At 41.9% G+C, this 144179-nt stretch overlaps 7 protein-coding genes, 1 long non-coding RNA gene and 1 pseudogene across 11 annotated transcripts; 4 read left to right on the top strand and 5 right to left on the bottom strand.

The window, feature by feature from the left end:
• The first annotated feature begins 9524 nt into the window (after window positions 1–9524).
• Window positions 9525–37880, top strand: prlhr2b (prolactin releasing hormone receptor 2b). 4 transcript variants are annotated; one of them, XM_089126069.1, is made up of 4 exons: window positions 9525–9738; window positions 27383–27474; window positions 28951–29409; window positions 33372–37880. In XM_089126069.1, exons 3-4 carry the CDS (start codon window positions 28982–28984, stop codon window positions 34006–34008), a joined length of 1065 nt encoding a protein of 354 aa, XP_088982195.1. In that variant the 5' UTR covers window positions 9525–9738; window positions 27383–27474; window positions 28951–28981; the 3' UTR covers window positions 34009–37880. The 4 variants fall into 4 exon arrangements, with proteins under 4 accessions (XP_088982195.1, XP_088982196.1, XP_039520334.1 ...); XM_089126070.1 differs by having other exon boundaries at window positions 28954–29409; XM_039664400.2 differs by lacking the exon at window positions 9525–9738 and having other exon boundaries at window positions 27224–27474.
• Window positions 10453–14910, top strand: LOC148969452 (uncharacterized). Its single transcript, XM_089126581.1, has 3 exons — window positions 10453–11294; window positions 11784–14850; window positions 14894–14910. The coding sequence occupies exons 2-3, from the start codon at window positions 12018–12020 to the stop codon at window positions 14908–14910; spliced, it is 2850 nt and encodes a 949-aa protein (XP_088982707.1). The 5' UTR covers window positions 10453–11294; window positions 11784–12017.
• A 1984-nt stretch (window positions 37881–39864) lies between the features above and the next one.
• Window positions 39865–45072, top strand: LOC120474252 (E3 SUMO-protein ligase ZBED1-like). The gene is made up of 4 exons (XM_039664403.2): window positions 39865–41792; window positions 41909–42029; window positions 42177–42404; window positions 44861–45072. Exons 1-4 carry the CDS (start codon window positions 40128–40130, stop codon window positions 45070–45072), a joined length of 2226 nt encoding a protein of 741 aa, XP_039520337.2. The 5' UTR covers window positions 39865–40127.
• Window positions 45073–62527: 17455 nt separating this feature from the next.
• Window positions 62528–64463, bottom strand: LOC148969453 (E3 SUMO-protein ligase ZBED1-like). Its single transcript, XM_089126582.1, has 3 exons — window positions 63932–64463; window positions 63665–63717; window positions 62528–62977 (listed from the first exon to the last, which is right to left on the bottom strand). The coding sequence occupies exons 1-3, from the start codon at window positions 64461–64463 to the stop codon at window positions 62528–62530; spliced, it is 1035 nt and encodes a 344-aa protein (XP_088982708.1).
• Window positions 64464–65803: 1340 nt separating this feature from the next.
• On the bottom strand, window positions 65804–70383 carry LOC148969454 (uncharacterized). The gene is made up of 3 exons (XR_016149625.1): window positions 67638–70383; window positions 66698–66819; window positions 65804–66303 (listed from the first exon to the last, which is right to left on the bottom strand). It is a non-coding gene; the product is annotated as an uncharacterized LOC148969454 (long non-coding RNA).
• Window positions 70384–72762: 2379 nt separating this feature from the next.
• Window positions 72763–73284, bottom strand: LOC148969455 (paraneoplastic antigen Ma2 homolog). The gene has a single exon (XM_089126583.1). It carries the CDS (start codon window positions 73282–73284, stop codon window positions 72763–72765), a length of 522 nt encoding a protein of 173 aa, XP_088982709.1.
• Window positions 73285–92068: 18784 nt separating this feature from the next.
• LOC148969456 (uncharacterized) lies at window positions 92069–92882 on the top strand (annotated as a pseudogene).
• A 1020-nt stretch (window positions 92883–93902) lies between these two features.
• brf2 (BRF2 general transcription factor IIIB subunit) lies at window positions 93903–106384 on the bottom strand. Its single transcript, XM_039664379.2, has 6 exons — window positions 106185–106384; window positions 105766–105915; window positions 105616–105675; window positions 97685–98006; window positions 97420–97597; window positions 93903–94653 (listed from the first exon to the last, which is right to left on the bottom strand). Exons 2-6 carry the CDS (start codon window positions 105911–105913, stop codon window positions 94057–94059), a joined length of 1305 nt encoding a protein of 434 aa, XP_039520313.1. The 5' UTR covers window positions 105914–105915; window positions 106185–106384; the 3' UTR covers window positions 93903–94056.
• Window positions 106385–107218: 834 nt separating this feature from the next.
• On the bottom strand, window positions 107219–135293 carry rab11fip1b (RAB11 family interacting protein 1 (class I) b). Its single transcript, XM_039664366.2, is given in 7 exon segments — window positions 107219–108107; window positions 108289–108400; window positions 111050–111223; window positions 111225–112394; window positions 116715–118284; window positions 120478–120905; window positions 134771–135293. Coding segments are annotated over 7 exon segments (4011 nt in total). The 5' UTR covers window positions 135121–135293; the 3' UTR covers window positions 107219–107900.
• Between the last annotated feature and the right edge of the window lie 8886 nt (window positions 135294–144179).

Below are 144179 nucleotides of genomic sequence, written 5' to 3' on the forward strand. Positions count from 1 at the left end.
TTTCCCCCAGTGAGCCTTCTTGCACGGGTGTTGTGCAAGATCAAGGAGGACGAGGAGCAGGTCTTGCTGGTAGCCCCCTATTGGCCCACCAAGACGTGGTTCTCCGAACTCATGCACCTCGCGACAGCACCTCCTTGGCCTATTCCTCTGAGACAAGATCTACTCACTCAGAGATGGGGCACCCTGTGGCACCCTTGTTTTGAGTTTTGTGGCACCCAGGCAGGTTTGAGTTCGCTTCCGCTAGAGCGTCGCTAGAGCGTCGTCCACGAAACACCTCTATGCGTTGAAGTGGAACCTCTTCGTCAACTGGTGCTCTTCCCGGAGTGAAGACCCCCGGAGATGCTCGATCGGTGTCGTGCTTTCCTTCCTGCAAGAAGGGTTGGAGCGCAGGCTGTCACCCTCCAACCTTAAAGTTTACGTCGCGGCCATTGCCGCGTCTCATGATGCAGTAGAAGGTAAGTCCATGGGTAAGTACGACCTGGTCATCAGGTTCCTGAGGGGAGCGCGGAGGTTAAACCCTCGTGCCCTCTTGGGACCTCTCAGTAGTTCTAAGTGCTCTGCAGAGGCCTCCCTTTGAGCCTTTGCAATCGGTAGAGTTAAAGCCACACCGTGGAACTCTTCAACCTTTATAATATATTACCAAAACCCATTGAGATGGTAGATCGACTTGCAATAGGTTGAATGACGCGTCTGCCGTCTCCTGAAGGTGTCTGTATCGCTTTTACTTGCACTTTGTAACTTCGGGTTTCGGGTAGGAACCCGAGCATAAAAAGAACTACAAAATTCGACCGCTTTACGGCATACGTCACTTCTCCCACCACCCACAACTTCCTCAGAATCTAACGTTAGTGCTCAACTCGCATTTGATTGCCGTCTGTATGTTTTCGTCATGCCGAACAACAGCTACAAGGAAGAAGGCAACGGTTTTATCAGAGACTAAAACTAAAAAAGAAAAGGGGAGAGTGACAAATTAAAAGCCAGGACTAGGATTAACACATTGGTCCAGCTTTCGCTTCACTCGCTGGCGTGAGCTAACGGAGGAGAAAGAGTGCTCGACCGATGCGGACGCTTGCCTGCACAAAAATGCCGTTTCTAAGGTAACCCAGATAAATTCATATAAGCAGTGTAGTATTTTCTGGTATTCCGGCCACAGCCGATGGTGTTATGAGTGTAATAAAATGCTCACAGCCCAGTGTTCATTTATACAAACACAGCCAGCCTCAGTGCAGGGCTCGCACTAATAAAAAAGATGGCGGCGAGTGTGCCAGGCAGGACAGGTGCAGCAGTAGCGCTTTTATTCTTTGGATTGATTTTAAATGTTTTAAAGCCCCCTGATATTAACATATCAACAGATATTAAACAAACAACCCAAACCACAACAAACTTTGGTTATGGGAAACATGCACTGGCAGTAACGTTCATGTATTCAAAACAACTGTATCATTCAACAAAGAAACACAAGGCTTCAACCAAAATTCCACAAAGCAATGCTTTGCTAATCACAATCTGCTTACTACTATCTGGAGATATTCATCCGTGTCCTGGCCCGCGAGGGGAGGCAAACACTGCCGATATCAAACGCAATACATCTGTTTCACAGGTACGCACTCTTTTTCGTAACAACTCATCGCTTGAACAGATTCAACAAACTAACCATGATCGCCGTCTCTCCTCTGTGGGTGCCGCTGGATGCGGGTTGCCTGTTCGGGTTCCTGCGGCCTGTCTCATGGGAGCGCCGGTTGATTCGCCGGCCGCCTGCATGACGGCAGAGGCCTTCGCAACGGCGGACCGGGACCGGCGATGTGTAACCGCAGACGGGATTCTAGCGAAGACCCTGTTTAGCTGTTGCATCACTGGATCACCAGGTGACACATCGAACTGTTCGACGCCGATTGCAGCGGATAAAGCGGTACTATCTACAAATCCTTCCGCACCTACAGAGGAACTATTAATCCACGATCAGACGATGTGTACTGTAAATAAGAAGGCCGTAGGACATACAACAATTACAACCAATCAAACAACATGTAGTGCACGCTCAAAAATGTTAAATGTTGCAATAGCTAAAAATAAGAAACTGAATATATTCCAGACTGTCAATACCTCAAGAATTATCTGGGACTCCAAATTAAAACCGAGTGGTATTTTAGTAGGGCACTTAAATATCAGAAGTTTTAAATCTAAAAGTGATCAAATCCATCAGCTTTTATTAGACTCGAATCTGGATTTCTTGTGTTTAACAGAGACTTGGCTTAATGAAAATTAACCCTCATCAGCTTTATATGTTCCTGGTTATAAGGTGCATAGAAAAGATAGAGTGGGCTCAAAAGGAGGAGGAGTTTTAATCTATGTAGAAGATCGCTTTCAATGCCAGGAGATACAGTGGTCATGTAATGAACTAGAGTGTATTGGACTTAACATAACTTTATCTTCATCAATGTCTTTCTCACTTATTACACTATATTGCCCTCCATCCTCTAAGAATATATTTTATGAACATCTCGAAAGTATGTTAAAGGAATGCAATTTTAATAAGGAGGTGATTATTATGGGAGACTTTAACATCAATTGGGAAGACAAATCGGTAAGGAAAACATTAAAACAGATCACTGACGACTGTGATCTTACACAGTTGATAAATGGGCCAACCAGAGTAACATCTTCTACAAGAACACAAATAGACCTAATATTTAGCAATCAACCAAAGCGAATTGTTAAATCCTTTAATATGCTGACCGGACTATCAGACCACAATATGATCTTAATAGCCAGGAAGCTAACTAACAAGCGTTTCACTCCATTTGTCCAAGAACAAGAATCTTCAAATATCCCCAAAAATATGCAGGTCCAGTTTATAAGTGCCATCCAGAGCATTAGCTGGGATAACATACTTTTGGGAAGATCATTGGAAGAAGATAGTCAAAGATTTACACAACAACTGCAGAGATCAATTGATGCATTTACATGCAGACAACGGCATAGGAAAAAAAAGAACACCATTCCTTGGATAACCACAAATATTTTAAATTTAATGAAAAAACGCGATATGGCTTTAAAATCTGCAATCAAATCTAAAGCAACCAGTGATCGACATATTTTTACTACACTCTAAAAAATGCTGGGTTGTTTTAACCCAATTTTGGGTCAAATATGGACAAACCCGAAATGTTGGGTTAAAACTGTAATGTAAAAATTTAACCCAACGGCTGGGTTAGTCCATATTTGACCCAAAGTTGGGTTAAAACAACCCAGCATTTTTTAGAGTGTATGCTACGGAATAGAGTAGTCAAAGAGATAAGGATAGCTAAAGCAAATTTCTTCTTGACCATAATTGAAAAAGCAGGAGGTAATACTAAAACTATTTGGAGCCAATTAAGAAAATTAATGGGACATAATGGTAACAATGCCAAAACAGTTGAACATGTTTTAGTTGGTGGAAAATTAAGAGATAAGCCAGCTGAAGTAGCTGATGCTCTCAATAATTATTTCATTGATTCAGTAGAAAATATCAGCAAGTGTTTTTCTTCTATATATAAAAATACTCTTGTGTCAAGTAGAACAAACAGAGCAAGCTTTCAACATAGAATATATCACTGAGGCAGATGTAGTGAGAGTGATTAGATCTCTTAGGCCATCTCGAGTGAAAGATGTCATTGGAATGAACACTGTTATGTTGAAAGAGCTCTCCAAATTATTAGTATACCCAATTACGAAAATTGTTAACAATTGCTCAGGGATCGTTCCCAAATGTGTGGAAGTTGGCTGCAGTTTTCCCTGTGTTCAAAGGAGGTGATCGTTTGTCCGTCTGCAACTATAGACCAATTAGTATCCTGCCGGTGGTTTCCAAGGTGGCTGAAAAACTTGTCTCAGAACAAATGATAAATTATTTAAATACCAGTTCCTACTCTCTACATCCATATCAATTTGGCTTCCGTACTAATCTTAGAGTTAAGAGTTAAGAGTTCTTTTATCTAAGTTAAAAACTTTTAATTTTGATACAGGCACTATTAAATGGGTGGAATCTTATTTAACACAACGGACTCAATTTGTTAGAGTTAGGAATCATCAATCAAGTATAATTTCCTTACCTACTGGTGTCCCACAGGGCTCTATTCTGGTTCCACTTTTATTTTCGTTGTATGTAAATGACTTGCCAAATGTTTGCCCTGAGGTCAATACCCAAATGTATGCAGATGACACAGTAGTCTTTGTACATGCTAACAGTGCTGCTCAAGCTGCTGATCTGCTATCCAAATCAATGCAAAAGATCACAGAATGGTTAAATCAAAATTGTCTTCAACTTGATATATCCAAAACTGTATGTATGTTTTTAAGTAAATCTAAAAGCCGCTGTGTAGAACCTGATATAGTCGTAGCAGGAGAGAGAATACAAGTTGTCTCAGAGTTTAAATACCTTGGAGTTTACATAGATAACAATCTTACATTTAAATCACACATTAAGAAGGTTTGTAATCACATTAAGTATAACCTGGCAAATTTTAGATATGTCCGTAGCTGCATGTCAAAAAGGGCTGCCATGATGTTCATGCACTCCATGATTTTATCTCATATCACCTATTGTTTGACAACCTGGTCACAAGCTAGCAACACTTCTCTCAAACCACTGTTATCCCTATATAAGAAAACTCTCAAAGTACTTGATAAGAAATCGATATATTATCATCATTGTTTTAAAAAAATATAATCTATTGAATTTCGAAAACTTGATTATATACGCAGATCTCTGTCTTGTGTATAAAATTTTGCATGGACTGGCTCCTCCTGTATTGTGCCAGTTTGTGAGCACAGCAGCACCAAATGCTCTCAGATCTACAAGGAGTGCAGCAAGAGGTGACTGCATTGTCCCGTTTAGGAAGAGTGCACTTGGTCAAACAGCTTTTTCAATAAGGGCAGCTCGTGAATGGAATCTCATTCCAATTCACATTAGGAATTTTAAATCTTACGTTTCTTTTAAACATAACTTAAAGAAATAGATAGTCAGGACTGTTTACATTACACTTGACATGAAATTTTGCTGCTGCACTGTTTCTTGTCCTGCCTTTTTATTTATTTTTTTTGTCTTTTTTTTTTGTTGTTAATCTTTATTTTTATTAGTCTGTTGTCTGTGTCTCCTGTGCTATGCCAATATGGTTGGCTGGCTTATTGTTTTCTCTTGTGTTTAGATAGGGGAAACCTTTGACATTAGTTATTGTCCTAGATATATTGTTTTTATGTTTTTTTTTGTTGTTGTTTTTTTGTTTTAGGTGTGACATCAAGATCTGTCCAGGGACAGCAGATGAAAAATAGCCTACTGGCTAATTCTGGCACACTGTACATTTAATCATGTATCATTAGTGTGCATTGTCCCTGTTAAATAAACCTGAAATAAATAAAAAATAAATAATAAAATCGGCTCATGTCAAATATAACGTTAACGTTACATTACATTGTAGTGAACGTGCCCGCGACTCAGTAGTAACCACAAACACTAACATTACACACCACATGTCCCACGGTTTCTGTAAAAATAAACCAACACACATAACGTTACAGTCAGCTCTGGCCGACGGTGTTTTCAGTGCAGTGAATGTGTCCGCTGTCCCGTGCCCACATTCACTCACAGACATGATAATCCCCACGGGGATCACCCCGCTCGCTCTTTCTCTCAGCCGGCTGCTAGGGAATCAAGCGCGGCAAGGCTGCCCGGCCCGCCTCATACACTGCAAGCACCATAGACAGTAAAAGCACAAGCACACACAATCTAAAGACACGGGAGGCTGACCGGTTGACTGTTTGTTGACTTTAATTTGCGACAGTGCCAGAAGGGAAGGGCTCTCTCAAAGCAACGGCTGTCTCACTGGATAGTGGACGCCATCGCTTTGGCTTACCAACAGCAAGGTCAACCGTGCCCCCTTGGTGTGACGGCCCACTCCACTCGGAGTGTGGCTTCTTCTTGGGCTCTAGCGCATGGCGCCTCGCTAACAGACATTTGCAGAGCTGCAGGCTGGGCGACACCAAACACCTTCGCAAGATTCTATAATCTGCGAATAGAGCCGGTGTCCTCTCGCGTACTCGCTTCCGCCAGTACTGGACCCGCTTAGGTGTCTTCACTTGCTCGCCATTCCACTCCTCGGACTGGATAAGTGCGATATTTTCTCAGTAGTCTTCCGTTGAAGCCTTGAGTCCTCAAGCACTTCTGATGCGGGCACCACTGCTTTTGCTGTGGATGCCGGCTAGGTGCCTCCATGTGCATGGTTCCCTATGGTAACTGTCTAATGTGTATTATCCACTGTAAGCCTCTCTGAGCATGTGTCTTCCCTTGGCAAGCCATCTGCCACTCCTGGAGTTAAGTTTCTAGCCACCCTAAGCAGGTTGGTGCTCCAGTGATCTCTATATGTAGACCCTAACACAGCCATATGTGTATTCCTAAGTCCTCCCTACGGTAGGCATTGGTAGCATGTCCCTCCCAGGATATGTTTCCCAGTGTACCTTGGTATTCCTGTGTCAAAGTAGGTATCTCCTGTGTAAGTTAAGTAAGAAGGAGTCCAGACTTTCGCAGGGCACTGGAAGACAGCTATGAAGATGGCGTGATGGCATAGCCCCCCATTCTCCGTCATTCCGACGTAACTCGGATTGACTACGAAAGGGAACGTCTCGGTTACGGATGTAACCCTCGTTCCCTGAGTAGGGAACGGAGACGTTACGTCTCCTTGCCACTTCTGCTGTACCGCTGGGTAGACGCCGAGTTCAGTTTTGGCTCCTTAGCGAAGACTTTGGCTCCTTCACTTCCTCCTTTTATACCCACGGGGTGGGGCGGAGTTACACTATGCAAATTCTGCAGCCCCAAGGCATTTTCATGCCATTGGCTCGTTATTAAATACTCGAAGAGGATTGGCTTTCTATGCGAAACCCCCATTCTCCGTCATTCCGATGTAACGTCTCCGTTCCCTACTCAGGGAACGAGGGTTACATCCGTAACCGAGACGTTTTCTGTGTCACTGTCGCCTGCAAAGATGACGTTGACGATGCTGATCATGATCTTCGCACGAATGAACGCCCCAGAGAGAAATGCACATTTCATACGGATTACATAAGCAAAGAGCAGTCTGTTTTCTTTCGTTTTGAAATGTTCTTTTCAGAAGTCGACATTTTAGATATACTTGTATTTCTCAGGTCTGTGAGGCAAGTAAGCTACCTTATATGCTGAGTTTTGGTTAATTTATGAGACAAGCTCAAGTTCAAGCGCCTACGCCTCTGTGTCGTGATTATATTAGCTTTATTATTAGCTTTATTTAGAATTAAAATAAAACTAAATTCACTTTAAAGAAAGTCTTTGTACTTTCTGTTTGAGGTCTCCGTGAAAGGTTTAAAGCAGTCTTTTAGTGTCGCTTTCAGAGCACAATGTCCGTAACGGATTCCCCAATTTTAAAGAATTTATCCTTTAGTTTTGTGGTGTAGGTCTACGCAGGGGGGTATAATTTAGTAATAAGGTTGGATTATTTATATGTTGAGCTGCCTGTTCATGAAGCTGAAAGTGCACGTAATAAAATAATATTGATGCAAACCAACAGGAATCATTGCCTTTTCTGCTCTATGTTTATGTTTTATGTGGGTAGGGCCCCATATTAGTTATTGAGGTTGGTCTCCAGATGCTTAAGGCCGCCACTGTGAGTACATTGCAGATATTTTTCTGCTTGCAAATTCTCGTTAAAGAATTCTTTCTCTTTTTTGTAATTCTGTCATAGTTGATAGTATTTCTTTGTTACTGAAAGAAAGTCTAAAATATATCTGACTAAGTGATCCAACTCTGCCATCTCCTCTATCAGTAGGCTATGAACACTGATTGAATGCGTTGTTCTCTATATCATTTCGACTTTTTTTTTTCTTGAAACATAACGACTTTATTCTCGAAATGAGTTTATTTCAAGATTGTATTTCGACTTTTTTTCTCGAAATTTAAACAGTTTAATTTCGCATTATAATGATTTTAATCTCGAGGTTTTAATTTTTGTATTTGTTGCTTGGCCCTAATACTCTTCTGTAAAGATGGCCTGCTGCTGTGTGTAAATTTTTTCACAGGCCAGATCCAGAGATGAAGGTTGAGCTTCTGGTGTGCTATCATAGTCATGACACCTCAAAGACAACGCTGGTATCAGCTCCTCATCCTCATTTTGCTGCTGTCCTCTGGCACACGCTTGACCAAGAGACAGGCAGGCTGAAGTTGTTCCAGGTGAACAACACCGGAATCTCCGGGATTCAAATGGCATCTGCCCCTTCAATTAGGTGTTCAGGCATAAAATGCTGACTGCACACAGTGGTGTATCTTCTTATCACTAAATTATTATGCCTAATGTTTCTGACCCATATGGCCCTGATTGACTCATCTTTTGCGAACTGGTGGAAACTTACCCCAGAGTTAATTTTCCCTGACACAGAGAAGATCGGCACACAACAAAAACTGCTGTTCGGATGTTCATGTTTCTGATATTTCAGCATTTGAGACATTTAATTAAAACAATTACACTTAAGTTTGATCAGAAATAAGAATTTTATAACAATAAGTGAAAATTACCAGTTACCAGTTAAAGACAGATGGCGTGTTCAAGTCATCTCGTATAGATTGTATTTACGAGTTGAACGCACTTGAACGCCACCACAACGTCTTGGGACCGAGCTTGGGATTTTCTCTAAGCCCTGATCTTTCTCTAAGCCCCGAGGTGTGGGTGTGTCACTGAGAAGCATGGCGGAATACCACAACTAAAATATTATGCAGTGATATTGTCAAGGTTTTCGTATTTACAGCGCAGTTAAGCGAATTGCCGGCACAGAATATGATGGCATTATAATATAACAGTGCAACATGTAACAATAAAGTTGGCAGTGGCTTCATAAATTAATTAAAAACATAAAAAAAAATAAAGTACATCCGATGCACATTTCTTTCTTCTTCATTTTCTAGAACAAGAGGCTAAGAACCTTACTGTATTTTTGTGTAATTAATTAAGAGAAAGTACTCCGCCATCTTCCTCCAACGAAAGTGACTTGAACGCACTGCCGTCGTAAACACGACTTCCCACCTTGTACGTACGATCTTCCCCAGGACCCGTTTACCCGTTTTCCGGTTTGACCGCTGGGCGCTCCGCATAACCCCTATACACTGATTTCACACAGCCGATATTTTGAAATGGTTCCGGTGGGAAGAAAAGCGGAAGTGTCGCCTTTAATCATAGGAGAGTCGCGAATGCAATGTCATTTGTTGTGTTTAATGTAGAAATTAGTTATTCTAATGATGTACATATATTTCTTTCATACTTTAGACTATATACAGTGAAATTCATTTATATATATAAAATTCTGAACGTAAAAAAGGAAGCAGGAGCAAAATCCTATATTGGATATTAACAATATCCAATAACAACCAATAGTGTAAATTGGTCAGGTTGGTAGTCCAATGCGTTGTATATCTGTACTTCCGGGGTTCTTCCCACCGGAGCCTCGCTTTTGATTTCAAAATGGCAGCTGTGTGAAATCAGCGTATACTTAAAACAAAACAAAACTGTCCACATTTGTGATATGTAATTTTATAATGTAGCTAATAAACAATTTTGTCAAGGAGCGAGCTGCTGTTGCCTCCACAGTGAATAGCCTCTGGAAGAACCGTGTTGTGGCTGAAGTTAATCAGCCACCCTTAATAGAAATGCTTATGAACAATGATCTCTGTTAAAGAGCCACGTCACGGTCAGTATCTATCTGTGGTCAACAGGTCCATATGGCCTCAACTTTTATTCTGTATGAGATGAACGCACGTGGGAGAAATTGGTTGCAATTTCTCATGGAAACCATCACGATATTGCAAGAAAGGATGATGATGTATTGACTCATTAATTAAATTTTGTCTATTTTGCCTATTCTAATTTATAAAATAATTGTAGCCAAAACCGAACTCCTTTGATGAGTTTAGCACCTTATTACGTAAACCCCACAACGTTGTTTAAAAACGTTGATAAATTATTATACCAAAAACCTTTTTTTTCTTCTTTTTTTTTACCTCCTTTGATTTGACGAATGTTGAGCTTTATTGGACCCCTCCCAAGTCCAACCGTTCAATACATGGTTCAATACGCCTTATTCACGGCAGCGCCATCTTTGATTTTTAATGATTGAGAATGAAAGCGAGGCTGTGAGGGATAGACATGCATCTCTTCAATGGGCTGTACTGTTAATGTGTTTTCGGATTGTTCTGCTCATGAAACACTGGAAAAATATCTTTCCAAGAAATTTCAGTTGACAAAAATCTCCAGACAATGTAAGCTGTGGAAAATTGTAAGTAATCTGGAGCTGTATATTCAGCTTTTTACAATGGATGCCATTGGAAACACGGTAAGTCTATCCCTCACAGCCTCACTTAATACCTGTCATGGCGCTGCTCTGAATAAGTGTAACCCAGTAGGTTATAAAAATGCTGGTAATACGTTTTCAATTTATTAGTTTGTAATTTAATTTACTTGAGAAATAAAATGTGAATTAACTTCGCATCTGTGTTAGTGAGTGTAAGGTATTTGTTCCTTTAAGAACGCGCGTGCATGAGATACAAGTTTGATCTATGGGTACAGGGGGGAAAACGTGGTATTAACCATCATGTTAGGTGTTTTTTTATTTTATTGGTTTCAGGGAGTCAAGTCCCGCCCTCGCGATGGTTTTTGGACGATTTGAGTGGTGGTACGGGGGAGATTGAAAAAAAAGAAAGACGGGAGAAGTAGAGGAGAGACGAGTTTATGTGAACAGTGAATTTAATTGACGATTTATAAGTTAAATCATCTTTAACTGCAATGTAGATCCGAGATATGAATCGCTTGTGTGTTTGTTGGTGTTTATAGCCTGTTTTTTTCCCGTGTGGTTAACCTGCCGTGCGGGCGTGTATCCGAATTTCTCCGGTCAGTCATCACTGCATATATTAGCGCATTGGAACGTGTAACCTAACCAAACTGTTACCGTATCAAAGACTGTTTATTGCTGCGGTTTCCGGACAATCTGAGGACCAGATAGCGCCCCAAGTAACCGTGATATTTGGGGTTCCTCTGGCGCCGCGGGAGGTGTAGTGCGTTCGGCCAACGAGCGAGCGAGAGGACGAGGAGCTGCGCGCGGCCGGCTGCTGGAATCGCGGATACCGCATTTGTTCTCACGCGGAATTGGAGGTATTTGTTTTGTTTTAGTTGTGCTCAGGAGAGTGAAGGGGCCATTTGTCGTTTTCCCGGCCACCACGAACACAAGCCACGATTCAGGCCTGCAACGGGGTGGGTTGATTGTGTGTGTGTGTGTGTGTGTGGGCCCACAACTGTTTAATCTGAGTATTTTGTATTAAACATTGCACGGATAACGTGAACTATTCAGAGTATTTCTGTTTATAATTAGGAAGTTATCTTGGGTTTTACTTTATTGGGTATACGGAAAATTTATATTGTTTTTTGTTTGCCGGTATTCTAATTCCTGTGCGTTTGGCATCAGAGTTATTGTCCTTCTGAGACTGAATTGTGATCCAGTTAAAAGTGAGGATAATTGTGTGAATATTTCACACATTTAAATTAATTCCTTGAGCCATTTAATATTCAACATTTCTATTTCAATTAAATTTTATTTTGTTCTGTAATTTTACTTGTGTTATTCCTTGAAAGTGTCGGTTTATGCTATTGTTTAGAGGGGTGATACATTTAATTTGAGTAACATAGTACAAGGATAGAAGAGCTTATAATTTAAGTTCTAAAATTCAAATTTACTTCACTTAGTGACACCAGAGGGGCCTAACGTCAACATCTGTAGGCATATAGTAAGTGAACTTGGGGCGCTGTTCTCTATCTAGTTACGAGAAGATCAGGTAGGGGGCGCTACATAACGTGGGGGCTCGTCCGGGATCTCCCTCTGTGAGTCACACCATAGTTTGCTGCAAGAAAGAAGAAAAAATAAAGAAAGTTAGTTCCAAGCACCCCTGTAATTAACTGGAAAGTGCATAAAGTGTTAACATGGCTCTAACAAAAGACTATAGTCTCCAGGCAGAGTTGGCCAACTGGTGCAAAGATCTTAGCATTGAAGAGACCCATGCCTTAATGCTGTTAAACGTACCTCTTCACACCGAAGTGGCCGAAATTGAAGAGGTGATGGAAGCAGTAAAAGCTCTGGGGAGAGTTCGTGTAAGGGACACGAAGGAAGGACCCACTTCACATTACCTGCTGGTGTTGTGTGAGTGCAGACAAGCCATTGACCCAAAGCGCATACCGCCTGAAGTGTCCAGGGGAGAAAAGAGAGAGCCCTGGACAGTCGTAGTAATGCAGACCACAGAACCCACCCCTGACGATGTTTCTGCAGAGTTTACGGAGAAGTTAGCAAAGTTCCTGATGGAAGAAGGAAAGTCTCTTAGCGATGTACATGCTTTGATTTCTCCACACAGGGCCACTGACAGTTCCCCTGAGTCAATCATACGCGCCATGGGCGAGGTGCTGGAAAAGACCGTAAAGCACTCGAGTGACAACAACACATACCGACGCCTGCGTACCTTTTCAGCTGTAGTTCCAACCCCCATGGGTGAGGAGAATATGGAAAACTGGATGGACCAAGCCAGACTGCTGGTAACGGAGTGTGACTGCTCTGAAAAAGAAAAAAGACGCCGCATTGTGGAGAGCCTCAAGGGACCTGCCTTGGATATTGTAAGAGCGGTCAGATTCTCTGATCCTGAAGCGAGTGCTGCGCAGTACTTGGAAGCATTGGAGAGCACCTTTGGATCATCTGAGTCTGGTGAGGATTTGTATTTCAAATTTCGTCTTATGCGCCAGGGCACGGGGGAGGCTTTGTCTGAATTCCTGAGAAGGATGGAGAAGACCCTCAGCAAAGTAGTGGAACGAGATGGACTGACCCTTAGTATGGTTGATAAAGTACGAGTGGAACAGCTGATTAGAGGGGCTGTGAATTCTGACATGATGTTGCTCCAACTGAGACTGCGAGAAAGAAAAAATCACCCACCTTCTTTCCTGAGTCTGTTGAAGGAAATACGTGAGGCGGAGGAGAGTGAATTGGCTCGCCACAGAGTGTCTGCAAAAGCCAAGGCCATTCACTTCCATGAAGAGGAAAGAGCCAGCACATCAGTTATCCAGGAGCTCAAGGCCGAACTTCAAGAATTAAGAACCCAAATAAGTGGAGTTGAGCACCAAACCGTTTCTACTTCATCATTAGCGATTAAAACTAAAGAAAAACCAATCAAAAAGACTGAAAAAAATGATGATTCAGAGATTCATGAGTTGAGGAAACAGGTCCACCACTTACAACAGCAGTTAGCTGTTCTGAGTGTCAGTTCTACTCAATACTCACCTCAGGTTACAGAGCAGCGACCAAAACAGTCACTGCAGTCCCAGTCTGTTTCCACGCCTTTAAGATACAAGCCAGCCAGAACAAGAGATGACTACTTCTGCTATAGGTGTGGAGAAGATGGTCATATCGCAACGAAGTGTCAAGCTCCACCAAATTCTGATCAGGTGATCCAGAAGCTGATTCGTTCTCTAAGGCAGGCAAAGAGTGGGAAACACGAGGTGGATGACAATATCACTGCCACAAACCAAGCTTGTTTCTCCAAAAAGAGCCAGGCCGCCATCCAGGAATCTAGCCGTATTCCTAAAGGACTAGTAGGACCAGCATCCACGGTAGACGTGAAGCTTAATGGCCGGGTATGTCAAGCACTGTTAGACAGCGGATCCCAAGTGACGATTGTGTTTGAAAGCTGGTATTCGGAGAACTTGGCTGATGTGCCCATTCACCCCTTGACAGGATTATCCATATGGGGGCTCAGTTCTTCCAGTTACCCTTATAAGGGATATATCATAGTGGATGTCACCTTTCCCGCCTCTGTCACCACAGTGGAGGAGCCATTGTCCATCCTGGCTCTTGTATGTCCTGAACCCCAAGGTCCTTCCCAATTACCGGTTATTATCGGTACCAACGCCAGTTTTTTCAAACGCCTTGCTGCTCTCAGCCAGGATACCGACGGATCCAGTGTTGCACATGCTTTGAGAATCCAGACCCGACACCCGGAAATCCATCTGCCACCGAAGCAAGAGACTGAAACTCTTCCTGATAAACCTGAAGGAAAAGTCCGTTGGATAGGACCGGGGAATTGTATAGTTCCACCAAGGGGAGAAGTATGTGCTATCTGTAAAATGGAGACCGACAAGCCTTTAAGAAAAGAGATCTTTGTGGTAGACACTCCTGAGGACTCTAGTCTTCCAGCTGGAACATTCATTACCCCCGTGGTACTCCCATCTTCAGCAGTAGAAGGGCAAAATATTCAAGTGTTGGTCCAGAATGTAACATCAAAAAATATCTCCATTCCAGCTGGAACCGTAATCGCCAATGTGTATCCGACTGACACACTCACCGTACGGTCAGGAGAGCAGAGCTCCCAAGCCATAGACCCAAGCTTGTTTAATTTTGGGGAGTCATCCATTCCGGAGGTCTGGGAACGGAGACTGCGTGAAAAGTTGTCAACCAGAGGTGATGTGTTTTCTACTGAGGAATGGGATGTTGGATTAGCTTGCGGGGTTGAACATCACATCAGATTGAAAGATACCAAACCATTCAGAGAACGCTCCAGACGCATTGCTCCTGCGGACATCGAGGATGTACGACGTCACATCAAAGACCTGTTAGAAGCAGGAATAATAAAGGAGTCAAGGAGTCCGTACGCATCGCCCATTGTGGTTGCGCGGAAGAAGAGTGGGGCAATCAGAATGTGCATCGATTATCGAACACTAAATGCTCGTACCATCCCTGATCAGTACACCACTCCCAGGATTGATGATGCCCTGGACAGTTTGGCTGGTAGTACATGGTTTTCTGTACTGGACCTCCGCAGTGGATACTATCAAATAGCCATGGCGGAAGAAGATAAAGAGAAGACAGCGTTTATCTGTCCCCTGGGATTCTTCCAGTTTGAACGGATGCCTCAAGGGATCACTGGAGCTCCCGCCACCTTCCAGCGGCTCATGGAGAAAGCGGTTGGTGACATGCATCTCCTTCAAGTAATAGTATATCTGGATGATATCATTGTGTTCGGACGCACCCTTGAAGAACACGAAGAGAGGCTGTTAAAAGTCCTGGACCGTCTGAGAGAATGTGGCCTGAAAGTGTCAATAGATAAGTGCCAGTTCTGCCAGTCTCAAGTTCGGTATGTGGGTCACATTGTGTCAGCTGCTGGAGTATCACCAGACCCAGCCAAGGTGGAAGCCGTAACATGCTGGAAAAGGCCCACTGACCTAAAGACATTGAGGTCATTCCTGGGGTTTTGTGGATTTTACCGTCGATTCATAAAGGATTACTCCGCCATTGTAAGGCCTTTAACAGAGCTCACTAAAGGTTACCCGCCAACATCTGGGCAAAACAGCAAGTCAATTGATGGCAAGATATACTTCAGAGTATCGGAACCCTTTGGAGAGCGTTGGGACGACACTTGCACAGCAGCGTTCCATAAAATCATCGACTGTCTCACACATGCCCCAGTACTTGCCTTTGCGGATCCTGCTAAGTCTTATGTACTGCATGTAGACGCTAGTCTGAGTGGACTGGGGGCCGTTTTGAATCAGGAGCATTCTGGAGGACTGAGGCCCGTGGCCTACGCGAGCCGGAAACTGAGTGCCTCGGAACAACGATACCCCATACATCAGCTGGAGTTCTTGGCGCTCAAGTGGGCGGTAGTGGATAAGTTCCACGACTACCTATATGGAGCCCAGTTCGTGGTAAAGACCGACAACAATCCCCTGACCTATGTGTTGTCAAGTGCCAAGTTGAGTGCGACGGGTCATCGCTGGTTAGCTGCCTTAGCTACTTATAACTTCAGCTTGCAATACAAACCAGGAAATTCCAACATCGATGCGGATGTGTTGTCTCGCTACCCATGTGAATCAACTGCTTGCCCTGAATGGAAGGAGATACCCAAGTCAGGGGTAAGAGCCATCTGTCAGTTAGCAGTGGTTGCTGAAAATGGAGGGGCGTCATCCCGACTGGTGGAACCCTTGGGTGTCTTACCTCAGAGTATTCCTGATGCTTTTTGTTGTCCCACAGCTTTGGGTCTTGGTCCGTTGGAACAGCTGAGTAATGCAGAGTTGCAGAAAGCACAAGAAGAGGACCCCGTAGTTGGGGTAGTAAAGCGAGACGTAGAGTCGGGAAAAATACTCACCGGTGCTAGGAGTTCTGATGCTACCATCGCTCTGGTACAGCGACAGGGAGACAAGCTACAGATAAAGAGTCAACTTCTGTACCGAATTACCAAAAGTGCAAGTGGTAGCGAAAAGATACAACTTGTCTTACCTGAGAAGTACTGGTCGACTGTGTTGCACTCATTACACGATGACTCGGGTCATTTGGGAGTGGAGAAAACCACGGAACTCATTAAGGACCGTTTCTATTGGCCCAGAATGTCTGCATACATAGAGCAGTATGTTAAGGATTGTGGCCGTTGTGTCACAAGAAAGACATTACCCAAGAGGGTTGCTCCACTGAATCACATAACCAGCAGTGGGCCATTGGATTTAGTGTGCATCGACTTCCTGTCGATTGAGCCAGACTCAAAGGGTATGGGTAATGTTCTCATAGTAACCGACCATTTCACCCGTTACGCTCAAGCGTTCACAACCAAAGACCAGAAGGCTATGACGGTGGCTAAGGTGCTGTGTGACAAATTCTTTATTCACTACGGCTTACCCTCTCGGATTCATTCAGATCAAGGTCGGGATTTTGAGAGTGGTCTCATAAAAGAGTTACTAAGTATGCTGGGGATTCGAAAATCCAGAACGTCTCCCTATCATCCACAAGGAGATCCACAGCCGGAAAGGTTCAACCGGACACTTCTTTCCATGCTGGGTACCCTGAATCCGGCAGAAAAGAACCGATGGAGTCAGCACATTAACAGTTTAGTACACGCTTACAACTGTACTAAGAACGAGGCCACTGGGTTTTCCCCTTATTATCTTCTGTTCGGAAGAGAGGCTCGTTTGCCAGTGGATGTGTGTTTCGGGACTTCGCCTGATGGAAAGGGAGCAGGAAGCCATCGACAGTATGTGGAAAGAATGAAATCAGACTTACAGAGAGCCTATCAGTTAGCCACCGAAGCTGCCCAGAAAAGTCAGCAAAGGAACAAACGGTTGTATGACAAGCGAGTGAAACACCAGAGCTTGACTGTGGGAGATCGTGTACTGACACGAAACCTGGCTGTGACTGGAAAGAACAAACTTGGAGACAAGTGGAATTCTGTGCCTTACCTGGTGGTGGAAAAGTTGGAGAACTTACCTGTGTACCGTCTGAAACCTGCATCCGGCGTGGGAGGTGTGAGAACATTACACCGAGACCATCTCTTGCCAGTTGGGGACCATGTGAGGTTGGCAGATACTGGAGAACTTACCAGAGTTTCTGCTCCAGTGGAGACCAGGCACATATCTGGGGAGAGAAAACGGAGAAGAGAATTGGGGGAAGGAAATACGGTCATGACAGGGTGTGAATTGAGTAACCTCTCTGACAGTGAAGAGGATGAAGTGTGGCATTACTGCGCGGGTAGAGTGGAGAACCAGCACCCGCCAGAGTGCGTTACCCTGTTGGACTCTACAGTGGATGGTAAAATTGACAACTGTGGAGGGGACTTGGATTTACCTCATGCAGCAATGGCCGAGCCGATACCCAATGAAGAGGGGTCTGAAGAGTTGCCAGATTGGAGTTCAGAGACACTGGGAGATCCTGGTTTAGAAGGGGGAGAACTTGAAAGAATTACTTCCACCGAAGAGGTAGTAGAGACCGTTAATTCCAGGCCTAAAAGAGAGATACGACCTGTAGTCAAGCTAAGCTATGATTGTCTGGGACAGCCCACTAACCGACCTTTAACTCTAATTCATAGAGGGATGGTAATAAATGTAGAAAGTGGGGAAGAGTCAGAAGGGAAAGCCTGTAACACTATGTGGTGTCACCCTATGGCACAGTGTATTCGTTGTACTCGGGTAAACCCTTCTGCTGAGCCTAAAGTCACCATTAAGGTGTTGAGATGTAATCTCATGGGGTCATGAGACGTTTAGACGGGGGAGCATGTAACCCAGTAGGTTATAAAAATGCTGGTAATACGTTTTCAATTTATTAGTTTGTAATTTAATTTACTTGAGAAATAAAATGTGAATTAACTTCGCATCTGTGTTAGTGAGTGTAAGGTATTTGTTCCTTTAAGAACGCGCGTGCATGAGATACAAGTTTGATCTATGGGTACAGGGGGGAAAACGTGGTATTAACCATCATGTTAGGTGTTTTTTTATTTTATTGGTTTCAGGGAGTCAAGTCCCGCCCTCGCGATGGTTTTTGGACGATTTGAGTGGTGGTACGGGGGAGATTGAAAAAAAAGAAAGACGGGAGAAGTAGAGGAGAGACGAGTTTATGTGAACAGTGAATTTAATTGACGATTTATAAGTTAAATCATCTTTAACTGCAATGTAGATCCGAGATATGAATCGCTTGTGTGTTTGTTGGTGTTTATAGCCTGTTTTTTTCCCGTGTGGTTAACCTGCCGTGCGGGCGTGTATCCGAATTTCTCCGGTCAGTCATCACTGCATATATTAGCGCATTGGAACGTGTAACCTAACCAAACTGTTACCGTATCAAAGACTGTTTATTGCTGCGGTTTCCGGACAATCTGAGGACCAGATAGCGCCCCAAGTAACCGTGATATTTGGGGTTCCTCTGGCGCCGCGGGAGGTGTAGTGCGTTCGGCCAACGAGCGAGCGAGAGGACGAGGAGCTGCGCGCGGCCGGCTGCTGGAATCGCGGATACCGCATTTGTTCTCACGCGGAATTGGAGGTATTTGTTTTGTTTTAGTTGTGCTCAGGAGAGTGAAGGGGCCATTTGTCGTTTTCCCGGCCACCACGAACACAAGCCACGATTCAGGCCTGCAACGGGGTGGGTTGATTGTGTGTGTGTGTGTGTGTGTGGGCCCACAACTGTTTAATCTGAGTATTTTGTATTAAACATTGCACGGATAACGTGAACTATTCAGAGTATTTCTGTTTATAATTAGGAAGTTATCTTGGGTTTTACTTTATTGGGTATACGGAAAATTTATATTGTTTTTTGTTTGCCGGTATTCTAATTCCTGTGCGTTTGGCATCAGAGTTATTGTCCTTCTGAGACTGAATTGTGATCCAGTTAAAAGTGAGGATAATTGTGTGAATATTTCACACATTTAAATTAATTCCTTGAGCCATTTAATATTCAACATTTCTATTTCAATTAAATTTTATTTTGTTCTGTAATTTTACTTGTGTTATTCCTTGAAAGTGTCGGTTTATGCTATTGTTTAGAGGGGTGATACATTTAATTTGAGTAACATAGTACAAGGATAGAAGAGCTTATAATTTAAGTTCTAAAATTCAAATTTACTTCACTTAGTGACACCAGAGGGGCCTAACGTCAACATCTGTAGGCATATAGTAAGTGAACTTGGGGCGCTGTTCTCTATCTAGTTACGAGAAGATCAGGTAGGGGGCGCTACATAACGTGGGGGCTCGTCCGGGATCTCCCTCTGTGAGTCACACCATAGTTTGCTGCAAGAAAGAAGAAAAAATAAAGAAAGTTAGTTCCAAGCACCCCTGTAATTAACTGGAAAGTGCATAAAGTGTTAACATGGCTCTAACAAAAGACTATAGTCTCCAGGCAGAGTTGGCCAACTGGTGCAAAGATCTTAGCATTGAAGAGACCCATGCCTTAATGCTGTTAAACGTACCTCTTCACACCGAAGTGGCCGAAATTGAAGAGGTGATGGAAGCAGTAAAAGCTCTGGGGAGAGTTCGTGTAAGGGACACGAAGGAAGGACCCACTTCACATTACCTGCTGGTGTTGTGTGAGTGCAGACAAGCCATTGACCCAAAGCGCATACCGCCTGAAGTGTCCAGGGGAGAAAAGAGAGAGCCCTGGACAGTCGTAGTAATGCAGACCACAGAACCCACCCCTGACGATGTTTCTGCAGAGTTTACGGAGAAGTTAGCAAAGTTCCTGATGGAAGAAGGAAAGTCTCTTAGCGATGTACATGCTTTGATTTCTCCACACAGGGCCACTGACAGTTCCCCTGAGTCAATCATACGCGCCATGGGCGAGGTGCTGGAAAAGACCGTAAAGCACTCGAGTGACAACAACACATACCGACGCCTGCGTACCTTTTCAGCTGTAGTTCCAACCCCCATGGGTGAGGAGAATATGGAAAACTGGATGGACCAAGCCAGACTGCTGGTAACGGAGTGTGACTGCTCTGAAAAAGAAAAAAGACGCCGCATTGTGGAGAGCCTCAAGGGACCTGCCTTGGATATTGTAAGAGCGGTCAGATTCTCTGATCCTGAAGCGAGTGCTGCGCAGTACTTGGAAGCATTGGAGAGCACCTTTGGATCATCTGAGTCTGGTGAGGATTTGTATTTCAAATTTCGTCTTATGCGCCAGGGCACGGGGGAGGCTTTGTCTGAATTCCTGAGAAGGATGGAGAAGACCCTCAGCAAAGTAGTGGAACGAGATGGACTGACCCTTAGTATGGTTGATAAAGTACGAGTGGAACAGCTGATTAGAGGGGCTGTGAATTCTGACATGATGTTGCTCCAACTGAGACTGCGAGAAAGAAAAAATCACCCACCTTCTTTCCTGAGTCTGTTGAAGGAAATACGTGAGGCGGAGGAGAGTGAATTGGCTCGCCACAGAGTGTCTGCAAAAGCCAAGGCCATTCACTTCCATGAAGAGGAAAGAGCCAGCACATCAGTTATCCAGGAGCTCAAGGCCGAACTTCAAGAATTAAGAACCCAAATAAGTGGAGTTGAGCACCAAACCGTTTCTACTTCATCATTAGCGATTAAAACTAAAGAAAAACCAATCAAAAAGACTGAAAAAAATGATGATTCAGAGATTCATGAGTTGAGGAAACAGGTCCACCACTTACAACAGCAGTTAGCTGTTCTGAGTGTCAGTTCTACTCAATACTCACCTCAGGTTACAGAGCAGCGACCAAAACAGTCACTGCAGTCCCAGTCTGTTTCCACGCCTTTAAGATACAAGCCAGCCAGAACAAGAGATGACTACTTCTGCTATAGGTGTGGAGAAGATGGTCATATCGCAACGAAGTGTCAAGCTCCACCAAATTCTGATCAGGTGATCCAGAAGCTGATTCGTTCTCTAAGGCAGGCAAAGAGTGGGAAACACGAGGTGGATGACAATATCACTGCCACAAACCAAGCTTGTTTCTCCAAAAAGAGCCAGGCCGCCATCCAGGAATCTAGCCGTATTCCTAAAGGACTAGTAGGACCAGCATCCACGGTAGACGTGAAGCTTAATGGCCGGGTATGTCAAGCACTGTTAGACAGCGGATCCCAAGTGACGATTGTGTTTGAAAGCTGGTATTCGGAGAACTTGGCTGATGTGCCCATTCACCCCTTGACAGGATTATCCATATGGGGGCTCAGTTCTTCCAGTTACCCTTATAAGGGATATATCATAGTGGATGTCACCTTTCCCGCCTCTGTCACCACAGTGGAGGAGCCATTGTCCATCCTGGCTCTTGTATGTCCTGAACCCCAAGGTCCTTCCCAATTACCGGTTATTATCGGTACCAACGCCAGTTTTTTCAAACGCCTTGCTGCTCTCAGCCAGGATACCGACGGATCCAGTGTTGCACATGCTTTGAGAATCCAGACCCGACACCCGGAAATCCATCTGCCACCGAAGCAAGAGACTGAAACTCTTCCTGATAAACCTGAAGGAAAAGTCCGTTGGATAGGACCGGGGAATTGTATAGTTCCACCAAGGGGAGAAGTATGTGCTATCTGTAAAATGGAGACCGACAAGCCTTTAAGAAAAGAGATCTTTGTGGTAGACACTCCTGAGGACTCTAGTCTTCCAGCTGGAACATTCATTACCCCCGTGGTACTCCCATCTTCAGCAGTAGAAGGGCAAAATATTCAAGTGTTGGTCCAGAATGTAACATCAAAAAATATCTCCATTCCAGCTGGAACCGTAATCGCCAATGTGTATCCGACTGACACACTCACCGTACGGTCAGGAGAGCAGAGCTCCCAAGCCATAGACCCAAGCTTGTTTAATTTTGGGGAGTCATCCATTCCGGAGGTCTGGGAACGGAGACTGCGTGAAAAGTTGTCAACCAGAGGTGATGTGTTTTCTACTGAGGAATGGGATGTTGGATTAGCTTGCGGGGTTGAACATCACATCAGATTGAAAGATACCAAACCATTCAGAGAACGCTCCAGACGCATTGCTCCTGCGGACATCGAGGATGTACGACGTCACATCAAAGACCTGTTAGAAGCAGGAATAATAAAGGAGTCAAGGAGTCCGTACGCATCGCCCATTGTGGTTGCGCGGAAGAAGAGTGGGGCAATCAGAATGTGCATCGATTATCGAACACTAAATGCTCGTACCATCCCTGATCAGTACACCACTCCCAGGATTGATGATGCCCTGGACAGTTTGGCTGGTAGTACATGGTTTTCTGTACTGGACCTCCGCAGTGGATACTATCAAATAGCCATGGCGGAAGAAGATAAAGAGAAGACAGCGTTTATCTGTCCCCTGGGATTCTTCCAGTTTGAACGGATGCCTCAAGGGATCACTGGAGCTCCCGCCACCTTCCAGCGGCTCATGGAGAAAGCGGTTGGTGACATGCATCTCCTTCAAGTAATAGTATATCTGGATGATATCATTGTGTTCGGACGCACCCTTGAAGAACACGAAGAGAGGCTGTTAAAAGTCCTGGACCGTCTGAGAGAATGTGGCCTGAAAGTGTCAATAGATAAGTGCCAGTTCTGCCAGTCTCAAGTTCGGTATGTGGGTCACATTGTGTCAGCTGCTGGAGTATCACCAGACCCAGCCAAGGTGGAAGCCGTAACATGCTGGAAAAGGCCCACTGACCTAAAGACATTGAGGTCATTCCTGGGGTTTTGTGGATTTTACCGTCGATTCATAAAGGATTACTCCGCCATTGTAAGGCCTTTAACAGAGCTCACTAAAGGTTACCCGCCAACATCTGGGCAAAACAGCAAGTCAATTGATGGCAAGATATACTTCAGAGTATCGGAACCCTTTGGAGAGCGTTGGGACGACACTTGCACAGCAGCGTTCCATAAAATCATCGACTGTCTCACACATGCCCCAGTACTTGCCTTTGCGGATCCTGCTAAGTCTTATGTACTGCATGTAGACGCTAGTCTGAGTGGACTGGGGGCCGTTTTGAATCAGGAGCATTCTGGAGGACTGAGGCCCGTGGCCTACGCGAGCCGGAAACTGAGTGCCTCGGAACAACGATACCCCATACATCAGCTGGAGTTCTTGGCGCTCAAGTGGGCGGTAGTGGATAAGTTCCACGACTACCTATATGGAGCCCAGTTCGTGGTAAAGACCGACAACAATCCCCTGACCTATGTGTTGTCAAGTGCCAAGTTGAGTGCGACGGGTCATCGCTGGTTAGCTGCCTTAGCTACTTATAACTTCAGCTTGCAATACAAACCAGGAAATTCCAACATCGATGCGGATGTGTTGTCTCGCTACCCATGTGAATCAACTGCTTGCCCTGAATGGAAGGAGATACCCAAGTCAGGGGTAAGAGCCATCTGTCAGTTAGCAGTGGTTGCTGAAAATGGAGGGGCGTCATCCCGACTGGTGGAACCCTTGGGTGTCTTACCTCAGAGTATTCCTGATGCTTTTTGTTGTCCCACAGCTTTGGGTCTTGGTCCGTTGGAACAGCTGAGTAATGCAGAGTTGCAGAAAGCACAAGAAGAGGACCCCGTAGTTGGGGTAGTAAAGCGAGACGTAGAGTCGGGAAAAATACTCACCGGTGCTAGGAGTTCTGATGCTACCATCGCTCTGGTACAGCGACAGGGAGACAAGCTACAGATAAAGAGTCAACTTCTGTACCGAATTACCAAAAGTGCAAGTGGTAGCGAAAAGATACAACTTGTCTTACCTGAGAAGTACTGGTCGACTGTGTTGCACTCATTACACGATGACTCGGGTCATTTGGGAGTGGAGAAAACCACGGAACTCATTAAGGACCGTTTCTATTGGCCCAGAATGTCTGCATACATAGAGCAGTATGTTAAGGATTGTGGCCGTTGTGTCACAAGAAAGACATTACCCAAGAGGGTTGCTCCACTGAATCACATAACCAGCAGTGGGCCATTGGATTTAGTGTGCATCGACTTCCTGTCGATTGAGCCAGACTCAAAGGGTATGGGTAATGTTCTCATAGTAACCGACCATTTCACCCGTTACGCTCAAGCGTTCACAACCAAAGACCAGAAGGCTATGACGGTGGCTAAGGTGCTGTGTGACAAATTCTTTATTCACTACGGCTTACCCTCTCGGATTCATTCAGATCAAGGTCGGGATTTTGAGAGTGGTCTCATAAAAGAGTTACTAAGTATGCTGGGGATTCGAAAATCCAGAACGTCTCCCTATCATCCACAAGGAGATCCACAGCCGGAAAGGTTCAACCGGACACTTCTTTCCATGCTGGGTACCCTGAATCCGGCAGAAAAGAACCGATGGAGTCAGCACATTAACAGTTTAGTACACGCTTACAACTGTACTAAGAACGAGGCCACTGGGTTTTCCCCTTATTATCTTCTGTTCGGAAGAGAGGCTCGTTTGCCAGTGGATGTGTGTTTCGGGACTTCGCCTGATGGAAAGGGAGCAGGAAGCCATCGACAGTATGTGGAAAGAATGAAATCAGACTTACAGAGAGCCTATCAGTTAGCCACCGAAGCTGCCCAGAAAAGTCAGCAAAGGAACAAACGGTTGTATGACAAGCGAGTGAAACACCAGAGCTTGACTGTGGGAGATCGTGTACTGACACGAAACCTGGCTGTGACTGGAAAGAACAAACTTGGAGACAAGTGGAATTCTGTGCCTTACCTGGTGGTGGAAAAGTTGGAGAACTTACCTGTGTACCGTCTGAAACCTGCATCCGGCGTGGGAGGTGTGAGAACATTACACCGAGACCATCTCTTGCCAGTTGGGGACCATGTGAGGTTGGCAGATACTGGAGAACTTACCAGAGTTTCTGCTCCAGTGGAGACCAGGCACATATCTGGGGAGAGAAAACGGAGAAGAGAATTGGGGGAAGGAAATACGGTCATGACAGGGTGTGAATTGAGTAACCTCTCTGACAGTGAAGAGGATGAAGTGTGGCATTACTGCGCGGGTAGAGTGGAGAACCAGCACCCGCCAGAGTGCGTTACCCTGTTGGACTCTACAGTGGATGGTAAAATTGACAACTGTGGAGGGGACTTGGATTTACCTCATGCAGCAATGGCCGAGCCGATACCCAATGAAGAGGGGTCTGAAGAGTTGCCAGATTGGAGTTCAGAGACACTGGGAGATCCTGGTTTAGAAGGGGGAGAACTTGAAAGAATTACTTCCACCGAAGAGGTAGTAGAGACCGTTAATTCCAGGCCTAAAAGAGAGATACGACCTGTAGTCAAGCTAAGCTATGATTGTCTGGGACAGCCCACTAACCGACCTTTAACTCTAATTCATAGAGGGATGGTAATAAATGTAGAAAGTGGGGAAGAGTCAGAAGGGAAAGCCTGTAACACTATGTGGTGTCACCCTATGGCACAGTGTATTCGTTGTACTCGGGTAAACCCTTCTGCTGAGCCTAAAGTCACCATTAAGGTGTTGAGATGTAATCTCATGGGGTCATGAGACGTTTAGACGGGGGAGCATGTAACCCAGTAGGTTATAAAAATGCTGGTAATACGTTTTCAATTTATTAGTTTGTAATTTAATTTACTTGAGAAATAAAATGTGAATTAACTTCGCATCTGTGTTAGTGAGTGTAAGGTATTTGTTCCTTTAAGAACGCGCGTGCATGAGATACAAGTTTGATCTATGGGTACAGGGGGGAAAACGTGGTATTAACCATCATGTTAGGTGTTTTTTTATTTTATTGGTTTCAGGGAGTCAAGTCCCGCCCTCGCGATGGTTTTTGGACGATTTGAGTGGTGGTACGGGGGAGATTGAAAAAAAAGAAAGACGGGAGAAGTAGAGGAGAGACGAGTTTATGTGAACAGTGAATTTAATTGACGATTTATAAGTTAAATCATCTTTAACTGCAATGTAGATCCGAGATATGAATCGCTTGTGTGTTTGTTGGTGTTTATAGCCTGTTTTTTTCCCGTGTGGTTAACCTGCCGTGCGGGCGTGTATCCGAATTTCTCCGGTCAGTCATCACTGCATATATTAGCGCATTGGAACGTGTAACCTAACCAAACTGTTACCGTATCAAAGACTGTTTATTGCTGCGGTTTCCGGACAATCTGAGGACCAGATAGCGCCCCAAGTAACCGTGATATTTGGGGTTCCTCTGGCGCCGCGGGAGGTGTAGTGCGTTCGGCCAACGAGCGAGCGAGAGGACGAGGAGCTGCGCGCGGCCGGCTGCTGGAATCGCGGATACCGCATTTGTTCTCACGCGGAATTGGAGGTATTTGTTTTGTTTTAGTTGTGCTCAGGAGAGTGAAGGGGCCATTTGTCGTTTTCCCGGCCACCACGAACACAAGCCACGATTCAGGCCTGCAACGGGGTGGGTTGATTGTGTGTGTGTGTGTGTGTGTGGGCCCACAACTGTTTAATCTGAGTATTTTGTATTAAACATTGCACGGATAACGTGAACTATTCAGAGTATTTCTGTTTATAATTAGGAAGTTATCTTGGGTTTTACTTTATTGGGTATACGGAAAATTTATATTGTTTTTTGTTTGCCGGTATTCTAATTCCTGTGCGTTTGGCATCAGAGTTATTGTCCTTCTGAGACTGAATTGTGATCCAGTTAAAAGTGAGGATAATTGTGTGAATATTTCACACATTTAAATTAATTCCTTGAGCCATTTAATATTCAACATTTCTATTTCAATTAAATTTTATTTTGTTCTGTAATTTTACTTGTGTTATTCCTTGAAAGTGTCGGTTTATGCTATTGTTTAGAGGGGTGATACATTTAATTTGAGTAACATAGTACAAGGATAGAAGAGCTTATAATTTAAGTTCTAAAATTCAAATTTACTTCACTTAGTGACACCAGAGGGGCCTAACGTCAACATCTGTAGGCATATAGTAAGTGAACTTGGGGCGCTGTTCTCTATCTAGTTACGAGAAGATCAGGTAGGGGGCGCTACATAAGGTCTATTCGCACCCGCAACGGTCTTCACTGACAGGGTGACTGAAGTTGCTGGGCTTCAGGTTGCTTGAGTAAACGAGTGTCAGTTGTGGTGGAACACTTGTTCCTGCAGCACATTCGGTCTCTCTGATTTGTGTGGTTTGTTTCTCGAAGCAGAAGCTGCGCATATTGAGAGACACTCGGAAAACCACACCGGAGAAGCGCTGCTTTCACACACTTCTGAGAAACAGGAATATTCTGTGTCTTAGGTAATGTATTGTTTTTTATTCTAACACAAATATCCTGAAGTTTCGTTGATCTAGGCTACTGCTAATTTGACTCTTTACATCGAATTTTCTTATTCATTTTAGTGAAATGATATTTAAAAATGTATATTATATTTAGAAGATCCCGGGGGTAGTTGTCACACGGGGGAAGTTGTCACAAGAGCTAAATCTCAGTTTTGATTTAAAAAGCAGCATTAGCTCTGCATGTTCGTTTCAAGCATGTGGACACGAGAATATCTTTTAGTTCAGTCCTGAAATTAAAAACAACCCTGCAAAACAATGTAGGCTAGTTGTGATAGCTGTATTATTGATTGATTGATTGATTGATGGATTGATAGATTGATTTTTTTAAAAGGATTTCACCATCAAATCTACATTTTGGCTACAGATAGGGTGGAGAAAGCTATGCATCTGTTTAATTTAGCAGTCTGTGTGTGCTAGAATGATTAAATGTAAAAAATAAAATACAGTAATTAAATAACACTCTATGGCTGTAACCGAGAACAGAAGACTTTATTTCTGACTGGTGAAAAAAGTTCCATTATCCGCATTATTACACTGACTGTAATGGTATTGCAGATTCACACCCCATACAAAACATAATTAACCTGTCTTGCACTAATTCTATCTCAAACCATATAGATCCATACGACATGACCTTTATTCTCATGTAGTCTATATTTATTCAAGTATCTGCTGTCCTCATTACATGATCGGATGTGATATGCTGTCCTGGTGAATATGATGAAATTTCAAAATGTCTTCAGAGATGTTAATGAACTCCAAGTGTATGAATTTTGAAAAGTACAAATATTCCATGCAACCTCTCGATTAATATGATCATACAGCCTGCATGCAAATGAATGATAGAAGATTAATAAAATTCATTTTAAAACAGTTAAGCCTGTTGCACTGCAAGATATCTCAACTTTCTAAAATAATTTAATGTCAACTTAATTTAAATATCTCATAATTCTTCCCATATCCACCATGGATGTTTGAAAGGGGGTATTTTATGAAACTGCAAAAGTTTCATTTTTGCAAAACCGAACTCGGGAAGAACAGAGAACACAATGCCAATTCATCAAAATGACTGGCATCTGCAGTTGAAACAAATGTTGCATTTACACAGATGACGTGAGCGCAACATTTGAATTTAAGCAGCGTTTGCCTGCTAAGTTTTGACATTCATCATTCTTGTTTGTCTGACTGTGAAAGTAGATTAATGTAGGAAGATTACAAAAACTCTTTTGAATGCATCACAGCAGGCACACTGTTGTGTTTTAAAATGCTGGAATGCTGGAACAAAGTGAACTAGAATCATTTTTAGGATCTCCATTTTCTATAGTCGCTTTCATACAGGTACATTAAAGCACTTTGATTCATAAATGAGCAGTTATGTAACAAAATATCCAAGACTGAGTGTGGCCTTTGAAAACCCCTTGTGTTTTCGTCCAGCAGGTGGAGACAGAAGTGTTTTGACTGAAGGATGGAGGGCTCTGGTTGGCAAGGTGGAGAAGAGCTGCCTGGAAGCCACGTGTACGAGGTGATGGTGGTCCCAAACTCCACTTCCCCTCACAGCTTTCCATTCGCAGACGTAGCCCTGCTGCAGACCTTCAAGCCGCTTATCATCCCCTGTTACGTTCTTGTGTTGCTGGTGGGTGTCTTTGGCAACTACCTTCTGATCTACGTCATCTGCCGCACGAGGAAGATGCACAACGTCACCAACTTCTTCATCGGTAACCTGGCCTTCTCAGACATGTTGATGTGTGTGACCTGCGTCCCCTTCACACTGGCCTACGCCTTCAGCGCTCATGGGTGGACATTTGGACGCTTCATGTGTTACCTGGTTTTCTTGATCCAGCCTGTCACTGTATACGTGTCTGTTTTCACCCTCACGGCCATTGCTGTCGACAGGTGAGTGCGGCCACCTGACCTTCTAATTATTTCACTAATGGCTCAGACTCTCGATATCAAAGATGAATAGGGTTAAAGTGGATCACATCACTTGAGATGAAAGGATGTCCAAAGGATGTGCACTTAATGATGGTTCTTTTGAAAAGGGTTTTGAGTCTTTGGAGATCATTAGAGGTCTCTAAAGTGAAGTCTGCAGTTTGAGAGAAGGTCACTATCCATGCTGTTTCCCCACTACTGCTTTGATGTTTGTTGACAAAATTGAATTGTTTCTTAACGCACAAAATATGTAATATTTCACCCTGTAAATCCCATACAGAAAGAAATAATTATATTTTATTGTAGAAAAATGAAGCCTATTTTAAGATCTTTGCATTGTAACATTATTTCACATTTTATTTTTATTATTTTACATTTTTATTATTTCACATTTTCTCATTACATAATTCAAAAAGTATTTTTACTCTAATCTCAAAAATAATAATAAAAAAGTAAAAAGTTGTAATATTATTATTAAGTTATAATAGTATTTCAATGTTGTAGTAGTGAATTAATTTAAGTTGATTTAAATACATAAAACTCATTCTATTACTGTGTTTTCACTGTAGTAAAAATAACTATATTGATTGTAAATGTAATACTATATATATATATATATATATATATATATCATGATTGTTCATTATCTTCATTATTTTTATACAAAACATGTTTTTTTATTATTTAATTTAATATTGGGGTAATACCTCAATGAAAAATAATAAAAAAAAACATAACTGCATATTACTGTTGTAAAAATAGCTATATTGATTTTTTTGATAATTAAAATATTTTAATATAATTTAGTATAAATAATGACAATAATGTATGCATTATTTTATTAATGAGATTAACAGGAATATAAAAAAAACTTGTAAAATGTAAAAAGTCCGGATGAATTACTGTAATAAGAATTCGAGTTTAAAAGTGCTTAATGGTACAAAGAAAAAAAGAAATTAACATGTTCTATAAAAAGTAGGGATGCACCGATCCACATTTTTTCACTTCCGATCCGATCCCGATACCTGACTTTGGATATCGGCCGATATCGATACTTTTGTGATACCAGAGCTGTGTTTGCTTTAATATTATTTATCATTATTGTTGATTTTATATGATGCTGAAATAAACTCCTCTCTACAGGCAAGGATGATATGTACGTATGTATGTCTATATATATATATATATATATTAAACAATAGGTAGACAATTAATAGTAGTAGTAGTAGTAGTAAAATCTTTATTTGTCCCTTTACAGGGCAATTTAAGTAGCTTCAACCTCACAAAACAGCAAAACATCACAGACATTACACACACACACACACACACACACACACACACACACAAAAAAAAAACCCAAAACCCCGGGCATTTATAAATCTTCGTCTAGCTACTATTAAAATTAAAATTCATTCACGGTGCCTTTGCTTTGTTTCAAATAAGTATTTACACTCATCACTGCGTTTGAAACAAAAGACCTAGAGGCTTTAGTGGTCCTCCACTTGGGCACTCTATATCGCTTTCCTGAGGGAAGCTGAAGCATCTCAAATTCTAGAAACAAAATGTGGGATGTATCCTCTAGGATAGTTAAAGACTTCCTAAGAACACTTCTCTCACACAAAGCAGACAAACTCAACTGCACAGATCCTGTAATCTTTGACCCTAAATTATTAATGTGCTGCAGCTGGGATCTACTTTTAACATTTAATCCATAAAACCAACAGATCATAGCAAATGTTAAAACACTTTCAATAAAAGATCTATAAAACATTATCAATATGGATTTAGCTTCTTCAAAGGACTTAAGCTTTCTCAGTAAAATATAATTAAACAAAGATACACATTATACAGGCCTACACAGTGCTTTAATTTCAGGAAGGTCTACTAACATTATTCAGGTATGGTCTAAAAAGAATTATAATAAAGTAATCAAAAGTAAAATAGCACTGCAAAGTTTATCATAGATAGATTATTAAAGCTGAAGTAATTCATTCAAGAGCTGTGAGTGATTTTCTCTTTGCCTTTTGTTGTTTGATTCTCAGTAATGTCGCAATCGTCACATACTGCTGCCCCTTTAAGAACGAGTTCAGATTTCATAGTCTACTGATGCACCATATTTTCTCCCAACTACTTCCATACGTTCATTTTAGACATAAACGGTTTAAGTGTTAATCTCCAAGCCGGTCGATTTGACATTTTTGTGCAGGTTACATTTGATCATTTAGACCCCGTTTACACCTGGTATTAAAATGCGATCTGTATCCAGATAAGTTATCCGGATAATAAAAAACGCATGTTAATGCAAGGTGTAAACGCGTTGTGATCGGATCGTGATCGGATCTGCCTGACCACATCTGGAGGTAGTCTGGCTCGCATTGTGTCCGGATCTTTACTAGGTGTAAACGCAATCTGGTTGTTAAAACCACATATGTATATTTTACTCCTCCCAAAAATGCTAAAAAATAAACGAGTGAGAGCGTGTTATAGGCTATATGTCATGTTATAGCCTAGTCAGATGCGACACGCGACGCATCACCTCAGATGAGCAGAGCGTCTATTCAACGTGCAAACATCGCAAATAAAAGTGAAAGTAAGTCACAGACGCAGTTAACACATCTTCAAGTAAAGAAACGAAATTATCTTACCAGGCCTGTTGCCACTCTCTCTTATTGATGTCTCTGATTTGGAAATTAGCTGATGATCAATAAAATGCCGCTCAGATCTGTTGCTTATGGTGGCATGCAATCCAATAAATCTGCATATAACGCAGGAGGTGAAGATCGGATTTATATCCGTTTTGCAAAAACACATTTATGTGGCCAGGTGTAAATGGAATCAGTACTTATTATCCGGATAACTTATCTGGATACAGATCGCATTTTAATACCAGGTGTAAACGGGGTCTTAGACACGCATATGAAGCTCCAGAGTATAATTTGCTTGTCTTGTTGCGGTCTGTTTCGGAGCGCGTGCCGCATAGGGAACAGCATCTCTTGCGCAAATTTTGTGCTTTTAATAGCTCTTTTTATTATTAAAATCGTCCCGCAATTTAGCAACAGCAGAGACTGCATTTTACAACAATCACAGATCGTGCTGATTCTGTCTTAAGGTTTTAGTTTTAAGGAGAAATGACAGAGCACCGCCGCGATGGGAAGGAAGTTGGCTAGACAGAATGCGGCTATTGTTTTTTTACCTCAATATATTCTTTAATCTTTGGAAATCAAGTGTAACCAGGCTACGTTTCCTAAGCAGGGCTGTCGTGTTGTGCTTCCTGTGGCACCGCGTGAGAGATCTCTCTCTTTCTCTTCTGGACTGCGAATTGCAAACATGCATCACAGACAAATAGTTTCATTAATACGGCTTTGCAAACATTGCATTTTGCTGTCTTGCTCTGCTGCGGTGTTTCCAGTGTGAAATATTTTTCCACCATAGGATTTCCACACAGCGAACATGTTAGTAGCTCAATGCTATCCTGCTAGCTGGCTGCAAACTGCGGAATGGATTTCCTGAGCGGGGGTCTGTGTACTGAGCCCTATTTTTTACAATCTATGATTGAGCTGCACCCCCGTTTAGGATATCCATTCCACAGTTTGCAGCCTGCTAGAAGACTAGCAGGCCCGGCGGGAATCACTTTTGGAGTCATTTCAGCAGACAACGTTAAACCGCAGACATGACTCATAAATATCGGATTCCTCCGCAGGTTGGATCGGAAAAATCCGATACGTGAATTACGCTGGTATCGGTCCCAATACCGATACTGGATCGGATCGGCCCCATCCCTAATAAAAAGGCTTAATTTTAAACATAATGGTTTTTTTTTGTTTAGTTTTTTTTTATTTGGGGGTAATTTTAAAAAGTAAAAGTAAATATAAAATAATTAAATGTATTTTTTAATATAATATAAAATCTCTTTTGTGTTGTAACAGGTACTATGCTACAGTTCACCCTTTGAAGAAGCGGATCTCAATGGCGGCTTGCGGTTACGTGCTGTCTGGGATCTGGCTGCTGTCGTGCGTGCTAGTCGCTCCCGCTGTGGCCCACACGTATCACGTGGAGTTCAGAGAAGAGGGTCTGACCATCTGTGAGGAGTTCTGGTTGGGCCAGGAGACCCAGCGGTTGGTGTACGCCTACAGCACACTGCTACTGACCTACATCCTTCCTTTATCCGCAGTCTGTGTGTCTTATTTCTGCATCTCCGTGAAACTCCGGAACTGCGTGGCCCCCGGACACCGCACGCGGGACCAGGCCGAGGCCCAGCGGGCACGCAAGCGGAAGATCTTCAGGCTGGTGTCTCTAGTGGTGGTGGCGTTCGCCGTCTGCTGGCTGCCCATCTATGTGTTCAACGTGCTGCGCGACATCGACATCCGCCTCATCAACAAGCGTCATTTCCTGTTGATTCAGTTGTTGTGTCATCTGTGCGCCATGAGCTCGTCCTGCTGCAACCCGTTCCTGTACGCGTGGCTGCACGACCGTTTCCGCGCAGAACTGCGCAAGATGTTTACCTGCCACCGTCGCATTGGCATTCCTGCAAACCACTGCGCGACGGCAAGCGTTGTACTATGACGTCAATGTGGACTTCAGAAAAGATAAAAACTCATGAAGTGCAATTTAATAAAGGCCAACAAAATGTAAATACAGGAAAATATATGATGGATGGAAACACTAAGGCTTCTCACAGCGAAATCCTTTTTAATTTTTCACAGAAAGAAAAGTGCAGCGTTATTCAGTTAACTGTATGGGGTTTTACAGACAAAGACCCAGAACTAGATATGATGAATGAAGATAGTTTGCAGTTTCTTTAGCAGAAGTCAGCTTCAAGACTCACACTGGAGTTTGTAGGCCGCCCCGCTTACAGTTACAAAGATCACACTAGTAATACCATACTCCAAGATCTAAGCTACGTACTTGCTTCAGGTTGCAGTTTTTTTTCAGTAAACAGTAATTTGAAATGTTCCTATTTTTGTTTTAGGAGTTCCCAAAAACAGTTTAACATGCATGCAAGGATAAAAAAACACTTTATTTGTCTTATAATATGCATTTATTTTTAACTGATTTGCTCACCGACTCCCAAATGATTCGTACAACGACTCATTTTTCCAAACCACTCCTTTGCATGATGCTAATCGGCGGTGATTGGTCAGATGACAGACCCAGTCAGTTATTGTTTGTTAGCATAATGCATAAACATATTGATAAAGCACTACAGTACTACAAGACGCTCTATTCTTTATGACAACTCCAATAACAGTGAAAAAACGTTTTACATATTTAAAAAAAATTAACATTGGAGACCTAGAAGCTGCGCTGAGCGTAAATTACACACACGCGCGCGCACACTCATACTTATTGCGCCTTCCGTCCTCGCGCCCCGACGCTACAAAACCGCTCAAAACCCATAAAAGCAACAATTATTAATGTAACCCTCTTCGTCTGTGTGCTCCCCTAGATGTCTCTGCGTTGTGTTTAAATGGTGTTGAATGAGGAGGACACAAATATCGTGGTCATCACGGTAGCAGATTTATTTTGGGCTCTCTTATTCTCCATCAGCTATTACGCAGCACACTGCAAAATCTTTCCACAAGGAAAACAGAACTGTAAACAATATTATTATATAACAATATATTACAATATATTTAGTAAACAATATTAAAAAATAAAAATGCATACAAAACTATAAAATAAAATACAGAAAATACAGAAAAACAGAAATACAAAACCATCCATCACAAATAACTGCACATATATGTTAGTTACCATCTTTAACAGTTATATATTTCTTTAAATAACATGGATGGCCAATATAATTCAAGAAATTAAATAGATGTGGCAGAGAACACCAAAAAACCCTCCTTACCTTTCCACAAGGAAAATAGAACTGAATTAAAAACAGCTCCACCCATGTGAAGAAGGCCTAACTCACACAGTGAAACACTCATAGAACACAGCTCCCCCTTAAGGCTGGGAGAAACATTTTACATCATTCCTACATCAATACTTACAGGTTGTGATTCATAGGAGGAAGCTGATCCATATACACTGAGTAAGTAAGTTACTGAGCCCTCCTTCAGGAACAACCGCTTGCGAATCCACATTTGAATTCATTTATGTTTTTGAACGATTCGTAATTAAAATGATGAGAACACAATTGGGCTATACTGTTGCGGTATCGTTGCAAATATGAACTCTAACCAGCGATTCTTCACATGCTCGTCCCTGGTAAATGAAAACAAAGTGGCTGAACTATCTTTGCATTGTAGAACACAGCGTCTTCTCGACATGATGCTATGATGAAGTATTTGAATGTGTAGACTTCAAGTTTACACTTCCGTGTGTCTGCGCAGTAACTGGGCGCGGCCAATGACCTCTCTACGTCACGATGTAACAGCTAATGACTCGTTTCAAAAACAATTCATTTCATAGACTCAGAGTCGACTCTCACTTTGGAAAGACAATGGCCCTCATTTATCAATCTTGCGTAGAAACGGGTGTATATTTTGGTGTAAGATTATACTTACACTCCTCTCACCGCCTGATTTATGAAGATGTGCGTACCTTTGAAATCCAGGTGTACGCAATGCCTGCCCTTGATAAATCCCGCGGCCGAAAACGATCGTCATTAGAATAACACGCCCCTAAATATTCAAGTCTCCGCTCCCCCCACACCCTTATTTTACGCCATGGACACACGGAAGACGGCAAAGAAGAGAAACTTCTCCGACGTGGAGACGAAATGACTTATCACAATGCATTATTTTACAGCACATCTTTTGAAATTAGCATTCAATTTCGAATCACGTCACATGTATAATAGTGATGATGATGATGTGATGTGAAGTATCATTCATTCACATTAATAATTGCATGACAATTTGTAATAGTATTCTTCTTATTATTATGATTTGCATTAATGATGCTTATTGTTTTTTAGAAGAAGGATGTCGTTATTATTATTTCTATTATTATCATCATTTAAAAGAAGAAGAATGTATTTTTTATTATTTTGTCAGTCTGAATTATTTTTTGGTCATTGAAAGCCTTTCATTAGGCTACCGAACCCAGTCCGTGCGCACCTGCCGGGGATAATCCTGAAACGTCAGGGTAAAGTGGGCTCGCAACTGAAGGAATATATGCTTACAAATCAAATGCTTTGATAAAGTCACACAAATTAAACATTGAAGTCCACGTTACACAAAAATAAATACTGACGTTTATAATTTCGATGTTGTTTTTTTGTTTGTTTGTTTGTTTTACAGTGGGTCATAATATATCATATCTTTTAGTTTGTCAGTGCGTTTTGTGGTGTTAGGAATTTTTCTGCGCATTTCCTCACTAACTCAAAACGTGCTTACACCACCTCCTGAGCTGGTGTAGGATTCGAGCGTGCCGTACGCCAACGTCCATATTGATAAATCTCAAACTCACCGTGGTTTTGAGTGTACGCAAGGTGTACGCTGGAAATGTGTTGTACGCACTTTTGATAAATGAGGGCCAATAACTTTATATGCGGTGCACTTTCAGATATAAATCTTAGCAGGATGTTTTCATTCCCTTAGAGCTAGATTTCACACCATATGAACAGTCATTTTCAAAAATCCATGATTTAACACGTTAAAGACCTTTCTCAAACACAAAACAAGTCCATATTTAATTTCTGGAAGCCGGTCTAAATAAGCAAGCACTGTTCCTGCATTCAGATGTCAAATACAGACATCAAATACAATACATGAAAAGAACATTTCAGTCACACTGGTAACTTCTATTACAAAGTAAAATCTCCAGAGAGGTCATTCAACTTATTTGACATTTAGAAAGAAAAATATTGATTAATACCTTGATTATAATCACTCACTACAAATACATTGAAGCAGCAGTGCATTCCAGAATCCACCCCTTCATAGTGAACATCCCAAATGAACTGGAGAGTATTTCCACATCAAAGACGGTGTTTACTAGCCGGAACAAACTTTTCTGCAATGTTTGCTGTTCCGAACTTCTAAAACAAACTTTGTTTTAGCGTTTGTTCAAAATAATGTCACACCAGTTTGTTCTTCAATTTTGCTTGTGGTATATCAGGGTCTAGTTCAGGCAAAGAAAAAAAATTCAAATTAGCCATTGATTTACTCGCCTTCAAGTCCTAGGTGTATTGCGTATATCCATGATAAAAGTGCTCCATGTGGCTCTGTGGAGTTAATAAAGACCTGCTGAAGCGAAGTGATGCATTTGTGTAAGAAAATATCCATATTTAAAACTTAAAATAAAGTACTCTAGTTTGTGCTTATGTGTCGAACCTTTATTGAAGCTGTATGGAATTAATGAGGAGAAAATAACGAATCAAAGTACTTTCATGCTGCTTCTTCGTGTCTCACTGGAAAAATGTATGCACTGTTAACTTAATTAAAATAAGTTTATAATACTTAGGGCAATTGTTTGTGCTCTGTTGTGGTTCATTCACACATGCGCAGTAGAGGATAGCAGGCAGACGCACAAGGACTTGTGCCTAGCCTGGATGCCAGCCCGAACTCCGCCCACAACATTTTTTGGTCAGGAAGTTCGGTCTGGACTCAATCCATTGAGGAGTAATTATGATCAGACAAGAAACGTTCGTGCCAATCAAATTGCCAGGGCGGGCTTTATACGATGATGGACAGATTATCAGCAAGGACGTAATCATCACGTTATCAAAGAGCGCTTAACTGGTTTCCCTGCAGAGATGACTGCAGCTGGAGAATTGAGATGTATAGATTCTGTTTCTGTCGCGTCTGTTGTAAAATAAATCGACAGCGCATTAATTTTAATAGACAACCAGAGAACTGCAATCAAGGCATTTGTTGATCGGAAAGATATTTCTGCCGTCCTTCACACATGATTCGGCAAAAGTGTAACTTAAGGTCGCTAACAAGATGGGACATAATGAAAAGCCTGTGGTCGTTGTGGTTTCTCCTTTGGTCGCACTCATGGAGGAGTAAGTAAAAGAAGCAACACTCGTTATTTAACTTCTAAAATAAGTAAAGTTAGGCTACGTTCTCTAGTTGACAACTGTATGCAAAGTAGCTGACTTACTGCGTTGCTCTGATTGGTTGTAGGTTTACCGACTATCCAATTGAGTGCAGAGTTGTTTTTTTTCCTGGTTCGGTTAAGACACGCCTCATAATCAAAGTCCTACAGAGGAGTTTCAGACTCATATTCCGACAAGAATATGAGTATGACGAAGTCAGGCTAACTTGTGCCACCACCGCGCGAGCAATTTCAACTGACTTTTTTTTGTCACTCAGTGATGGGGACCGCCATGTCATTTGCGTTTCCTGCCTAGGAGAGGATCATGCAGCACTTGCGCTCGCTGACGGGGGCTGCCCTCACTGCGAGCAATTGCCTATGGTGACTCTGAGGACTCATCTGGCTTTCTTCTCTGAGTCTGCAACACTGCCCGCTGCAGTGCTGCGCCGTAAAAAGCCCTGTAATCAGCGGGTCCCTGAGCCTCTTCAAGCTCGCGACAGCCTGCCAGCTTCGCCAGATTCTCTCGGCTCGCTGACTGATGGCCATCGGCCGCCGCCCACCACCGATTCCATCATCAATGACTACGAGACCGCTGGATCTGCAGAGGAGGCCAGCTGTTCTCTTCTGGCGTCAGATAGTGAGGACTGGGCAAGCTCCGTGGACCTCCCCCCTACGGTTCCTGAGTCAGTTGGTAAGAGAGCCAGCATCGAGTCGGAACTAATGCGTCTACTCTCACAGGCCATGGCGAGCCTCAGGCTCGAGTGGGAGGCACCCACGCAGCCTGCGCACAACCAACTGGATGGGTTTCACCCAAGCTTCACAAAGAAGTCGCAAATTCCTGGAACGCCCCCTTCTCAGCCCGAGTACGTTCCTCTGTCTCTGCTGCATTCTTGTAGTGGACGGCGCAAAAGACAGAGGCTACCTCTCACTTCCCCCCATGGGAAGCCAGAGCGACCCATCTTTGCCCGCCCTCTGCTGGATGGCGTGCTAAGTTGGCACCACCTTCAAAGGCTTGATGAACCTCCTCAGCTATGCACATGCTTACAACACTGCTGGCCAAGCTGTGTTGGCTCTGCACTCCATGGCCATACTGCAGATACTCCAGGCTGACCTTCTCCGAAAGATGGACGAGGAAGGCCTGGAAGCTATCAGCGTGCCGGATTTACGCAGCGCCATGGACCTGGCTCTTCGCGCCGCAAAATCTGCTGCACAGGCCATCGGGCGGACTATGGCTTCTCTCGTTGTCGCCAAGAGACACCTTTTGTCTGACGTTATCGGAGATGCCGGAAGCAGAGTGTTCCTTGACGTGCCCATCTCTTCGACCGGCCTCTTTGGATTGTGTTCTGAGTGTAATAAAAATTCCCACAAACAGTGCTCATTTCTACACCTAAACACCGTCACAATACAGGGCTTGTGTCCTAGTCCAAGTGATTACAGTGGCTCAATCATAAGTTTATCAAATGACAAGAAAACATTTTGTGCGCAAAAAAACAACTAAAAATAACGACTTTATTTCAACTATTCATTTACTTCTCTCTCTGCCTCGAGTCAGGTTACTAATTTAATAACGTAAGCTTCTGTTATTGTACGTCACACGCATCACACACATGACCAGCGTCGGCCAATAGTGAGCCTACGTGTGACGTTAACTGACTAGAGGCTCATTAGGGGTGTAACGATACATCGATATGGATCGATGTATCGATCAAAAGTCTAACGATACGATGCATCGATGTCACACACAAAATATCGATATGAGATACTTTTATTTTGACAGTCTCTACTCTCCACGTCCTCACGTAACATCCGTTTCCGCATTTCCGCCTTTCCGCCAAAGCACGCGTTTGGTTTTTCTCACCTGCCTGTCAATTGTGTGTCGGATTGCGAATGAGATGGAGCAACAAAGTGGCGGTAGCAGCGAAAAGACAGGCGCTGAACATTTTGAGGCTGTTGTCGGGCGCAAATCGTGGGTTTGGAAACATTTAGTATTTTCCAAAAAAGATGGTCAGGTAAATAAAACCCATGTTATGTGTACACATTGCCAGTACAAGCTAAAATATTCGGGAAACACCACAAACTTGTCAGTGCATCTGAAAAGAAAACACGGAATCGAGGAGAGTAACGTTAATTTGGCTGAAGAAAAACAGCCTCTCTCACTCCCCATGAAGAACTTCTTTGCCCCGACATTAGCCCACAACTCCAAAAGAGCAACTAGCATTACGTCCGTGATCGCTTTTTTTATATGCAAGGATATGAGGCTCTACAGTGTAGTTGAAAATGAAGGCTTTCGTCACCTACTACATACTCTGGAGCCGAAATATAGCATTCCATCAAGACAGCACTTCAGTGAAAGTTGCATTCCGAAGCTGTACAGACAAGTGAAAGAGAAAATACAGCATACACTAACTGATGCAGAACGAGTCGCAATCACTACAGATGGATGGACATCCTGTACAACCGAAGGTTATGTAACTTTGACCTGTCATTATATTGACACTGACTGGCAAATGAAGAATTATGTTCTGCAGACACGTGTTTTGAATGACTCGCACACCGGGGTAAATCTTGGTAAAGTCTTGAGAGAAGCTTGTGAAGAGTGGAACATACTTGACAAAAATCCTGCACTGGTCACCGATAATGCCAGTAATATGGCAATAGCTGGAGCAGAGGCAAATCTGTCACCTCACATTAAATGCTTTGCGCATACCATTAACTTGGCAACACAGAAAGGCCTGAAATGTGCTGGTGCAACATGTCTTTTGGGAAGAGTGAGACGAATCGTGTCATTTTTTCACCGCAGCACGATTGGTACCACAGTTTTAAAAGAGAAGCAGAGGTTGCTCGGAATTCCAGAACACAAGCTTAAACAAGATGTGATCACTCGCTGGAACAGCTCCTTTGATATGCTGGAATGTTTTTTGGAGCAACAAGCTGCAGTTTGTGCTTCACTGCTGGACAAAAAACTAAGGAAACTCTCAAATGACCTGCAGCATACCCTCAAAGAAATTAACATCACTGTTGCTGAAGATATGGTTAAGCTACTCTCACCAGTGAAAACTGCCACCACCATAATGTGTGAGGAAGAGCAGCCAACTGTATCTGTTATTGCCCCTCTTCAAGCTAAATTGTTGAAACATTTCACTGTCACAGCTGAAGACTCCAGTGTGATTACAGAGATGAAGCAGATAATGGCAAAGGATCTAGAACATCGATATATGGATGTGAGACAAGTTCTTTATAGAGCATCTGCGTTAGATCCCAGATTCAAAAATCTGCCTTTTTTAAGTGAAGAGGAAAGAGATGCAACCTTCCAGTTTCTCATCCATGAGGCTTCAGAATTGATGATCCAGAAAGTAAGAATTAATTTTTTAGTTTCAGCAATATTTTATAAATTTTATATATTTTATAAATTCATTAATATGCACAACCTCTTCATTTGGTATGTGTGTGTCTGTGTTATAATCTACAGAATGACACAGTGTCACAGGTTGAAAATGCAACGGCTCACTCATCTGCTGACAAAACTTCTGATGATGATGATGGCGACCCTGAAATGATGCCAGTGTTCCAGGCTGAAACCACTGAAGAAGGTGTGTACAGTATGTACACACACTGTACTTAAACATTTGTCTATTCTTTGCTGTTAACAGTCTGAAAATGTGTTTTTATTTATCAATTAACAGCTGTAAGAGGCATCTGACATAACTAAGCCATGCATTATTTTGTTGTAATTTTAGAACATGTTCCTCCTTTCAAGAAGTCAAAACCCTTTGAAGATCTGTTTGGTGACACATTCTGCACTGCTGACCCTAGCCAGACTGTCAAGACCCCTAAAGAGCTGGCCCATGCTGAAGTTGTTAAGTACAGAGACACTGCATCTTTGAACTTGGGGGGTAAGGTGTTGGAATGGTGGAAAAGTCATCAAACTGAGTTTCCCCTCCTGGCAAACCTTGCCAAAACATACAGTGCCCTCCACAATTATTGGCACCCCTGTTTAAGATGTGGTCGAGGACTTTTAAAAATTATCCCTTTTTTTAAACAACATAGAATCCAAATGCAAAAAAAAGAGAAAAATCCAACCTTTTATTTAAGTACATTACTTTGGTGGTAAAAAAAAAAAAAAAAAATTAAAAAAATAAAAACTTCAAATCATGTGTCCCACAATTATTGGCACCCCTGATGTTAATACTTTGTACAACCCCCTTTTGCCAACAAGACAGCACTTAATCTCCTCCTATAACATTTCACAAGATTGAAGAACACAGAGAGAGGGATCTTTGACCATTCTTCTTTGCAAAATCTTTCTAGATCATCCAGTATCCTGGGCCCTCTCTTGTGCACTCTCCTCTTTAGCTCACCCCACAGGTTTTCGATTGGATTGAGGTCTGGGGACTGAGATGGCCATGGGATGACCTTGAGTTTGTGACTGAACCATTTTTGTGTAGATTTTGCCACACGTTTTGGATCATTATCCTGCTGAAAGACCCAATGACGACCCATCTTCAGCTTTCTGGCAGAGGCCATCAGGTTTTTATTTAAAATGTCCTGGTAGTTCAAAGCGTTCATAATGCCATGCATCCTAACAAGGTTCCCAGGGCCTTTGGAAGAGAAACAGGCCCACAGCATCACAGATCCTCCACCATACTTCACGGTGGGCATGAGGTACTTTTCGGCATACACATCTTTTGTTTTACACCAGATCCACTTAGAGTGTTTGTTGCCAAAAAGCTCAATCTTAGTCTCATCCGACCAAAGCACACGATCCCAGATGAAGTCCCAGTGCCGCTTGGCAAACTCCAGACGTTTACGTTTGTCAGTGTTAGTGAGAAAAGGCTTTTTCCTAGCATGCCTCCCAAACATCTTGTTGGCATGTAGAGAGCGTCTGATGGTTGTTTTGGAGATTTTGTGACCCCAAGATGCCACTATTTGATGCAATTCTGTGACAGTGAGCTTAGGACTTTTTTTTTACTTTTCTTAGCATCCTCCTCACAGTGCGTTGTGGCAAGATAAACTTGGGACCTCTTTCAGCCTTGTTTGTCACTGTTCCTGTTGTTTTAAACTTCTTAATGATTCCTCTAACTTTAGATATGGGCAATATAAGGTGAGTGGCTATTTTCTTGTAGCCATTGCCTGACTTATAAAGGTCATCACACATCTGCCTTACTTGAATGGTGTGTTCTCTTGTCTTTAGGCCTCTGTGTCATGTCATATTTATACCCCAGGGAAATAGGAAGTCATGAATTACTAATTAAAAGTTCCTAGATATCCTGACCAACATTAGCAACTACAGAAAATATATATTTTTTTAAAAATCAATTACATTTTTCAGCGGAATTGTTAGGGGTGCCAATAATTGTGGGACACAGGATTTGAAGTTTTTATTTTTCTAATTTTTTACATTTTTTTTTACCACCAAAGTAATGTACTTGAATAAAAGGTTGGATTTTTCTCTTTTTTTGAATATGGGTTCTATGTTGTTTAAAAAAAAGGGAGAATTTTTAAAAGTCCTCAACCACATCTTAAACAGGGGTGCCAATAATTGTGGAGGGCACTGTACATGTGCATTCCTGGTACCAGTGTACCGTCTGAGCGCGTGTTTAGCACGGCAGGTGACATTGTCAATTCAGAACGCAGTGTCCTCTCTCCTGAACGTTGATCAGTTGATTTTTTTAAAGAAAAACCTCTCAAAAGAGACCACTGCACTGTAGCACTTGTTTGATTCATAGATCTTATGTTGTGTGAAAGATCAAATGTCAGATAAGTTTAAGTTTTATTTTTGTATTTTTTTATATCAGTTTGTTTTATTTCATTTATTTATTCAACTAGAGAACCTCAGTTATTTTCACTATTTGCACCTCAGTTACTATTGCACATGTTGGCACAAAGGACTGGAAGGCTTTATTGACTTTATTGACCATTATAAGCTTGATTGATTTTATCAATCTCCCCTCCATTATTTATTTTTATTTCTGTTGTGTTGTAAATGTCCCAATTGGGAAAGAGGGTGCAATTTTCAAAGTGTTTAATTAAACATTCATGTTATATATCTTTTGGTTGCATTTGTGAGTTAATAGAAATGGAACTGGTTGTGTAAAGTGGCGCATAATATCTAAATATCGATTAATTGATCGATATAGCAATGAATCGAATCGAATCGTATCGAAACATTTTTTGAAGGATCGGCAAATATCGTATCGCTGGCTGAAAGAATCGATATCGAATGGTATCGTGATGATCTGTCCGATTTACACCCCTAAGGCTCATAGAGAAGGAAGCTGCCCGGAAGTGCTTTCCTTTCTTCAAGAGCTACTGGATAAGGGGAGGTCCCCATCCACGCTCAAAGTCTATGTGCCGGCCATGGCAGCATTTACAGAACCTGCGTCTGGCCTGTAACTAGCGAAAAATTATCTGCTCCTAAAAGGAGCTAAGAGGATGAATCCTCCCAGACCCCCCTCTATCCCCATGTGGGACCATTCTATGGTGCTAGAAGCCCTGAAAGGAGCCCCATTTGAGCCGATCCAGATGTCATCGGATATGAAACACAGTGTTTCTCATGGCTCTTGCGTCAGTAAAAAGTATAGGGGATCTACAAGCGCTCTCAATGAGCACAACCTGTCTGGAATTTGGGCCTAATGACTCAAATCTTACTCAAACCAAGACACGACTATGTGCCTAAATCCTTCAACACACAGTTCAGGGCCTAGGTTATCTCCCTGTCTGCCCACCGGTTCATAATGAGGAGGAAAGCATAGGCCTCCTTTGCCCAGTCAGGGCGTTAAAGACCTACGTATCTTGCTCGTCTGCTTTCAGAAAGACTAAGTAGCTTTTCGTTTCATTCAGCGGTCACGTTAAGGGCCTAGCCTCTTCGAAACTGACCCTATCCAGATGGATAGTTGATATCATAGCACTGGCATACACTACAAAGGGACTTGAGTGCCCTTTAGGTGTTGGCCTCATCGTGGGCATGGTCTAGCGGGATTTCTTTACAAGATATCTGTATGGTGGCAGGCTGGGCCTCCCCATCTACATTTATAAGGTTTTATAAAATAGAAGTTCCCGCCTTACAAGACAAATTGCTGTCAGTTAAAGAGTCAAGTACCACCTGCCCCGTCGCCTCGGCGTAAAGCCCATAAAATAAAAATAAAGCCCATACTGTCACTCAGTACAGGAAGACTGTGTGTGACACTGTTATAATGAATAGCCTTTCTTGTGGCTAAATCATTTGAGAATGATGCTGCTAGTCTCTATTCTCGGACTCTCTGTGAGTTCATGGTGATTATGCACTATATGCGCCCCGGGCATTTGCACCTTGGGATTTTGCTGTTGGATTTCTACATGCATGGCATTTTGCATGGCATTGTCCCCCTAGCGTAAGATATTACGCAGTACGAGTAGGGATGGGTACCGAAACCCGGTATTAAACGGGCCCCGGTACTGAATTTTGAAAGACCGCTGTATCGATAAGCTCGGACGTTACCGGTTCTGCTGTCGGTACTGGAGAAATTACACGCAAGTTGGGCTACTATTTATTATTCCTATAAAGACGTTATCTCGAACATGTTTATATCACCAGCCATTTCTATATATAAACTATATTTTAATTAAACCATATGTCTGTGATGCAAATTTGCAATTCGCAGTTCAGAAGAGAGAGAGAAGAGAGAAGAGAGCGATCTCTCACGCAAAGCCACAGCACGCGCAACACGACAGCCCTTGCTTAAAGGTGCCATCTGGAACTAAAAATCAAAAAATATTCCATATTCCATAACAGATGGGGGCAGTATACCTCCAGAAAATGTGTTGTGCCGCTGCCGCACGCACTCACGTCTTCAAACAACACAAACGAGCGCTGTTTTGCTCTCTTTCTCTGCATATTATTCAAATCATTTGACACGATAGTAAAAGGTCGGAAGACCGCAGTTTCACATGGAGCATTTGGAGATTTCTAGAGATCAGAGACTAAATGAACAACATCTCAACACTAAATGATGAAGACCGACTCATAGACGCCTGTCTCAAAAACAAGCTGTTGCATTTCGACGATATGGGAAAATAAAAGCCTGCAGGCTATTATTTTAAGTTTATGGTATTCGTTTTGTTCATATTACACTTTTATTGTTAGTTTGAATTAATTTGACTGACAGCATTCGCTGCTGCCAGCTCTCATGAATTCACCGTGAGACACATGCAATTAACACTTAGCAAGCAGGTTAGTTAAGCTCTCAGATTCTGTCAATTTTATTATGCAATTCAAACAATAAATACCGTTTTGGCGCTTGTACATGTTACACCACAGATCCCTAGCGCACGTGAACCGATCATCTCTACTAGCTAGCTGCTAATGGAAAAAGAACACGAACACTGTTGAAAGATACAGTATGCTACAACTTACCAAAATGTATTCCTCATGCATAATGTCAACCAATCATTTTTTGAACTCTTCCCTGAACTGAAATGTAGTAGTGGGCTGTATTTCCACACGACTGACATCAGGTTTAAGTACACACAAGCCGGCGCGAGCGCGACTCACTCGTGTAGTGCAGTTTGGCTGGTGGTAACGTTGCCCGGCCGCATACCGCCTCCCATGGCCGGAACTGGTATTACGACACCTGCCGGGCCGGGCTAGTAATTTAGCATGCTAATTTAGGTTTATATCTCGGCAGCAAAAACTTGCCAGTTTTTTAATTACATCATTGCACTTATTTCTTCTCATTCTTTTGATGCGTGTAGCTCATTTTTTGGATATTTTTACCTCAATTATTACATATGCCACCTTTAATGAGTGACAATGAGGACAGAACTAAACATCCAACGTGGTTACACTTTAGATCTGGGGTATTATTCTAATATATTTTGTATTTCGGCTTCCAAAGATTATAAAAAGAAGATATTTGAGATAAAACCGTTAAAAAACGAAACGATCTGTCCAGCTTAACTTCCTTTACTTCACAGCACTGCGGAGCGCTGTCAGTTCTTCCTAAAACCCAAACGTAACCGTCAGAATCAGCACGATCGGCGATTGTTGCAAAGTGCTGTCTTCTACTGTTGCAAGATCAAGAAAATAGCTATTAAAAACACAAAAACCTGCGCAAGAGACGCTGTTCACAAGGCGGTGCACGCTCCGAAACGGACTGCAACGAGACAAGAAAAGTAACCTATATACTTGGGCTTTGTGCGTCCTTAACTATCAAATATACATACAAATGTCAAAATGACCAGCTCTGAGATTCACTTAAACACAGTTTATTCACTTAAACACAATTATGTCTTAAACGGACGTAAATAATAGGGAGAAAATGATGGTGCATCAGTCTTAAAGGGGCAGCAGTCTAATAGCCTAAACCTGCTGACGATTCAGCCATTAATGCAAATCAAACAACAAAAGGCAGAGAAAATCACTCACAGCCTTTGAATGAGTAACTTTAGATTTAATAAGCATTATTCTATCTATGATAAACTACAGTGCTATTTTATATTTGATTAATAGGTTTCTTTTCAGACAGAAACAATTACCTGACAAGATATGTTAGTAGACCTTCCTGAAATTAAAGCACTTTGTATATAATTTGTACCTTTGATTAATTGTATTCTTGTGTTTGTACTTGTTTTTTTTTCTTATGTGTCCTTTTTGTATAAACAAAAAAAGCCTGCACATTGCTGCATAACAAAAATATATTTTTCTTCGTTTTGCTTTTATATTTTAAATTTCAAAATATAAAGTTTAATTATTTTCTTTATTCTTAAAAAAAAAAAAAAAAAAAAAAAAAAAACACCAAAAAGAACCGATAAGAATACCGTTAAAGTACCGGATCGATAAGCGGTATCGGTAAGAGTAGTAATACCGATAAAACCTTAACGATACCCATCCCTAAGTACGAGAGAACCTTGAATCTCGTTTACTAACGTAACCTCGCTTCTCTCTAGAAGAGGGAACGAGTACTGCGTATCTTGCCGTGTCTGCTACACGCTCTGGTTTGCTTTGCGATGAAAAACCAGTGATATGAGCCCATCGAGCTATATTTATAGGGCTAGGCCATGCCCGCTTTGGCAGGAGCGTGACGCAATGGGCGCAAAGCTCCCCATTGGACCATCACCAAAGGGCCGCTCTCATGCTAAGCCACCTTGCCTATGTCTGAATGCTGCAACAACATGTTTTGCAATGATTCAAAATTAAGGATAATTTTTTGGCTTCAATATCTCGAGGAAAAAAGGTTTTCCCCTAGCGTACGATATTACGCAGTACTCGTTTCCTCTTCTAGAGAAAACATCTCGGTTACGTATGTAACCCTCGTTCCCTGAGTAGGGAACGGAGACGTTACGTCGGATGACTGAAAATGGGGTTTTCGCCTAGAAAGCCAATCCTCTTTGAGTATTAAAAAACGAGCCAATGGCAAAGAAATGCCATGGGTCTGCGGAATTTGCATAGCGTATCTCCGCCTAACCCCGTGAGTATAAAAGGAGGAAGCCCCGTGGGGCTCCATATGGAGGATACTGGAGTGACCAACCCATAGGGTGGCTAGAATCTTAACTCCAGGGGTGGCAAGGTGGCTTGCCGAGGGAAGACACATGCTCAGAGACGCTTACAGTGGAGAATATACATGTGGAGGTTACTAGCAGGAACCATGCACACGGAGGCACCTAGCCGACGCCCAGGCAACAGACACTGGCGCCAGCATCAACAGTGCTGGAGGACTCAGGGCTTCAACAGAAGGCTCAGCTGAGAAGAATTCGCACCTATCCAGTCCGTGGAGTGGAGTGGCGAGCAAGCGAAGACACCTGAGCGGGTCCAGTACTGGCCGGTTGAGCGAGTACAAGAGAGGACACAGGCTCCACTCGGAGGTTATAGAATCTCGCGAATGTGTAGGTGTCGCCCAGCCTGCAGCTCTGCCGATGTCTGCTAGCGAGGCGTCTTGCGCTAGAGCCCAAGAGGAACCCACACTCCGGGTGGAGTGGGCTGTCACACCAAGGGGGCACGGTCGATCTTGCTGCTGGTAAGCCAAAGCGATGGTGTCCACTATCCAGTGAGACAGCCACTGCTTTGAAAGAGCCCTTCCCTTTTGGCTCCCACAATAACAGACAAAGAGCTGGTGTGAGGTCCTGAAACAACGCGTTCTGCCTACGTAAGCACGGAGGGCAAGTACTGGACAGAGCAGTGCCAGAGATGGGATGCAGCTCTTTGAAGAAAAGATTTTCCCCCAGCCCTCCACCGGGGGAAGGAGTGGGCCTGCAACCACTCCCTGAAGAACTGCAAGCCACATCTGAGCTGCCCGTAACGGGAGCTACGCAGCAGGGCTGCGGCGCTGGTACGGGCAGGGGCGCCTCCCTGCGACCACCTCCACGGCACGGCCCGGTGCTGCTGGGGCTGGACGAGAGGGGGCGGAAGTCGCAGGAGGGCGCATTCGGCGGCTAGCGAACTGAGGCATCTGAGCCGGTGGCTAGTTGCAGCAGAAACCACAGGGTCAGACAAAGCCACAGTCCGCTTGGGCGGCCGAGAGCTGTTGGGCAGAGCTCTCGACCGCGCCACCGAAGAGGCCAGCCTGAGATATGGGAAAGTTGAGGAAACTGGTACACTCAGCCTTGCGCAGATCAACCAGGTTAAGCCAGAAATGTCTGACCACACATGTGGACATCACCTGACTCAGGGAGCATGCGGTCACCTTCGACGCTCGTAGAGCAAAGTCGGTGACGGCAGGCAACTCAAGGATGAGCCCTGATTCAGCCCTACCCTCGTGCATGTCACTGCACACCCCAAAGGATGGCAATAACACACAGTAAGGTGGCAGCCTGCCCTGCAGCTCTATAGGTCCCCGCCACCGGAGTAGACAAGCACCTACGGATTTGGGGGGGGGGGGGCAGTTTGGTGCTTAGGGTTACCACGGCCAGTGGAGGCGCTGTGGGGACACATAAGTGTTGCCACAGAACACTCCACTGGGGGGAACCCCAGTGTACCATAGACTGCGGCCTCTACGAGGACAGAGAAAGCAGAAGAGGCCGCTGAGTGATCGTGAAAAATCAAAGGGGACTTCCACGATCTCACGGCCTCTTCATGTACATCCGGGAAGAAAGGATTTGGGTTCGTCACCCTCAAAAACCAATCATCAGCCTTAAGTGCTCGGGACATGGCAGAATTTTCCACACAAACCCGATACTCGTGGCAGCCAGGGAAAGCATAGCTGTGAACCCTGAATCAAACTTCCTTTGCTAGCACATCCGGGGACAGCAGCACAGACGAGCCATCTCCAGAGGACTCCAGCTCACCTTGTGATGCAGCGATAAACATGATTTCATCAGCTGGGGGACCAAATGAGAACGCGGGCCCGCGTGGGTTGCAACGTGAAAGACGGGGTGTGGACCGAGGAATTTTCATCGGTTTAGTTCCAGACCTGAAGTCTTTTGGTCACCCTGGCCACCAGCCGAAGTATTATCGCACGTGGAGAAAAATAGTTCGGGTTGTGGATAAGGGGACTCTCACTCTATTGAGCTCTTTGAGTCTCAACCGTTATACATTGCGATGATCACGTTCCCACTGAGAGAACGTGACACACCCACGTGTCTGACGTGTCTGAGCGTGATCAAAGCCCAAACACGTCAAACAGCACTCGTGCCCATCAGCTTACTCTATTAAAATACCGCACTCAGGAATACACGGGCAGATTGTCTTTAAAAAGACGTGCCGCGTGCACACTCTTTCAGTGAGAGGAGAAAACTCCGCGGATGTTGAAGCGACCAGGGAGAGACACACACACTGGCAGACCACTGCTCAGATCGCAGGCAATGTGAAACTCGCTGGGTACCGCCGTCACACCAACACCAGAGAGTTCGCTCGTCTCAAAGAGGTGAGTCACAGTAGTAAACTCAGATTGTGTGGCTTGTGGAGTGAAGAAGTTCTCTTGGCTCCGAAGCGAAAACATACTGCGGTTGCGTCCGCTTCCTCCTTTTATACTCACGGAGTGAGGCGGAGATACGCTATGCAAATTCCGCAGACCCATGGCATTTCTTTGCCATTGGCTCGTTTTTTAATACTCGAAGAGGATTGGCTTTCTAGGCGAAACCCTCATTCTCCGTCATCCGACGTAACTCAGAGTGACTACAAAAGGGAACCGAGGTTACGTTAGTAACCGAGGACGTTATTAGTTTTAAAATATACAGGCATCAATATACCATCCTGTAATACCTGAAACAATGTCGCTATATCTTTTACAGTATGTGTGAATTTTTGGCAACCACAGCTGTTAGATGAGTTCAAAAAACATGTAATTTTTACAGTCACCATGAAATCAAAATTTATAAATCTTATTTTTATGGAATAATGCCTTATTTATTATAAATTGTTTATCCATGCACATCTTTTATTTATTTATGTTAAATAAACTTTTTGTCTCTCAAGACTGTTCAAAAGACTGCATCTGTGGACACAATTTATTTGAATCAACTCGATCTGGTCTCAAATATCCTAATTTGGTGAGTGAAACTTTTCAGCTCTATAAAAGATCATCTGAAAAGAATAATAGTAGACCAGTAACGATTTGTGGTGTAGTCACACATACTGTGTATTGTTGAGAATTTTAGGCTTGGGCCTTTTTCATGAGTCTGTAGGAACCTTTTAAATTATTTAGTTAATACTCCTGAAACGGTAGGAGCTATAGAAATAAGTTTTATAGCTTGGCCCTGTTCTCTTGAGTCTCTGCGAATCATTTAATAAAGAGGTTTGGTCCATTGTCATGGGATTGTAGGAGTTATTAAAATAAAGTATAAGGTTTGGTCTTTTTTTTGGAGTCTGAAGGAATTGTAAAAGAAACGATTTAGTCCGTTCGTCCAGAGATTGCAGAAACTGTATAGGATTTGGTCTTTTCTTTCGGCCTTTCTCATGAGTCTGTTGGAGCCTTTTAAATGAAATAGTTAATTCGTGTGAAACTGTAGGAGCTATATAAATAATTTTTATAGCTTGGCCATTTTTTTTTAAGTCTGTAATAATCATTTAAGAAGAAGGTTTAGTCCGTTCTCATGAGAATGTAGGAGCCATTGAAATATAGTATAAGGTTTGGTCTTTTTTTTTTTGGAGTCTCTAGGAATTGTTAAAGAAACAATTTAGTCCGTTCATCTAGAAATTGCAGAAACTGTATAGGATTTGGTCTTTTCTTTGGGCCTTTCTCATGAGTCTGTAGGAGCCATTGAAATATAGTATAAGGTTTGGTCTTTTTTTGGAGTCTGTAGGAATTGTTAAAGGAGTCATAACCAATTTTCACTTTTCCACGAGAATCAATGTGTTATGATTGCCTAACGATTATACATTGGCCGGGAAGCCGACATTCAAAAGTGAAGCGTTTGTTTACCCCAGGGTTCGTAAACCAGCCCACGTGCACGCGCACTCAAATACGAGATTTTAATTTCTCCCCCGACGTCAAGACGGGGCAGGATATACCATATATGGACACCGCAGACATATGCTGGAGGAAGCCCGTGCTGTCCCTCTCCCCCTCATATTCAGTCAAGAAAGATGCAGAAATGTAGTGCACACGTGAGTTGCTCTGTGGTTGACTGCCAGAATCAACATTCAAATGTGTTTTCTCTACCAAAAACGGACCAAACTACCAGGGACCAGTGGATGAAATTCATTTTTAATGACGCTGTTCCAACAACCCTATCAACTGGCTCAACGTTAGGTGTCTGCGCTAAACATTTTACACAGGAATCCTTTACAACGTTCATTTCGAGTCGGACAATAATGCCTACAGAGTCAGAGTGCTGTATAGAGATGGAACAGGTATAGTTTAGTAGTTTAATTACGGTTATTATAACGTATTTGTCATCTGCTTGTATGTATCCATTATTTATTAATAGCCTACAAGTCTGCTGTTTCGGACCAGATCCGAATGATGATCAAACATATACTGATGAGTTTAATAAAGTTTATTGTACATCACACAAGATGAAGCGTCAGTTTTACTTCAGAAAATCACCGTAAGAGCTGAGTAAACACAGTAACGTTAAGTTATAAGAAGTGCGTGAACGTGAAACAAGGCAAAAACAACACATGATAGCAAACGTGATCTCTATAACCACTGTAAGCTGATAAAAAAGTAGACTACATCTCCGTTAATGTAATCTACATTAAATAAAAGGTAAACTTATGTGGGAGAAAATAGCAACAAACGTTTTAGCTCGTTACTGATGTCAGTCAAAATTATTGTCTTTACCATTCAGAGACATTGATGTAGACGTCCTTCCATTGACTCTATATCTTCCGTTTTCAGCTCTGGCTCAAACATAATTGAGCCGTTGAATTCCGTAGGTCGCGGCCAGGTCGGGTTCATTCACAATTTGCACCATGATGTTATTTTGGAATGATATGCTGAAGTTACCTGCGGTGTCAAGCCCCCTCCTTCCTGCCACCAATCAACGCGCCCCTGATTTGCATTATTAAAATGACCATCCACGACAACCAAAATATCGCATCAGATCTCACGAGACAATAATGCATTCAGAAATAAGGGTCAGAGGAGCTCTGTGTTTATTTTTTTCCACTTTTCTTTTTTAGAAGGGCCTGATAAGACTATAAGAGAGCGTGGGTATCCTAGGTAATACTAGGTTATGACTCTTTAAAGAAACAATTTAGTCTGTTCGTCCAGAAATTGTAGAAACTCTCACGCAACTCTCACGCATTGGCCGTGAGACACCCGCATTTGATTGGTTTCACACGCTCACACGCCACACCCCCGATTTCTCACGCTGAAGTGTCAATCCTCCCGTTTTTCCGGGTTTCTCACGTATTTTAGCTCTTTTACTGTCTTCCCATGTTAGTATTTCCCGTAAAATATCTCGTATTTGTACACTCTGATTGTGTGAGACGTACAAGCTCGGACAGATTCGGCTCGAAGTCGATCGTCCTCGGATGCGGTTCCGCGCGCGCTGTAACACAAGCTTTGCACACAGCTCGAAGTGAGGTCTTGCCGGTCTTGCGCACCCAACGCGTCATTTTTACCGCGCTCGTGCAGACGCGTCGAGTATAAACAAGGCTTTACTCCATGTCAGCGCGCGCAGAGATCTCAAGGTGCAGAGACCTCTCCCAATCATCTCCAGCAGAAACAGCCTCCCCGTTTCCCTCGTAAGCTGATCTTAGTATTTAAACATTCTCTATGGTATTTTTTTTAATGACACAATGCTCTTTCTCACACATATGTGGGCTAGTTCTAAATTCTTTAGACTTTTTTATTAGTGCTTTATTTTTAAAGTTTGTGAGTAAGAATCGTGAGGAAAAAAACACCTTATTTTGGTGATGGTTCCCGGGAAATCTCCCTTTGATGTTGACAGCTATGGGTCGGTCAACTGCCTGAAAGATGAGTTTATCTATTGATCTATCTGCCACTCCACTAGTTATACCGCAAATTAGTTCCAAATCTCACGTGATCTATAGCGAATGAATATAGATCATCTATAGCGAATGACAGCTATGGGTCGGTCAACTGCCTGAAAGATGAGTTTATCTATTGATCTATCTGCCACTCGTGATCCACTAGTTATACCGCAAATTAGTTACAAATCTCACGTGATCTATAGCGAATGAATATAGATCATCTATAGCGAATGAACATATAAACATATAAGCACATATAAGCTGAGTAAGTAAACTAATTATTTGTCTGTGTAACTGAAATGGTCAGTCTAAAGCCTGCTGAGAATCTAAATAAGCACCTTTAATGGCTCAAACACTTTTTGTTTTGTTTCCACACCTTTGATGGCACTTCTCCTGTCCTGTACTTGCCATGCTAAGTCTGCACTAAAAATGGAAATGGCACTGAGGCAAACAACAGAAAGACATGGAACAGAACCTCCAAATGTTACCATTGATCAGATGATGGACAATCTGAATGCATATTTGGGCAAAAGGCTGGGACTGATGAAATGCCTTGATGGCAGAAGTATGGCATCAAGAACTCAGAGAGTGTTATATGGGCCTTGCCGGACATTAAAAGGGCTTATGGAAAGATGCAGCGCTTAAGGACAAACAGCAACAGAGATGGATTGTCTGTGATTTTGGTAAAAGAAATTCTACAGCAGTGTTTCCCAACCCTGTTCCTGGCGGCACACCAACACTGCGTGTATTCTTTGTCTCCCTTATCAAACACACCTGATTCAACCTATCAGCTCATAAACAGGTGGGTTAATGAGCTGATGGGTTGAATCGGGTGTGTTTGATTAGGGAGACAAAGAAAACACGCAGTGTTGGTGTGCCGCCAGGAACAGGGTTGGGAAACACTGTTCTACAGCATCAACAGAAGTGTGAGACTGACAAATCACAACGTGAGTACAAAGCAGAGAAAAAAAAGGTTTAAGCACTGTCTGAAAAATTGCAAAATGAAAAGAAAGATTCTTTATTCTTTAGATATTCTTTAGACTCTAAAATTATATACTCTATCAGGGGGGGGGAGGAGGAGGAGGGCGAGCTGTGCCCGCAGGCTTTGGTGGTTGTGGGGACTGCTTGGGGCTTGCAGCAAAAGAGTGGGATAGTTTAGTTCCAGCATACACCAGTTTTTCCATTTTCTCTGAGAAGCACAGAAGTGGAGATTCTGGAGAGAGTGATAACGTGTCAGGTGAGAGGGGCTGTTGCTCTGGTGTTATTGGAGGGTGTAAAATGCTGTCCTGGTTTCCCTCGCTGTTTTCCAGAAAGTCGTCATTGGGTGCTGAATCTGGGAGCAGTTCTGATATGTTCCGGTCTGTCTGTGGTGAACTCTGTGGGCAGGGCTCTGCTGAGATTGTGTCCCTGAGCAGAGGTTGTTGTGGCTGAGTGGTGTTATCGTTTGTCCTTGTGTGATATATCAACATGTCCATTCAGTAGGGGTGCACGATTCAGAAAATGTCACGATTCGATTCGATATCGATTTTTAGGCTCAAGATTCAATTCAAAATCGATTTTCGATTAAAAAACGATTCTCGATTCAAAAAACGATTCCCAGTATGTAAATGTAGTTTACTTTTTCCTATGTGATTGATTGTAGTAGACATACAATTTAAAAGAAAAGAAACACAACAAATTAAATGTAGTTTGATATTACTTTATGTATTCACTTCCTGCGTTATTATGTATAACACTTCCTGCTCAGCTACTGTTCGGACGCTCCTGCTTACTGCTCCGCGCTTTGCTCTATCGCTTTAATTAGGGCCCGAGCACTAACAGTGCGAGGACCCTCTTGAAACTGTTAGGGTTATTTATTTATTTATTTATTTCTTTTTTCTTTTTTTCTGCAAAGTAAGCGGCATTTTCGGGGCCTCAACATGCTCAAAAACTCACCAAATTTGGCACGCATGTCAGGACTGGTGAAAAATTTCGTATTTTGTGGGTTTCGCGGATGGGCGTGGCAAAATGGCTCCCTAGCGCCACCTAGAAAATTGGAAAAAATTAGCCCCTCGTCCACGTTCAACCTACAAACACGAAATTTGGTGGGGACGTGCATCATATCAAGACGCACAAAAAAGCCTCAAGAACCCATACCCTAAACTCAACAGGAAGTCGGCCATTTTGAATTTGGCGCCCATTTTTGGACGATTTACACACTCAGTACTTTAACGAACTCCTCCTAGGGATTTAGTCGGATCGACTTCAAATTTCTGCTGTGCCTTCTAAAGGCATTGACGATGTAAAGTTGTGCTATCTGCACATTTTCGTCGATGGGCGTGTCCGTGGCGTCCCGCCCTGAACAAATCTACATGCTGACATTCACCCACAGTAATAGCGCCACCTGCTGGCAACAGGAAGTGACCTTTAACGAAGCAGCCCCCATCGCATGTTTGACCGACATGTACGAAATTTCTGTGGCACATCTACCATGTCCAGACGCACTGAAAAGTCTCTTGGAGCGATGCCCTAAACTCAACAGGAAGTCGGCCATTTCGAATTTTACCGCCATTTTTGGATGATTTACTCATTACGTACTTTAACGAACTCCTCCTAGGGCTTTAGTCGGATCGACTTCACATTTCTGCTGTGCCTTCTAAAGGCATTGACGATGTAAAGTTGTGCTATCTGCGCGTTTTCGTCAATGGGCGTGTCCGTGGCGCCGATAATTCGCCATGAAACAGGAAGTTGTAGTAACTTGGCTGTAAATGTCCAGATCTGCACAAAATTTTACACATTTGACAAGAGTCCCGCCCTGAACAAATCTACATGCCGACATTCACCCACAGTCATAGCGCCACCTGCTGGCAACAGGAAGTGACCTTTAATGAAGCAGCGTAGCAAATTCACAGCCGCACCGGCTGAGCTGCAAAATATGCAACGCGGCCGCCTCACACCCCGACGCGATACAGGTGCGAGGGCCCGCCCATCGCTGCTTGCAGCTTTAATATTTTTTATATATTTTATCTCCTTTTCACCTAATTTTAACTTCAGCAAATCAGCACAGTGCTCAGACGCTGGGATTACTTAAAAAATACTTCACACTTTTATTCAACCAGCCTCTCACTGCTTACATTCCGGGGAAGAGAAAACACAACTCCCTACATTCATAAGGATAAGAAAATGCCTCTTCGGGAATCTACTTGCTGCTCTAACTGCCACAGACTTTTACAAAGGATTGCAGTTCTTGAAACAAAGTTAAATTCGGGACCGACAAACCAGACGGAAGGCACAACAGAGCTCCGTCATGGACGCCCTCAGCGCACAGCCGGTGAGTCCCATGAATCTAGTGCTCCTCTGCAGGCTATACTGACTGAGAAACAAGCCGATCAACTTACAAATCGATGGCACAAACAGGGAGCGAGACCCAAAGGCATTCGAGACATCAGATTGTCACGAGCACCACATATTTCAGCAGTAGCATCATCTATCTTCAATCTTTTCTGGAGTCAGAGGCAACTGTTTCAACGGGATGGCCATCACCCAAACAAACTTGGTTCAAGAGTACTACAGGACAACATCTACTTCTCCCTCCATCATCCTTCTGCTGTGTGTGCCAATCCATTCAACCTGAATGGCACTCACACACCTGGACATAGTATGAACGACCACAGGACTTCACTTCAACACCTGAATGGACATATTGCTGACACATCACACAAGGACAATGATAACACCACTCAGCCACAACAACAACCTCTGCTCACGGATACAATCTCAGCAGAGCCCTGCCCACAGAGCTCACCACAGTCAGACTATGACATATCAGAACTGCTCCCAGTTTCAGCACCCAAGGACGACTTTCTGGAAAACAGCGAGGGAAACCAGGACAGCATTTTACACCCTCCAATAACACCAGAGCAACAGCCCATCTCACCTGACATGTTTTCCGTCTCTCCAGCATCTCCACTTCTGTGCTTCTCAGAGAAAATGGAACAACTGGTGTCTGCTGGAACCAAGCTATCACACTCTTTTGCTGCAAGCCCCCAGATACCAACCAAAAAACGGCAGGCCCCAAAACCACCAAAGCTTTCGGGCCCAGCTCGCCCTCCCCCTCCTCCTCCTCCGAGAGTTCTTCGGCCTCTGCCACAGCGCCAGGGCCCACACCCTCCACCATCGGCTCGAGGTGAACCAAAAACAACTGATACCAGCTCTATGTGAAATATTTTGGGTCCTCGCTATGAAAACAATAACTTTATCAAATGTTTACAGAACCAGCGGGAACCCAGTGTGCCTGAATCTTTCTCTATTGCTGTTCATTTACATGATATAAAATCTAAGGCCTTCAACAGCCGTACAGCAAACCCATCTTATCTGGTGCCTATTACACGCCAAACTAAGACTGCTGTGGGGACAAAAAGTAAGACTATAAAGTTAGCACTTTTAAACATCCGCTCCATTAAAAATAAATCACTTCTAGTCAATGACTTAATAACCACACACAACCTGGACTTCATGTTTCTAACTGAAACTTGGTTAGAAGACAGTTGTAGTTCAACGGTCCTAAACGAAACATCCCCTCCAAATTTTACGTACATGAGTGTCTGCAGAGCGGGTAAGAGAGGCGGGGGCTTAGCTGCTCTTTTTAAAGATGTTTATCAATGTAAGCAAATATCATTTGGGAATTACCCCTCTTTCGAATATCTGGGTATTGTGTTAAAAGGTGCTCCACGTATTTTACTTATCATTGTTTACAGGCCTCCAAAATACTCTCCAGCCTTTGCTGAGGACTTTACAGAACTGTTATCAACAATTGCCTCTGAGTTTGACTGTTTTGCCATTGCTGGAGATTTTAACATTCACATAGATAATGCAGAAAACAATATGGCAAAAGAAATCAAAACTGTTTTAAAAACTTTTGATCTGACACAGCATGTACATGGTCCCACACACAATCGTGGACACACTCTAGATTTACTTATCAGTATGGGTTTAAACATCTCATCGATTGTTATTAAGGATGTAGCACTGTCTGACCATTTCTGTATTTTCTTTGATATATTAATCTCTCCTGCCATTGAAGCTAGAGCTGTGTCTGTCAAGAAGAGATGCTTAAATTAAAACACTGGTGTGCTATTTATGAAGGCTATATCTTTAAAACCAAGCATATCTGCTGACTCTGTTGATTTTCTCCTTGATTCTTTTTAACTCAGAAATTAAGAGTGTAATTGATGATATTGCTCCTGTGAAAGTCAGGAAGAATAGTGGCAGACAAAAAGCACCTTGGAGAAACTCAACAGCAGTGCAAAATATGAAAAGACAATGCAGAAGAGCAGAACGCATGTGGCGGAAGACAAAACTTGTAGTCCATTATAACATCTACAAAGACAGCATCCATGCTTTCAATAGGGAACTAGGCAAAGCTAGACGGACTTTCTTCTCAAATATTATAAACAGCAATATAAACACACGCACTCTTTTTGCTACTGTAGAGAGACTGACAAACCCCCCAAGCCAGACTCCCATAGAAATGCTCTCAGAAAGGAAATGCAGTGAGTTTGCTTCTTTCTTCTCTGAGAAAATCAATAACATCAGAAAGGTGATCAGCACATGCTTGAGTTGCTCTGGGGTCAGGCAGACCAGACCAAAACCTGAGAAAGTAGTTACTATGTCTGATTTAGAAGAAATTGATGGCACAATTTTGGTAGAAACCGTACAGCACCTTAAAACATTAAACTGCGCCCTTGACACACTTCCCACATCTTTTTTCAAAAGTGTGTTAAACTGTTTAGAAGCAGTTCTCCTAGAAGTGGTAAATGCCTCACTTCGCTCTGGGAGCTTTCCGAACTCCCTGAAAACTGCAGTTGTCAAGCCCCTCCTGAAAAAGAGCAATCTGGATAAGACCATCTTGAGCAATTATAGACCGATCTCAAATCTTCCTTTCATAGGCAAGATCATTGAAAAGGCTGTCTTCAATCAGTTGAACAAATTTTTAAGCTCAAATGGATATTTTGACAATTTTCAATCTGGTTTCCGATCGCATCACAGCACGGAGACAGCGCTCATAAAGATAATAAACGATTTTCGCTTAAATACTGATACAGGGAAATTATCCGTGTTGGTACTACTCGACCTCAGTGCTGCATTTGACACTGTTGATCACGACATACTTCTTGACAGGCTGGAAAACTGGGTGGGGCTTTCTGGGATAGTCCTAAAATGGTTTAGGTCATACTTAGAAGGGAGAGGTTATTTTGTGAGTATGGGAGATCATATGTCTGAGTGGACATCCATGACTTGTGGAGTCCCTCAGGGCTCGATTCTTGCGCCACTCCTATTCAACCAGTATATGCTCCCAATGAGCCAAATAATGAAAAAGAACCAAATCGCTTACCACAGCTACGCAGATGACACACAGCTCTACTTAGCCCTATCGCCTAACGACTACAGCCCCATTGACTCCCTGTGCCAATGCATTGATGAAGTAAACGGTTGGATGTGTCAAAACTTTCTGCAGTTAAACAAAGAAAAAACTGAAGTTATTGCGTTTGGAAACAAAGATGAAGTTCTCAAGGTGAATGCATACCTTGACGCTAGGGGTCTAACAACTAAAAATCAAGTCAGGAATCTTGGTGTGTCTCTAGAGTCAGACCTTAGTTTCAATAGTCATGTCAAAGCAATAACTAAATCAGCATACTATCATCTGAAAAATATTTCAAGAATTAGATGCTTTGTTTGCAGTCAAGACTTAGAGAAACTTGTGCATGCTTTCATCACCAGCAGGGTGGATTACTGTAATGGCCTCCTCACTGGCCTTCCTAAAAAGACCACAAGACAGTTGCAGCTCATACAGAACGCTGCTGCCAGGATTCTGAGCAGGACCAGAAAATATGAACACATCACACCAGTCCTCAGGTCTTTACACTGGCTGCCAGTTACATTTAGGATTGATTTTAAAGTATTATTACTGGTATATAAATCATTTAATGGGTTAGGACCTCAATATATTGCAGATATGCTAACTGAATATAAACCCAACAGATCGCTCAGATCATTAGGATCACATCAGCTAGAAATACCAAGGGTTCACTCTAAGCATGGAGAGTCTGCTTTTAGCTATTATGCCAGCCGCAGCTGGAACCAGCTTCCAGAAGAGATCAGGTGTGCTCCTACAGTAGTCACATTCAAATCCAGACTCAAAACACATCTGTTTAGCTGTGCATTTACTGAATGAGCACTGTGCCACTGTTCGTCCAACTGTTACTGCACTTCATTTTATTCTAAATGATTTTAATTGACTGTATTTTATTTTTATCATAATTTTTATTTTTTATTATTTCTTATTTTTTATTCTAAACTGTTTTAATTATTCTGATTTCTTTTGATTATTTTAATTTCTTCTATGTAAAGCACTTTGAATTGCCATTGTGTATGAAATGTGCTATATAAATAAACTTGCCTTGCCTATTCTTCATATACAAAAATAAAAACTTTTGCAACTAAAAAGTGCAAATTGCCAAGCTTTGGCTAGCTTTCAAAAACATTTTCTTCAAGTTTCATTTAGCTTTAAAGTGCTGTAGGCTACCAGGTTAACTGTTGAAATGTGAACTTGACTGGGCACATTGAACTTAATAAAATTAGGCCCTTTCTTTTTAGAACTGTGGCAACTACAGTCCATTTAACGGAACTTTTGTGATGTGTCAGGATCACATAATGGATCAACATATACTGTATGTGTATGTGTGTGTAACCAGTTCATAGTCCTCCACTGGCTGGAATGTGTAAATTCTTTTGCAGAAACAGAAGCTGGTCTACGTGTTCTGGAGTGAGCATGCTCCGCTGTGCAGTTATTATGTCTCCGGCAGTTGAGAACACTCTTTCTGACGCAACGCTAGTACCTGGGATGCATAAATAGCGCTTAGCTAACTTAGCCAGGAGGGGAAAGACAGTCTCATTGCTCCTCCACCAGATAAGGGGGTCTTCTGAGAGTGATAATGGGGGGGTTTCCAGATACTTTTTCATCTCCTCCTCAGCTCTGGTGTTGGAGGATTTAGTAATAGGGACCACCTCGGCATCACTGAATGTCTTGCCTAACAGGCTCTCCAGTGAAGTACATCTTCTTTTAGGTCCAGGAGGGCCTTCATCATTTAGCCCCTCATCTGGGCCACTGGGCACCTCAGCATGATCCTTAGGCCCCACCTCTTGCTGCAGTAAAAGATCATAAAAGAAATTATAATCAACAAATAAGCCTCATATTTAAATTCCAAGTTTAGTTCAGTGTTATTATCCCTTGTATATAATAACAAGGTCCCATTACAAGATAAAATGGAATACATCTCAAACATGTGACCCTGGACCACAAAACAAGTCATAAGTTGCACGGGTGTGGCAATAGCCAACAAAACAATGTATGGGTCAAAATTATTGGTTTTTTCGTTTATGCCAAAAAATCATTTGGATATTAAGTAAAGATAATGATCCTTGAAGATATTTTGTAAATTTCCTAATGTAAATGTAGCAAACATTTATTTTTGCGAGTGAATGCAGCACAATTGCTAACAGAAATGGAAAACTTCAAAGGCAATTTTCTTAATATTTTTAGATTTTCAAATAGTTGTAGTTCAGCTGAAGTATGAATCTCAATTTTAAACAAAATGTATCCATAAGTCTGGTTTTATGGTCCAGGGTCACATATTGGTGCATCTCTCCACAAGTAACATTCATCACACACACACATGCATGCGCACGCACACACACTGTGTGTATGGTTGTGCTAATAAAATCTGTATTATAAGCTAATTATGTTAAACACATAATTGTGATATAATACAGTTGTACAACATTGTTTTACATGTTTTATTGTTAAAGATATACAGTAAATAGTTAGCCTACCTCAAGTGCTGCAGCTTCAGCTATCACTTTGGACTGTATGTCATGCTGCTCATCTTGGGAGATAAATGGAATCTTGGGTCCAAAGTTGAAGCTGTGTAGAGCATATTTTTCTCAGCCACAGTCGAGTATCTCTTTGACAGATCTTCGTGAATGGCCTGCTTGATTTCTCGGACCATTTGAGTGTCACCGCTGAAGCCTGTTTCTGTGTCGTGGAGTAACTGTGCGTGCAACGGAGCAATCACGGACAAGGTCGGTGTGCTATCCTACACATGATGTTGGTTGCCTCCTTTATTGGTTTCAGGGTCACAGCGATTTCTTCGGCATTGGTGACATCCGCTTCGCTCAGGGTACAGATATCTGTTACACTTTTTCTCACCTCGGGAGAGAGAAGTGCAGCGCAAATGGCTGGTTGTTGCTCGAGGAATCTTTCAATCATATCGAAGGCACTATTCCATCTAGTAGCCACGTCCGTCTTTAACTTGTGAGGTTGTAGTTCGAGTAGCTTCTGTTTCTGCTCGAGGATATGACTTGCGCTAGTGCTGCGGTGAAAAAATCCAGTGATTCTCCTAATCCTCCCCAGCAAACGTGACACAGTCGGCAGTTTCAAAGCTCTCTGAGCGGCGAGGTTAATGGTGTGTGCGAAACACCTAACGTGCTCGAAGTTGCCCAACTGCGTAGCAGCTAGCATGTTGGCAGCGTTATCTGTGACGATTACTAGGTCGGAGGTTGTGAGATGCCATTCCTGAGCAACAGTCTGAAACATCTCATTCATATGTGCTCCTGTGTGGCTCTCATTCATTGCACGAGTTTGCAAAACACGACTTTCAAGTTGCCAACAATCGGTGATGAAGTGAGCAGTAAAGGTGACATAAGATTGAACTGCTCTCGATGTCCAGGCATCGCAGGTTAATGCAACTCGTATTGCTTTCTGCAAAACGCCGTGACCTGTTCCTTTGTCTCTTGATATAGCTGAGGTATCGCTTTTTCGGTAAAAAGGCGACGGGATGGTATAGTATACCTAGGCTCAATTATGTGCATCATATACCGAAAGCCTTCATTGTCTACCTTGCTGTAGGGGCGCAAATCTTTTGAAATGCAATAGGCTATGGATTGAGTTATCTTCTTTGCCCGTTCAGAGTTCGGCGGGAGTTTAGAGCATTGAAAGAGAGTGCGTTGGTTGGCGGGTAAATTAGTTACTTTAGGTTGTTGTTCGTCCGCGTCTTTAATGTTAATCTCTGGGTGATGGCGTAAGATGTGATATCTCACATTTGTGGTGTTTCCAAAATACTTAACCTTTGCTTTGCAAAGCCTGCATACAGCATGATTCCTATCAAGTTCTGTCTTTCCCTCGAGGTTATAAAAGCCGAAATGTGACCAAACTGTCGCCTTCAGTGAGGATGGAGCAGGTTAAATAACTCTTTCTGTGAGGTTTGCCATTGTTTGCGCCGAGCTGCCGACTGACTTTTGCTGCAATTCTTCTTTTGGTTATGACAAGAGTGTGCAGGCGTCAGTATGAATTCGACGCAGCGCCATCTATGGGAATGCCGAGCTAAACTTATTTCAGGACAATTATAGTATACACGGCAAAAAAAAAAAAAAAAAAAAAATCTGAATCGATTTTTGGAATTCTATGAATCGATTTTGAATCGGCAAAGCTTGAATCGCGATTCAAATGTGAATCGATTTTTTTGCACACCCCTACCATTCAGGTGCTGAAATGAAGTCCTATGGTCATTCATACACTCTAAAAAATGCAGGGTTAAAAAATAACCCAACCTTAACCACGCCGCTGGGTCACTATAGGACAGAACACGCACTGGGTTGGTTTGACCCAAGTGCTGGGTTTCTCCATTTAACCCATCTTGTTGGGTCATTCATTTGACCCAACCAGTGGATGAAATTGACCATCTTGCTGGGTTAAGTCTTACTCATGTCATGTGCTGGGTTATTTCCTGTATCATTGCCTAATTAAAATTAGTAATAAATATTTTTTATATTACTAATGTAAAATAATGATTTTCTCTGTAATACAATAAACCAGAGAGGCCACTGTGATTTCAATCATTTATTATTATTTATTTATATATATATATATATATATATATATTTTTTTTTTTTACATTTTTAATACATCTCTTTAATATTTTTTTTTGTAAACAATTATTACAATTATACAATGTATACTCATTCTAAGGTAAAAAAAACAACAACGGTTCATTAAGTAAGGTCTTTATACACCACTGAAAACATATGTATGATATTGCATTTCTGTTTACAGATCCTCCTAAATGTTACACAATGCATCTTTAAAAGTCATTAAGCAACTAATATGAACTCTTATATGATTATGATTTCATTTTTTAAGATGTGTTGATTTATTAAGAATAGATACAAACAAACGTAAAATGTGACTAAATATCACAGGGTTTTCCTCAAATTTGACAGAGGACGACTCTTTTCCATTAATTTGATACACGGCTTTGTGTATTTAACATGGAAAAACAAAATAAGACTTTGAAACAAAGATCACCATCCTCCGGCAAAGACTCAGACTTGATGGCGTGGCCTGGAACAATGGCAACAGTCTGACGTGTTCCCCTCGTTACATCCCTGATGCCCCTGGTCATGTTGGTCCCCACCTGTTGATTACACACAATCACTAAGAGTGTTGCAATATAACTGACATGCAAGTTAAACTTTTTTTGTGAAAGTATTTATATTTTTTATTGCAAACATTACCAAATATGTAATACATCTAAACAGACAAGCAGTCTAAAATAGTCTGAGATTCAGGATAAGACAAAAACACGATTTGGGAAATGGATTCATGATGTACTCACTCATAAACATTTTGTAAAATTTTGAACACAAAAAAGTTATGGACTGCAGCTTTAAAAATGAACAAAAATCTATTTTTAACATTTTTTATGTTGCAAACAGAGATTGCACCTTTAAATATTCTAAACCTAAATTACTTTCATAGTTATCAAACGTCAACCCTTATTGAAGTAGAAACACTAAAGCAAAACTTACAGGTCGCATGTCAAGGACCTCTGTGCCTCTGTGGTGGTGGGTCTGAAGCCCTCTCCTCCTCTCCGTAACGTTAGGAGGAAGCAGAGTTTGCAGGACATTTAAAGCTGTCTCCCCTTTAGCAGCTAAACAATATGAGCATAATACACAAAGTTGCATTAACATTTAAATAGTATGTTTAACAATTCATATTTTTAAAGTAGCATTTCTGACTTTTCTGCCCTGGTGTTTAAAATGGCACATTGTGAATATAGCAAAAACTATTATTTGGCCTCAAACATCGCGCATACTTGGTCCATGACCACTGCCTTCAAGGCTAGCATATGGTAACTTATGTATACCTCGGGTCTTAACAACTTGTAACGTTAATGGGTTTTCGGGGCGAGATGAATATGAAATCGATTTATTTATCCTTGCCTCAGTCGCCGTTTGTAAAGATTGCACGTCATACAATTCCCCTACAACGTTTTTTTTTTTTTCAATAACGATCCGTTCCGACATCGACATTACAGAAGAAACACACATACTGTGCTGGAACTTACCCCCGTTGCCTTCTGACGAGAATTTCTTAAATGTGCCAGCAGACTTTTCACACACAACTCAATATACTTTTTCCCCGCAGTACGTGCGAGTCTGGGACTAAACAGCCTACTGCGCGTGTACGGTTTCATTCAAAATGCTTTCCTCACTTTTAATTACTAAACGTACACAATAAATATGATATTTACGTGATGGAATTACAATTTAAACTGCGTATTTCTTTCAATAAGGCTGCTGGTTTACAACTAACGCGCCATTTTGTCAAAAAAAAAAATCTAACCGTAGCGGTTACTATTAAATGTTTTACAGAATAAATACGTTACCCCTCACACTTCCATATCAAAAACTGTATGCTGAACAGCGAAATTATTAGAAATATTGGTAAACATTCATATTAACTTACCATAAAACACTGCCCGTTCGACGTCCTCCTCGAGTCAGAAGTGAAGAATCCAGAAAGTTCCGCAAAGAATAAACCAGTTGCTGGGTCAAAATAACCCAACCAGCTGTTTATTTGTGAATTACCCTCTTACAAATCATTTGACCCAGCATGAGCAACCCAATAATGTGTTTACAGTGCCCCAAACAACCCAGCATTTTGACCCAGCACAATCAACCCAGCAATTTGTTTACAGAAACAACCCAGCATTTTTTTTAGTGTACTGTGTCCAGGTGTGTGTGCGCCATTCAGGTTGAGTGGATTGGCACACACTGCAGAAGGATGATGGAGGGAGAAGTAGATATTGTCCTTGAGCACTCTTGAACCAAGTTTGTTTGGGTGGTGGCCATCCCTTTGAAACAGTTGCCTCTGACTCCAGAAAAGATTGAAGTTGTCAATGAAGTTCACTCCTTTTATATTGCAGGTTTTTTGCAGCCATGTGTTGAGCCCAAGCAACCGAGAAAACCTGTTTGTTCCTCTTGCTGGGAGTGGTCCACTTATGAATGTCTGAGCTTTCAGTCTTTTAAGTGTTTCAAAAAGTTAATTGAAATCCTTCTTAAGGAGTTCTGACTGCTCTTTATGAATATCATTCTTCCCCACATGAATGATGAGTCGATTTGCAGTCTTATATTTCACCAGAATGTTCTTAAGTTCCAAGTTTACGTCAAAAGTTGTTGCTTGTGGAAGGCAGCATGTAGTTGTATTCCTGCTAATAATGTTTCTGATTATGGAGTCGCCCAATATCAGAGTCCTGGGCCCCGCTGTGCTCTGAGCTGAGTGTCGCTGTCTGCTCGACCTTGAGTGCCAGTTAGCATCAGTATTAGCTAGCAGCTGACTCAGTCTTTGATCGATCACATTCATCAAATTCAGGGATTCCTCATTCATTAATACTTCAAATCTGTTCTCAAGATAGGCGGTGGTAGGAGACCAGTGTTTGCAATCCTTGTCAGAGCAGTATCTGGGGTAGAGGATGCTATTGCAGCAATATGTGATGCTTGTGACTATCTGATGTCTCGAGTGCCTTTGGGTCTCACGCCCTGTTTGTGCCATCGATTTGTAAGTCAATTGGCATGTTTTTCTACACTCAGTACTGCCAAGTAGATTCCAGAGGCATTTTCTCTTATCCTTTGGAATGTAGGCAGTTGTGTTTTTTCCTTGCCCGGAATGTAAGCTTTCAGTGGGAGGCTGGTCGGAGAAAAGAATTCTGCTTTTTTGTAGTAATCAAGCGTTTGAGCACTGTACTGGTTTGCTGAAGTTAAAATTAGGTGATAAAAGGAGATAAAATCTAATAATATAAAAACGATAGAGCGATTTAAAATTATAAAAGCGATAGAGCAAAGCGCGGAGCGGTAAGCAAGAGCGTCTGAACAGCTGAACAGGAAGTAGCTGAAACAGGAAGTTAAGCTTCACTTTCTACCATGGATGCCGGTCCTACTAGTCCTTTATGAATATGGCTAGATTCCTGGATGGCGGCCTGGCTCTTTTTGGAGAAACAAGCTTGGTTTGAAGCAGTGATATTGTCATCCACCTCGTGTTTCCCACTCTTTGCCTGCCTTAGAGAACGAATCAGCTTCTGGATCACCTGATCAGAATTTGGTGGAGCTTGACACTTCGTTGCAATATGAACATCTTCTCCACACCTATAGCAGAAGTAGACAGCTCTTGTTCTGGCTGGCTTGTATCTTAAAGGCGTGAAAACAGACTGGGACTGCAGTGACGGTTTTGGTCGCTGCTCTGTGACATGAGGTGAGTATTGAGTAGAACTGACACTCAGAACAGCCAACTGCTGTTGTAAGTGGTGGACCTGTTTCCTTAACTCATGAACCTCTGAATCATCATTTTTTCAGTCTTTTTGATTGGTTTTTCTTTAGTATTAATCGCTAATGGTGAAGTAGAAACTGTTTGGTGCTCAACTCCACTTATTTGGGTTCTTAATTCTTGAAGCTCGGCCTTGAGTTCCTGGTAACTGATGTGCTGGCTCTTTCCTCTTCATGAAATTGAATGGCCTTGGCTTTTGCAGACATTCTGTGGTAAGCCAATTCACTCTCCTCCGCCTCACGTATTTCTTTCAACAGACTCAGGAAAGAAGGTGGGTGATTTTTTCTTTCTCTCAGCCTCAGTTGGATCAACATCATGTCAGAATTCACAGCCCCTCTAATCAGCTGCTCCACCCGTACTTTATCAACCATACTAAGGGCATACCCGGCGCTATGGGCGGGCCTTAGGGGGTCGGGCCCACCTACCGAGTGCCTGTGCCCCCCCTGTGCCCCCCTCTCCATGCAATTTGCATTTAATAAATTATTTTAAAAATAAAAATAATGTATTGAATAACTCATGCGGAGATTCCACTCCCAAAAACGTCGACTTCAGCTGTATTAAGAACATGAGTGGGACAGTTATTTTTATTACTCTTCTTAAGTTGCACCAGCCCTGACACAATGCTAAATCATAAAACAGATATGTACAATAACATGACGATGTCCTTTAATCGATTTAAATAGTTATTGATTTAGGTTTATGTGGTTGTTCAATTACGCCTTTATATTTGTATTGAATGTGAATGTAAATGGTCCAGGGGTAGAACTTTTGCCAAGCGTGCCAGAGGTTCTGGGTTCTAATAAATTTTTTTTTTTCATCAAAACTGATTATGTTTATCAGTGGTTGTATATCAGGCAGAGACAAAACATCTTCAGAACATTTTGTGTTTTAATTTCACCGGAATGAATAGAGTCTCTCCACAACGGATTGCACGCGCAAGTGCAAGTAGAGTGTAGAAAAAAAACACATTAGCCTATCCGCGCCAGCGGCAACGAGCATTTGAACAGTTGATTTAAAAAACACATTTCTGCGCTAGATCGTCTCTTATTTAAAAAACCAATGAAACAAATGCTCTGCTAGTTAACTGAAGATGTTTTGTTTATTTGTATTGGTACATTCGTGCCGGGATATGTTTCAAAAGTGGTGGGTACAACATCGATGATGGGGACATATCCCACCCGCAAATTATGCCTGGTACTTGAAATCGGCGTGAAACTGTTGTAGCAATAGTTGGTTTTTGTCCTATAGAAAAATTTATTGGATGTCATAATTAGGCCACCCCTACAATATTAAATGCCCGTCCATTGGTTTGTTTCTGCAGCCGGCTCTGCTAAGGGTCAGTCCATCTCATTTCCACTACTTTGTTGAGGGTCTTCTCCATCCTTTTCAGGAATTCAGACAAAGCCTCCCCCGTGCCCTGGCGCATAAGACGAAATTTGAAATACAAATCCTCACCAGACTCAGATGATCCAAAGGTGTTCTCCAATGCTTCCAAGTACTGCGCAGTAGAGGTCTTTTCGGGTGCTTCGACCCGAATTGACCCGAATCACTTCTTACCCGAACCCGACGTGCATAAATTATTTAAAAAAAAAGAAAAACCCGACCCGAGACAGACCCGATAAAATTAGACCCGAGTCCGACCCGACCTGACGCCATTTCCTTTAGAACCCAACTGGACCCAAACGTAAACGGCATTTACAGTGTGCACAGCCTGCAGCCCTGCGTTTCTCAAAAATGCGCTTAACATAGACGCACAAGTGCACGCTGAGTGCTAAAATGTCAATCACACATCACTGTAACCCTTTAAGTCCTATAACATTTGGCATAATGTTATTTACCGGACCACAATGATTAGAACCACCTCAAGGTAAAATTTACTGATGGCTGTTTTTAAAATAGATTTTCATTCAAATTCTACCAGTCATTGACTTTTACTAAAACTGTGTTATTTAGCCTACAAACCCATTGTTGCAAAGTTGTTTAGATAAAATGCGCTTAAAACAGGGCATTAGAACCACAATAGCAGTCAAATTGGACGTTCTGAATCAAATCTTAATATGGTAACGTTATTGCATCAACGCATTTAACTGCACGTCTTTTTTCCTTCTTTATCAACAATGATCACAAATCATTGTTGATAAGGATGACCCTGGATGTTTCTGTTCTACATATTCGTTTTCCCTCACCTTTTTCGCAATATCTGTTTTATCGTCTCCATGCTTGTCTGACAGTTTCACGTATTTTTAAAATTGATTGACAGGCCTGGCTAAACGACAATTCAAAAACTTGCATGTAGTCAAACATCCCTCCACATGATGGCGCACTAGTTCTTCTTTGCAAACGGAGGGGTTGGTTTTTGTGGAGCGAGCAACTGAGTAAATAAATGCTTATGCTTATATACCATTGCACGTAAAAGCGCAGATTCGCTCTCTCACTTAAAAAAGTCAGAACGGTCATAGAGTTGTTTTAAATGCTGCAATTTTGTTAAATGCCCAACATTGTTTAAAATAATTTGGGTCTTCTCGGGTCCATTTGGAAAAGGCATATTTATTTTAAAGTCCCCGTGAAATCAAAATTGAACCTATTTACTTTGTTAGCGCATATTACTAGTCTTGTGGTGAACAATTAATCCGTGCAAGTGAATATATATTAAAAAAATGTTTTACCTTAGTAATCTTTAATCAAAATCTGAAAAGTTACTTCCGGTCTGGAACGGTTTCTTTTTCTGATGACGTAGGTTTCACAGTTTGGGTGGGGAAACGCTTAACCACTCCCCTCAAACCGTTAGTTTGCTATGAGCGAGAGATGGAGAGGAGGAGCGCTAGAGTAAAACCCTGCCCTCTGTTCAATATTCCGTTTCACTTGGAAATACGTCACAGCACTGGAGAAAAATCGTTTGCAACTTCCGGTTCACGGGGGCTTTAAGTTACCCGAGATCCGAGGCCACTAATACCGAACCCGACCGGTGTCCGAGACACTCGTCGGAGTTTTGGACCCGAACCCGCTCGGGTCTCGGGTCGGACCTCGGGTTTTCGGATCCAAGTGGACCCAGTGAAGACGTCTACTGCGCAGCACTCGCTTCAGGATCAGAGAATCTGACCGCTCTTACAATGTCCATCGCCGGTCCCTTGAGGCTCTCCACAATTCGGCGTCTTTTTTATTTTTCGGGGCATTCACACTCTGTTATCAGCAGTCTGGCTTGGTCCATCCAATTTTCCATATTCTCCTCACCCATGGGGGTTGGAACTACAGCTGAAAAGGTGCACAGGCGTCAGTATGTGTTGTTGTCACTCGAGTGCTTTACGGTCTTTTCAAGCACCTCACCCATGGCGCATATGATTGACTCAGGGGAACTGTCAGTGGCACTGTGTGGAGATATCAAAGCATGTACATCGCTAAGAGACTTTCCTTCTTCCCTCAGGAACTTTGCAAACTTTTCCGTAAACCCTGCAGAAACATTGTCAGATGTAGATTCCGTGGTCTGCATTACTATGACTCTCCAGGGCTCTCTCATTTCTCCCCTGGTCACTTCAGGCAGTATGCGCTTTGGGTCAATGGCTTGTCTGCACTCACACAACACCAGGAGGTACTGTGAAGTGGGTCCTTCCTTCGTGTCCCTTACACGAACTCTCCCTAGCACTTTTACTGCTTCCATCATCACCTCTTCAATTTCAGCCACTTCGGTGTGAACAGGTACGGTTAACAGCTTTAAGGCATGGGTCTCTTCAATGCTAGCATCTTTGCACCAGTTGGCCAACTCTGCCTGGAGACTGGAGTCTTTTGTTTGAGCCATGTTAACACTTTATGCACTTTCCAGTTAATTACAGGGTGCTTTGAACTAACTTTCTTTATTTTTCTTCTTTCTTGCAGCAAACTATTGTGTGACTCACAGAGGGAGATCCCGGACGAGCCCCCACATTATGTAGCGCCCCCTACCTGTCCTTCTTGTAACTAGATAGAGAACAGCGCCCCAAATTCACTTACTATATGCCTACAGATGTTGAAGTTAGGCCCCTCTGGTGTCACTAAATGTAGTAAATTTGTATTTTAGAATTTAAATGATAAGCTCTACTCTCCTTGTACTATTTTACTCAAATTAAACCTCTCACCCCCTGATAAATGTCGTAAACCAACACTTTTAAAGAAATAACACAAGTAAAAGTACAGAACAAATAAAAGACTTAATTAGAATAGAATTGTTGACTATTAAATGTCTCAAGGAATTAATTTAAATATGTGAACCGTTCACACAATTAAATTCACATTAAATGGGTCACAATTCAGTCCCAGAAGGATAATAACTCTAATGCAAAAAGCACGGAAATTAGAATACCGGCCAAATAAACAAATTAGCCGAATACCTAATAAAGTAAAACCCAAGATAACTTACTAATTATAAACAGAAATACTCTGAATAATTCACCTTATCCATGCAATGTTCAACACAAAATACTCTGAATAAACAGTTGTGGGCCCACACACTCAACCAGTCATACACTCAACCCACCCCGTAGCTTATAACAAGTTGACTGAACACAAATAGCAAAGATCGAATGAAATACTAAAAATCAAGAGATACATTTAGTAAAATTCATTAATTGTAAGTTATACCCTAACAGTTTTTTGAGTCCAGAAACATAGGTAAAAAACGGTCAAACGGACAAAATATCAGAGCGCACTGTCAAAGCATTAAAGGAGCTGTATGTAAGAAATTTATTTCAAAATAATCATAAAATGGTCCTGATATGTCACTAGACATATCAAATCATGTTCATTTCAAATACTTATATCACTGACAGTAGTCCGGCCAGGATATTGTCATTTAAAAAGTGAAGTTGCAGCCCTCAACTGTCATTTTGTGTTTTGGTCTGATGCTCCACCCTCGACCGATCTACCAATCACAAAGTCAGTAGTGTTGCATCATTCGGGTTGCCAGCTCTGCTCTAGTTACCACAGCTGCAGATACACACGTGTGGGATTAAAAATGTTGGATCCTGTAGCCTATCTGGCAACCTTGAGTCAGGGGGGAGGCGTAGGGGATACACCGCTCTACAGTATTTTGAAACTGACTGCAGTACCAGTTTTGGCCACAATCTTACATACAGGTCCTTTAACTAAAAATGTGCATTTGTGAAAAAAAATGCATTTGTGACTTGCTCTTTTTTAGTTATTCTTGCGGATCCGTGGGAATGGTTATCGTTTTGAGAGCATTGTCATCCTTAACGCAAAAAAATTCAAAGGGAAAACATTTCAGTTTTTTGTACATCGTTGTTGTGTGAATGTAGCCTGCCTTCGTCATACTCATATTCTAGTGAGAAAATGAGTCTGAAACTCCTCTGTAGGGCTTTGATTATGAGGCGTGTCTTAACCGAACCAGGAAAAAAAAACTGCACTCAATTGCATAGTTGCACAGACCTACAACCAATCAGAGCAACGCAGTAAGTCAAATACTTTGCATAGCATAGTTGTCAACAACAGAACGTCTCGGTTACGGATGTGACGGAGATTGGGGGGGTTTCGCATAGAAAGCCAATCCTCTTCGAGTATTTAAAAACGAGCCAATGGCATGCAATGCCTTGGGGCTGCGGAAATTTGCATAGCGTACTCCGCCCTACTCCGTGAGTATAAAAGGAGGAAGTGAACGCAACCGCAGTATGTCTTCGCTGAGGAGCCAAGACTGAACTCGGCGTCTACCCAGCGATACAGCAGAAGTGGCAGGGAGACGTAACGTCTCCGTTCCCTACTCAGGGAACGAGGGTTACATCCGTAACCGAGACGTTCCCTTTCGTAGTCACTTCGAGTTACGTCAGAAGTGACGGAGATTGGGGGTCTGTGCCATCACGCCATCTTCAAGCGGTCTACCAGTGCCCTGCGAAAGTCTGGACCCCTGAGCCTTACCTCTTTTTTTTTTTACAGGGATCCCACTTTGACACAGGATTACCAAGGTACACTGGGAAACATATCCCGGGAGGGACATGCTACCAGATGCCTACCGAAGGGAGGACTTACAAATACGCATATGGCCGCATAGGAACGCATATGGAATCACTGGAGTACCAACCGCAGGTGGCTACTAAAATTTAACTCCAGGGGTGGCAGATGGCTTGCCAAGGGAAGACACATGCTCAGAGAGGCTTACAGTGGATAATACACATGAGACGGTTACCGTGGGGAACCGTGCACATGGAGGCCACTAGCCAGCATCCAGAGCAACAGCAGTGGTGCCCGCATCGTCGGTGCTGGAGGACTCAAGACTTCAATGGAAGAACTGAGGAGATATCGCACTTATCCAGTCCGGGGAGTGGAATGGCGAGCAAGCGAAGACACCTAAGCGGGTCCAGTACTGGCGGAAGCGAGTACGTGAGAGGACACCGGCTCAATTCGCAGATTATAGAATCTGGCGAAGGTGTTGGGTGTCGCCCAGCCTGCAGCTCTGCAGATGTCTGTTAGCGAGGCGCCGTGCGCTAGAGCCCAAGAGGAGGCCACACTCCGAGTGGAATGGGCCGTCACACCAAGGGGGCACGGACGGCCTCGCTGCTGGTAAGACAAAGCAATGGTGTCCACTATCCAGTGGGACAACCGTTGCTTTGAGAGAGCCCTTCCCTTCTGGCTCCCCCCATGACAGACAAAGAGCTGGTCTGAGGTCCTGAAACACCGCGTTCTGTCGACGTAGGTACGGAGGGCGCGTACCGGACAGAGCAGTGCCAAGGCTGGGTCTGCCTCCTCCAGGGGCAGCGCTTGCAGGTTCACCACCTGGTCCCGGAAGGGAGTGGTGGGAACCTTGGGCACATATCCAGGCCGGGGTCTCAGGATCACGTGAGAGTAAGCCGGCCCGAACTCCAGGCACGCTTCGTCAACGGAGAATGCGTGCAGGTCCCCCACCCTCTTCGTGGACAGGAACTTTAACTCTACTGATTGCAAAGGCTCAAAGGGATGCTTCTGCAGAGCACTTAGAACTACCGAGAGGTCCCAAGAGGGTACGAGGGGAGGACGAGGCGGATGTAGCCGCTCCCCTCAGGAACCTGATGACCAGGTCGTGCTTCCCTAAGGACTTACCTTCCACTGCTTCATGAGAAGCGGCAATGGCCGCGACGTAAACCTTAAGGGTGGAGGGCGACAGCCTGCGCTCCAACCCTTCTTGCAGGAAAGAGAGCACGACTCCGATCGAACATCTCCGGGTGTCTTCTCCGCGAGAAGAGCACCAGTTGACGAAGAGGTTCCACTTCAACGCATAAAGGTGTCTCGTGGACGACGCTCTAGCGGAAGTGATGGTCGCCGCCACCGCAGGTGGCAGCAAACTCAAACCTGCCTCCCGAGTTCCCCGTCTCTGAGTGAGTAGATCTTGTCTCAGAGGAATAGGCCAAGGAGGTGCTGTCGCGAGGAGCATGAGTTCGGAGAACCACGTCTTGGTGGGCCAATAGGGGGCTACCAGCAAGACCTGCTCCTCGTCCTCCTTGATCTTGCACAACACCCGTGCAAGAAGGCTCACTGGGGGAAACGCATACTTGCGTGGGCCCTGCGGCCAGCTGTGCGCCAGTGCATCTGAGCCGAGCGTACCCTCGGTCAGGGAATAAAACTGGGCGCAGTGGGATGAGTCCCGGGAGGCGAACAGATCTATCTGTGCCTCCCCGAACTGGTCCCAAATCAGCTGGACCGTCTGGGGATGGAGTCGCCATTCGCCGGAGATAGGGCGGAGCCGTGACAGCTCGTCGGCTGCCAGGTTCCGGTCTCCTGGAATGTATAGTGCACGAAGGGACCTCAGGTGCTTCTGACTCCATAACAAGAGGTGGCGGGCGAGCTGCGACAACCGGCGTGAGCGTAGACCCCCCTGGTGGTTGATATATGCTACTGCCGTGGTGTTGTCTGAGCGGACAAGCACATGTTGACCCCTGAGCAACGCTCGAAAGCGGTGCAGGGCCAGGCGTACTGCCAGCAGCTCGAGGCAGTTGATGTGCATGAGGCGCTGGGGTCCTGTCCAGGAACCCGCGGCTGCATGCCCATTGCACATGGCACCCCAACCCGTGGTAGATGCATCCGTGGAGACAACGAGATGCCTGGAAACCTGCTGAATAGGGACGCCGGTCCGTAAAAAACTGAGGTTCGACCACGGGAAGAAAGTTCGGCGGCACGCTGGAGTCACTGGAACTTGGAGCGAGCCGCGATGCCACGTCCACCTCGGGACTCGATCGCGAAGCCACAGCTGAAGCGGTCTCATATGAAGCAAACTGAGCGGCGTTGCCGCGGCCGCGGATGCCATATGCCCCAGGAGCCTCTGAAATAGTTTCAGTGGAACCGCACTCTTGCCCTTGAACTGTCGAAGACAAGTCAGCAGTGAGTGCGCGCGCTCGCTCGTGAGCTGCGCGGACATGGCGACCGAGTCTATCTCCATGCCGAGAAAAGAGATCCTCTGCACGGGGCAAAGTTTGCTCTTTTCCCGGTTTGCCCGGTTGAGACGGGCTAGGTGCCGGAGCACCAGGTCTCTGTGTTCGCAAACCTGTTCTCGAGAGTGAGCCAGTATCAGCCAGTCGTCGAGATAGTTCAGGATGCAAACCCCGTGTTCGCGAAGGGGAACAAGGGCTGCCTCGACGATCTTCGTGAAGACGCGAGGGGACAGAGCTAACCCGAATGGGAGAACCGTGTACTGATATGCCTGGCCCTCGAAAGCAAACCGAAGAAACGGTCTGTGTCGAGGCAAAATGGAGACATGAAAGTACGCGTCCTTCAGGTCGATCGCTGCAAACCAATCCTGAAGCCGAACGCATTCGAAAATGCGTTTGGCTGTGAGCATCTTGAACGGTAGTCGATGGAGAGAACGGTTCAAAATGCGCAGGTCCAGGATCGGTCGTAACCCACCGGTCTTCTTGGGGACAATGAAGTAGGGGCTGTAAAACCCGGACCTCATCTCGGCTGGAGGGACCGTCTCGATTGCACCCTTCGCCAGCAGGGTCGCAATCTCCGCTCTCATGACCGGGGCATTGCCACCGACCATCGTGGAGCGAATTCCCCTGAAACGGGGAGGAGACCGTGCGAACTGAATCGCGTAGCCGAATCTGATCGTTCTGATGACCCAGCGGGACAGCCCGGGAAGCTCTAGCCAAGCTTCCAGGAAGTGTACCAGCGGGGTCATCCGAACCACAGACGTCCCCCCGGAGGGGCAGCGAGGCGGGTCGACCGGCATGCACGCAGGAGTTACCCCGCCCGGATGCACCGTCGAAGCCCGCTCCCCCACAGAAGAAACCAGGGAAGGCAGAGCGTTCCTCGGGGGTCTGTTCTGCCGGGGGTCTGGCGACAGAGGGGGAAGGGAGTAGCGTAGTCGAGGGACGACACACGCTCCCTTCCGCACCCTCAGAGACAGAGAGGAATGAGTGGGCTGACGCACTGGGACGTCGAGCCCACCCATGCCGGTCTGTGTGCTCAGTGATGATGTCAAGTCTTTCTTTAACCAACTCAGGGTGCTGCCCACCCGTGGGTGAGCAGCGGGGAGCTGAGAACAAAAGATTCTCCCCCGGCCCTCCACCGGGGGAAGGAGGGGGCCTGCTACCGCCTCCTGGGAAAAACTCGATTTCATCACTGAGCAGCCCGTCTCAGGGACGTCGCTTTGCCTGGCGTTTAGCGGGGCATGCGGCCTGAGGGGGCTGTGACGCCTGCCTGCGGCCTCCTCCACGCCGCGGCCCGGATGAAGGCTGCTGCTGGGGCTGCGTGGGAGGGAGGGGAGCCGCAGGGGGACGTCCTCGGCGGCGAGCAGAGGGGGGCGTCTGTACCGACGGCTGGGTGGAGGCAGCAGCTGGCCGTCGGGGCAGAATATATTTAATCGCCTCTGTCTGCTTCTGGGCAGTCGAGAACTGCTGGGCAAAGTCCTCGACCGCACCGCCGAAAAGGCCAACCTGGGAGAGTGGGGCGTTGAGCAGACGAGTCCGCTCGGCGTCCCGAGTGTCTGCCAGGTTGAGCCAGAGATGACGCTCCTGGACCACACTGGTGGCCATCACCTGACCAACGGAGCGAGCGGCCACCTTCGTCACCCGGAGAGCAAGGTCAGTGGCGGCTCGCAGATCCTTAAATGCCGTTTGGTCAGTCCCGCCCTCGTGCATATCTCTGAGCAGCTTCGCTTGAAAAACCTGCAAAGTGCTCATCGCATGCAAAGCGGAGGCCGCCTGTCCCGCCGCTTTATAGGAACGCACCGCCATAGCAGACGAGAACCTACAGGCTTTGGATGGGTGCTTAGGAGGACCACGGGAGGAGGCGCTCTGTGGACACAGTTGCATCGCAACAGAGCGCTCCACCGGGGGCAACCCAGTGTACCCGCGGGTGGCCCCACCATCGAGGGGAGGAAAGGCGGGGGAGACTAGACTCCGCATGCAGCTCGGGGAAGAAAGGCACTGGAGTCGGCCGTGGCCTTGCGGCGGCAGCTTTGTCCAGAAACCAATCATCCATCCGCGAGAGATCGGGGCAGGGCGGAGGGTTCCACTCTAACCCGATACTCCCAGCGGCTCGAGACAGCATGGCCGTCAGCTCGGGATCAGACACGGGCAACGCTGGCACTCCCGAGGGAGGCAACGCAGCCGCATCCTCATCTCCCGAGGAATCAAGCCCGCCTTGTGATGCTGTGATTGACATCGCATCATCATCTGGAGCGCCGCACGAAACTGCCGGCGCCCCCGAAGAGACAGCCAACTGAATCGAACTGGCGCTCGCTGGCTCTGCCACTGAGGCGGGAGGTGTGGCCCGAGGAATCGTCGGGGCTTTATTCCACACCGTCACCGTCAGATCACCGGGCCCCCGAGTCGACGAGCTTCTCGTGGAAGAAGCTGATCGAGTGGCGGGGACCGGGACTCTCACTTTTGTCAGATCATTGAGTCTCGACCTCAGTGTAGATATGGTCATGTTCCCACAGAAGGAACATGAGTCATCCACGAACGCTGCTGCTGCATGCTGAATACCCAGGCATACAGAGCAGCGATCGTGACCATCAGATGACGATATGAATCGACCACACCCAGAAGAGCACGGGCGAGCCATCTTTAAAAAGACGTGCCGCGTGCAGCTCTTTCAATGAGAGGAGGAAATTCACTCTTTAATGCTGAGGCGACCAGGGAGAAGCGCAAAGTCTGGCAGACCACTGCTCAGATCGCAGGCAATGCAGAAACTCGCTGGGTACCACCGTCACACCAACACTGAAGAGGACGCTCGTCTCGAAGAGTCTTGAAACAGTGAGAATGGCTCTCAGGAGTGAAGAGTTCTCTTGGCTCCGAAGCGAAAACATACTGCGGTTGCGTTCACTTCCTCCTTTTATACTCACGGAGTAGGGCGGAGTACGCTATGCAAATTTCCGCAGCCCCAAGGCATTGCATGCCATTGGCTCGTTTTTAAATACTCGAAGAGGATTGGCTTTCTATGCGAAACCCCCCCAATCTCCGTCACTTCTGACGTAACTCGAAGTGACTACGAAAGGGAACTTACTTATTTTAGAAGTAAAATAACGAGTGTTGCTTCTTTCACTTGGTCCTGCGACCAAAGGAGAAACAACACTTGGAGTGCGACCAAAGGAGAAACAACAACGACCACAGGCTTTTCATTACGTCCCATCTTCTTAGCGACCGTCAGAGCCAGCTGATAAGTCACACTTTTGCTGAATATCTTTCCGATCGACGAATCCATTGATTGCAGTTTTCTGTTTGTATATTAAAATTAATGCGCTGTTGATTTATTTTACAACAGACGCGACAGTGGAATCTATACATCTCAATTCTCCATCTGCAGTCATCTCTGAGGGAAACCAGTTAACTTAAGCGCTCTTTGATAACGTGATGATTATGTCCCTGCAGATCATCTGTCCATCATCGTATAAAGCCCGCCCTGGTAATTTGATTGGCACGAACATTTTTTGGCTGTTCATAATTACTCCTCAATGGATCGAGTCCAGACCGAACTTCCCGACCAAAAAATGTTGTGGGCGGAGTTCGGGCTGGCATCCAGGCTATGTAAACTCCTGACAGATACCACATGTAGATATCTACTGTATGGGAATTTGAGATCTATTGCGAAATTAAAAGCATTTTTAACAGTAAAAGATTTAGAGATAGTGATCCATGCCTTCATTACATCTAGGCTGGATTATTGTAACTCGCTGTACCTTGGGGTGGCTAAGTCTTCCTTATCCCGCCTACAAATGGTACAAAACGCTGCCGCCAGGCTTCTTACTGGTACTCGAAAGAGGGAACATATTTCGCCTGTTCTTGCTTCGCTTCACTGGTTGCCAGTCGAATACCGTGTCAAGTTCAAGGTATTATTATATGTGTTTAAGGGGTTAAATGGTCAGGCGCCCCAATACATTGTTGACCTTCTCCACAGGAAGTGTTCTAGACCTTTAAGGTCATCGAACAAGTTGATGCTTACTATGCCACGATCTAGACTGAAATTAAAAGGGGATCATGCTTTTTCGGTCGCTGCTCCACGTTTGTGGAATGATTTGCCGGATCATGTAAGGCTGTCTCCCAGTTTTAAATCATCACTAAAGACTTTTTTTTCTCTTTGGCGTTTGGTCAAATGTAATTTTATAATGTGCTTTATGATGTGCTTATGTTATGTTTATGTTGGTTGGAGTATTTATGTATTTCATATTTTTTGAACTGACTGTACGGCACTTTGGTCAGCAGTGGCTGTTTTAAACGTGCTTTATAAATAAAAGTGCCTTGCCTTGCCTTGCCTTGGGAACCACATGCGTCACATTCATATATCTCAGTTTTCACATCTCACACTACAATGAAAACAGCATTTTTAAATGGATCCGCTTGATTAGTGTGGACATAGCCTAATGTAATTAAAGTATGCTCCATTAGGACGGCTGTGTTAACTCGACTGATTCATTACTGCTATTTATTGACATAGTAACAAATGATTCTAAACTTGTCGGGCTGTTTTCAAAGGATCCACAAGGGTGAAATACCCATGAAATTGCATTCAAAACCAATTTTTCTTTTGCAATGTTACATTTCTTTGAGTGGAACAGGATATTCAACGGATATTCATCAGGGGAAGTGTCTCTGGTGACTATTACATTTCACTGCGAGAAGACATTGCAAAAAAAGCTTTCTTTGAAATCATGCACAATAAAACCAGAAACCTTTCATGTTGACGAGAGTCCCAGAAGCCTGTGCGCTCCAGTAATGACTACTTTTTTTGCCATTCACTTTTCCAATAGCAATTTCCTGCTTAAGAAATTGTAATCATTAAATGCACTGTGAATGTGCAGTGCAACGTCAACAATGTTAAAGTCGGATCTATCATGAGGGAAACCAACCAAAAAGGTAAACTGATTCATCTGTGTTTTGAAGAAAAAGCTTCTGCAACAAGCTGTTTAAATTATTGCATGCTATTCCTTAAAGAATAAATAAAGATTTACTTTTAATCAATTGTATGTTCAGTGTGCACTACCATTCAAAGTTTACGGGTTGGTTAGATTTTTTTTTTTTTTAAGTCTCTTATATGCTCACAATTCATTTTATCAAAAATACAGTAAAAACTCAAAATAACTGTTTGTTATTTGAAATTGTGATGATTCCTGTCTGTTTCCCTTGTCTTGTGTGAACTTTTGCTATTTCCTGTTCCGTGCCATGTTTTGTTAGCCTGGCTGCGCCCTCCTACGCACTTCCGCTCAATTTCATGAAATGAAATGAACTAGAGTCTGGTTGAACCAGGCTAATGTTTTGTAGTCCTTTGTAGTTTTTCTTGTTGATGAGTTCCCCCAGGTGTTTCTGATTAACCACGCCCCCTTGTTACCTTGTTTAGCTTGTTTGTCTGTGTATTTAAACCTCTGTGCTTCAGTTGTTGGGTGTCGGTCGTTGTTATGCTGTTTCTAGTTTCCTGGGGTCTGTTTCAGAAAGGAGGTTAAGTGAAAACTCTGAGTATGTTAACCCTGAAATGAGGGAAACTCTGGGTTTTCCGTTTCAGAAAGGGGGGTATATCAAACCCGAGAAAGCAGAGTAAGTCAAGCCCGTTTCTGAAAGAGAGGTAACTTATACTCAGAGTCAGTTACCATGGTAACTTACTCTGTGAACCTAACCTGGTCGGGAGCAGGTTTTCTTCAGTAAACCCAGAGTTTCTTGCGGTCTCCTCTCCTTTTTTAAAGAGGAAGTGCTGTTTAAACACCAACACTAAAATGTATACACATTCTTTAAGGAATATATATATATATATTGTTTGTCCATGGTTTAATTGACTAAATCTGTTTTGCGGCACTTTGCCAAAAAATAAAAGGATTAAAACATTTGCTAAACTTTTATTTGATTACCACTGTTTTGGATAATATATTTCTATTAAATCATTGAAAAAATTGTAATAAAATTTAATTATTCATGTTATTCAAATTATTCATGATAAAAAATAAGATGTCAATCATAATCATAATCAATTATTGAAGTTAGTTGATATTATGTTTTATTGAACAAATGTTTAATTTATTTAACTGTCATTTTAACTGATGAAAATAATAACCGTAATTTAATAATGCAGTTTACATATTTAACAATTGTTTAATACCATAAACCGTGATATTTTCTGAGACGGTTCTCATACTGTGAAACTCTCATACGTTACAACCCCACATGGGGGAGTCCCCCACCCCACCCCCGCTGTTAAACAAGTTACTCAGCAACTTTTACTCATGTTTTAAATTAACTACTTTTTACTTGAGTAGATTTTTTAGACTGGTATTTTTACTTTTACTTAAGTAAAAATGTATCAAAGTAATAGTAGACTACTTTAGGTTGAATAACATTCTTCCAGTTTCACCTCTGATATTATAACAGTTACTCTAAAATAGTTATGAATTATTAACAACAAATGACATCTTCAACGGTGTAGTTAGATTAATGTAATAATTACTATCTCTAGAAAGTACATATTACTAAATCCTATATCAACCTCAACCACTTGATTAATACAAGGAGGAGAGACAAGAAACTGCACTTTTAATGCTTTCAAATTAACAATATACAATTGCATGAATTATTCTTGAATATAATTATATAAAAATATACTTTTTAAAAATGTATGCTAAATCCACTATTGTTTTATACTGAATTGGTCTATAGTTTATGCAGTAGCCTATTTAATGTAATTGCATCATATTTTATTTTAAATTAAAGAAGAATTAAGAGTAATCCCTTTAATTAAATTACAATATTTAGATTACTTGGTAATTAATTATACCCAACACCTCTTTTTGTCTGGCGCTGTTGCCATGGTGACTCGTAATATCTGCGCTCCATTGATAATGGCTTTTTATAGCTGTGGTGCACGCGCTTAACTCAGAGTTGATTGAACTAACTCATTTCAGCTGTTCTGTAACCGAAAACTCGGAGTTTCTCATCTCAGGGTAAGTTCAAGCTTTAAAGTTGGTTGAACCTCCTTATTGAAACGGGCCCCTGTTCTGAGTACCCTGTTCTGAGTTTACCCTGGTTTATTTATTTATTTGTTTGTTTGTTGGATTATTAAAGTGCTTGCGATTGGATTCCACCTCTGTTTCCTTCTTGCCGTATCATAACAAAATCATTTTAAAATGTAATTTATTCCTATGATGGTAAAGCTGATTTTCAGCATCATTACAATCTTTAATCACATGATCCTTCAGAAATCATTCTAATATGCTGATTTAGTGCTCAAGAAACATTTATTATTATCAATGTTAAAAACAGTTGTGCTGCTCAATATATTTGTTTAAACCATAATAACCAGACCCTAACTTCACGCAAAGCACTTTTCCACATCGAAGACCGTTTTAATAAATATGAATGTTGGCATGGATTTCAGTGTATGCACAATCTAAGATCAAATCTGTGCATACGCACACTGTAGAAATGAGGCTCAAGAGTCCTAACAACTACAGGTGTTGTAGATAATCACATTAACTATGGAAAGTAGCCTAAGTTCATGCTTTCTTTTAAATAAATGCCAGATGGGTTGATATTTTGTTATCTAATGCAATGACATTTAAAACTTTTAAAGTGTATAAATACCTTGTGTAAATGCATCAGAAATCAGAATACAAGTCCTTGAATGAGCTCCAATTGCCAGAAAGCCTTTTATTCAAAGCAGTTATTGATCTTAAAACGAAAATATCTCCTGAAGGACCAGAGAAATACGACAACATAATAAGAACAAGCACTTTTAATCATTGCCATAGCCAAGATCATACCTGCAGGACAATTTAGATGGTCTGTATCACCGCCTCAAGCAAATGAAAGAATGAAAACGGCTGATATTAATGATTCCATCACACACACACACACACACACACACACACACACACACACACACACACACACACACACACACACACACACACACACACACACACACACACACACGACGTGAGCAGGAACAGCTGTGACTTGGGACACTAATAATATCAAGGTCACGGAAATTAACTTTCCTGGAATAATACATTCGATGGACGATGGCAAAGGAAAATCCAGGGTTTTTAGAATGCTTGGAACACATCTGTGTTTTATGGCAATGAATTCAACCAGCTAAAAAGAAGAGGAAGGAGCTCCATGTGAGATTTGGCTAATGTATATGGTTCAGTGCTACATGAGCTTCTTTGGGCAGCATTGGATTTTTTTTCTCTGTACCAATGTCAATAACAAATTTAGCAAAAGCCTACTTAGGAGATTTGCAATTTAGGTTCATGACTCCAGAATTCAGCACTACATGGCAATGCTTAGAGGTTGGAATAATGGAAGGATGCACCATTTCTCCACTGGCTTTTACCATGGCAATGGAAGTAATCATAAGGGCATTAAGGTGGGTAGTAGGAGGAGAGCGCTTGGCTTCTGGGATGCGACTACCACCAATTAGAGCATACATGGATGCAGGGGTGGAGTGGGACCAAAAAATATACCGGGAAATTCCGTAGACCACCGGCCCTTGTCGCCGGCACGATTTTAATAGCCGATAGCATTTACAGTTTTACTGATTTAAAAGGAACTTTGTTGTACTAGTATGCTGGAGTAAAGTTCGTAAATGGTCGTTCTTTCCCATAGTAATTTCTAGAACTATGTTGGGTGGACTCTGTGCCTCTAGGGGGGTTCGGGGGCATGCTCCCCCGCAAGAAAATTTTGGACATTTTAAGGTTAAATGCATCAATCTCGTGCTCTCTGAGAGATCGAAATTAAGAGCTTCAACCCATGAACTGCTCGTTGAACAAAGAAAAAACATTATTTTGTACCGGGACAATAAAGAGGGCTCAAACATCTTTTTAGTTATGAGAGTCTCAGTCTGCATTACAATATCAATGGTATTTTAGGATGCCAAACAATTATTATAATAATGTAATAATGATTTATAATTATTCCTATGACGTACTGTAAAATCCATTTATAGCCTATAAATGTACTATGTTGTGGTGAATGCAAGATACATAATTCACCTTTGTTAAGCGTAGTTCTATACACTGTTGGTTGTAAACACAGCACTCTGTTCTTCACGACTGTTAAGGGATCGCGTTCCCTTTAAATGCTCTGAACGTGTGTTCACGTGGGACGCATGTCAGCGCCATTTGCTATTATTATGTTTTCTTTCTAATAATAAACAACACACGCATTCGTGTGCTCAAAGTGAGAAGTTGTCTGTCGCAATTTACTGCAATTTCCACACTGGTGACCCCGACATTAGTCTGCTGGACGTATCCAGAGACACGACACGACCATGACCGCGAACGCTGTCACGCTTAAACTCCCCGAATTCTGGGAATCGTCAGCATCTGCATGGTTCGCCCAGACTGAAGCGCAGTTCGCGTTACGTGAGATCACCGCGGATACAACGAAATACTACTATGTTGTGTCGGCTCTCGGAAATTCAACAGCATCCAGAGTGGTGAGCCTTCTTACAAATCCTCCCGAAAATGAGAAGTATGCAGCACTCAAAGCCCACCTATTGAAAACGTTTGAATTGACGGACACTGAGAGAGCCAACAGGCTTTTCTCACTTCAAGGACTGGGTGACAGCAAACCGTCTGAGCTCATGGACCGCATGCTGGATCTTTTAGGTGAGCACAGACCAGATTTTCTATTCACACAGTTATTTCTGCGTCAGCTACCTACCCAAGTGAGAGCTGCATTAGCTAACACCACAATCACTGACTGTCGGAGACTGGCTGAAGAGGCCGATAAATTTTTTCTGGCGAGTCAAGGACATTGTGCGGCCGCGTTTTTTCCCGTGCACGTTGCTACGGTGACGGGGGACGATTCCACACTCATCGGTGCAACCACTTCTCGTCGGCAGCAGTCTTCTGGCCCCCAACAGCTTTCAGGCTTGTGTTTTTATCATGCAAAGTTTGGAAGTAAGGCTACCAAATGCCGTTCACCATGCAGTTTTGGTGGTTTGGGAAACGCCAGGGCCGGCGCTCAGTAGTGGCCATGAGTGTCGGCCGCGTAGACAGGCTGCTTTTCATCCGTGACAGCATCTCCGGACGCCGCTTTCTGTGTGACACGGGAGCACAGAGGAGCATCCTGCCTGCATCCCGTTTGGACATGGTGGCCGACAGCCACGGCCCCCCTATGGAAGCTGCCAATGGTAGCCCCATCCGCACATATGGAACGAGGTACGTCGAATTGTGTTTCGAAGGACAGCAGTTCGGCTGGGATTTTGTTACAGCAAAGGTAGCCATCCCCCTCCTCGGTGCTGATTTTTTGTGTGCACATGGATTGTTGGTGGATGTTAAGAACCACCGTCTGATTGACGCCGTTACGTTCTGTTCATATACGTGCACGCTCAGCGAGGCCGACTCCATACGACTGTCTAGCATGCTTTCAGCTTCCGATGATTTCCACCGACTACTGGCCAGTTTCCCGGCCCTCACTCAGCCCACTTTCTCTGCATCTGCCGTCAAGCATGGTGTGGAGCACCATCTCGCCACTTCTGGCCCACCCGTCTACGCCCGTGCTCGGCGCCTTGACCCGACCAAGCTGGCCGTTGCAAAGGCTGAGTTTGCGAATATGGAACGTCTGGGTATAGTCCGCCAATCCGACAGCCCGTGGGCGTCACCCCTCCACATCGTCCCCAAACCGGGCGGTGGCTGGCGGCCGTGTGGTGACTACAGGCGGCTTAATGAAGTAACGACACCTGACCGATACCCTGTCCCGAACATACAGGATTTTTCTGCACACCTGGCTGGAAAGATGATTTTTTCCAAAGTGGACCTCATCCGGGGATACCATCAGGTGCCAGTACACCCACGGGACATTCCCAAAACGGCAGTGATCACGCCATTTGGGCTTTTTGAGTTCCTGCGCATGCCGTTCGGCCTTAAAAATGCTGCCCAATCTTTTCAGCGCCTCATGGACTTTTCATGTTTTGCGGGACCTGCCTTTCCTTTTTGTGTACTTGGATGACATCCTGGTAGCGAGCACGTCCAAGTCTCAGCACCTGGCACACCTCCGAACCCTTTTCGAGCGGCTTAGCCAACATGGATTAATTGTCAATCCCGCCAAGTGCCAGTTCGGTCTCTCCACCATCGACTTCCTGGGACACAGAGTCACTAAGGACGGGGCAGTCCCCCTCCCATCAAAGGTGGAGGCAGTCACACAGTTCCCACGTCCGCTCACTGTCAAATCCCTGCAGGAGTTCCTTGGGATGGTGAATTTTTACCACCGCTTCATTCCTCGGGCTGCTCAGCTCATGCGGCCCTTGCACGAGGCCTTGAAAGGTAAACCCAAGCAAGATGTGGACTGGACTGATAGCAGGGACGAGGCATTTGCTGCCACTAAGGCTGCCCTAGCGAACGCCACCATGCTGGCACATCCTTCTCCTACAGCCCCCATCGCCATCACCTCGGACGCCTCAGACTACGCTGTGGGTGCTGTTTATGAACAGTGGGTAGGTGGGGCCTGGCAGCCGCTGGCTTTCTTTAGCCGTCAGCTGCGCCCCTGTGAGCGGAAGTACAGCACTTTCGATCGGGAGCTGCTGGGTCTCTACTTAGCCATCAGACACTTTCGTTCAATGCTGGAAGGCCGACATTTCACTGCTTTTGTGGACCACAAGCCACTAACTTTTGCCATGGCCAAGGTAGCTGAGCCGTGGTCCGCCCGCCAGCAACGTCAACTGTCCTACATTTCAGAGTTCACCACGGACTTGCAGCACGTTGCTGGTAAGAACAACTGTGTGGCGGATTGCCTATCACGAGCTGTGGCAGGAGCAGTCCATCTTGGTTTGGATTACGAACGCATGGCGGCGACTCAGTCCACAGACCCGGATGTGCAACTCCTGAAGACCTCAAATACAGGGCTGCAGATCGAAGACGTGGTTTTTGGTGATGCTGGCACATCTCTTTAGGTAGTCCCCGGCCGGTCGTTCCCTCAGGATGGAGACGACAAGTTTTTGATGCCATCCATGGTCTCTCCCACCCAGGTTCAAAAGCGTCACAGAGACTGGTTGCAGCAAAGTTCGTTTGGCACGGTCTCAAGAAGGATGTTAGGGACTGGGCTAACACCTGTGTTGAGTGCCAACGTGCCAAAGTACACCGCCACACTAAAGCCCCGTTAGAGACTTTCCCGGTTCCTGAGAGGCGTTTTGACCATGTAAACGTGGACCTGGTTGGTCCTCTGCCCTTCTCTCATGGTTTCACGTATCTGTTAACCATGGTTGACAGGACCACCCGTTGGCCTGAGGTTGTGCCACTGACGTCAGTGGCGTCCGTCGAGATGACACGGGCATTTATTGCCACCTGGGTTGCCCGTTTCGGCACCCCTTCGGACATATCCTCTGACCGAGGTGCGCAGTTCACGTCTGAGCTGTGGGGCGCTGTCGCACGGAGCCTCGGAGTAAAACTCCACCACACGACCGCATATCATCCGCAGGCTAACGGACTCTGTGAACGTTTTCATAGGGCAATGAAGGCTGCCCTGCGTGCCAGCCTCAAAGACAGCAACTGGGTCGACAATCTCCCGTGGTTGATGTTGGGCATCAGGACTGCACCTAAGGAGGACCTTCAGTCCTCATCCGCTGAGCTTGTTTATGGACAGCCGTTGCGGGTGCCAGGGGATTTCGTCCCTAACACCACAGTTCCCTGGTCTGCTACTCTTCAGCGATCTACTCTATTGGACAATGCGAGGCTTTTCGCACCTGTCCCAACTTCCTGTCACGGCCTCCCTCAGTCGCACATTCCTACTGGTCTTCAGACGGCTGACTATGTTTTCATTCGCCACGATGCCCACAGGGGACCGCTACGCCCACCCTACGAGGGCCCGTTCCGGGTTCTGGAGACAGGGGACAAACATTTTGTGGTGGACAGGGGTGGCAAACCGGAGCGACTCTCCATTGATCGCCTTAAGCCCGCTCACTTGGACATAGCTAGGCCTATTGACCTGGCTCAGCCCCCACGACGTGGACGGCCTCCTGCTCTGCCCCCACCCCTTGCTCCCCTACCTCCCACACTCAGTGCCCCACACCCGTGTCATAACGGGACGCAGGTTGCAGTGGGGTCTCCTCGACCTCCGGCACAGCGCAGCCGTTGTGGCCGGCTAATACGCCCACCTCCCCGTTGACTGTTTAGTTCTTTTCCTGATACGGTGAATTCTGGGGGGACGTGTGTGGTGAATGCAAGATACATAATTCACCTTTGTTAAGCGTAGTTCTATACACTGTTGGTTGTAAACACAGCACTCTGTTCTTCACGACTGTTAAGGGATCGCGTTCCCTTTAAATGCTCTGAACGCGTGTTCACGTGGGACGCATGTCAGCGCCATTTGCTATTATGTTTTCTTTCTAATAATAAACGACACACGCATTCGTGTGCTCAAAGTGAGAAGTTGTCTGTCGCAATTTACTGCAATTTCCACAATGTAAATGAGTATTTCAAAAGTATATTTTAACCTACATTACACTAATATAGGAAAATTAAAATACTTTTGTCCTAATTTCTTCACTTGCAAGAAATAAACCCTTGAGCTTTTATTTAGGAGAAAACACCAGCAGCCTGATGATGATCGCGTGAGCAAAGTAATCACGCAGCACAAACTGGATGCTATTCTAATGTCAGTTATTATAATGGCGCAACGCCATATCATGGTTTCAATTTTAGTTTGTTGGCAAAATATAATGCTAGAGACCTTAATGTTAGGTTTTACATTTAACATCTTTACATATCTGTGTTGGGAAAAGGGAGAAGAGAGAGTTCGGCAAGGCGGACTCGAACTTGCGTTAAGCGCATCAAAAAGCTGTTTTCAAGTATTTTACGCCCTACGACCTACGCCACTGAGGCTGTTTCAAGACGGGTTTCGTTTTGCTGTAAAGACAGGCACTTAGTGCAAATATATACTCCGTTATATAAAATGTAAAAAAAAAAAAAAAAAAAGAAGTTTTCTTCCCTTAGCTTGGGCCATGGCGAACTTCCAATAAATACATTTTATCCAGACCGGGCCGGCCCTCGCGGCCTCGAAACATCACCGGCCCACCGGGAAAACTCCCGACTCTCCCGATTGCCACTCCGCTACTGCATGGATGACATGACAACCCTAACTACAACAGTAGCCTGCACTAATCGGTTGTTGGGTAAGTTAACCAATTATATTGAATGGGCATGAATGCAATTTAAGCCCTCTAAATCAAGGAGCATCTCGATAGTTAAAGGAAAGGTAGAAGATAAAATATTCTTCATTAATGGTGAAGCAATACCAACAGTTTCTGAGAAGCCAGTGAAGAGTCTTGGGAGATGGTATGATGGGGATCTAAAGGACACAGTTCAAGTGGGAGAAGTTAGACGACAAGCAGTGGAAGGGTTGAAGAGCATAAACAGCTGTGCTCTACCAGACAAACTAAAACTGGTGCTTTCAGTTTGGTCTACTGCCATGGTTGCTGTGGCCACTGACCGTGTACAAGGTTTCTTTGTCAACAGTGGATAAGCTGGGAGCATTAATATGTTCATACATCAGAAAATGGTTGGGAGTTCCACGCTGCCTCAGCAGAGTGGGACTTTATAGTAAAGGAATATTGCAGCTGCCAGTCTCTGCTTTAACGGAGGAGTTTACGTGTGCCAGGGTCAGACTGGAAAGGACCTTAGTTGAGTCACGTGACAAATGTGTGAGGGAGGCACCACCTGTGTTAAAAACTGGAAGAAAGTGGTCAGCAAAGAAATCTGTGGCAGAGGCAAAGGCTGCCCTTCACATGGGTGATATCATGGGACAGGTACAGCATGGAAGAGGGGGTTTTGGGCTCAGTTTAGCTCCTCATAAATGGTACAAGGCAGGCCCAGCTCAAAGGAGGAAGCTGGTAGTCAACGAGGTGCGAAAGCAGGAGGAGGGGATGAGGGTTATAAAGGCCATTTCTCAGGCCAAGAAGGGAGAGTGGATGAGATGGGAGATGTGGGTGGCAAGACCTTTGGTCAATGGAAGAGAGTAGGATCAGTTTCCTTATTAGGTCAACATATGATGTTCTCCCATCACCGCAGAACCTAAACCTTTGGGTAGGAGAGGATCCCTCTTGTCCTTTGTGTTCATCGCCTGCCACATTAAGGCACATTTTGACAGGATGTAAGGTAGTGCTTAGCCAAGGTCGGTTTACTTGGCGCCATGACCAAGTATTGCGATGTTTGGCTTTATAATTGAAAAGCAAGCACAACATGACCAATAAGTTGCCACCTGTTCTAGCAAAACATTACACACAAAAGACAATATTCCTCCGTCCAGGTGAGCAACCACCAAGTATGCTCATCTGGCCACTGAGGTAGAACAGCAATGATGGAGAGTCCAGGTTTATCCAGTGGTAGTGGGTTTGTCAAAAATTTGTGGCGCACTCTACAACCCGGTACCTCAGAGACGTCGGATTCAGTGGCCAAGAGTTGCATCGCACAGTAAAAACACCAGAGTCACTGTTGAGCCCTCCTGAGGTGTCGTGGGCTAGTCGATGAAATACTGAGAACAGAAGGTACCCACTTGAAGACCCTAGAGATGTCCCCTATTCGGCTCATTCCAGATGGTTGTCGTGCTGGTTTACTGGGCAGTCGTGTGTGCTGACGTGCCAAGTACACTGCAGTCGTTAATGCCGGAGAGAAGGAGATTCATATCACCATATGGAAAGAAGCGTAAATGAACGGAGTAGTATAATTTACAGTAAAGCTACGTCTTAGTTTGTGTTTATCTTTGTGAAAGCCTAGTACAAATCAGCATGAGGTTTTAACATCTACTCTTGTGTAATGGGAATCATGTTCTGGACACCAGGGCGTTATAGGCTTTTATTTACGCATTTACGTCAAAGGCATCCAGCATCAATCAAATCATATGAAATCTCCGGCAAGATTATAAACTACTTCCTGCACTAGCAGCTATTCATAACAGCACTAACTGATTCAAACCAGGATAAAATGGCATTGCTCTGTAATATAAAACAGTACAAAAAAATAATAATGGAGAAACATACCAATTCAGACAAAAAATATTTTTATCAATAAAAATTCAGAACATTTACAAAACAACTAAATTAATGCAACAAAAAATAAATATCAACGTAACGAAAAACTAATCTTAAATAAAAACTAATCAGAACTTTACAAATTATGTGTAAATGATATGACAAATCACACTTGCTTTAGCTCCTTCTGAGCTTTTACAAGCAATTTAATCTCACCCGGAGAGCGAATGTATGATTCAATTTCACTGTCCGATATGTCTTCGTCTCCGGTCACTTCCAGCTGTGGAATGTCCACCCTCTGTCGCTTGCGACTCTTCACGCAAGGGGGTAAAAACAAGTGCTTTTTACCCCAGTGGCCTGCTGGTAGATGACACTCCGTATCTTCTTCATCAGCAGGATTCTCACATTCGGCCTGGTCAGAGTTCTCTGAGGAAGGCGGTTCGGAGCGGTTCGATTCGGATGGGCCATTGTCACATTCTGTCGTTTGGGTCTCTGAGAGTTGATTTTGCAGCTGTTGTTGGTATTTTTTAACGGCCCTCGAGAGCAAAGCCCTGCGGTGCTTCAGAATGTCATCCACCAGCGTGGTCACGGTTTTGGGCTCCACTGGGACGCCCCTCAGCCACGGCAGCTCTCGGCCGAGTTTACACAGTACCTCCAGCAGCTCGCTCACCCGCTTCAGGGCCGTATCTCGGCTTCTGCGCCACGACTGCTCTGGTGCTTTTCCAATCTTGCAGAACGTTGTGAAGGAGTATTTCATGCGGGCCTGCAAAAGATGAACAATCATGAATAAATTCAATCAATATTTCCCTGCAGGAAAAAACAGTGTAAAGCTTATGCTTTTTTTGCAAAAAAAAAAATAAAAAAAATAATTATATATATATATATATATATATATATATATATATATATTTCATCACAACACTCAAAGGTCACTCAAATAGAATAAATGCATGTTTACACTACTATTCAAAGTGTGGGGCTGGTATGGTTTTGTAAATGTTTTTGAAAGAAGTCTCTTATGCTAACCTATGCTGCATTTATTTGATCAAAAACTGAATTTAAAACAGCTGTTCTGTATTTTAAAATATGAATTATTCTGTAATTTTCAGCATCATTAGTCCAGTCTTCAGTGTAAGGAAGCCCATTTCCACCACATAAGAAAAAGAGACGCAATTTTGAGATTAAAAATAGAAATTATGATTTAAAAAAAAAATAAAAAACATAATTATGACTAATTGAAAATAGACTAAAAGAAATTAAAGTCAAAATTACATTTAGAAAATTATAAATTGAAATAGTAAATTGAAATTATGAAATAAAAAATTCAATTGTAAGACAATGTCGAAATTGACAGATCAATTTTAAATTTAGTATGTCAATTTTGACAAATCAAAACTGAGATCAAAAGGTCAAAAACTAGCATTTAAAAAGTCGAAATTTAAACACTAAACTAAATTTATGACATACTAAATTTAAATCACAGTCAAATTAATGAAAAATAAAAATGATCACATTGAAATTGTGAAACGATTAAAAATGATGACAAAAGGGTGAAATTGACATGTCAAAATTATGACATACAAAATCGAAACAGATTAAAAAGTAAATTATAATATGACTAAAAGTTAAAATTATTACATTGAAATTATGAGATTAATGTCAAAATTGTGACAAATCAAAATTGATTTAAAAAAATAATTATGACATTACAATAAATGAGATCAATGTCAAAATTGTGACTTAAAAGGTCTATTACGATAAATACAAATTCAAAATTGTAAAACTAAATAGAACTGACAAATGTATGACATTGAAATAATGAGACTAAAACGTTGATTACAAAATAGGGATGGGACGGTATGAAAATTTGATATCACGGTTATAGTGCCCAAAATTATCGTGATTATCAATATTATCACGGTTTTGTTAAAATTAGATGAAAGTGTTCAAAAAGAACTGATACTCACACGGAAAACATTAACAAGTTTTATAATTGAAAATCAACAAACAACAAATAAAACAAGCAGCTCTATGCAGTTTTTTAAACAAGATTCTATTCTATGGCATTTTCTTCTTTATAATGCCCGTCGTCAATACCAACGCATTATTACACAGCGCACATCCATATCAAAACGGACACGCACTCTCGTTTCATTCAAACACAACTTGCTGTCTTGCGTCTCCAGTTTTTGATTGTATTGAAAATGAAATCAGAGTTGATTTATTGTTTACAGAGTTTGATAATATTGGTGTGATATATCTCGTCTGGACGATTGTTTTACAAAATGTTTTTATAAACAGATGAGATTTAAAACATTAGCTAATCTCATTATCAATTCAATATGTCCCCGCAATTATGTGGTAAAAATTAAATCGGTGTAATACGTGATGTATCTATACATTACTATACCTTAAAAAATGTCACTCTTAATAAGTCTTATTTGAAGTTGTTCGTTCGTCTTTGGCTCAAAGCCACTTGCTGCAAACTTTTCTTGGCGGAAGCTTCACGTCTATTTCAAGTGAGTGACATAAAATGTTTAAACTCGAAACAACATTTTGTGCCCAATTGTTTACCAGAAGTAGTTTTGGTTTGAGGTTGAAGTTAACTTGCCTTGCGTTCGATATACACCAGTGGGTGATGGTCAGACGACTCGGCAGATTTGAAGTGTTTCTATAGCAGTGACTTTTTGTTCGGCAGACAGGGTGACTATCCTCGATCAAGTTTCCCTCAGTACTTTTGTAAAAAGCCAAAATATGACCACACCTCAGATTTGGTCCTCTTAAAAGGCTGAAAAGTCTTCCGAGCACGGTCACTGCCTTCCGCCATTCCTTCTCGAATAGTAATTAAAAAAATGTAAAAAACATTGCATGCAGCGCGCGCCTGCGTCAGACTGGCCGACGGGATTTACAGTGAGTTATTAAAATCGCGATAATCAAACACGGTTTTAATGATAATTCAATTTTAAACGATAATACTAACCTTCGGTATATTTTATCGTGGTTTATCGCGAAACCGGTTATCGTCCCATCCCTATTACAAAATTGACAATTTCAACTTTTTATCTCATAATTATGATTAAGTCATAATTATAATTTACCAAAGCATTATTTTTTCCCCTTATGAGACAGAAACAGGCTTCCATACCAGTGTCACATGATCTTTCAGATTTCATTCTAATATGCTGATTTTGCTGCTCAAGAAACATTTCTGATCGTAATCAATGTTGAAAACTGTGCTGCGTGAGTTCATGTTATATCATGTTACATACTTTCAACAAAGAACTTCCACATTTATTTGATCTTTTGTAAAATTATAAATGTATTTACTGTCACTTTTAATCAATATAAAGTGTCCTGACTGAAAAAAAAGGATTAATTTCTTTTTTTTTTTTTAAAGAGAGAAAAGTTCTGAATGGTAATTCACACTTGTTTTATGTTGTCCTAGTTCACTGTCTTACAAACTGCATCATTTGAACACAAATGTCTCGCTTTCAGAAACACACACTCATCAGAATATGACGTCACTCACCGAGGGATTCAGCGACTGCCAGGCCACATACATTGATCCCATGAGGAGAGGCAAAGGCTGGCGTCCCGTCACAATCCAGGTATCAGCAGCAAGTTCAATCAAAGCAGACATCCGGTCCAGCAGGCGCTGGGGGGTTTCAGAGAGCACCTCGTCCACCTGTGTAGGACCCAGCTTGAAACTACAAAAACAATAAAAAAAAACAATAAACAAACAGACTTTTACATCGACTAAAATATCGTGGAAGTCGTGACAGCGTCAGACTAACTCGTAGCAGAAGCTTTGCATCAGGTCTGTGATTCCTGTAGTGGTGGCCTTAATGTTCAGACTCTTTATGAGCTCTTGATATACCACGCCGATCTCAGAATTGTCTGCCCCCATCAGGTAAGCAACAGTTCCAATGGTAATATGCCAGTTTCTCTGGCGACAAACGCAGAGTATGCAACAGCCTCCCAAGACTTCTTTCTTGGTTAAGGTCACATGGAGGAAGTTCGGGAGATTGTAAGCGCGCTCAAAAAGACTCACTACTTCCGACTCCATGTCGTTGGTTAACCTGAGGATACGGCACATCGCACGCACCCGGATGAAGCCTGGAGAGACAGAAAAAAAGAGAAAAATTACAATCCAATAATACGGTCCATACAAAAATGAAAACCATGAAAAGCCAGTAGTACATAAATAATACAAAAGTGGCATAGACCAAGACACTAGAAAGGGACTGTTTACATAACAACAATAGGTAACACTTTACAATAAGGTTCCATTTGTCAACATTAGTTCACTGCATTGGTTAACATGAACCAAAAATGAAAAGTACAGGGGCTGGAAAATGAAACAGAAACGCCTGGTTTTAGGTCACAATCATTTATTAGTACGGTGTAGTACGGCCTCCTTTTGCGGCCAAACAACATTTGTTCATCTTGGGAATGACAGATACAAGTCCAGCACAGTGGCCAGAGGGATTCTGAGCCATTCCTCTTCAGAACAGCAGCCAGGTCAACCAGATGCTGGTGGCGGAAACATCTTTCTTCAAAACAGTCCAAAGTGACTCGGAAATATACAGATCTGGTGACTGCGCAGCCCATGAGAGATGTTCAACTTCACTTTCATGTTCATCAAACCACTCTGTCACAAGTCTTGGTGTATTCATGGTTTTACTCTGGAGAAGTCTTAACACTTGGACTGTTGCTGCCCACACCGTAACTCTCTCGTATGTGGGACAGACAGAGAAGATGGACTCATCAGAGAACAATACATGTTTCACATTGTCCACCGCCCAAGATTTGCACCGTTGATGACACCGACATCTGGCAGTGGTACGAGTGACCACATTTTTGGCTATAGCAGCTCGACTGAATATTGACTTTGTGGAGCTGCTGATGAACAGTTTTGGTGGAAAAATAAGAGTGGAGGTGCATGTTTAATTCTGCAGAGAGTTGGACAGCTGTGGTTTTTTTTATTTTTTTTATTCAAATCAGATTATTAGCTCTCTATAGATATACATTTCTCTCAGACAACTTCCTCTTGTGTCGACAGTTACTCCTGTTGGACATGGTTCATCCTATGTGGTGAAATGCAGACATTAACTTGAATATCATAGCTTTGGACACACCACAAAGACTTACTGTCCTGGTCACAGATGAACCAGAGAGACGCAGACCAACAAGTTATCCTTTGGCGCTTTTCCACTGCATAGTACGGTACGGTTCGGCTCAGTACGCGTCGACTCGACGCGGAACAGTTCGGCTCGCTTTGCGTTTCCACTGCAGTAGTACCTTCAAAGTGTGTGGGACTGATCGTTATTTGCGCGCGCCTCTACTGCCATGACATCATCTTAAAAGCGCCACATTTTCAAACCCACAACACAGGAACAATGGAGACTATCGAGGGGATGGTGTTCCTGATTCTCGATATGTGGTTGTTTTTAACTGCTAGACGGAAAAATGTGTTTAAAATGAGGCTGATGGCAGCAAAACAAAAATACTGCTAAAAAAGTGTTTCGTGTCGCAAATCCAATGACGCTAGTAGTGACGCTGGTAGTGACGATTCTGTCTGACCAATCAGTGATCTGCAGTGTTTCACGTCACATTTTAGTACCGGTACGGTACGCTTGGAACCTCAACAGACCAGGTACCATTTAAAGCGACCTGAAGCGAACCGTACTGTACCGTACCATGCAGTGGAAAAGCACCACAAGTGAGCCGTACCGAACCGAACCGTACTATTAGGGCTGGGCGATATGGCGATATATATCGTTACCGCGATAGAAAACGTCAGTCGTAACAGATTTTTTTATTCCGTGTATACCGCGAAATGTAAATAAGTGGGCGTGATTAACTCCCGTGCAGCGCGCGTGAGACTGATGCTGAGATTTGTCAAAGAAACATGGAGAAAGCAGATCAAGAGGATCCACAAAGGAATTACATTTTCTAAGGGATTGTTGTTAACGTGATATGTTCGGGGGGAAAGACAGCCGTCAACTTGAGCAGAGCAGCAGCACCCAGGCTACAGTTTAGAGGAGTGCACGTTCGCAACGGGGAAAGCATGAAGTTACTTGATAACAACATTTCATAGGCTATATCAATATTATTACGAGAAATAACCTTAAATAATATATAGTTATTATCCGCATCTTTCCTTCTCTTATGTATAGTTACTTTTTAAACATGAAAATCGCATTCAGCATAATGAACATCCTGCTTGTTAAAACAAACGTATAATCCTGTTTCTGAGGCAAAATTACTAAATATGCAGCGCGAGTTATATATATTTTTTTAACTCCAAACAATTGCCTACTGAACCAGTTGATAAAATCTTCCTTTGATTCGATCCGTGATTAACTTCACTCTCAAATTAATCGATCGCATTTTGTTGACGTAAGACGTGCGCGTGCACATGCACTGAGAGGGAGCGCGCGGTGTTCGACGCACTGGTGTGTATAATTTAAACTACACTGACAGTAAACACAAACAACACTAACAGTAGCTGCGGTGTGGTTTTCATATTGCTGCTCTCCTTCTTGTCACTTCTGAACTGACGGGTTGCCATATATAACAAAAAGAGCAAAACAAGCCTGTTAAAACAACAGTGCAGTCTCCGGTTGTGCAGGAATACCCTTCTCCGTTAAAAACGCAGTATAATAAGCACATGTGGTAAAAAAATATTATAATTATATTATATATATTATAATTATATTAAAAACTGATTGATGAAGTAAAGCAATGCATGAGAATTTTCATTTCTAAAGTATTTGGGTTTATTTATTATACAAAGCCCTTTTTGTCGATTTTTTTTTTTTTAGGATAACTATATAAATAACTATATCGTGAAATATATCGTTACCGTGAAATAAAATTAGTCATATCGTGAAACACAATTTTGGTCATATCGCCCACCCCTACGTACTATACAGTGGAAAAGCGCCTCTTTTGAACTCTGTCTCCCATTATGTTGTGTGGATTTCAATATTTTATGTACAAACCCAATTCCATAAAAGTTGGGACACTGTACAAATTGTGAATAAAAACAGAATGCAATGATGTGGAAGTTTCAAATTTCAATATTATATTTAGAATACAACATAGATGACATATCAAATGTTTAAACTGAGAAAATGCATAATTTTAAGGGAAAAATAAGTTGATTTTAAATTTCATGGCATCAACACATCTCAAAAAAGTTGGGACAAGGCCATTTTTACCACTGTGTGGCATCCCCTCTTCTTTTAATAAAAGTCTGCAAACGTCTGGGGACTGAGGAGACAAGTTGCTCAAGTTTAGGAATAGGAATGTTGTCCCATTCTTGTCTAATAAAGGCTTCTAGCTGCTCAACTGTCTTAGGTCTTCTTTGTTGCATCTTCCTCTTTATGATGCGCCAAATGTTTTCTATGGGTGAAAGATCTGGACTGCAGGCTGGCCATTTCAGTACCCGGATCCTTCTTCTACGCAGCCATGATGTTGTAATTGATGCAGTATGTGGTTTGGCATTGTCTTGTTGGAAAATACAAGGTCTTCCCTGAAAGAGACGATGTCTGGATGGGAGCATGTGTTGTTCTAGAACTTGGATATACCTTTCAGCATTGATGGTGCCTTTCCAGATGTGTAAGCTGCCCATGCCACACGCACTCATGCAGCCCCATACCATCAGAGATGCAGGCTTCTGAAATGAGCGCTGATAACAACTTGGGTTGTCCTTGTCCTCTTTAGTCCGGATGACATGGCGTCCCAGTTTTCCAAAAAGAACTTCAAATTTTGATTCGTCTGACCACAGAACAGTTTTCCACTTTGCTAGAGTCCACTTTAAATGAGCCTTGGCCCAGAGAAAACGCCTGCGCTTCTGGTTCCCGTTTAGATATGGCTTCTTTTTTGACCTATAGAGCTTTAGCCGGCAACGGTGAATGGCACGGTGGATTGTGTTCACTGACAATGTTTTCTGGAAGTATTCTTGAGCCCATGTTGCGATTTCCATTACAGTAGCATTCCTGTGTGTGATGCAGTGCCGTCTAAGGGCCCGAAGATCACGGGCATTCAGTATGGTTTTCCGGCCTTGACCCTTACGCACAGAGATTGTTCCAGATTCTCTGAATCTTTGGATGTTGTCTGACCTTTCTGATATATGTCTCTGACCTTTCTGATATTGCTCCACTATTTTTTTGCCTCAGCATTGGGGGAATTGGTGATCCTCTGCCCATCTTGACTTCTGAGAGACACTGCCACTCTGAGAGGCTCTTTTTATACCCAATCATGTTGCCAATTGACCTAATAAGTTGCAAATTGGTCCTCCAGCTGTTCCTTATATGTACATTTAACTTTTCTGGCCTCTTATTGCTACCTGTCCCAACTTTTTTGGAATTTGTAGCTCTCATGAAATCCAAAAGGAGCCAATATTTGGCATGGCAATTCAAAATGTCTCACTTTCAACATTTGATATGTCATTTATATTATATTGTGAATAAAATATAAGTTTGAGATTTCTAAATTATTCCATTCTTTTTTTACTCACAATTTGTACAGTGTCCCAACTTTTTTGGAATCGGGTTTGTATATCGTTACCGCGATAGAAAACGTCAGTCGTAACAGATTTTTTTATTCCGTGTATACCGCGAAATCTAAATAAGTGGGCGTGGTTAACTCCCGTGCAGCGCGCGTGAGACTGATGCTGAGATTTGTCAAAGAAACATGGAGAAAGCAGATCAAGAGGATCCACAAAGGAATTACATTTTCTAAGGGATTGTTGTTAACGTGATATGTTCGGGGGGAAAGACAGCCGTCAACTAAAACAGAGCAGCAGCACCCAGGCTACAGTTTAGAGGAGTGCACGTTCGCAACGGGGAAAGCATGAAGTTACTTGATAACAACATTTCATAGGCTATATCAATATTATTACGAGAAATAACCTTAAATAATATATAGTTATTATCCGCATTTTTCCTTCTCTTATGTATAGTTACTTTTTAAACATGAAAATCGCATTCAGCATAATGAACATCCTGCTTGTTAAAACGAATGTATAATCCTGTTTCTGAGGCAAAATTACTAAATATGCAGCGCGATGTATATATTTTTTTAACTCCAAACAATTGCCTACTGAACCAGTTGATAAAATCTTCCTTTGATTCGATCCGTGATTAACTTCACTCTCAAATTAATCGATCGCATTTTGTTGATGTAAGACGTGCGCGAGCACATGCACTGAGAGGGAGCGCGCGGTGTTCGACGCACTGGTGTGTATAATTTAAACTACACTGACAGTAAACACTAACAACACTAACAGTAGCTGCGGTGTGGTTTTCATATTGCTGCTCTCCTTCTTGTCACTTCTGAACTGACGGGTTGCCATATATAACAAAAAGAGCAAAACAAGCCCGTTAAAACAACAGTGCAGTCTCCGGTTGTGCAGGAATACCCTTTTCCGTTAAAAACGCAGTATAATAAGCACATGTGGTAAAAAAATATTATAATTATATTATATATACAAACCCGATTCCAAAAAAGTTGGGACACTGTACAAATTGTGAGTAAAAAAAGAATGGAATAATTTAGAAATCTCATAAACTTATATTTTATTCACAATAGAATATAAATGACATATCAAATGTTGAAAGTGAGACATTTTGAATTGCCATGCCAAATATTGGCTCCTTTTGGATTTCATGAGAGCTACAAATTCCAAAAAAGTTGGGACAGGTAGCAATAAGAGGCCAGAAAAGTTAAATGTACATATAAGGAACAGCTGGAGGACCAATTTGCAACTTATTAGGTCAATTGGCAACATGATTGGGTATAAAAAGAGCCTCTCAGAGTGGCAGTGTCTCTCAGAAGTCAAGATGGGCAGAGGATCACCAATTCCCCCAATGCTGAGGCAAAAAATAGTGGAGCAATATCAGAAAGGAGTTTCTCAGAGAAAAATTGCAAAGAGTTTGAAGTTATCATCATCAACAGTGCATAATATCATCCAAAGATTCAGAGAATCTGGAACAATCTCTGTGCATAAGGGTCAAGGCCGGAAAACCATACTGAATGCCCGTGATCTTCGGGCCCTTAGACGGCACTGCATCACACACAGGAATGCTACTGTAATGGAAATCACAACATGGGCTCAAGAATACTTCCAGAAAACATTATCAGTGAACACAATCCACCGTGCCATTCACCGTTGCCGGCTAAAGCTCTATAGGTCAAAAAAGAAGCCATATCTAAACGGGAACCAGAAGCGCAGGCGTTTTCTCTGGGCCAAGGCTCATTTAAAGTGGACTCTAGCAAAGTGGAAAACTGTTCTGTGGTCAGACGAATCAAAATTTGAAGTTCTTTTTGGAAAACTGGGACGCCATGTCATCCGGACTAAAGAGGACAAGGACAACCCAAGTTGTTATCAGCGCTCAGTTCAGAAGCCTGCATCTCTGATGGTATGGGGTTGCATGAGTGCGTGTGGCATGGGCAGCTTACACATCTGGAAAGGCACCATCAATGCTGAAAGGTATATCCAAGTTCTAGAACAACATATGCTCCCATCTAGACATAGTCTCTTTCAGGGAAGACCTTGTATTTTCCAACAAGACAATGCCAAACCACATACTGCATCAATTACAACATCATGGCTGCGTAGAAGAAGGATCCAGGTACTGAAATGGCCAGCCTGCAGTCCAGATCTTTCACCCATAGAAAACATTTGGCGCATCATAAAGAGGAAGATGCAACAAAGAAGACCTAAGACAGTTGAGCAGCTAGAAGCCTTTATTAGACAAGAATGGGACAACATTCCTATTCCTAAACTTGAGCAACTTGTCTCCTCAGTCCCCAGACGTTTGCAGACTGTTATTAAAAGAAGAGGGGATGCCACACAGTGGTAAAAATGGCCTTGTCCCAACTTTTTTGAGATGTGTTGATGCCATGAAATTTAAAATCAACTTATTTTTACCTTAAAATTATGCATTTTCTCAGTTTAAACATTTGATATGTCATCTATGTTGTATTATAAATATAATATTGAAATTTGAAACTTCCACATCATTGCATTCTGTTTTTATTCACAATTTGTACAGTGTCCCAACTTTTATGGAATTGGGTTTGTGTTATAATTATATTAAAAACTGATTGATGAAGTAAAGCAATGCATGAGAATTTTCATTTCTAAAGTATTTGGGTTTATTTATTATACAAAGCCCTTTTAGGGTAACTATATAAATAACTATATCGTGAAATATATCGTTACCGTGAAATAAAATTAGTCATATCGCCCACCCCTACGTACTACACAGTGGAAAAGCGCCTCTTTTGAACTCTGTCTCCCATTATTTTGTGTGGATTTCAATATTTTATGTACAACTGTGCTATTGCTCTGCTAATACAACCCGCACACTCTGCTCTTACTGATGGATGATCAGCCATCAGGCTGCGTATACATGTGAAACCTTCAACACTATATTGGCTAGTGTATCAGTTTCATTGTCCAACCCCTGTCCCACTGTTAATTTTTAAGCATTTACAAATACATTATAGTTCTATCTGTTAATATTAGTTGATGGACCTGAGCTAACATTAACAAACAATGAACAGTTGTTGTATTTTTATTAGCTAATATTAACAAATATGAATAAATACTGTAAACATGTATTGCTCATTGTTAGTTAATGTATTAACTAGCAGGATCTTATTGTTAAGTGTTACCTAATAATGATTAAACGTGAGCCATTCATCTTACCAGCAATTAGATTTCTGCACGGTTTCTTGATCTCCTCCGTGGAAGCATGATAGGGCACAGCTGGATAAAGTTAAACAGGTGTCAAAGCAGAAGCTTTCAAGCAGAGTGAATTATGATCAGTTCAAAGCGAAATGTCCTGTGCTGGGTTACCTCTGCCCTGGGTCTCATCGCTCAGTGTGGTAGTCAGAAGTCCCTCCTCGACCACTGAGCCACAGTCCTCACACACCCACTGCCTCTGAGAGTACAGATCATCCTCTACCACATTGGACGAGCCACACTCAGGGCAACTGGTTGGCATTCCTGTGTGAGAAGTACAACAACTAACGTTAGTCCATCATCATCATCACACTCTTATTGCAAGCGTTGCATATGAGAAAACAGAAAATCTCTATATTCGTATTAAAAGCATTTAACAGCGCTTTGTTTCTAATCAGCAAATTACAAATCTGCAATGTTATGCAATATAAAACAAACGAAAGAGAATCACATTGTTCCGCAAGTATCCGTGCAAACACACAATATTTATTAACGTTATAACGTAACAAATTTGGGGATTTTGAAGATCTTACTGGTGGCAGTTGCTCTTCAAATGGTCGGCGAGTAATGCAATGGCAGACAATCAAAATGCGTTGCTCCTGTTATGCACATTAAAAACTTCTGAAAGCTGATTCTATTACCCTTCCTTGCGACATGAGTACGTTTGTTTTGGTTTTGAACGAGACGCTGCCTGTATGCCTGTATATGGACGCTGCCGCGCTTCTCGATGACGTTATTGGTCCGGGCGGAAACAAGACTGTTGTCAATAAAAGTTCCTTTATTTTGTAACTACATATATTCGAATAATAATAATAATTATTATTATTATTATTATAAAATGAAAATAAAATATATATAAAAAAGAAATGTACAAAAACTGTTATCACAGTTTATCAATACAGGTCTTGCATATGACAAAACTCAACACACCAGCAAATAATATTCTTTTCTATGCATTTCTGACGTAATAAATGTTATTTTTGATACCTTTGTAATTGGAAATATTTGATTCTTAGTTAACAAATTACCATCCTAGGAAATTAGTGTCCGACAAGATATCGGTTATAAAATAAATCAGATTACAATAAAACTACTGTAAAATGCAATGAGTATATCAAGGATGAGCTAGGGTAATATTATATTAACCAGTTATCATTTCAAATGCAAGACTAAAATAAATGTGGTTAGTCTTTCTCTCAGAGAAACAGCAGCATGTGAACATTACCAGGAATGATGCATGTCAACAGTCATCTGACATTCAATGCTTTTCATTAGGCTATAGACCATTTCACAAGATGTAAACAACACTGGTCCAGAAGCACTTCCTGTTTCAGTTTGTAACTGTTTTCTTTATTTCACATGTAAAGAAAACATCCTAAAGATGCTTGTTTAACTTTTTGATTCAGTTTTAAATGTTCTGTTGGTTGTATTTCATCCCAGCTTTTATGTAGTGTTAAAAAAATGAAACAGGAAGTGCTTCTGGGCCAGTGTTGTTTACATCTTGTGAAATGGTCTATAATAATTAAAAGCCTAACCTGCCTTGTTAAAAATGCTCATAGACACAATGTTGTGAGCCTGGCCACACCTATGACATTCTTTATTTCAAAAGCAGAATAATACATTCTGAGAATAAGAGAATAATAAAGCTGTAAAGTTACATGACGAAAGGCATAACATACAAATGATCATATATTTATTATTGATGACCTGATTCATTTAAAGTGCTTCAATATGTATCAATACAGTGCTCTGTCTACAAAACATTATCCAACTTGTAAGCTTCATAAACAATATAAAATATTTTACATAAAGAATATGATATATAGAGCAATTTTGAAAATGTAGCGATCACTTCCATTGAATGCTTTGACCAAAACATTTAATAGATGATAACATGAAAAAAGAAAACCAACCAAAGAATATTAGCAAATCAAATGGAAAAGGTGGACAGTAAAAAAACTTTGGGGAAAATACTTAAATTCTTGAAATAAATCATATGAATCAAAAATCATATCAGTCACATGTTTAGGTGGATCAGCAGGAAGCCAAATAATAAACATTCATGTTGTCACTGTTTAGTGCGAGATGTCATAAATCAGGTATACATAAACCTGATCTTCAGCTCAGTAGTGTGGTCTAGCGAAATGCCTCTGTGATTTGCCCACAACCTTGTATATTGTTGTTCATCCCATATTTGTGATTACATTGCACAGTAGATACAAAACCCTCTACTACTAAAGTACAGTCCCTCAAACAGATTTCTTCATCGAAGTCAAGGACATTAAGATTTCAGGATTCTTCTCCATGACACGGACTAGAAGATTGTCTATATACAGCTCCAATTCCCCTATCTTAGAGTCCTTTTGTGAAAGCTGCACCTTCTGCTTTTCCAACAAGTTTATGAGTTCTTCATTGGTTAACTGGGAGTAGGGCCCTCTCCCTTTAGCCTCTGGGGCCTAAAAGATAGTTGGAACACAGAAATATAATCTTTAAAAAAAAAAAAAGTCAGAAAAACAACATCTTAAACACCATCTCAGATTTCTGTTCAATGCATGGTAAACGGTTGCACAATATTAGATATTATAAAAATATTTATTTTTATAATATTATTATAATATTAAAAAAACATTACACTACCTTCATCTTGACTTGTATTTCATCTGTAATTGTAGCAGATCTGGAACTGTCTTGGGTCTCTCTGAGGTCTGGATGATTGTCAGTGGTGCTCAAGGGTTTCACTGCATGTGGCCTGAGAAGAGAAAGAGAGCTGCAAGTTATAAAAGCCGATCTAAAAATACAGGTGTGGAATAAAAATCAGTTAATCAGAGGACTCTGCAAGATGATAATTATAAAAAAAAAAAGAACAAAAATACATTGAGCTCTGAATTCGTTGGCTTTTTCCCAACCCGGTTCCTGGAAGCACACAAATACTACACATTTTCCAACTCTTCCTAAATCAACCACACCTGAATCAACTCATTAGAGACTCCAAGACCAAAAATATATGGGTCAGATAAGGGAGACATCCAAAATATGCACTGTTTGGTGTGCCTCAATGAACAGGTTTGGGAAACATTGCTTTAAATGTACTTTGTAAAAAAAAATGGAAACCTTTATAGCCTTTCATCCAAAGATGAAAGTGTCCATATCTGTGGTTTTTAATGATCGGATAGCCATTTTAGAATTTATGTAAAAGGAGAAGGTTCACACTGGGAAATTAAACACCCCATTAATTTCACCAGAGACTCTGAAAAGATAAAGTTTATACCATTGTGTTTTTAAGAAAGAGCACATGGAAGTTCCAACAATGAGTAATCTAGGGTCCAGAGTGTAATCTGATGTAGATCAATATGCACAACTTGCAGTCAGGTAATAAGTTACATGAACTTTTGTTGTAGTCTATAACAGACACCATAATATATAACTTATAATAACCTTGCTACTTTTTGGAAAATTACCCAGACATAAGAGTCAGTTATAAGAGTAGTTGATGTTACTTGTCAAAACGAAGAAAAAAAAAGAAAAAAAAACGCAGTTGGCCACATCAATTGACAACTTCAACACCAAGCAAAGGGTTCTGTTGGTTATCAAACACACAAGCAGTAAGCAACAATTCAGGGAAGACGGGGGAACTAGATCCTGCTTCAGGAGGGCCAACTTCTAGCAGATTTGAGCTCCAAGCCCAAATAAACACACCTGAACAAGATAATCAATGTCTCCAATATTGTTAGAAACTTGTAGGGCTGCATTACCTAAAAACAAGTAGATCATACGGACCACTAGCAGGGCCGGATTAAGAGTTCAGAGGCCCCTGGGCACAATGTCTTGTAGGCCCCCTCTTAAGCAGGCCAAATGTATATTTTGTCCGAGGACATTTTAATATGGCATTTACAGTTTTACTGACTTAATGACTTAAAATTAACTTTGTTGAACTATGCTGGAGTAAAGTTCATAAATGGTTGTTCTTTCCTATAGGAATTTGTAAAACTATGTTGGGTGGACCCTTGATATAGCATTTATAGTTTTACTGATTTACTGTTCCTCTAGGGGGGCAAGAAAATTTTGTACATTTTAAGGTTAAATGCATCAATCTCGTGCTCTTTGAGAGATCAAAATTAAGAGCTTCAACCCATGAACTGCTCATTGAACAAAGAAAACGCATTGATTTGTGCCAGGACAATAAAGAGGGCTCAAACATCTTTTTAGTTGAGTCTCAGTCTACATTACATTATCAATGGAGTTTTAGGATCCCAAACAATTATTATAATAATGCAATAATGATTAATATAATTATTACTATGACGTAAAATCCATATAGCCTATAAATGTACTAGTATATAAATGAAAATATTTCAAAAGTATATTTTAGTCTACATTACACTATAATATAGGAAAATTTAAATACTTTTGTCCTTTTTTCTTCACTTGCAAGAAATAAACCCTTGAGCTTGTATTTAGGAGAAAAGACCATCCTGATCGCGTGAGCAAAGTGCACACTTTTCTTTAAATCACCCAGCACTGATGCCTATTCTTAAAGTCTTTTGCTGTTTTATAAATGCAAAAAGCCATGTCATGGTTTCGATTTTAGTTTGTTGGCAAAATAACACGCCAGAGACCTATGTTAGGTTAAACATTTTACATCTCATATGTGTTGGAAAAAGGGAGACCTCGGCAAAAGGCGGATTCGAACTCGGGTCCGAGCGCTGCGGATCAAAAGCTCATTCACGCACTCAGCGCGTTACGACCTACGCCACTTTAGCTGTGACGTGATCGGCGTCTTTTTTCATAAAAAGACAGGCACTTAGTGCAAACATACGCTCCGTTTTATCAAGCCGTCCCTCGCGGCCTCGAAACACTACCGGCCCACCGGGGAAACTCCCGACTCTCCTGATTACCACTCCGCCGCTGGTGCCCAAGGCCCCTTAGATGTCGTGGGCCCTTGGGCAAGTGCCCAGTTGGCCCAATGGTTAATCCGGCCCTGACCACTAGTGCCAATGGTTTCTACAATCTACTCATGCTTTTGGGAAACACAGTCCATGCCAGTGTGATGGGGCAGGTTAGAACTACATTTTGCAGTACAGTAGCCCTCTAGAAGCAAGACTGGACACCACTGAGTTTGGAGAACTAGGTGTGCCTCATCTCACATCATTAATATTCATGAGCGAAGATCATTCTAATACTACTGATACATTCTAATTCTACTCTCCACTGAAATTGAGTAATTGATAATAACAACAAAAAAACTTCTCTTGAGAGTAACTCTGTGTCAAACATTAGTTCAAACTTTAAAACCTTCTCAATTCTCAAGAACTTTGCATTTTAACTAATGGCTAACAGGAACCAACCATCGACATCTGTTACTACTTCTAAGGGTCTCTAGTTATACGAGAGGCCTCACCTGCAGGGTTTGAAGGCAGCAGTATCACCTGTTCTCTCATGTTCACTTCCATTATTCTGCACAATGATGGACTTAACATCAATCGGTGAAACTCTGGCCTGTGGCAGAGACCGGTGCCCTGACCCTTGGCCTGCTTCCACTCTCAGAGGAGAATGTTCATTTTTAGTCTGCACTTTTCTTGAGATCTTGATTCAAGATTAGAGAAGACTTTCCATGGGACAGGGTTAAACATGAGGTTGACATGCTACTATTAATAGTTAACGACTTGTCTTGATCCGGTCTGGTGGGTTGACTGGTTGACTTCAGTACAGCTTCTGGTTGCTGGCTTGAGTTCTGGTTGCCAGTTGCTGCTGAATTGGCAGGAGGCAACGGGGCCCGACTCTTTTTGGAAACACCAATATCAGGCAGGACATTTTCAATATGGCAAAGAACTGTTCCAAGGGTTGGCTCAGACCTTAAAGTAATGTCTCCTTCAAGAAAGTCTAGTTTACACTTTGCTGGCAAATTCTCTTGTCTACTTTCTCTTGAAGAAAGGTCAGACTCAGGTTTGGTAGAAGGCTCTTCAGATACAAGCTTTCCAGTAAACTGGGTTGAAGACTCATCTAGTTGATCAATGCAAGAGTTTGAAGTAGCTCTGTCTTCAAGGGATACAGAATGTTCAGTCAAATAGACGTTACCAATGGCAAGGTTGTTGGGTTCAGGTTCAGATGCAGAATTCTTGCATGACGTTGACTGTAATAAAGGCTTTGGAGCTAGACCCTTGTTGTGTTTATTTACTTTGACCTCGGTAGATATAAAAGGGTTGGTTTCTTGTCTGTTACTGAAAGGACTCGGGCTTAAATGTGATAAACTGGGGTTCCTAAAATTGTCTGCGTCAAATGTCCTCGACTCATCCTGCGAGACTGGGCGCCCTTGGTTAATCTGGTCTTCTTCCTGGAACCTAGGAGTTCTCCATTCTCCAATATTAAGAGTCGTCGTAGATTGGTCAGCATGTTCGTTTTGCATTTCTTGTCTGTTCTTTGAAACATCTGGTCGTAAAGGTGCGGGACGTTTATCTTGTCGTAAACTGCAGGAATCAGAGTCTCCACCTTCCTCAGATGCTCTAGATTGACAACTTTGTGTGGCTTGAGGAATTGCTGGTGCTTTTGAGGGGATGTCTGGTTTTTCGTTCTGCGCAGTGTTCTGAGGAGGCATCGGGGCACGTCGTTTCTTCTCTGATCTTTCTGTGACGTTTGGGGGACTGATAATGCTCTCTCGGTTTCGGCTAATGGCATCAGAATCATCTAAGAATGGGTTGGTGTTTGGCACAGATGCTTGTGAAAAGAAGTTTCCAGAAACAGAAGAACTGAAGGAGCATGATAATGAGAGGGAAGATTAAACTCAATAAAACACATCTGTTAAATGTCTAAATATGTTGCAAGATAAAGCCACTTTTCTTTGCTCAATAGCAACACCACTGAAAGCATTCAACACATTAAAACTGACCCCAATTACTCTCATTAAAAACCAGAATTAATCTTATGCCATCATTTACTCTCGCATGTCATTCTAAACTTGTTTGGAATAAGTCTATGGACATTTATTACATTTGAGCAACAAAGTTTTCTAAGACAAATTCAGAAGGAAAATGTCAGGACAGAATGTTCTTTAACTGCTAGAGATAACTGGTTTAGATTTAAAGAACCACCCACAAATCATGTTGTCTACTTCCAGTCTCCTACACATTCCAGAACTATTATGAAGCCCTCAAGTCTAAACATGAGTCAGAGAAAAGGAACTGCTTGATCAGCCGTTTTCCAGGGAAACAGATTTCTCCAGTTTCCTCTGGGTCAGACCTCATAAGTACCACATAGGAGAACACAATGAGGGTTAGAGACCTTATAAATAACTATCAGCATTAATGCATCTCAGCAGAAAATAAATAGATACCACAGTAAGAAAGATTTTGTTTATTCAGGTCTTTGTACTTCATTTGGTTAAGGGTTATTCAACTTAGTCAGTACGGCAATCATCTTCAGAAAACATAATAGAGAAAGACTAATAGAAGTTGTACTTGTTTATATTATACTTGGAGTTCTGCTTCTCATGCAAGATGATAACACACACACACACACACACACACACACACACACACACACACACACACACACACGACTGCATATTTCATAATGGTGCCAAAAGCTCTTACAGGACAGTGTTAATCATGGCAGCGGGGTGTTATGGACCCAACCACACTGAAATCGAGTCCAAGCATACCACAGAAACACTGAGAGATGCATTTAATATTAAAGCTGTGATCACAGGTCATGGATTTGCCTTCCAGCAGAATTAGTAAAAAGGAAGCGTTTGGAGAATGATTTGAAACAGTTCTGTGAAATGATACAGGAATGAGTTATGAAGAACATGGACTGTCAGTAAGTTGATGTTGAGTTGTTAGAGTCTGCCAGATGTCTGTCAGGCCACAAACTTCATGAAAAACGAGTGCTTCCTTTTGGTTCTGATTGGTAAACAATCTTGGAGGGATGGGGACATTAAATTTAACATTTAATTTAATAATCAACAATCTTGATCTGCCTGCACTGACACTATTATAAAAGACCTCATTTATAAAACTTTCCGTAGGATTTGCTTCAGAAGTGGCGTACAGATGAAACATGGGATGTGCGTACGCACAGAAATATTCGGATTTATAAAACTCTGCGTACGCACATCCTACAGTACGCAGCTTTCCTTTAATAAATCACAATAAATTCTAAATGTAGCGCAGCTTTTGCGGCTTCATGTCACGCCCATAGTTGCCCATAAATAGTCTGTAAAACGCCCACAAGTTAATATTCATCGATTGTGAAATTATGGCAAACACAGAAAGGAAAACCAAGAAAAGCAACTTAACTCAATGTGAAGTAGAAATTATCATTGGCGAGGTGGAAAAGAGGAGTAAAATGTTGTTTGGAGGCCGCCACAGTGTGGTAGCCTGACTACGTCAGACTTCCTACTTCCGCTAATTTCATTTCGCTCCTGTAGTCAGTCTGAGATAGCGGCCTATCTTTCAGTTTTCCACCGGCCTGAAAACAGCCGGCCAATCAACGAACAGAGGGCGGGCTGAGAGCCGTAACGTAGACGCTAAGCGCCGAGATTACATTGTAGGTTAGAGAAATCGAAAACCGAAACAACCGCGCAGACATGGGAAACAAGACACGGGATGCAATTCGCTCTGTTATGGAGAACATTCCGGGGTTTTTCAAACTAAAGCAAAAGTCGTTTACAGCCATGTTCACTCCGTTATTTCTCTCGCATCATCGTTTTTATTTTTGCAAATCATTATAACAAGGAAAAATATTAACACTTCAAGCTTAGGCATTTAGGCTACCCAATTTTTTCAGGCTAATTGTAGTAATGACGGATCAGACCTGTTTGGCCATAACTATATGCATAACTATAAGAACATAACCTACCCCCATTCAACGTCAGTTCTCCGTCTTTTACGGCCATGGCAAGAAAGTCGGTCTCCTCATCTGTGAACGCTCCTGGTGCGCTCTTATTATCATATTGTTAACATCATAATAATAATCCACCATATTTCGTTTCGACATCCTGCTGCATTAGTCCCAGATATGTGATTCATGAACGATCTGTTCATTGTGTATGTCACGTGACAAATGAACGTAAGACTCGGAAGGTAAAGTGATTATGTTCCCTGTAAATCATTTTTTACTGCATTATGATTTCTTAATTCAGAATATGATCAATATTGCGTTGGTGGATGTGATCGGGGAATTTGGCTGTTAAAATTATAACATTAAGCCACTTAAATAAACGAAATGACTCGAATGAATGACTCAGAAAATCAGTAAAATGAACTTCCTATTCATGACTCGGGAGAGCAGCGGCTCGTCCTCGCGGCGCTGCGGGGCGGCGGAAGCTAAATCAGACTCGTGAGAGTGGGGCACGCCGACGTTGCGGGGCGGCCGCAACTCAGTAATTCATATAAATAACCTAGTTTGTGAATTGTTCATTCCCGGTTGGCACACATTTTGCAGCCCTTACAAAAGCGCCGCTCCCGGTTTACAGTGAAGTTCGATCATAGATTTGAGTTCGATGCATAATGTCTCGATGCGGCCGTGTCGGCGCATAACATACGTCATAAATAAACTTATCTTATTGGCTTACGGGTAACCAATGATTTTAAACTTCAGAGAAGCGCCCCCTTGCGAGAGAGAAAACACTTCTCTATTATGCTATTCCAGACTTTGTCTACGAAGCAAAGTGAAGTAGCAGAGTCTGGTATTACCAGGCTAACAGTGTGGGCTTTAATGCCAAAAAAGGCACTTGACGGGCAAAAGGTTGCATTACTCATTACGTCTTTACGCATTATGAAGGCATCATGGCATTTTATTACCATCCATTTGATTGCATCTGACAAGCTACAGATGTGTTATGAGGATGAATTGCATAACATGCAATAATTATTATTGCAGAACATATTTCACTTTTATTTTTGCAAATATGTGTCAATTTGTAGTTCTGTTGTAATCTTCGTTTGATTTTGTTTGTTTTACACTGCAGATTTATCAAACGGATGTTCATAAGCTGTTAATTGTAAGACTTGCTTTGTGAAGTCTTCATTTAATGTATAAGAGCCAGTATTGCCATTTCTTTTACACAACAGTCAACAGTTTCACGTTTCTTCCATCTGCCGACGGTGTTGCCGTCATTTTTCATTTCTCATTTCACCCGTTTTTGTGCGTACGCACGGGTCAGAACTTGCATGAAGGACCGCACATTTTCCCGCCAAGTTTGCTTTTTATAAATACCAATTATTGCGTAGAGAGCAGCGTCCGTACGCAACGTTTATAAATGAGGCCCCTGAACTGAGCTGGACGATGACATCACGGTTTACTCCAGAGTGGCTAGCTATAGACCATTTCACAAGATGTAAACAAGACTGGTCCAGAAGCACTTCCTGTTTCAGTTTGCAACTGTTTTCTTTATTTCACATGTAAAGAAAACATCTTAAAGATGTTTGTTTAACTTTTTGATTCAGTTTTAAAATGTTCTGTTGGTTGTATTTTATCCCAGCTTTTTTGTAGTGTTAAAAAACTGAAACAGGAAGTTCTTCTGGACCAGTGTTGTTTACATCTTGTGAAATGGTCTATATAGCTATATATACATACACATACATACACACACACACACACACACACACACACACACACACACACACACACACACACACACACACACACACACACACACATATAAACATACATATATGTATATATAAATTAGATTTTTTTAAATTTTGTAGTTATTTATATTTTAGAATGGTTTATGCAAAATCCAAGTTGTCCAAAATCTACCCCACATCCAGTAGCTATATATTAAACAAAGTGTTCTGATTAACTGATTTTAACACTTCCCACAGCATTTTGCCTTCACTGAAGACAGATAAATTACTAAATTGTCATGTGTTTTAGGGCCTGATTCATGTAACAAGCAGATATTCTGTGTAAATCGATAAAAAAACATTCTTAGGCAACAATTAATATAAGAATGAATTCACATGACATGGTTTTACATGAAAAATCTGTTCATGTTTCATGAATCATGCCAAATGGTGTAGTTTAAATACACAAGCTCTTGTGATTTCTGGTAACAAACTGACCTTGGCTTGACAGCAGACACTTTGGTTGAGCGACTGAGGGCTTCAGGTTGAGGAACGGTGGCTTGCTCGAAGGGATTGAAGCTCTCGTCTACTGAGAGAAGGTCTTCAAAGGGATTGGTGGATGGGGTGTAGTCTGAGTTAATCTCGTCAGGTGCTTTTTTACTTGTATTCAGTCGAGCACTTCTGGGTTTCACCTCGGGCCGCTGTTCTTTTGTTTTCCCCTGTCTCTCCATTTCTTCTTTCTCTTGCTCGATTTTCTCCTGGTCCGCTTTCTCTTTCAGCTTCCTCTTCTCCTCTTCTTCAGCCATTTTTCTCACCTGTTCTCCTCTCATCCTTTCTTCAATTTTCTTTTTCTCAAACTCCACCTTCTCTTTTTCCAGCCGTAACCTTTCTTGAGCTTTCGTTTCCTCGGTCATTCTTCTCTCCTCTTCCCTTTTCCTCTTTTCCTCTGCTTCCACCTTTTCTTTTTCCTTCCGTCGTCTTTCCTCGTCTTCAGCGCGTCTTTCCATCTCAATCTTTTCGGTCTCTCCTTTTTTTCGCAGATTTTCATTCTCAAGTCTTGTTCTCTCCTCTTCCTCCATTTTTCTCCGTTTTTCTTCTTCCTTCCTTATCTTTTCCTCTTTCTCCGTTCTCTTCCTTTTCTCCCCTTTGATCCTCTCCTCCTCAACCACTCTTTTTTCCTCTTCCTGTCTAATTCTTTCCTGTTCCTTTATTCTGGTCATTTCATCCTGCTCAATCCTTTTCCTTTCCATCTCCTCTTTCTCAGTCCTTTTTCTTTCCGCTTCCTTTTTCTCTAGCTTCCTCTTCTCTTCCTCCTTCTCCATCCTTTTCTGCTCCTCTTCCCTCTCTATCCTCTTTCTCTCTTCATCTCTCTCAATCTTTTTTCTCCCCTCTTCCTGTCTCTCTAGCGTCCTCTTCTCTTCCTCCCTCTCCATCCGTTTACGCTCCTCTTCCCTCTCCATCCTCTTTCTCTCTTCCTCTCGCTCAATCCTTTTGCTCTCCTCTACCTGTTTCTCTAGCTTCCTCTTCTCTTCCTCCCTCTCCATCCGTTTCCGCTCCTCTTCCCTCTCTATCCTCTTTCTCTCTTCCTCTCGCTCAATTCTTTTCCTCTCCTCTACCTGTTTCTCCAGCTTCCTCTTCTCTTCCTCCCTTTCCAACCGTTTCCCCACCTCCTCATCTAATCTCTTTTTTTCCTGTTCTCTCTCAATCCATTTCCTCTCATCCTTTTCAGCCTCATCTAGTCGTTCCCTGACTTCCGCTTCCCGTTTCCTCTGTTCCTCTTGTTTTATGTTTATCTCTTTCACTGAATTCTCTTGAGTTTGCAGGTCAGAGTCCACTGAGGTTTTCTGGTCATGACCTCTGCGCAGGTCTTCCATGGACCCATGGCCTGAGCTGTTCAGGCTGAAGGTGGAGCCAGCTCTGTTCTCTTGCGCTTTCGTGTAGACGTGACTGCCATTGATGCACACATTGCCCTGCACCGTGCCCCTTTCAAGAGAGCCGGTACCTTGGGAAACCTTGCTGTCAGAGCTTCCAGTCCGCTTGTGCTTCAGAAATTTAAATTTCTTTTTGCCTTTGAAGATAAAGAGATGAATCAATAATATAACACCTTAAAATTAGGGGGAAATTTCTGATTTTGGCAGACGCCTGCACAAAACAAAAACAGCAGACGGACTACATGAAAAAAGCAAATTCACTCTCTGCCAGTAGGTGGCGCTTATGAAACAGCAGCAGTTTCTTTAGATAATGCTTGTACACAAAGCAGCACTGCACTTGTAAACACTACTTTATACGGCTGTAAGAGGAAAAGAAAATGCATTCAATTCAATATTTATATTTTTCTTATTTTTAAACATTGTGCCTAGTACAGTATTTGCTCTGCTGGCACGCCTGCCTTGTCTGTCCTTTGCTAACATCCTGTTTACACACTTCGAAATATTTCCACACAAATTAAATTTTGGTAAATGATTGCAATGCTGTTTGTGCACAAGTCCAGAATAGAGATCGGCCAAAATATAAAACTATTTATGGTCAGTCGAATGGTGCATCTCTATTATTATAGGTCAGAATTTTAGAATAAATAAATAAATAAATATGATTTGATTCCAACTTCAGCTAAATAAGACTAAACCACTATGTGGCGAACAGGACGGCTGAGGGACATGAGACGAGAAGGAGCGGACGCCTAATAGGGGAGTGACGACGCGGATGATCGAGAGAGGGACAGGCCTGGTTTTACGTTAGGTTTTGTTTGTATTTTATTTTTGGTAGCCAGCAGTCATCCGCGAGAAGCTGCAGGTGGTTTTTATTTTGTGTATTGTTGTTTCATTTTGGAAGCCAGCAGTCATCACCGAGGGCCTGCTGGCGGTTATTTTTAGTTTGTTTGTTGTAATTTTAAATAAAGTTTTGTGATTGTTCGCCGGTTTCCGCCTCCTCCTTCCCTGAACTTTGCTACACAGTATAAATAATAATGGATATCAATATTTATATTTGGCAGATCCAAGAGTATCAATTAATTAGTTCATGAGTACTCATGGTCAAACTAGGCCTGGGCGAAAAATCGATTGAATGAATGAATTAAAAAATTTTGTTCGAGTTTTTGTGTTATGGCACATTTTTGGCTCCTCGGAGATTCCGTAGCGTTAGTTTCAAGTAGCAGTATGGCAAGTGAAAACAACAACATAGCACACACGAAAAGGTAACACCAAGAAACAACGTGGCTACCGATGAGAGTGGGAAGTTTGTTCCTTAGTGTAGGAGTGAAATACAACTTTTTCTGCCCGAGCGGGTCAGGCCGATATTTCCCGTCAGAATTCTCGGGACGGGCCGGGCCCTCGAGAGACGTGCACTGTCAACATAATAGAGTGCGGCGCGGGACTAGATTTGATGGCCGAGCGCAGGCGGTAATGCTCACTCTGTGTGTGCGGATTTTGGGAGAAAACAATGATTCGCGGCACTCCCTTTATTCAATATCTATGAATAAAACATATAAAAACGAATAGATTTGTATTCATCTGTTGCAGAAAAGCCACAAGAACAACTAAAACAAAATAGAAATGATTTACAGGCCAGAGTTTCTATTCATAACATGTTTGCAGCATTGAGCGATGTAGCCAATCACAGACGTGTGTTGATTTCTTGAACGCAATGGTGGCCAATCAGAAACATTTAAGATAGACTTCCTCGCCGCTCAAAACTGACTTTTTGTTCAGTGCTGAACTCTGTATGCTGGCAAATCCTTGAATTATAACAAACAAAGTGTATATATTATGAAAGATTCATTGTGCAGTCAGCTTCATTGATAATAACAGAGATGTGTGAGATCGCGATGAACTGTCAGCTTTTTAGGAATTAAGAGCGCGTATTTGGTCATGCCAGACCATGCACGCAGTTGCTGCTTGCTTTTATGTTAAATTAACAGTGGTTTGTGTGTTAATGCTTTAAAAACAAATAATTTATCATGGGGTAGGGTCAGGTGAATTTTTGTCTCCTTTTAGTCTAGACTACAAAGTGTGACCTAAAACTCAGCTGGGACTTTGATTCCAAGAGTTTGTTCATTTATTTATTATTCATTCCAGAAATGGGGGTTACATCTGTCTTGCTTTTGATTGAATAAAAGCAAAATTTGCTTTAAGTTGTCTGCTGTTTGTACTTATTGCTTTCCTTAAGTAGGAGAGAAAATCGTAAATCGAAATAAAAAATATATATATATAGATATAGCAGATATATCAATATTGCAGCAATGCATTGTGTGGTGATACAGTACCTTCAGGAGACTCTACATTTAGGCCAGACGACCTGCTCAGACTGATGGCTGAGTCTTTTTCAGGCAGGGTGGCGAGCGTGGACATGGACTGCGACATGTTACGGTGCAAACCCGGCTTGGGTGCAAAGAGAGACTTCAGTTTATTCTTCTTTTTGGCTCCAGGTGTGACTTCAGGTTCTTCCTCACCCTCGCTGTCAGTCAGTACCTGTCCAAATGAAGGCACAATGGCGGAAGCAGAATCTGACATCCCATCTTTCTTTTTCCCTTTAAGCTTATCCTTAAACTTTCCAAGCCGTGAGCGTGACTTGTCCTGCCCGGAGAGGTCGTACATGCTGGCTGTCATGTTGTTCCTCATGAACTGAACATCTAGGAGCACCTCACCCCGGTCTTTGTCAGCTTTCCCAGTCTTTCCCATCAATTTAAACCATCTGTTGGAAACAAATAGCACAGGATGTTTAGTTTCAAGCATTTTTCATTTACCAGAGAAACCCCCTCATCACAGATTATAGAATAAGATTGTGTTGTGCCATGTAGTTACACTTTGCAAAACTGGTCAGAATTGCAAAAATGAAAAGGTTGTTTTGCACTCAAAGCTATGGGATTCCAAAGTCCAAGTAAATAGTTTCATGTGATTGTTGACATTCCTTAGCGCCTAAACCAGAGTGGCACATTATGGTTCAATGACCTAGACTCTGACTTGTTATAACTCAAGGACACTGGCGGAGAAGAATGCTTTCAGGGTCCTGAAGGGGGTGGATTCTGGAATGTACTGCTGCTTCAATGTACGTATATGTAATGATTGATAATAATCAAGGTATTAATCAATATGTTTCCTTCTAAATATGAAAGTTGAATGACATCTTTGGAGATTTTATTTGTTATAGAAGTTACCAGTGTGATTACCAAGAATGTTCTTTTCATGTATTGTATTTAATGTCTGTATTTGATATCTGAATGCAGGAACAGTGCTTGCTTATTTAGCCCGGCTTCCAGAAATGAAATATAGACTTGTTTTGTGTTTGAGAAAGGTCTTCAACGTGTTAAAACTTATTGAGGTCCCATTAATAGTTTATGGGACTATTTCTTTGTTAAAGCCTTACTTTCCAGTTAGACTAAAGTCTCCTGTTTAGTTCGAGCCTGGCCAAACCCAACCTTGGAAAAGCTGTGCATCTGTGTACGTGTATTAGTCTTCTTGGTTACAGGTTAAGGAAACAATGGCATAATTGGAGACTGACTGAGTTGTTGTTCGGGACAGGGTGGGTCTGAGACCTAGAAGTTCACGACGCACCTAACTTCAGTGTCCGAGTGTCAGCGGCATATTCAGAGTTATGCTTCTATATATATATATATATATATAAAAATACTGTTTATCTATTTCTTAGCCAATCAGAAACTGCAACCTGAAGCAAGGACGTAGCTTAGACCTTGGTGTATGCTGTAACTGCTGTGATCTTTGTAACTAAGCGGGGCGGTCTACGAACTCCTGTGAGTCTTAAAACTGACATCGGCAAAAGAAACTGCAAACTATCCACTCCAGGTCTTCATTCAAACATCTGGTCCTTGGGTCCTAAACTGTTACCCCCTTACAGTCCAAAACATCTATTGCATGGACAGTTTGAATTTAAAACCCTGCATTTTCCTTTTGGGCATCAATAAAATGGGCCAATCAATCTGAAATGCCCAAAAAACAAATGTACAGCCTTGAGCAAGCCGTTTTGGAGCAACAATAAGAGACGTATCATGTTTTCTAGGCTGAATGTTGTAGGAAATTAATGACTGTGCTACGGGAGCCAATGACTGTAAGAAATAACAAACTTAATCCATGAAAAACAGAGGAATACATGAGGACACAAGGGTGCTGTAAGTGCACACACAGGCCTCATTTTATGGAAAAGCAGTGGCGTATGACTCAGAATTGAGTGGGTGGCTTAGAAAAGCAATTTAGAGAAAGCTCTATAAATGACACAGTACTGACACTCAGGGCAAAAAAAAACCCCCACAATTTGGCATATTAGGGTCAGATGACAAAAAAAAAAGGCAGTTCTCTAAGACCCTATAAGAACCAAGTGGGTTTCTTTAAACAACTTTAACCATTGCAGGAAAACCCCATATAGAAAGTGACAGATAGGGCCTGAAAGACTTTGGGATTTATTTAATTTTATCTCCAAACCTTGTGTAAATAGATTCACGTGATTGTTGACATTCCTCAGCGGCAATAAACTGGAATGGCACATTGCTGTTCAATGACCAAGTAACTGTCTTATCATAACGCAAGGACACTAGCAGAAGACAATCACTTGAAAAGTCCACTTTATGGGATAATGGTCTCAAATGAATTCTCATTTTGAAATCAAAGTCTGCATTTTAGACAAAATAGGAAAAAGCCATACAAAATATGACAGAGTGCCTGACAGAGGGTTTGGAAATGAAATGCTGGGATAATTATCTTGTTTTCAAGAGGTCCAGTGGGAAAATGGAGAACAGGTGATCAAGTTGATGGTTATTGAATTGAGACTATCCATCTCAACAAGCCACTTAAAAACCAGCTGCTACTTGTTTCACAGACAAGGCTTAGATTAAGCCAGGATTAGACATTTAAGTAGCTTTTTTAATTGCCCTGGGGAAAAAAAAAAACATTACTGGTGTGCATCTTGAGACAAAACAATGGCTGACAGGCTATTTAAAGATATTTTTCAGTTAACAGCTCAGTTTAATCTGTGAATCCAGGGGATTGTGTTCATGACTACAGAACATGCACTGGACACAGTGAGTAATGCAATGATAATGCTGTGGAGAAAATAACATGTTGGGCGTGTGTTTAAATACTCTGCGTCTATCTGATGAATAATACTGTGATGACTCTGAAGCTAAATATAGCATCTAACCCTGGGATTATTAGTAAATGATCTCTGTCGCTTGCCTACGCCAACAACATTTAGCACCATTACAAAGCACATCTACGTCAGTCAGAGGATATTTTGGCCATGATATTTATTTATTTGCTCTCAAATGGCTAAAAAAGATGGGGGTAGCAATATTCACCTACATATATTAACTAAAAAAGCATGTCACATTTTAAGACCATTTCAGAAGGTTACCATTCAAATCGTCACTCACAATGTTAGTTAATTTTGTACTGACAACAAAGCAATGTTGAATATGCAATAAAGATTTTATCACCATGTTTTTAATGCCGCTTGACTATTTTATATGGCAGGGTTTTGGCTTTACTGAAGCCTAAATAACTGAAATCATGGTGTAAAACAGGAATTTCAAGGCGTTAAACAGAAGTGGTTAAAGGGCTGGTAACCAGAAAGTTGCTGAATCAAGTCCAGGAGAGACTGAACGATAAGCAAATCACAATTATGCCCTTAAAGAATAGATGTTGCTAAACCAACTAATTACACAATGACAAGAGAAACAGCTTTACACATCTGGGAGGTGCTCATCTAACACGACATGTTTGGACAACACCTCACGCCCATAGAAATGCACTGATGCAAACTGTGATGTCATTCAGATCGCTGTCAACTGCACACAAGTTGCATATAGTTCTGTTCACAGAAGGGAAGTTGCAACAGGGTGTTGTCTTGTTTAGTTTTAGATAGGTTAATTCTTGTCCAGATAATAGCTTAACATGAAAAACAAGCTATTTTTATTCAATTCTGCCCCTCAACCCATGCGCACGCACGCGCGCACACACACACACACACACCCGTTAAAATCATGCAATATGATTACTAAAATAATAAAATAAAATAATATTGAAGTGATATTTATTTACTTTCAATGTTGTCACGATTTCTCCTTTAGAAAAAGATATCCTTAAAACAAGTGTCTTTATATTTTAAAGAGGCTATATGCAGTTTTTCCCCCAAAATAAACATAACAATAGCCTTTTTATTTTACTATTTATGACTCAAACATCTCCTGATGAGCATACTGACAGCTTGTCCGCTCACAGTGGGTGCATAAGCCTGTATCCTATTTTTCCTATTTTTTGTCGGGTCGGACTTTTCCCGCATTGTCTGCGGATGTGACGTCAAGCGCGGATGTCATGTTAAGCCCGAAAAACACCAAGCCGATGGCTGAAATGAGTCCTCGTCGGCTTTGTTTCGCCCGATTCGACATGTTGAATCGGCATTGGGCCATCGGGGAAAGAGATAACTCTGATTTGCTGTTCAGCTTAGTGAAAGAGTCAGTGCACGAGAATAAAAGCAAACCTGCAAGCAAAGAAGTCTAAAAGGTAAAGATAGAAGGCTGTTCCTATGTTACGGTATTTAAAGGGGCCACAAAGCAAACAAGCATGTCAGTATTTTTGCAGAAAATTGATCGATGGAAATAACTTTAAAATTATAGTGACATGTTTGCAAACGAAATAAACAAATTAAAAGCCATACGCTCTCGCCGGTGGCGGTGTGAACGTACAGTTATAATCCGGAGCGCCTTATATATGGATCATCATTTTAGACGGTAGGTGGCGGTAAAACTCCTAAGCTGTGAGCAGCCGGTAACAAGAAGTAGTCGAAGGAGAACGTCCTCGTCTCAGTTCTCGCACATGCGCCCATAAGGTAGTAAAGGAATAGTGGAATAAAGTCGTTATTTATGTTTTTTTTCGCACAAAAAGTAGTTTTGTCGCTTGATAAACTTATAATTGAGCCGCTGTAGGCACATGGAATATTTAAACCTTTTCTTTAATGACTTTATGGGCCGTCAAGAGTCAGTGCCTTAGGCAGTCTATGTAGGACTGATCTAGCTCTCAGATTCAATCAAAAATATCTTTATTTGTGTTCCGAAGATGAACGAAGGTCTTACGGGGTTGGAACAGCATGGGGGTGAGTAATTAATAACTTAATTTTCATTTTTGGGTGAACTAACCCTTTAAACGTTTCAGATCACTCTGCCACCACTGCTAGTCAGCAAGTAGCCTACACTCACAAGCAGAACACTTATCTCAAACAATATATGTATTTGACTGTTCTTCCCTCTGTAAACATAATGTTGACCTCTTTGCAGCAGATGACTTACAGCAGATGACGTACGAGCGGGCACTGCGAGAGCGAGCAGAAAGGAAGAGCAGTTCTGTTTTTTGGCCACAGGTGTCAGTCGCGAGTTTAAATTTCAGGAAAACGCATGTACTGCAGCCTCTTTAATATTATCGATATACTATTATAGTTTTTGTTAACACTTTGAATGAGGTTTTTATTTTTAAATGCTTATTTAGTTGTTTTTTTTTTTTTTAGTAATTAAAGTACTTCAACTTTAAAAAAGAGAAATTTTGCCTTGGCAAATAGCTCAAATAAAATATTGATTTTAAAATGTTATATTTAATTTCAGTTTTCAATTTAGTTAGACCGCTAAATCTTAATTCTAAAGTCTCACATTTCACATGGTCAAGCTCAACTCCAGTGCATAGGACAAAGTGATCAAAAAATTTACTTTTATGAATTTATGTGAAATGTACACTTATCAAACCAACATGTGGTTATAAAGTTGTAAAACAATTATTATTACACTAATTTAACATATTAAAACCTGCTCATATAATTGTTTATATGACTGATGGTTCATTGACCATTTGTTGAAGTGACTTTTGTACCCTCCTTATGAAAAGTGTCAAGTAAGATAAAAAAAAAAACCCGAAATAAGCAAATTAATCCTCAACAATGATAAATTCATCCTCAATAACAGCTGTGCCCAGACAGGAAGTGCACACAGCATCAGATGAATCAGCACTGGATGTCTCTGTTCCAATGTGTGTGTCTCTCTCAACAGCTTGACTTCCTGTATGTGCCAGTGCACTGATAAGACTGTTGACTGACAGAAGAGTTTTATCACACACAGCAGCACAGGGACCTAGCTTCGCTTAGTTGTTGATATTCAACAAATGATCCATGTTGCTCAGACATATTTTGTCAGGTGACAAAAACATGATACTTAGTAACTTATTGATATTTCCAAACCAGCAAAACATCACCAAGATTTAAAGTGTAAATTTGTAACATACACAGCGGGTTGAAAATAAACAACGTTTACTCATTCACCATGTTACCTGGGCTGAGGAATTTATTTGTCAGAAAAAGTCTGCCAGACGAAGCAAAACACACCAGTGTGACTACAAAGACTGATTTTCCATTGCAGAATTCTCTCCATATTTACGACTCTTTGCAGCCTTTAGTCACTGCCTGCCATGCTCTGGATCCTTCACTGGAAACCGCAAGTAACCAAAGTCCTTTTAGGCAGGTCATGCCACTCGGCCGCTAGACTAACAAGACTAAGCTCATATCTAAATGAATGGGCAGAGACTCAGAACTGCACTTTCACTGGTCACCGGGACATAAAAACTGCTTGTATAGAAACAGTAACAAAATAATTATGATAAAAATCGCTGAAAAATTTTGATGACTTTGCCCCAAAATAAGGTTTAAAACACCTTTTTCCTCACAGGATATACTTTTACTGCGCATGTGCAAGGGTTCTCTCGCTCTCTGTCCTGCGCGCTTGAACTAATTTGCGGTCATCAGGGAGCCGCTATCAATCTGTGGGAGACTCCCGGAACTTCCGGAGACTTGGGATGTCTGATATTTACACAACACTGACACATATCAAATCTGCTGCCTTTTCAAACATTAACATATTTTCCACTGTCACAAACCTCAACTGTGCATGCCCATGCGTCGGTGGAACCAGACGATAGGCTTAAATGTTTCCCGGCTTGACTGTTAAAAGCAGACAATTGGCTTTCCAGCAGGAGGGGCGGGGCATGTGCATACAACCGCCATCTTTGGTGTTACGGGTTTTCCCTATATGGTTGTATTAAGGATTGAGGAAGTGGCATGTCTCTATATAAATAGTCTCTGAAGTAACTCACTCCCGAAAAATGTTTACCATTTGAATTCCTGCATCCGGCAACAGCAAACGTTTAGTCATAATGGTGTCGACTTGTAAGTAGTATTTCCTACTAAAGCAAGGCAATAGTTGACTCTTGTAAGCCTATCCATAGCAAACTGGTGGAAGTGGCTTTGGACAGCAACATGCCCAGTTTTCCTACCCATTTAAGTCTTCATAATCTTGAAGTATTTCTGCTGAGTTAAAAGTTAAAAATGTAACTTTTTACAAAAATCAAGGCTAGCGCCAGTTCTGGCAGGTCATGTTAATCAAGCTTGCATCATCTGACTCTCAGCTGACCCACGTCTACCAATATGAATATGGCGTACATCACTGTATAGAAAAGCTCTTCATTATTATCAGCAGCTATCACATTTCTCAGGAGCGAATTACCCTCCTCCCTCCCCAGTTCTTCCTCTCATGCAGACAGGATTTGGCATTCTGATTCCCCCTCAATATGACTAAATCTCGAAGGATGTTGTACATTAAAATACTGAAATGATATCTGCATTCATTCATGCTTCTGTTCTGTTTACCCTAAGGGGGGTTATCGCTGCTCTCCCTGCTCTTATCCATGGCAGACTTTTACTGCATGCGCAGGGAGTTCTTGCCTTGAACAGAACCATACTGCCAATCCAAACTGTATGCTAATTGTCAATCATATTTGATGATAGTGTTCCAGACAGAACCTGCAATATTCAAAGGAGATAAGACGACAATAGACTGCCAACAACGAAAACTTTGATAGCAGTCGTAGAAGACATGCTCCAATTCTGTCTGTAATCAGGAAAAAGTTATTGTGCCAGTCTCAGTGGATAAGGTTAAGCAGAAAGAAATGGCTGGTGCCCTTCGGGAGCTTCTGTATTAGCATGAGGCATTTCCTCTATATGCATGACAGAGAGAAAACTAAGTGCTTTCTCGACTTTGAAGTCTGTTTACAAGCCTAGACTTTATGCCCTGCTAACAGAACTGGAGTTATCAGGCAACATGTGTCGAAGCCTGAGAGAGAACTGGGGCACAAACAGAACAGTCACAAACCAGAAAAAAGGATGTTATATATTTGACCTTCTCCAAAACACTGTTTTATTTAAATAACTGCTCAATATAACAGGGGAATCTGAGTGTAAGCTTAAATGTGCACAGAAGGGGCGTGAATTATACACACCGAGGTTCTGAGGGGCGTTAAAACACATACACACTAATGTTTAAAAGTTTAGGGTTTGTAAGATATTTTAATGTTTTGAAAGGTGGCTCTCATGCTCAACGCTGCATTTATATGATCAGAAATACAGTAAAACAGTATTGTGAAATATTACAATTTAAAATAACTATTTTCTAATATTAAAATATTTTAAAATGTAATTTATTCTTGTGCAATTTTCAGCATCATTACTCCATTCAGTCACATGATTATTCAGAATATGCTGATTTGCTGCTCAAGAAACATTTATTATTGTTATAAATATTCAAAAGAACAGCATTTATTTGATATAGAAAAGTTTAGCAATGTCTTTACAGTCAATTTAAGGCATAATCATTTCTTTAAAAAATAATAATCATCTCACCTGACTCAGAATATTTGAACGGCAGTGTAACTTTGTTAGCCTTAAATAAAACCAAAAAGTAATAAACATTTTATATGTAATGACATATTTTCTTATGTTATGATAAAAGAAAAACCAGGAATTAATAACAGTAGATAAGAAAATACTAGGGCTGTCAAAAGATTAAATCAGATTAAAATCTTAAAGATTAAAAGTTTGTTTACATAATACATGTGGGTGCACTGTGTGTATATATATATATATATATATATATATATATATATATATATATATATATATATATATATATATACACATACATATACAGTATATACACATATACACACACATACATATACACACACACACACATGCTTGTATACATTTAAGAAATATTTTTATGTATATACTGTATATAGATTTATATATAATTTATATTATATATAAATATAAATATTTTATATGTAAATAAATAATAATTTTTTCTTAAAGAGCACCTATCATGGATTTTTGAAATTGACTGTTCATGTAGTGTAGTTTATATCTGAAAGTGCACTGTATATAAAGTTATTGTCTTTCAAAAGTGAGAGTCGACTCATTGTTTTTGAAACGAGTCATTAGCTGTTTCGTCGGGACATAGATACAAAACATTAGCTCATTGGCCGCTCCCAACAACTGCGTGCGCAGACAGGAGTGTAAACTTGAAGTCTAGTCTAGAACACATTCAAAAACTTCAGCTGAATAGCGTCATGTCGAGAAGACGCTGTGTTCTACATTGCAAAGACAGTTCAGCCAACATGACATCATGACTTTTGCGTAAACATACACGCCACTTTCGAGTCACGTGGCGCGTTAGTTCATTTTGAACTATCTGCGTGTATCCGCGTGTATGTCTACGCCATTAACGTCCGCGTCATTCCGCGTGTCTGTACACGCAGTCAAATCTCCAGTCATAAATTCCATTAACCCCAGTGACGGTTAAGTTTAGGGATGGGGTTGAGGTAAGTCATATCTTTTTTTTTACCTAGGATGGTAAGGGAACAGACATAAATGCCATTAACCCCAGTGACGGTTAGGTTTAGGGACGGGTTTGAGGTAAGTCATATATTTATATAACGTTAAGTCAACGGCATTCATAAACACGCTAAAAGGCGATTATACATCTTGATAGCACGCCAAAAATGGAAATACGAATTGGCGTGTCATTCACACGCTACTTCATGAGATCAGTCTGGTTCAGCCACTTGTTGTCATTGCCCAGGGACGTTAGAGTTCATTAGAGTATTAGAGTTCATATTTGCAACGATACCACAACAGTATAGCCCGAACCTTGTGTTCTCATCATTGTAATGACGAATCATTCAAAAACATAAATGAATTCAAATATAGATTCGCAAGCCGGTTGTTCCCGAAGGAGGGCTCAGTATCCAGTGTATATGGATCAGGTTCGTCCTCCTCTGAATCACAATCTGTAAGTATTATTAATAATGTTTGCTGTTATGTTTTCTGTAGCATACACAATATAGTTATATTGTGTTGTGTGTGTTGTGTACACTCCGCGCAACTTCTAAGCGGGGTAAAGTTAGTTTTGTTTTTGATATTCACCAGACATTCATTGAAAAAATGGCAATTACCTCCTATACTTAGCCAAATATGACTTCGCTCTATGTAATAAGCACTGTCCCTCAAAAGCCAAGGTAGCAAACAAACTATGTCGACTCAAAATTGGGGAGGTAGAAATTGAAAGGGTGTATGTAATAAAGTTTTTGGGAATTAATATTGATGATAAGTTAAATTGGAAGGTGCATATAAATATATTAAAGACTAAAATTTCAAAACTTATTGCCATACTGTGTAAAATAAAAACCTCTGTGAATCAAAAAGCCTTATATATATGAAGAGTTCAGATGCAAAAGCCTCTAAGTGCCATTTGAAATTTTCTTCTAGAATGATCATTTTTATCAAGCTTGTATATTTAAGTTCAGTGATTTCACTTAAATGGCAATGATGATTACCTATTAATTGTTATTTAAGTGAAATTACTGAACTTAAATATACAAGTTTGATAATCATCATTCAAGAAGAAAATTTCAAATGGCATTTAGAGGCTTTTGCATCTGAACTCTTATATATATATATATATTTATATATATATATATATATATATATATATATATATATATATATATATAGTATAATTCCTTCATCTTTCCATACCTTAGAAACAAATAACAACTGACTAGGTCATTTGACCAATCGCCGCAGATTCGCGTCACTCAAAGGAGGTGTTTGGTAAATGAATCATCGAACGAATCGTTTGGGAGTCGTTGAGCAAATCGGGTAAAAATAAATGCATATTATAAGACAAATAAAGTGTTTTTTATCCTTGCATGCACGTTAAACTGTTTTTGGGAACTCCCAAAACAAAAAAACAGGAACATTTAAAATTCTATGATAGGGGCTCTTTAAATATACATGCATGTGTGTGTATATATATATATATATATATATATATATATATAAAATAATTATACACAGTGCACCCACATATATTATGTAAACACAAACTGTTATTTTGGATGCGATTAATCGTTTGACAGCCCTAGAAAATACTAATATGACGATCAGTGAAATTAACAGCAATGAAAAGTACAGGAAATAAAGTTTGGGCAGAAAGAATGAATCAGCTTCTTGTTTCAATGCAAGTTATCCTTAATTGATAGCCTGGACGCCAGCCCGAACCCCACCCACAACATTTTTTGGTCAGGAAGTTCGGTCTGGACTCGATCCATTGAGGAGCATGATCAGTCAAAAAATATTCGGGCCAATCATATTGCCAGGGCGGGCTTTATTCGATGATGGACAGGTGATCTGCAGGAACGTAATAATCACATTATCAAAGAGCGCTTAACTGGTTTCCCTTAAAGATTGCAGCTGGAGAATTGAGATGTATAGATTCCGCTGCCACGTCTGTTGTAAAATGAATCGACAGCGCATCATTTTTAATAGAAGAACAGACAACTGCAATCAAGGCATTTGACAATCGGAAAGATTTTTTTGCCGTCCTTCCTACATGATTCGGGAAAAGTGTAACTTATCAGTTGACTCCGATGGTCGCGAAGAAGATGGTACGTAATGCTTGTGGTCGTTGTGGTTTCTGCTTTGGTCGCACTCATGGAGGACCAAGTAAAAGAACTAGCAACACTCGTTATTTTACTTCTAAAATAAGTAAGTTCTGTTGACAACTGTGAAATGCAAAGTAGTTGCCTTACTGCATTGCTCTGATTGGTTGTAGGTCTACCGACTATCCAATTGAGAGCAGAGTTTATTTTTTCCTCGTTCGGTTAAGACACGCCTCATAATCAAAGCCCAATGAAGCAGTTTCAGACTCACATTCTGTCAAGAATATGAGTATGACGAAGTCAGGCTACCTAATTGATGTAGCATAGTGCTGATTACCAGAAAAAAAGAAGACATTTTTTATTAAAGATTCAAATTTCTACTTTTAGGTCCTCCTCCAAAAATTGGCCCAATTCAACCTTAATATTTTTTTAAGAAAGGGAAGGACATGTGATGAGTGAAAACTCAATAAAGTTTGCCTATGCCACAAATGCTGTCAATTGAGCTCAACTCCATTGAATCTTGAAAATTCAAATGAGATCTTCCAGAAATGAAACCGTGTTGATGTCAGTCAGCCACAAGATTGGCAATCTAATCCTTTAAAATCACCATCAGAATGGTATATCAGTTTACAAGAAACACGGGTCCAGTTTCATATGAGTCCGCTTACTTCGAGACACCTGACTGTGTTTCCGGGTTCCTATGACCTGATGGGGAACAGCAGCCCACGCTGGAACAGGACAAGATATCACTTACTTAGCATAAACTCTATCAGATCACAACAGGAAACATCTCAGTCAGACTCAAAAGAACCCGACTGCATAGAAGCCAAGTTCTCTCGTAGCCCAGTTCATTAGAAAACAGCTTTCATTCTGACTCAACAGTGAGATGAACTCATTATAGAGAAAAACAATTATTCGGCAGAAGCCCAGACGTGTGCTGGCTGCCTTTGTGCGGGAGATTGAATTAGGTCTTGTAATGAAAATGACCAGACAAGGTGTAATCAAAAGCTTTATGCATTTACAAGCAAACAATGAAAGTCATTCAGCGAGCAGGAGAAACCAAGCTCTTTAAAGCAAGCTCTTCAAATCCAAGGTCAGAATGCTGTGACGGATTTGTGTGCCACTTTTTAAATTTCCGTTCTGACCTTTGCTGTTTTGCCGTGACTGATGCTAAACTAATTTATTCATGAAGTCTGTGCATAATGTACACCGTGTGGCTCTGGATTACAGCGAAATGGAACAATCACCAGATCTTTTTTTGGTTTCACCAGACCTTTAACAAACATAGGTATGTGGACATTTCAAAAAATAGCGGCCGCCATTGTGTTCCAAATCTCTGTGCCGGATTTTCCCTTATCACTCTGAGCGGGTCTCCTAAAATGCGCTGTTTTCATTGACTTGCTGTGGGAATCCTTGATTATTTTTAGCCAATCACATCGTTAGCGTTTTCGACTGCACATTTGTTTTACATTTTTTCTAGTCAGGCTGCATTTTCCTCCTGAAAGACGATTTCAAACAATACGGAAGAATTCAACTGTCAAGAAATTATTTTTACCCACTTTGGACACTTTCCAGAGGAAGGTAGACATGAAGAACATATGTTTGTGGTGTGCTGTACAAAATTTCGTGGCCATTTAAACTCCCCCTCTTTTTTTTTGACTACTGCCACTGAACGTTACCTGCAGAAAAGCTGTCAAAATGCAGCACGTCGTGTAGGCTACACTCAACATTTGTGTGGTCTCCTCCACTTTCTTTCCTCCACCAGCATTAGTATTGTTAACTCTATATTCTTACACAACTGGAAATAGCATGAATCAACCAAAATCCATCTTTTAAATTAAGGATATATAATTTTCCTTGAATTGTTGTTTTCCATTCAATTATTTGTATTTTCAACAACTGCTCGTCAGAAAAATACTATAAAAGATAGGCCTAATCAGTCTTTACGTGTGTTAAAATCAAGTATTGATCCAAATAACTACATGAAACCCACGTTAGATCCAAATAACTATATGAAACCCATCTCCACAGAAAATTTCATTAAGATATCTTGAATATTGAGAAAGTTATGAGCATTTTTGTGAAAAAAACAACTTGTTTTCGGTCACACTAAATTATATTGTTTTCACCTTAGAAATGAGACAAAAATAGGCGCTGATTACTGAACTATAAAATGTTGTAACTTTCTTCATACTTGACATATTTACCTTTTTTTTTTTTTTTGTAAAGGGGGTACCCAGGTCTTTCCACATATGCTATCCATTTGTCTATTTGTTGAGTTTTAATTTTTTGTCCACATACCTACATAAAGCCAGTGGAATTTCCACCAAACAATCCTAAAAGGCTCAAACAAGAATTACATATTTTCCCATGTAATTCTTTAATTCTTGAATTCTTTGGGGGCGGGGGGGGTTTGATGGCATCCCTCAGCACAGAAGTATGTGAAATACCATTCAAACACTAAATAAGAAGTAGAGAAAAGTTACAAGCACTTGAGAAATGCCTTAGTTTGTCAGAAGCACATCAGATATCCTCTGGGAAGTGTGTGTTGTGTGTGTTGTGTGTGTTGTGTGTGTGTGTGTGTGTGTGTGTGTGTGTGTGTGTGTGTGTGTGTGGTATCAATATTATAATGTTTCAGAATTGTGTTATAAATGTTTCAGTTTAATGCATTTCATGCGACTCAACAGAAATCAAGAATGCATAAGTCATCAGGATACATGTAAAGTCACGTTCACTCACTCTGATTTATTACGGGATTTATTGTCCTGGAGCTCCAGGAGGTTGACGGTCGCCTGACCGAGTGTTTTATCGGGACCCATCAGAGCCCGGTGCATCACACACACCTGTAGGGTGCAGCGCTCCGCGTTACTGGGGTGAAAGAGCGGCAGGTCGAACGCGGCCTCCTCCTTCCACACCGGCGCGACGCTCTTCTCGGCCACCGAGGTGGAGAACTTATCCTTTGCCACCTGCATTATGGCGTACGCGTCGTTGGTGCCATTCTTCCCCTTGATCCGCAACCCCCGCGCCTGGAGCACCGTTACCTGGACGCTGGTGGGATACCACTGCTGGCTTTGCTCTGCCAGAGACATTTCTGAGAAAACTCAACCCGTTTCAGTTGGAACTGAAAAAGCAACAAGGACGCGCGAGCCGTCCTGCCAGAAAAGAAGTTGTGTCAAAGCCTTTTGACTCAAACTAGGTCCGTTAATGTATTGCTGGAAAAGTTTCACTAATCCTGTGAAGCAACAAGTGAGCGTCATTCTGAGGCCACGCCCACACGCCTGTTCATAAGTAACTGCGTGTGGGCGTGGCCTGTTGTGACGCAACGAATTGTTTCATTGGGCAGAGCTGGGAAACAATCTACCCCGCACTTATTTTATTATTATTTTTATTTTGATGGTGTAAATTTCAGATTCATAAATGTGCATTTAAAAATGAAGTGAAGCATTCAATTGAGTCTATATTGCCCTCGAAGAAACAAAAAGTCATTTTTACAAACATGCATTGTATTTGTATTGTATCTTTTGAAATTTCTTCTTCATCAAAAAAAAAAAAAAAAAAAAAAAGCTGGAAACTCTGGAAAAGGCTTAATTGTTGTGCTTCTCTACTATATGCATATACTACATAAACTATCATTTTGATTTCTAAGGAACGTTTATGGACTCAAGATTTTATTTACATGACAATACCTAAATTAAACAATGACGAATGCTTCTTGCAACTTGTTTTTAGCAACAACTTGTTTCATTGCACACACAAGTACCCAGTTACTTGTGTATTTTTAACTAAAAATTATGCTTCTTTCAATTATGACACTTTAATAGAGATGTGTAAATAAATAGTCTAAATCTAGACATTTGAGAACTGCACAGTGTCACAAAGCAATAATTATACTAAATTGTCATGCTGGCAGTTCTCATTGTTCATGAAAAAAGGAACACAAATGAACAGGATCTGTTCTGTTCTCATTGCAAAATTGATTTAAAACTTAAAAGAAAGACTTTTCTGCAAAGAACACACTCTGCACTCAGATATAGAGAAAAAGATGAGCCATTTAAGATAAAACAAACACTTCCACCCTGATTACTTCAAATGAAGTTTTAATAATGACCGAATATAGAGATAGATCAACCAAAACAAAGAATTGTTGGTGGGAGTTGTTTCATTGCATACCGTGACGTATTTAACAACCTGTATTTTCTAGTTTATTACTGTGAAACTGCTTTTGAAGCAATCTGCACTGCATAGAGAATTATATAATATGTGACTTTACTTGTTGCATAATTTATAATTAAAATTAATCTGTTGTTGTTGTTGTTCTTCAAAACACTAGGTATTAACACACAGTCACCATCATACATTACTGATGAACCGTCATTGTCATTCAGTGTTAACACACATGACGAGGACAAACACCAGTTCCTTCATGAGGATAAGTGATTGTATTGTTCCTGAAACCCGTCGTTCAAGGCCTTCATAGTTCTGCATGGGGAGTGGAAGTCAACAGGGCACGGCCGTCTAACTCTTCATCATTGTATTCTTTTACATAATAAAATGAGGTCAGATTGCAGGATATGGTTTGCTACAGCAGCAAAAATACTGTCCTATTATATAAAAAGCATTTATGAAATGCCACAGTTTTTTTCTATGTTATGGCCGTGTGATGCGTTCCAATTATGTCTTCTCTTCCACAAAGATGCCAAAGAGACTAACTGAAAGCATAATTTGATCATTCAGTCACAGACTGCATGTATTGAATTACTAATGCAATAGTGAACCATGAGAAAATACTGCCCTCTAGAGAGGACTAAGAACCAATGCAATAAAGGAATAATTCAACCAAAAATCTGAATTGTCATTATTTACACATGGATTTTTTTTTAAACCATATAACTTTCTTTATAATGTGGAACCCAAAAGAAAACACATATGAAAAATACAAAGCTACTGTATGGTTTAAAGTCCCTTGTAATCAATAATTTCATCCCTTAAGACTCATCTTTGATCACCAAAATTAAATAGGCTATTTAAACGTTTCTTTAAACGATGTAAATATGAATGTAAAGTTACTCTACACATTGCATAATGAATATGCAAATGAGCCTCACCTCCACTCACTCACAGCAGCTCAGAGATCCAATCGTTGCCGATCACATGTTGATCTGATTGGTTACAAGGTAGTTTGTGATTGTTACGTCAGAATCACTAGCGATTTTAAACCGTGTTTTTGAGACTGTGTTTGGTTCATTGAAAATACTCAGCAACGGTGTTGACTTTTGAATTATTTGCAAGTTTTTTCTTAAATCATATTAAAGCAGCATTAGGTAACTTTTGAAATTTTGCTCTCAGGGGCCCCCTATAGTTGGGAAACAGTATTGTCTTCTGCCGTCATAAAATCTGTCATGGTTACGCCAGGGAATACACACGTGCATTTGTTGACAAGAGATATACCCCCGAACTCTGCAGAAGGCATTCTCAAGCCGCCTTTCCACTGCACACGACAAACGACTGCTGTCGGACCGAAAGTCATTCATTTCCAATGGAGAGTCGTACGGGAACTGCGGGAAGTTCCGATCATATGCGTATGCGGAAAATTCGGATCCGTTTTGAGCTTTGGATCCGTTGAAATATCTGAACTTCTGCGGCTAGACCGCATGCGACCGGCCAACCGGAAGTGATGTATTCTAATAAAAACTATGAGTGCGAGGCTAGAATTACCAATATTTTAACTCTTTAATGTTGTTCTGTAAACGCTCACTCTGTAAAATGTTGTTTATAATTAACTATAGCAGAAAAAATATTTTATAATTATTAAACCAATATTTATACTACTATATTTTTATTTGAGATGAATTGAGGGTCATTTGTTTTGTGTAGATATATTCAAGCATGCATTTCATTTATTAAAATCATTAATTTTACCATTGTGAATATCCTAGGGTAACGGTTGCTTCACGACCAATTTCAAAGTTCCGTGCGACTGACACTAGGGGGCGAAATGCGACAATCGTATGCGAATGTCGTGTGCAGTGGAAAGGCGGCTTCACGTCTTGGGCAGACTCCAGTGTTGCGTGTGAAATATCTTCATCCCAGGTACATTATTATTATTGTTATTTTTTTTCAAACGCCAAAAGATCACATAGCTCACGTTTACAAGTCAGCGTCTTTATAGTAGCCTATTGGCTACTGTTTTACATAATGGATATGCTAGTTCAATTCAATGTTTGTGTGGTAGTTAATAGCCATATTGTTAATATTATAATATCAAGCTAACGTTGATGAATATGCAAATTTGAAAAATCGATTTTCATTAGCCTGAGGCAAGACGCTTTCACCTGAAAGATAAATAAAGAATCAGATTGCAGACATAGTTATCCTTTTATTGTGTCCATCTAATCATGTATTATTTACTTGCAAGAATGTAGCCCCTACCAAACTTGTACACACCGTTAAGACATAAGCTCATAGGCTGATTTATTTCGTTTTTGATGGCCAGCATCGGTCAGGCACCCCACCTCCTCCTTTAGCTCACGCCAGCGAGCGAACGCTGTACCAATATTGATACTCGTCCTGCCTTTTATTTGCTCACACTCCCTTTTTCTCTTTCTACTGTCCTCCGACAGTATCTTTCTTGGTTTTGCATGCTGCTTCAGCCATGATACAGAGGTATCATGATACAGCCATGATACAAAAAACAAAAACAAAAAAAACGCTCGTTGGGCTCACACGTTAGAATTTGAGGAAGTGGGGGGAAGTGATGTATGCCATAAAGCAGTAGCTTTTCTTGTGCATCGGTTCCTTGCACTATATTGCACAATATTGGGGTTCCTTCCTGAAACCAAGCGGCAACCTCCCCGTCTCTCTCTTGAAGCCAATACGGAAGTGAATTAAACTGCAATTTATGGAGTGGCCGCTTGAGGCAGGCTGCAGAAGCGAGTCAAATCTGTATCTCCCCCATGTTAAAATGCCCAACTTTACAGCAGAAAAAAACATGTTTACAGCCTGGAGCAAAAAGTGGCTTTGGTCTATTGAGCTCATTTTTCCCTTCATGACAACTGTGAGGGGGGTGAATTTTTTTACAACTCATCTGTTTAAATTATATTTAAGCCTTAAAGTTCTGCATAATTAAGGGCGTGGCCACTTGAGTGACAGGGGGATTCATGCTGCCGCTTTCACTGCTAATCGTTAGTCTGCTGTCTGTTAGCGTCACCCTCAGCTGTGTTTCTGCTTTTCCGGGATTATTTCATACAATTTAATACATGTATTATACCTTCGCCCGTGCACGCCGTTGGATTCCGTCGTGTTGAGTATGGAGAGAACAACCAGCGCCGTGTTTCCAGCTGTTTCCCTCTCATGCACTAATGGATGTCTGATGATTTCAGCGCGTTCTCTCCGTCCATGCAATAGATGCACACCCTTGAATGAGCGCGGATTTCTAGTTCATTTACTTGAAGTTCTGAGGTAATATTTGGTTTGACCCATCTGAGAGGCGGCCAAAATCGGATTGTAAAATGGACTGAATTAAAGCTCTTTACGAACTTGACGTGAGATGCCGACTGACATGTGTGCTTGCCTTGAATCACTGTCGCATGCACAAGCTTAGAGCAATATTGTAAGTAACTTATACATTTTAACTAGCAGAATAATAATGCATCACAATGCACATAGTTGACTGCTTGTATGTTGTGAGAAATGTGTGATCTGTGTTAATGTACTTGTATATGCTCTTAACTAATTGCCCCTTGTGAGATTAATAAAGTTGATAAAAAAAGTCAAGTAGTCTCACTTTTAGTTACATCTTAACTATTATAATATTTCGAAGGGCAAAACATGAACTTTAACCATTGGCTTTACTTTTTCAATCAGCTGTCAATTCAGCGACAGTAGCATAGCATTAGCACCTCAGCTCCACCCGCGTCCCGCCTCTTTGCCCATTTTAATTTATCCGGTAGTGACGAGAGGTGACGCACTGCGAAGATGGCGACGGTCGGCCCCGCCCACTTTAGGCCTCAAAATCGCTCTTCAGAAACCTATGGGTGACGTCACGGACACTACGTCCATATTTTTTACAGTCTATGCCTGAAACCCAAAGTTACATAGTGCCAGTAAAAGCGTTACAGACACCGTCAGGCTATGGCAGACCTGTCATTCAACCTATTGTAAGTCGATGTACCATCACAAGGGATTTGGAAAAATATTATAAAGGTTGAAAAAGTTACATAATGCTGCTTTAAAACACCACACAGACATACAAACAAAAGCTTAATTTTCACCTAAGGGGGGACTTTAATGGCACGTTGTCGTTTCTGAAAGGTGCTGAATATTGCATTGAATCCAAGAGCTCGTCACCAGTGTTTTAAGTGGAGGCTAGGCTGTCTGGCATCTGTCTGGCATGCCGAACTTATTTCCCAGTAGGCTACAGCTCGTCATCCACAAAGAAGTGTCCTGGCTCCATGAGACTGAGATCACAGTCTCACACATGCATGTAGTGTCCTTCTCTGAGTTCTGCATCAGATGACACCATCAAACGAGCTAAACATACACAATCTTAATGCATTTCAGACATGCATTGACCACAAAAAGTATTTGGATATTAAAACACACTTAAAATTAGACAATGTCAAAACACTATCACTTTTCTTTCTTGGTGAGACAATATAATATTCACTCCACAGGATGGAAAAAAATATAAGCTTAATTTAAAGAGGCCGTATTATGCCTTATTTAGATTCTTGATTTTGATTTGGGGGTTTACTAGTAGAATAGAATAGAATTTTCATGCTTGAGAGTTACAATTTTTTAATTATTATATTGTTGCAACCCCTCTCTTCCCAGTCTGTCAGTAACGTTTACTTCCGGTGTCTATATGAAGCCCCTCCTGAAAAGCGCACTATGCTTTGATTGGTCGTTGTTGTTAATTAATTGGTCAGCTGTTTCGATTTTGTTTTGGAAATGTTACAGCCCTTACCATAACCGCAAGTTCAACACACTAACGCACCTCATCCTTTTTTTGCGTTTGTTTTGTGCAGCAAATATTTAAATGAGGGATATTGTGACATGTACATTCCTGGAATAAAACTGAAGACTACAATCAAGAAGTTCAGAATCAGTGGGCACTGATATAGAGAATAACTCCTTTTAGTGTGACTTTGTGCTTTTGCAGACCCTTTTCATGCGCAAACAGCAACATTACACACTAAAAAAGTAGAAAATGTAAAAAAGCAGAATAATACTGTATGTTTTAGGGTTCTCACATAGTGACATAGCCACTCTCTCACAAGTGTGGAACCTTTGATTGTGCTGGATCGCTCCAGATGGCTGTGATGTTCCTTCACAAATCATGCGCATTTATATTACATGAGACACACTTTGAGAGGTTTTAAGGCAAAAATGAATCACATGATAAAAGTGAAATGAAATAATCACATTCTAGTCCATCCTGTAGTATTTGAAGAGTGTTGGACTGTCGAGGTTGAACTTGCGTCCTGATCCTCATGAGCTTTTCAGGGTCAACGGGACCGTATAATTCCATACTGGATAATTAAAGCTCACCCTGAGACAGTCAGAGAGCATGAGTTCAACAAGACATCCTAATGTTCTTTTATGTTATGAGATGTATCACTCATGACAATTCTCTGAATAGTTATAGCATGTTATTGAATATGGCAGTGTTAATGTACATTGTGATTTCTGGATTTTTTTAGATTATGTCTCTCACAATGGACATGCACCTACGATGACAAATTCAGACCCCTCCATCATGATTTCAAAGGAGAACTTGCAAAATAGCAGGGTGTTCAAATACTTATTTACCTCACTGTATATATACACTCAAAAAGGATTATTAGGAACACACCTGATCAATTTCTCATTAATGCAATTATCTAATCAACCAATCACATGGCAGTTGCTTCAATGCATTTAAGGGTGTGGTCCTGGTCAAGACAATCTCCTGAACTCCAAACTGAATGTCAGAATGGGAAAGAAAGGTGATTTAAGCAATTTTGAGCATGGCACGGTCAGGGGCGAAAATTTCATCAAAATGTTGGGGGGGACAATAAACAACAATTCTCAAGAGCAAATTTTGAAGGGGACACCAATAATACAGGCAAAAAAAAATACAGAGGAAAGCCTTACTACTATTATTAGTGTAGCATGGAGACCATTTCATTATACTTCTTAAAATTTCTTTCTGGTTTAAGCCAGTGGCGAATCTGTTTACATACCCTCACGCAGCGCAGCGATTTCATTTCATTCATTGACTAATTCTTTAACTATATTAAATGATATAAACCAACTAAATCACAGTGAAAGCGTTAGAATCTAAATGCACAGCGCACCCGGACTTTCTCATCAGTGTATGGCCAATATTGTAATGTTTAATGACATGAAGATAGTGTCTGTTATTATTGTTATGTACAATTAAATACAATCGTTGCTGAGTCTGCGGTCTGAAAACTTTACCTCAGAGCATCCAACTGAATGAATTGAGAATCTCACCTGAAAAATCCAATAACATCAGCAATTGTCATTCAAGCAGCTGATTTCTGTAAATGAATGCAAAACTAAATGTATATTGCAGCACAGGGCGAAGTCAGGATCCATCAGCACCGATTTGAGACAAAAATAATTTTAATGGTATATAAAACTATGTAAATGGCGCTCTGTGGCACAGCAGGGTTTTGAACACGGTCCCGTCTCTGGGCGCCGCGGACAGACGCCGAACGGCGCCGCCGGTGTGTGTCCACTCATAGAGAATAATGTGTTCGAATTGTAAAGACGTGGCGCTGCGCGACGCGCCGCTACGCTTCTCGTCCGGTGTGCGACCCCCTTTACTGGAGTTCCACAACTATTCAAAAACTACGTTTTTCTCTCCCGCCACCGGAATGTGTGTGTCTGAGGTAAAAGAGACGGAGGCGGTGGACCAACGCACTGTGAGGCAAGAGAGGGGGGTCTCAAAATGTTTAGAACGCTTTTTTTGTAATTGCCCCGTTTGCATTTGTGTTATTTTATTTCTTAATTATTTTAAGAATATATCATTACATTATTTACAATACACATATTTTAATGGTTTTTTTTGGGGGGGACAACCCTCAGATAGGGGGGGTCCTGACCCCCCCGACCCCCCCGCGATTTCCGCCTATGGGCACGGTTGTTGGTGCCAGACGGGCCGGTCTGAGTATTTCACAATCTGCTCAGTTACTGTGATTTTCACACACAACCATTTCTAGGGTTTACAAAGAATGGTGTGAAAACGGAAAACATCCAGTAAAGCGGCAGTCCTGTGGGCGAAAATACCTTGTTGAAGCTAGAAGTCAGAGGAGAATGGGCCGACTGATTCAAGCTGATAGAAGAGCAACTTTGACTGAAATAACCACTCGTTACAACCGAGGTATGCAGCAAAGCATTTGTGAAGCCAGAAGCACCTTGAGGCAGATGGGCTATAACAGCAGAAGACCCCACCGGGTACCACTCATCTCCACTACAAATAGGAAAAAGAGGCTACAATTTACAAGAGCTCACCAAAATTGGACAGTTGAAGACTGGAAAAATGTTGCCTGGTCTGATGAGTCTCGATTTCTGTTGAGACATTCAGATGGTAGAGTCAGAATTTGGCGTAAACAGAATGAGAACATGGATCTATCATTGTTACCACTGTGCAGGCTGGTGGTGGTGGTGTAATGGTGTGGGGGATGTTTTCTTGGCACACTTTTGGGCCCTTAGTGCCAATTGGGCATCATTTAAATGCCATGGCCTACCTGAGCATTGTTTCTGACCATGTACATCCCTTTATGGCCACATACTGTAGTAGTCCTCTGATGGCTACTTCCAGCAGGATAATGCACCATGTCACAAAGTTCGAATCATTTCAAATTGGTTTCTTTAACATGACAATGAGTTCACTGTACTAAAATGGCCCCATAGTCACCAGATCTCAACCCCATAGATCATCTTTGGGATGTGGTGGAACGGGAGCTTTGTGCCCTGGATGTGCATCCCACAAATCTCCATCAACTGCAAGATGCTATCCTATCAATATGGGCCAACATTTCTAAAGAATGCTTTCAGCACCTTGTTGAATCAATGCCACATAGAATTAAGGCAGTTCTGAAGGTGAAAGGGGGTCAAACAGAGTATTATATGGTGTTCC

Source organism: Pimephales promelas, chromosome 23 (genome assembly GCF_988280905.1).
Source record: "Pimephales promelas chromosome 23, fPimPro1.hap1.1, whole genome shotgun sequence".
Taxonomy (NCBI): Eukaryota; Metazoa; Chordata; class Actinopteri; order Cypriniformes; family Leuciscidae; genus Pimephales; species Pimephales promelas.

Coding starts and splice junctions, on each gene's coding strand:
- brf2 (XM_039664379.2), bottom strand. CDS start 105,913: ATGCCAACCAGTTGCCCTGAGTGTGGCTCGTCCAATGTGGTAGAGGAT. Junction 98,007..105,615: donor GTGCAGAAATCTAATTGCTG/GTAAGATGAATG, acceptor CTGTCTCTCCAG/GCTTCATCCGGGTGCGTGCG. Junction 97,598..97,684: donor ATGCAAAGCTTCTGCTACGA/GTTAGTCTGACG, acceptor TTGTTTTTGTAG/TTTCAAGCTGGGTCCTACAC.
- prlhr2b (XM_089126069.1), top strand. CDS start 28,982: ATGGAGGGCTCTGGTTGGCAAGGTGGAGAAGAGCTGCCTGGAAGCCAC. Junction 29,410..33,371: donor ACGGCCATTGCTGTCGACAG/GTGAGTGCGGCC, acceptor GTGTTGTAACAG/GTACTATGCTACAGTTCACC.
- LOC120474252 (XM_039664403.2), top strand. CDS start 40,128: ATGGATCGATGTATCGATCAAAAGTCTAACGATACGATGCATCGATGT. Junction 41,793..41,908: donor CAGAATTGATGATCCAGAAA/GTAAGAATTAAT, acceptor TATAATCTACAG/AATGACACAGTGTCACAGGT. Junction 42,405..44,860: donor AAACCTTGCCAAAACATACA/GTGCCCTCCACA, acceptor TGCTCCTAAAAG/GAGCTAAGAGGATGAATCCT.
- LOC148969453 (XM_089126582.1), bottom strand. CDS start 64,463: ATGAATGAGAGCCACACAGGAGCACATATGAATGAGATGTTTCAGACT. Junction 63,718..63,931: donor GGAGGCAACCAACATCATGT/GTAGGATAGCAC, acceptor TTATCTCCCAAG/ATGAGCAGCATGACATACAG. Junction 62,978..63,664: donor CTGAAGCTGCAGCACTTGAG/GTAGGCTAACTA, acceptor CTTTTACTGCAG/CAAGAGGTGGGGCCTAAGGA.
- LOC148969455 (XM_089126583.1), bottom strand. CDS start 73,284: ATGGCTCAAACAAAAGACTCCAGTCTCCAGGCAGAGTTGGCCAACTGG.
- LOC148969452 (XM_089126581.1), top strand. CDS start 12,018: ATGGCTCTAACAAAAGACTATAGTCTCCAGGCAGAGTTGGCCAACTGG.